We start from the raw sequence: 144,179 nt of genomic DNA on the forward strand, positions 1-144,179 counted from the left end.
AACCGTTTTCCCTTGCTCTACTAGGTCTGAAATTCTCCAGCAGAAACTCGAACAAGACACAGACCAGGACAAGATCTCCCTTGGAGAGAAGAGCTACAGGAGGAGAACTAAGTGTGCACAGCAAATACACCACTATTGCATCTCATCTGTAATGTCCATAGCAATTGTGGACTGCATTTTCCTCCTTTAGTTTGATTTCTTTGCATTGAATACGCTGTATTTTCACCTCAGCTCTCTCCAGCAAGTGTACACTTTTGGAGGGACCCAGAGAAGTGCTGATGCACATCAATCAAGAGCTGCTGGTCATCCAGAAAGACTGTGCACGTTTAAATTTGTACTTGTCCTGATGAGTCATTCAGAAGAGTTTCATGGAGATCAGTTCACAATATTGGAAAGACTTTGTGACAAAGTCTGTAATATCATTTATACTCAGTATTGGTAGGCGTTTTCCTTAATACCCCCACTCCAACAAAACAGACCTACTTCCACTCCTCTTGAAAAGATCATTACCATCACTAACTGCTTGTCTACTATGTCTCCAAGGCAAGCCACAGGCTATAAGTCTATTCTGCAAAAGGAGCAGCAAAAAATGCTTAGTGCAATTCCTCTATTTAAAGTTTGGTTAATTTTTAATTGTTTTGGTTATTTGGTTTTCCTTCTATTCATTTGAAGATTTGTTATTTATGTGTTGTTGTTTTGTTCATTTGCTTTTCTATTTTGATAAGGATATAGACTGTATATATTGACTACCTGCATCTGGTTACTATCAAGTAAATTGGATGTATTCTGGTCAATAAAGGAGTAATCTCAAACTCTTCACTCTTAAGAACCTTCTTTATTGATCATTAGTGTCAACATCTGAAGTCCCACAGCTATCAGGGAGGGATGGATCTCTGCTTTCTCTTGGGGACTGGGCATCAAATCACTTCCCAGTCAGACTGAGATTCACAGGCATTTATATAGTCACTGTGCACTGTGTTTCCAACTCTGAATTTCAACTTCACCATGCATACATTACCCAAGGTGCATGCTTGCTGTCAAATATAGTTACCTCTAAATTATACTCTGTCGATGAGAGTTTTGACCAAATTAATAGGATAAACATTAATTTTTCTGTAATACCTCCCAGGACATATAAACATGGTATAAGGGAGTTTAAAGCCATCGGGAATCCTGCACCCAAATCCCGGGGCAGAAAATGCTGAACACCCAGGAATGCAGATAATCCTGAGACCACAGGACAGAAAGCCACTTCTGACCAGCTCTGCCCACATCTCTGGCCCAATATTAATCTGCATGATGCCTCTGGAAACAGGAATAGAGGAGCAGTCAGTGGCAGGAACCTGCTTGGTTCAGCCTGGGCCCAGAACCTACCGGGGCCGTGAGCATATTTGAAGAAAACCAGAGGCATACAATTCTCTGTTTCCTGACTGTGGCTTTTTTTGATTCGAAGCTCAAAATACCATTTTGTTGTTGTTGATTTTTAGTTGGATATTTTTCATTTCAAATTCAAATGTTATTCCTTCCTTGTTTTCCAGAAATAAGTCCAAATACCATCGCCCTCCACCTCTGCTATCAAAGTATTCCCTTCACCATCCATCCACTTTCCCAGCCTAGGCAGGACCAAGAGCTGCACATTCCATTTGTGCCCAAGAAGACCATCCTCTGATACACATGCAGATGGAGCCATGGCACAGTCCCTGTATAGTGATTGGGTAGTGGTTTAGTCTCTGGGAACTCTGCTTGGCAGGCATGGTTGTTCTTATGGGGTTGCAAGTCCCTTCAGCTCTTTCAATGTTTCTCTAATTCCTCCAACTGAGGTCCAGTTCTCAGTTCAATGGTTTGCTGCTAGCATTCACCAGATATTTGACATGATCTGGCTGTGCCTCTCAGGAGACATCTATTTTCAGTTCCTGTCAGCAATGCACCTCTTAGCTTCATCCACCTTATCTAGTTTGAAGGCTGTATATGTGTATAGGCCACTCGTGGGGTAGACTCTAAATGGCCATTCCTCCAGGCTCTGTTCTAAATTTTGCCTCCCTATCCCTTCAATAGAGATTCTTCTTCTCCTTTAAAGGAAGGAGTGAAGCATCAGCATTTTGGTCATCCTTCCTCAATTTCATTTGGTCTGTGAGTCTTGGAGGAATCGAGCATTTGTGCTAATATCCACTTATCAATGAGTGCATACCATGTGTGTGTTTTTGTGATTGGGATAACTCACTCAGGAGGATATTTTCTAGTTCATTCTATCTGCCTATGAATGTCATGAAGTCATTGTTTTTGATATCTCTGTAGTACTCCATTGTGTAGATGTACCACACTTTCTGTTTCCATTCCTCTTTTGAAGGGCATCTGGGATATTTTCATTTTCTGAATATTATAAATAAGGCTGCTATGAACATAGAGGAGCGTGTGCCCTGTTGTATGTTGGAGCATCATTTGGGTATATGTGCAAGAGAGGTATAGCTGGGTCCTCAGCTAGTGCAATGTCTAATTTTCTGAGGAACCTCCAGACTGATATCCAGAATGGTTGTACCAGTCTGCAATCTCACCAACTATGGAGGAGTGTTCCTCTTTCTCACATCTGTGCAAGGATCTTCTATAGCCTGAGTGTTTGATCTTAGCCATTCAGACTGGTGTGAGGTGGAATCTCAGGGTTGTTTTGATTTCCATTTCCCTTATAACTAAAGATGTTAAACATTTCTTTTGGTGCTTCTCAGCCACTCCATATTCCTCAGCTATGAATTCTTTGTTTAGCTCTGAACTGCAATTTTTAATAGGATTATTAGTCTCCCTGCAGTCCAACTTCATGAGTTCTTTGTATATTTTGGATATTAGCCCTCTATCAGTTGTAGGATTAGTAAAGGTCTTTTCCCAATCTGTTGGTTGCTGTTTTGTCCTAACCACAGTGTCCTTTGTCTTACAGAAGCTTTGTAGCTTTATGAGGTCCCATTTGTCTATTCTTGATCTTAGAGCATAAGCCATTCGTGTTTTGTTCAGGAAATTTTTTCCAGTGTCCATGTGTTCAAGATTCTTCCCCGCTTTTGCTTTTATTAGTTTGAGAGTATCTGGTTTGATGTAGAGGTGCTTGATCCACCTGGACTTAAGCTTTACACAGGGCAATAAGAAGGAGATGATTTGTAGTCCTCCATATGCTGCCCTCCAGTTGAACCAGCACCATTTGCTGAAAATGCTATCCTTTTTCCATTGGATGGTTTTGTGCCCTTTGTCAAAAATCAAGTGACCATAGGTGTGTGGGTTCATTTCTGAGTCTGCAGTTCTATTCCACTGGTCTATCTTCCTGTCTCTGTACCAATACCATACAGTTTTTATCACTCATGCTCTGTAAACTGCTTGAGTTCAGGGATGGTGATTTCCAGGGAAGTCCTTTTATTGTTGAGGATAGTTTTAGCTATCCTGCGTTACTTGTTATTCCAAATTAATTTGCAAATTGTTCTGTCTAACCTTATGAATAATTGGATTGGAATTTTGATGGGGATTGCATTGAATCTGTAGGTCACTTTGGGGAAAATGGCCATTTTTACTCTCTTCATCCTGCCGACCCATGAGCATGGGAGATCTTTCCATCTTCTGAGACCTTCTTCAATTTCTTTCTTCAGACACTTGAAGTTCTTGTCACACAGATGTTTCACTTGCTTGACAAAAGTCACACTGAGGTATTTTTATATGATTTGAGACTATTATGAAAGGTGTCATTTCCCGAATTTCTTTCTCAGCTTGTTTATCTTTTGTGTAGAGGAAGGGTACTGATTTGTTTGAGTTAATTTTATACCCAGCCACTTTGCCAACGTTGTTTATCTGGCTTAGGAGTTCTCTGGTGTAACTTTTGGGGTGTCCCATGTATACTACCCTATCCTCTGCAACAGTGATATTTTGACTTCTTCCTTTCCAATCTGTATCCCTTGACCTCCTCTTGTTGTCTGAGTTCTGGCTAATGCTGGGGACAACATACAATGGAGACATCTCAGTAGCCCGCAGTAGCTTTTTGTAAAAAGTGGTTGTTTCCATTTCTCCAAACCTTAGGCCTGGACAACGGCTGTATAGATTTCATTTGTGTGTGACTGCCTATCAGTTGGCCATGGTGTGCACAAGTATTCTATTATGTCTGACTTTCCCACGTCTTTGTCCTTCTGCTCTGGTGAATTCTGTGAAACTAGATGTTCCTTGAGGTTATGATTCTTAGACAATTGGAAATTGATGCATAGGGGCACAGAACAACACAGCCCTAGTGGCCCAGGTGCATACTGTGTGTTCTCATCTTGGAAAAAATGTAGTAACTGCAAAATTGTAGTTCCAGATTAGGGTTTGACTTGCAAAGACAGCTTGAAGAAAATAAGAGAAAATGAATTAGTGCCAACATTGGGACCCTAAGAAAGGAAAGAGTTATTGAAGTTAGGAAGTAAGTTTTACATAATATTATAGACTGGTTAAGGAAGTATAGAATATATAAAATAATATACTAGTAAACTAAGTCTAACTACTGGAACCCTTATGAGTGTCATTGTGTGCAAGGAGCAGAACGCTAGTGGAATTAGTGTGCTAAGGGTTACCTTGATTCTTTCTGGCCACTGCCTGGCAGTTTTGCCTATGTCATTTATCATTAGAGTGTCACAGGAAAATGCAATTAGCTGATCTCGGAGCTTTGGACTCTGAAGTATAAAAGTAAATGGTTAAAGTTTAAATAATGATAAGTTTACAATTATTATTATTATATTGGCCACAGGCCTGAGTATAGAGGAAGCCTGAAACTTTGGGGAACAATTGCAATTCTTAGTTCTTGATGGGATGTAGTCATTCTTTGCATTTGATTTGGCAATGATTATAAAATGTCTTTTTTCTACCTGCTTTTGGATTATTAATAAAGGACTGGGGCAAGAGAAAGGCTACAGAACATGTGAAGAGTAAATGAGAGAGAGCATGAGGGAGTGAAGGAGAGAGTACATGACTGAGCTAATGTAAGGACAAATGTGAGAGCGAATGAGACAGCATGAGGAGAGCATGTGAAGAGTGAGTGGAGAAAGAACGTGATAGTGAATGAGCGAGCTAATGAGAGAGCGAGTCTGAGAACAAACGTGAGAGCCAGGGAGAGAGCATGAGGAGAGCATGTGAGAATGAGTGAGGAGAGAATGTGAGGTGTGTTTGAAGACTGTGTGTGTGAGTGACAAGAGAGTGCATGTGGTGTGTGTGAGATATGTGTGAGGTGTATATGAAGACTGTGTGTGTGCGTGACAGGAGAGTGCATGTGGTGTGTGTGAGATATGTGTGAGGTGTGTGTGAAGACTGTGTGTGTGTGTGACAAGAGAGTGCATGTGGTGTGTGTGAGATATGTGTGAGGTGTGTATGAAGAGTGTGTGTGTGCGTGACAGGAGAGTGCATGTGGTGTGTGTGAGATATGTGTGAGGTGTGTATGAAGACTGTGTGTGTGCGTGACAGGAGAGTGCATGTGGTGTGTGTGAGATATGTGTGAGGTGTGTATGAAGACTGTGTGTGTGAGTGACAAGAGAGTGCATGTGGTGTGTATGAGATATGTGTGAGGTGTGTGTGAAGACTGTGTGTGTGCGTGACAGGAGAGTGCATGTGGTGTGAGTGAGATATGTGTGAGGTGTGTATGAAGACTGTGTGTGTGCGTGACAGGAGAGTGCATGTTGTGTGTGTGAGATATGTATGAGGTGTGTGTGAAGACTGTGTGTGTGAGCGATAGGAGAGTGCATGTGGTGTGTGTGAGATATGTGTGAGGTGTGTATGAAGACTGTGTGTGTGCATGACAGGAGAGTGCATGTGGTGTGTGTGAGATATGTCTGAGGAGTGTATGAAGAGTGTGTGTGTGCGTGAAAGGATAATGAACAGACGTGTGAATGATTGTGGGAGTTTGAGAAAAGAAAACTGCAATAAAAAAGGCAGGGTGCACAAAAGAATGCAGAGTGTGTGCAGCCTCAAACTGAGAGAGTGAGAGAGAGAGAGAGAGAGAGAGAGAGACAGAGAGACAGAGAGAGACAAAGAGAGACAGAGAGAGATAGAGAGAGAGAGAATAACTTCAAGCCTTGAAGTTGCCTATCAGTTTGAACCCAAAGAGGAGTCTGTGGATATGTATTATGCGCCTTCCAGATATTCCTGCTTCCAGGTGAGAACTCTGATCCTGTGACCGAGAGCCAGGAAAGGCTGACAGAATGGCTGCAACCCTGAGGGCAGAGGATAAAACTTTTAGGTCTATGACCTCCTAATTTATATTTTCACCTGAAGACTTATTATTAAATTTTCTTACTGGGATAGGACTACGATCCTGGTGAGCGTCTTGTCTCTTGGATACTTAATCATTTCTTCCTTGTCACAGACTGTTTGAGCTTACTCCAGTCACTGGGAGTTATTCACACTTTCAAATTTGCTGAACTTTTCAGATTTCTACCATTTGTGGCAAACTGAGTGACAAAAGCAATGAATGTTGAGCACTTCCCTGGGGTCCAGTGCATATGGAGCTACGGGTGTATGGATATGGTAAGTCCCTAGGAGTTACTCTAAGAAAGTAGGACTGTGCTCTTAAGACCCCTGCGAGACCTCACTTCACTTTGCCAGCTTTGTGGGCTTCTACACTGCTGGTCTGAGAAGAACTGAAAACTAATGAAATAGATGTGTAGCCTCCGATTACCTTTGTCATTGTTAGGATATTAGTAGGAGCGGTTTGATTGAAATATACTCTCAGGAATATTAACAAAACCATTGCCTCTTGAGTACCATCTGGAGGAAGTACCAAGTTCACAGACAGTTATTCACAAACTTCTCAAAGCCAGCAAACTGGAGCATGAAGAAAGCCAAGTCCAAGGCATTCAAAACCAGCATCCTCAACAATGCCCCCAGGAAAGGCTTTGGTAAAAGAAGGGAGGTACTGAGACAGTTGGCCCTCATACACTCAGAGAAGACTGTGCCAGGAGGATTGGGGAAGGATTGTGGGAGAGAGTAATTAGGTATCAGTAGTCAGTGAGCAGAACGTAAAGTGAAAAAGAAAAAATATATGAATAGAAATAAAATAAAGGTCTTTAACAAAATGGGACACAATGTATTGCTGAACTAACTCTACTGTGTTTACACTTGCACATTCTTTAACATCTAGAGAGACTAGATGTGATAAAATAGGATGCCCTTGTCGTTTATATTTACTATGTACACAGCAAAGATAAATGAAGTGGATAACATGCAGATCACAGATCCATTGTTCCCTCGCATTATGTGACTCTGCTTCCCTTTTCAAAACTGTGGAAGCCTCTGCTCATCCAGTTCTCAGGGCTCAAGGAAAATGAAGTCCCCTATGATCTCTGCCAAGTGCTCTTGTGTTCCCAAAATTACTCTGCCTCAGGCTGCAGAGGCACTGAAGGGCCAGCCTTCACCTTCAAGGTGCAACCACTCTTTCAGTCTTTCCAGGCCCTCTGTTACTCAACTGAAGGTTTCAGCAGAGGCCTTTCATCTCAATAACAGAAGCTTACCTAATCCAAAACATTGGGAAGCCATCCTACACTCCTGATTGCCTGCTTACCTGAGACCAAACAACATAGCTCTCTTCTTTATGCCTGTTTCCCTGATTTGAAAGTAAATATTGTGTTCATCTGTGGCATTGGTGGTAAGAATAAAATCCTTAACATGAATAACAGGACCATGCAATGCATGGCTTTACATTCTATATACATATTGAATAGCTAGAGGGAATTACCAAAGAAAACAATAAGAATCCTAACAACAATTACAGAAATTATGAAATGAAATAAAACAAAAACAAAAGCAAAAACAAAAATACCTTGTGGGTGCTGGTATTAAAGGCATGTATTAACTCTGACCAGCTTTTAGGTATTTCCAATAAAAAGCAAACAAACAAACAAACAAACAGCCTTATTACAGTTGCAACAGGTGCAGGAGAGAAAGCTGGGAGATATCCTGTGCTGCTGCCCCCATGCTGTGATTCTACACCAACAACTTCCTGGGGAATAGGAACCTGTATGCAGTGGGATCCCTTGCTGGGCCTGTCATCTCAAAAATATGGGCTTCCCTAATCCAAAACCTTGGAATCCAGTTGACTTCAGGCCAGGAATGAAGTCAACCATCATTAGTGAAAGAGCAAGGGAAAAATTACATAGGAAAAAATATGTGCCTTAATCAGAAAAGATCCTCAACTTCTAAGGCATCCACAATCTCCACCCCTCTCTTCTGAGCATTGCATAGAGATGATGTATAACTCCAGATGGTAGTAAAAGGCAGAGTTCTTCCCAGAAAAGTCATACATGATTTTCACCCTGATATCTGTGAGGTGAGGTGGCATCGTATCACAGAGTCAGCACACCCAGGATAAGGACACAGAAGCCACAGAAGACAATGCCAAATGGACTCCCTCCTGAACATATGGACCCATTAAAATTGAGGTTTAGCCTAACCTTAGGCCATTCCACTCCCTGCCCATCTGCCTGATTTTTATGTTTGTTCTGAGTAAAAGATCAGCGAGTAGCCCCAAATATCCTCATGATAGGACTTGGAAATTTAGGAAGAATGATAATGGAGAAGGGATGGCTATGTGGTTACAATGTGGTAACTGGGTTCTGACCAGGAACCTCGTCCTTAGCCAATGGGGACTTTAAGGCCGGGCCTCCTGCTTGTTCCAGTGCAGGCTAAGACTTCAGGGTCAGGCCAGTTCCTGAGCCCCACACAGGGCTGCCTGCATACCCTTGTGACTGCATTAGAGCCAGAGTGCTCTCTGCCCCATCCTCTTCTCTCCTCTTTGTCACAGCCATGGTCCCCAAGAGCACTTGTCAAACACCTTTATACATCTATGTCAATCTCAAAGTCAGGTTCCCAGAGAATCAATCCCCATAACTGACCATAAATGAGGATTCACTGTGTGTGTATATATATAATGTTGTAGAACACAGAATAGGGATTCTTGGTGACAGCTTCGTGGACATGTATCTTTGCACTGGGATATTTCCACATGACTTAGATATGCTTGCCATGAGGTCATTACCAGTCACCTTGCCATTTCAGTTTCGTTTTTCTTTTGGATGCTAATGCTGTTTGATGTAAGATCCAAGGATAAACTTCCATAATGGGCTATGGTTTCAGACTTGATTTACAGCCATGTGCCCCGCGGGTTGCTTCCTTTTAATCCTAGAGGTTGATTAATCTTTCCAGTAAGGCTTCCAGTACTTGATAGGATTGTGCTACATGCTGTCAGAGCAGAGTTATACAGAATTCATATGCTGGCCTTCCTCTGATGGTGCTTACCTTTGCCAAGTCCTCAAACAGGGCAGCTCTTGGAAAAAAAACCCTGCAGGCAAAGAAATCATATATGTGGGTCTACCCCTGGCTCCTTGAGAAATGAAAGAGGAATATGGTCTTGACTTACTGGAAGTCTTATCCCAAGACTAGGGAAGGGGACTCCCAGAGAGCACTAAGCCTTCTCCTCATCCATCATAGTCTGTATAGCCTGTGGCTTTCATGTGGTCAGTGTGATGACCTTAAAATGTTCTAGGCATTTCTGCCATGTTTTGTCTCTATACCTAGACATGACCTCAGGTGTACAGTCACATTGGAAACATAAAAAGCCTAGCATCTGAATTGTGAAATTCAATGTGTGTTATATTTAAAATACCACAATAAATGAGTGGCCATTGCTACAGTAAATATTATTAGGGGGTTTCTACCCCACCATAGATCATTTAGTTCCCAAATAAAAGACACAAAACTTTTAGATTTATAATAAGCCTTAAAGTACTCGAGCTGGGCAGACATCAACCCTCTGTGCTATTTTTTCTGCTTCCCTGTCAATAACCCTGAGGTATTGCTTGCCATGCTCTGCCTGGGTCACTCCTGTTCTGACAGGCTGCCCCTCATGGCAATACACTCACGATCCACCTACCCTATGGGGTGGTGACTCCTTCCTTCTCCTCCCATGTCCTTTTCCTCTCCTTGTGGACCCTGTCTGAGCCCCCAGGCCCAGGGAAACTTTGTTCTGTCCCCTCTCTTCTGCCCAGCCCATGTTGTAGGGATTTTATTAACCAATCAGGGATAACTTAGGAGGCAAAAAAAAATCTGGTATACTTGAGGATCTCCTTGTCTTGGAGCAACCAGACCTTAAGGTACAGAATTTAGCATTTGAATATACAGCAGCACCAGACACATTATAGGCCGATCTACTTTGTAGCTGGACTCAAAGCTTGGCTCTCACACTGGTCAGATGTTCAACTGTGGAGAAGTTATTTTACCTTTGTGTGACTCAATTCCCTTATCTGCACAGTGAGGATGATAACGAGTGTGTAATTCACAGAGTTGTCTTGGGAACTGATGAGTCAATATATCTAGTATTTAAACATGAAAAACCATCTACTTTGCATAATTAATAAAAGTCTGTGGAAAGGGCAAAGTCATAAAGCCAGAAGAACATTTGATTTGGAAATGGGGCCATACAACTACATCTAATAACAAATTGAGAATCAGGGAATGGTGGAAGACTAAGGCCAGAGAATTGGGAAATCAAGGCCAGCCTGGGCTGCATAATAAGATCCTATCTCAAAATATCAAGACAAGTCAAGTTCGTAGTAATAATAAATCAAGAAATAGCCATTGTAAAGAATTTACAAAAAGCAAAGCAGTGGAGCAGAGGGACGCTGTGTGTCAAGTCCCTCTGCTGTCCATCTCTGGGACCAAGTATGCATCAGATCAGTGACAGGAATGGGGTGCTGAGAGCCTGGAGCAAAGGGATGCTGGCTGCATGGCCACATTTGAACAGTGCTAAAGCAGAACTAAATGCTAAGAAAAAATGCCATATGCAAAACATGTAAATTTTAATGTCCTCCAGAAAGGCAAAACCACAATAATTTTACTGTTTGTCAAGCTGCTTGTGTCACCAAACTTCTAATATTTGTAAGGATGTGAAAATCTCTTGTGATGCAAACCAGCTGCCAATAAGAAGAGCAACCACTGTCCTGACCAAGGTGACCTGGATGCTGTCAAATAGGCCGAGGCAGCCTGGACAGCCATCAGAGAATGTTTAACACACAGATATCTGTCATTTCAAAAGGGGGAAAATGAAGCCACACTTTTCCCCCCACTTTTTGCAAAACCAAGAATACTCCAGCATTGAGGCTTACAAATAAAAATATGCCAAGAAACTTCATAGAATATGCATTTCTCTTGTGTGTGCTCCTGAGTGTGTGTGTTTTGTTTGTGTTTTGTGTGTATGTGTGAGTATGTGTGTATGTGTGTGTGCTTGTGTGTGTGTGTCTATGTGTGTATGTGTGTGAGTGAGTGTGTGTATGCATGTGAGTGTGTGTGTTTTGTGTGTGTGTGTGAGTGTGTGTGTGTATGAGTGTGTGTGTGTGTGTGTGTGTGTGTCTGTGTCTGTGTGCACTAATGCTTCAATTATCCGCTATGGTGAATACTGTCCCCAACTCAATTATGAAGGTTAGTATTAAGCTGTGAGTAGTATGTGGAGAGTGGTCACAAAGAATAATTAGGAGTCCTCTTCTGTTAAGTTATCTGAGACTTCCAAATGCTGCATGTTGTGAGTGGGTCTCACATCTCAGCACACTAACTCTATTAAGTACAATTCCCGTGTGTTTTTCTTAAACAATTTTTATGAAAACCTTTAATAATTTTTTCTCCCATTCATTTTTTTGTGGGGGGCAAGGGTCTTTGTTTGGTTTTTGTTTTTTTGGGTTTTTTTGTTTGTTTGTTTTTGCTTATTTTAGGTCCACAGGATTTTCTGTAGCTTTTGAGGAAGTCCTAGACTTAGGACACTGGATCTGTACAGTTTAGGGAATTAACCAGTTCACTAAGCACATTTTTTGTTTGTTTGGTTTCTGTTTTTCTTTTGAGATCTCACTGTGGGAACAGAGAAAGCCCTGAGGAAGTGCAGCCCTGAGTGGATGTGTGCTGTAAACATGATATGACTATGCCAAGGACCCAAAGCCATTTATCCACGGGGAAAAGGGAAAGGCGCCCATGCCCCTTGAGGCTCAGAGACATGACAAAGCCTTCTCAGGATGGTGTTGATGGTGTGTGCAGATAAAGTCTACTCTACCTTTCTCCCTGCCCCCATCTGGATATTTACAGCCTGAAGACTGCTCCCTGCAGAGACTGCTCCTACTGAGATTAGCTAAATCTGCCCCTTGTCAGTTACATATGGATAGTCCTCCCCTCCTTGTTTATCTGCATGTAATGCCCACCTCCTTGCTTCCCTGTGCAACAGCCCTGCTTCCTGCCAACTCTATATAATAAACGTGTTGAGCTTCTGGGATGCTGCGTTTTCTCCAGCTCAGGGACCCAGCCTTCCCCATGTATGTGTGTCCAATGTCATTCTTCATTTCCTCCTCACCCACATCAGGCCGAAATCCCTGGAGCCACACAAAGGACTTGGCAATCTCAGTCTGCTCCACTTTGAAGGAAGTGCTTTCTAAACTGAAATCTAAAGCACACGGTGGGTTCAGCTCCCTCTCAAGTGTCTTTGGTGAGGGTTGGGGTGGGTGTGAGACCAGTTGCATTATGACTATTGCAGAAGAGTAAAGGATTCACAGTTTGCTTTTGGTGAAGGTGAGCTCCCCAAGAGGCTATCATTGCCAATGTCTTCCCAAGTCACCTTCTAGGAGGTCAACTGACTCCTAGGTGAGTCTTTGGTTACACTGCTTCAGTTTTGTGTTGCTACACTGTTCAAATGGCACCCACTGGTCACACATGGCTATTTGAGATGAACTAAACTTAGAACTAAAATCTGCCTCTTTAGTCACAGCAGGCAAACCAGGAGGCAAACAGCCAGCCAGAATACATACCCAGAAACACTGCAGATATAGAATATTTCTATCATCTAGAAATTTCTCATGGACAGCAGTGGTCTAGGTTCTTGGTGTCTGGTTTTTCCTTCAGGAAGAATTACTTGACATACTAATATCCAAAGGTTTATTTTTAAAGCAACTTTAACAAAATATGACTTACTCACCCCCAAATTAATCCAGTTTAAGTCTACAATGTAATGGTTCCCAATAAATCTACTTCATCTCTAGACCACGGACCAAAAGAACGAGAGTGTTTGCAGTTATGTAAAATGGTATGCAACAGTATTGACCACTGCATAATTATACTGCACTACTTTTGAATTCTTCAAATTCAGGCCTTTTATTGATAGTTGTACAAAAATACATTATCCTAGAGTTGAGAAAATATTATACAGTATTTCTTATGGGCTTTATATTTCATTGAGACTTTAATATTTTTGCATCTTTTGCTAGTATCGTTAGATTCTTTGTAAGAGTTTTATCTTGTGGAGTTTTGTTTTTTTCTTCCAATCTGGGCAGTATTTGATGCCATTTCAATGTTCTCAGGATTTTGATGAAAATAATACCACAATGATAAAGTGATACTCATTTTCTTGAGCCATCTACATATGTATATACATACATATGGGAAGGTATGTATACATATTTCTATGCTATACTGTGTAGAATACAATTCTATTATACGTCAACATATACAGTGTACTCAATATGATTTCTGTGAATGTTATCAGTCATGGGGAAATATTAAGAGCCTGAATAAACATGCACAATATTTGCAGAATGCACATAAAACTGAAGATGGTATATAAGCAAAATTGTGAAATATATCACTTACAGCTTTCATATCGAATGTACTTTACAATTTTTAATAGATTAAAAAAAATTAAATCATCTTTACCCAGTTTCTTTTTTTGTTCACAATGTGTCTCCTGGATGATTTGAATTATATATGCTGCTCAAGATCCTTTTAACAACAGTAACCTAATGCCTTACATGTGTTTCTGATATTTCTATTCACTTGATTACTGTTCAATAATTATACCAAGTTGATAGCTGTAATTTTTATCACTTTAAGAATGTAAATTTCATGTGCATGTATACTTTTGATCCTAACTCTTTGGAGGCATAGGCAGGTGGATCTCTTCTTTGAGGTCTACCTGGTCTACATAGGAAAACCCTATCTTAAAAAAATCAATCAATAAATAAGCAAATAAATAAAAAGAATTTAAAACACTTGAAATTAATATGAACACAACCACATCTTTAATAACAATTGATTTTTTATTGCAGATAATTCATATAATCAATTTAAAAAATGTTATATAGTATCATATGGGAACTCAATTTCATCGTAAAATAAACCTGCTCTTCTCTTTTAATTGGTTGCTCTTAGTTAACATTTTCATACACATATATAATTTATTCTGATTATTCTCTCCCCCACATCTTCTCATCCCCACCCCTATGACTTAAACTGATACAGTCTTCTAAATTTAGGCTTTCCAAATTTAGGATTTCTCTTTTATTTATTATACATTCCTTTACTTTTCCATCTACATTTTACGATATCTTAATAAGAAACCCATTCTGTCATTAGCATTATCTCAGTGTTGGTAGGAGACATTCATATTCTTCAATAGCTTGTCATCAGTGCAGGAAATGACATCGAGGTCTCTCTCTGTCTCTGTCTCCCTCTCTGTCTCTCTCTGTCTCACTGTCTCTTCTGTCTCTCTCTGTCTCTTCTGTCTCTCTGTCTCTCTGTCTCTCTCTCCATCCCCTCCCCAATTGTTTTGTTTTCTAATATAAGGTCTCACACTTTAGTCTTGAAATCAAGGCAATCAACCTACCTCAGCCTTGTGAGTTTTGGGATTCCAGGCATACACCATGTTTCCCAGTGAATTTTGTGACTCTCGTACATCCCTTTACCATTTCTGAATTATTTTTAATATTGCTGTGACCCTTTTCTAGCTTCTAGATGTAGATACATTAACTGATTAGAAGGTTTTATTTTTAAAGATTTATTTATTTATGTACATGAGCACTCTGTTTGCGAGTGTGCCTGCCTGTCAGAAGAGAGCTTCAGACAGAAGAGGGCATTGGATCCCACTACAGATAGTTGTCGGTCACAATGTGGTTGCTGGGAATTGAACTTGGAAGCAATGGAGAAGCAGGGCTCTTAACCACCAAGCCATCTCTCCAGCCTGATAAAAAAGATTTTAAATTTCATTCTTTTCGCGTTTGTTTGCATCTTTCTTCTTGAGAACACTGTGATGGAATGTCCAAATGGTGATTAGTGGCGGTTGGTAGAAGGAGCCATATGTGTGATGCCACCATATGTGTGAGGGGCTGGCAACAAGGTGCAGACCCAAGACCATGGCCCAGTGCCCTGAGGCTCGCCTGCTGGATGTGGGCTCTCAGCCCCATCAGGATGCCTTCAGGTGAGGACAGCAGGTAGTGGCTTGCGCCCTGCTGAGCTGGCCTAGGAGAGTGGCAACCACAATTGCCCTGCCCAAGCCTCGAGCCTGGGGCAGCTGGAAGCTCCAGAGGCGATGGCCGCGGTTAGGTCACGGTAGGCCTGGGGGCCACAGAAACCTCCCTGCACCTCCTCAGAGCCCTGAGGGGGACTGACGCGCCTGGGCGGAGCCGGCAGCTCCACACAACGCGCTTCCCCGTGTCGCGGCTCCCGGTGTTGCCTGCACCGCGGGTGGGCACACGTGTCCTTCCCACCCCGCCGCTCGACCGCGCCCGAGCCCGGCCTCAGGGCACGCGGAGCTCGTGGGTGAGCGCGGGGCCTGAGGGGGCGGGGCGCTCGCGTTATATTTGGCGCCCGCAGCAGCGCGTGTGCCTGGACGAGTTTTCCTTCCGCAGGTGCCGGCAGCCGGGCGCCGCCGCCCAAGCTGACTCCTCTCTCTCCCTCTCCAACCCCGGCAGGGTCCAGAGGTGATTCTGTCCGCACGATGTCCTCCTTGCTGGAGGCGAGCTCTTCCCAGGCGCCACATCGCGAACAAAAAGAGAAAGAAAAAAAGAAAAGAAAAAGCAGAAGAAGAGGCCAGGGAAGGGGGCCTTAGCGGCGTTGGGGGTCACCTCGGCCACGGGAGGGCGCGCTATGATAGCGGCGGGGTTTCCAAGGGAGACTGCAGCCTCGCAGTATCCATGGATGAAGCCCAGGCCAGTCCTGCCAAGGGACCTGGAGGCATGGCGCTTGCGCGGACCCCTTGCCCGACCTTCGGTCTGGACCCCAGGGACAGCAAGCAGCAAGCAGGGCGGGCTGCACCGCCAGAGCAGCAAAATCAAGGTAGGTAGGAGACCAGCATCTGTCCTTGGGCTGGTTCTGGCCCTGCCCCCCGCCCCTGGCCCCCTGCCCTCCTGCCCTGGGAAAGCAGTGGCAGAAGGAGGCAATGCAAAGTGAGCCCATTGGGTAGGGGAAGGGAGGGTTCAGGGATGTATGGAAAGCAGAAGCAGGGATTTGAAAGCCCATGGCATTGAGAAAGAATGGAGAGGTAATCTGGAGTGTGCTGTTAAAGGACGGGGATCATGGGAAAATATTTTCTTAAAACCTCAGGCAATGAATGTATTATTTAATAGATTTCTTCTGATCTACTTTGAAATTGGTTGCCCCTTGCAAGAGATTGTATTTGGAGGATGTAAAATACCCTCCTTCAATTACTTGGAGAAAGGGAACATAAACAGAGATTTCCTTCTTTTTTAGCCTCCAAAGCTCTGAGAGCTTACACTTCTGCATAATTTAATTCTTTCCTACCTGCTTTGAGCAGGCCTCCAGATCAGCAAGTTCCTTTGAAATGGTTTTGCTTGTTTTTGTTTATTTTCCATGGTGCTGATTAGAAAGCCATGAATTGTTTTGTGAATTTTAAATTTCAAGAGGTGACACCCAGAGTTGATGGTGGTTTCCTTCACACATTGCAGTGTAGTTGTAAAGGGTTAAAATTTCTAAAAGTTAGTCATGAACAAAGTCCAGACATGCCTGAGAGAATTTGAGATAGGGCTCACTGGCCCGACTATCAACTCCCAAGGACACTGGCCATCTGGAGCCACCCCCTCCCCTTCCTTCACTCCCTGAGGATGGGTCATCCCCCTGCTGCAGTGAGATGAGTTGCCCTGCCCACATTGCTGAGATGCTAGATTACACGTATGCTTTGTTGATGTAACTCCGTGCCAAAAGTAACTGTGCACCCTTTGTATAAGCCAATTATGTGTATCCACACGAAACCCCTGGTTTTCCCTATATAAGCTCCTGCCTAGAGAGGCTCGGGGCTTGACTCAATCTCCTGTGTGAGATACGTGTCAGCCCGAGATCTCGTAAATAAAACTGCCTCTTGTTGATTACATCAAGACCGGCTTCTCGTGTTTCCTGGGGGTACCTCAACCCGTGACTGGAGCGAGAGTCTCCCCAAGTCTGGGGGTCTTTCACTGGGGGCTCGTCCGGGATAGGAGCGTAACCCCCGGAGATCCGAATGCCTCTTGGAGGTACGTTAGTGTGAGTGCTGGAAAGCGGCCGCTGTGTGAGTGTGAGAGTATTGTGTGTGTGAATTAAGTCCTGTAGTCTGTGTTTTTCAGTACCGGTTTAAGGTCTTGGTGCACTGTCTGGGCAGAAGAAGACTCCCCACTCCGTTGTTTTTGAGTGCACTCGAGTGGATGGGCTTCCCACTCTGTTGTTTTTGAGTGTACTCGGGTGGATGGGCTTCCCACCCCGTTGTTGTTGAGTGCACTCGGGTGGATGGGCTTCCCACCCCGTTGTTTTTGAGTGCACTCGAGTGGATGGGCTTTCCACTCTGTGTTGTTTTTGAGTGCACTCGGGTGGATGGGCTTCCCACCCCGTTGTTTTTGAGTACACTCGGGTGGATGGGCTTCCCACCCCGTTGTTTTTGAGTTCACTCGGGTGGATGGGCTTCCCACCCCGTTGTTTTTAAGTACACTTGGGTAGATGGGCTTCCTACCCCGTATTTAAGTGTGCTTGGATAGAAGGGCTTCCCACCCCGGACAGACGCCTGTGAGTAGGTACTGGGTTTCTACTTCGAATAGCTGTTTTCTTTTTGTTCTTTTTTTAGATAGCGGAAGTGAGGACGCCCCAGCTCTGGGAGACGTCCCACGAGCCGACTTTTGTCGGGAGGACCCGGCAGGTGACAGTCAAAGAGATCTGACTGTGACTTGACTTCGGAGGTCGTGTTCGGCTGCCTATTTAAGTATAGGCATGGACAAGTGTGCTTAGATGTGTTAGTGTCTGTTGTCTGTATTCTGTTTCTGTGTTTGGTATCCCAGAAGCAGCTAAGGTTAAGCTGCAGTTTGGGCCAGGTACTGACAGTACCAGGCATCTGTGGAAATTGGTTATAGGATGCTTTGTCTTGGGTCTTGTTTGTCTGGTTTGTTTTCTGTGGTATTGTCCAGTGTCTTTTTGGCTTTTGTTTCGTTTTTGGACTTGGACTGACAACTGTGTTTGAAATCTTGGACTGACGACTGTGTTTGAAATCATGAAACTGTTTGCTTTGTTTGTCAAGGAGTTTTACTTGGTCCTCTTGGTGCTTAACTTAAAAGTTATAAATAATTTGCTTGAGAGAAATTGTTTTCTGCCGGGGAGTTTTATCTTTCTCTCTTGAGCCTCCTCCCCAAGGAGAGCTGCCCCTCTCTTTACTCCCATTGTCCAGCCCAGCTGCTGTTAACCGTTGTGTATGAAGGACTCCAGGTTAGCGAGTGATCTGTCTGAAGCAGGCATTAACAAGAACCTGAAAGCTTTACCTTAGATCCTGAAGAAAAATTCTCCCTGTTGCTTAAACATTCACAGCTTCTAAGGAAGGGACAACACAGAGTAGGAAAATGTAGGGGCTGAGGGTGGTGAGCATACAGGCCTGCTAGCAAGCTACAGGCTGCGAGTGGGCAGCAGCGCAGCTCTGGCCAAGCCAGTGTAAGAGGAGTTTCAAGGTAAGGAGGCTGGCTGGGGTTGGCGCTTTGACAACAAAGATAGCGTAGAGTTAGTGGTTGTATTATGAGACTTTTGGCCCTGAAAAAAAAAAAATTCCAGTTGCTGCCTTCAGTGGCCAGACCTTCAACACTTGCTCACAAAAGGAGAGTGTTCATTAAGAGAAGTTCTTTAAGGGAGCCTGCCTTATCTGCTGGCCCTATTCCAAGAGAGGAGTTGATCTCCAACATTAAGTAACCTTCCCTGTTAGTCATCATTGACATGGAGAGTGCCTTTGATCCTATCCTCACAGCAGCCAGTTCCTGCCCCTGTGGTCAAAATGCCCCAGGTTGGGGGACAGAGAAGCCCCTAAAATAGTTTCAAAGAATCTGCAACAAACTGTGAAGAACTTTGCTTTGCCAGTCAAAATTTAGAATTCAGTCTTTGGCTGTGGCCAAGGTCAGGATTAATGTTTTCTTTTCCATGGGCCTTTAACCCAGTGAGACAGCTTGGTAAAGGACTACTACTACTACAGTCCTGATAGCCCCAGGTGAACTGGTTACAATTCTTTTGTCAGCCACTTAGTATCTAACACCCAGGTCCTAACCCTCTCTCCATCCTTTTGTTATTAGTTCTCACTAGAAGCCTAGTGTCCTTCAGAGGCTGGGTTTATTGAGAGACAGAGCCACTGAGCTGACACTGAAGGGAGGTACTTCTTAAGTAAAATCTAAGTCCAGAGAGATAGTCGATAACAGATCAGCTGCCTCTCTGCTTGCCTTTCTGTTTCACAGGAACAAAGCTTGTGCTTATTTCTACAACGGCCTTTTTGTCCCAAGAAGGCCTCCTGGTTTAGCTGTGTGACTAAATGCTATTTGTCCTCTTCAGTGGACCTCTATTCTCAAGATTCCCTTGTTTTCTCACCATCCCATTTGAGATGCTTGTTAGTAACTGTTACAGGTCTTCTTTACCACCGAGGAAAGACGGAATCCTACTAGAGGCCAGAAAAAAAATGTTCCAGACACGGATGGAAGGCCCTCACTTCTGCCTGTTGACTTCAAAACGCCTAAAGGTAAGGAGTGCCAGGTCTGCCGCCAGGCTCCAAGGGTGGGTCTCAGAGGGGCTAGAAAATGCCCCACCAATTTGGCTAAAGTAAGAAAAAGATATAAAGAAAAAGTTACAGAAACTTGAAGGGTTAAGCTAAGTCACTGAGAGAGTTGTTGTAAGTTACAGAGAAAATAAGGTTGATATATGGTTCAGGGTCGGTGCACAAAAGTAGACAGCAACTAATAGCTGTAGAAGAAGATACAGACAGAGAGACTGAGGAAGAGAAAGAGACAAGAGAGGAACATATACTGGCCACAGTAGTTAGGGAACCTAGGAAGATAGTACCTGGCAACAGAAGAGAATTCCTGGCTAAAGATCGGTGTGCCTAATACGAAGAAAAAGGACACTGGGTCAGGGACTGCCCAAGAAAGAACAAGAGGGGCCACTGGAGAGTTTCTTGGTCCTAGAGTGCTGGCTATGTACAGAGATAGAAGGGAAGTGTAGATACAGGGACCCAATGCTCTGTGCTCCTATGCCCTCCCCCCGAGTGGGTCAATATCCAAAGACCTTGAGTGCAAGGGGCTACTGGCAACGAACAATACTTATGGACTGCCCGAAGAACAGTGGACCTTGGCGTGGGCGGGGTAACCCACCCACTAGTTCATGGTCATCCCTGACTGCCCCTATCCCTTGCTCATGAGAAAATTGCTCTCCAAAATGGCTTGTGTGGGCTAAAATGGCTGGGTGAGGCCATGTGTATGCATATCTACAGACTGTGTATGTGGAGCTTAAGACCTGTCTCAGTACACCAGTACCTGATGCTGGGAGATGTGTGTGTGTGTGGCTTAGTGCCGTTCTGCCTAGAACACATCATTCCTGCCAGCCGGGCTCTGACAATTATCACCCAATCCAGGACTTAAACTGCGGTAGAGTGGCTGATGTTTTGCCTTTAAATGAAATGTCCCAGAGGATGGGATCACTGATCAGCTGACATGGACTAGATTCTCCACCTGTTGGGGGCAATCTGGTCACCTTGCTGCCCAATCCTGACCTGGAGCCACCACAGCACAAGTGTCAAGCACTGGCAGAAGCCCATGGGTGGAGGAAAGACCTCTGTGACTGGCTGATTGACCCCTGCTGAAAGCCGAGGACCTTGTCCACAGACAGGAACAGTTCTCTTCATGAAGGTCAGAGATAAGTGGGTGCTGCCGTGGTGGACAACACAATGTCATCTGGGATGGCTGAACTTCCACCCCCCAGCACATCAGCGCTGCAGATGCCTTTACCATCTCTTGGATGCCCTGGTGAAGCCAACAACTGTGAGTACTATTCATTGCTCAGGATATCAGAAGGAAGAGATTCAGTGGCATGGGACAGTAACAAAGCAGATAAAGTGGCTCGGAAAATGGCTATGCAGGAGCCTATCCTGGTTACAGGCCTACAAGAGACGGCCTCTACAATCATCAAGAAGATACTGGAAGAAATCTTTCCCCCGATTTGGAATGCCCAAGGTAATCTGGTCAGACAATGTCCCTACTTTCGTTGCCAAGGTAAGCCAGGGTGTGGCCAAGTATTTAGAGGTTGATTGAAAATTACATTATATTTACAGACCTCAAAGTTCAGGACAGGTAGAGTAAATAAATAAAACTCTAAAAGAGACCCTGACCAAATTAAATTGACCATGGAGACTGGCGCAGACTGGGTGACACTCCTTCCCTCTCGCTCTCTTCAGAGCAAGAAATATCCCTTCCAGATTCAGCTTTACCCCCTTTGAGATCTTATATGGGGCCTCAGATCCTCTGACTGTATTAGATGATGTTACTGAACCAACATGTCATAGTAATAATGATTTATGTGTCAGGCTAAAAGACCTACAGGTGATACAGAAAGAAATCTGCTCACAGCTGGCAGCAGCCTATGCCCCAGGGACCTTCGAGACATCTCATCCGTTCCAAGTTGGAGACTGTAAATATATACAATGACACGGAGCCCAGACACTCGAGCCTCGCTGGAAAGGACCGTACCTGGTGCTGCTGACCACCCTGACAGCCGTCAATTCTCAGCCCTCACCAGCCACATACTAGCTGTTGGGGCTGAGAGTTGGGACCTAGAGGGACACTCAGATCTTCATAAAGCTCCCTAGATTGCACATCAGATAAGTGGATACATCAGAGACGTGACTGGGATGTTGCTATAATGCTCACTTGAGGAGTGTGCTTTAGAAACAAGAATTTCATGTTTGCCCTGGGTTCCATCGAAAAAAATATAGAGATAGGCTTGATTTCTATTACAAATGATGTAACATTACATATGTTAATACTCCTAATACTTCTTGGGACTGTGCCTCAGGGACCATAAGTTTAAAAGTTCTAAGATAGTCATGACCTTGGTGTATAGGTTTAGATAGTGTTCAGATTGGAATCCTAAAGACTTTTTAGCTGACCTCCAAGAATACCTAACCTCCCTCTCAGAGGTAGTCCTTCAAAATAGGAGAAGATTAGACCTGATATTCCTTAAAGAAAGAGGGCTATGTGCTGCTTTGAGAGAAGAATGTTGTTTTTACCTCGATCACTCCGGGACCATTAAAGATTCTATGGCTAAACTTAGGGAGAGGTTGGACAAGAGACGACGAGAACGAGAAACCACTAATAACTGGTTTCAAAGCTGGTTCGATAGGTCCCCATGACTTACCACCCTGCTGTCAGCTTTAGCTGGTCCCTTGATTATCCTCCTCCTTTTGCTCACTGTTGGGCCCTACATCATTAACCGCCTTTTTGCTTTTATTAGGGAACGGATTAGTGCTATACAAGTCCTTATGTTGAGACAACAGTATCGGAGTGAAGAGCCACTAGACTCTAGATTCATCATGGAGTCCTAAGATTAGGACTATTCACAAGGAGTAGAGGGGAATGAAGGGTTAAAATTTCTAAAAGTTAGTCATGAACAAAGTCCAGACATGCCTGAGAGAATTTGAGATAGGGCTCACTGGCCCGACTATCAACTCCCAAGGACACTGGCCATCTGGAGCCACCCCCTCCCCTTCCTTCACTCCCTGAGGATGGGTCATCCCCCTGCTGCAGTGAGATGAGTTGCCCTGCCCACATTGCTGAGATGCTAGATTACACGTATGCTTTGTTGATGTAACTCCGTGCCAAAAGTAACTGTGCACCCTTTGTATAAGCCAATTATGTGTATCCACACGAAACCCCTGGTTTTCCCTATATAAGCTCCTGCCTAGAGAGGCTCGGGGCTTGACTCAATCTCCTGTGTGAGATACGTGTCAGCCCGAGATCTCGTAAATAAAACTGCCTCTTGTTGATTACATCAAGACCGGCTTCTCGTGTTTCCTGGGGGTACCTCAACCCGTGACTGGAGCGAGAGTCTCCCCAAGTCTGGGGGTCTTTCAGTTGCAGCATAAAAAAAATACTTCTTGTGACAAGAAGTGGAAAAAGAAAGTTGATGAGCTAAGAAAAGAGGAGCCTTGAGCCAGATCAACCATTTGGCTTCCTAAAATATGGAGCAAGCATGGAATGTGGCTTTTTCAGAATCGAGGGGGTTTTTAGGATTGGGCAGTGAATACTGTCTGGGGCTAACCCGTCCCTTTTGTGGCTGACAACCCTTAGGAGACAGGTCAGAATGTGCCAACAGCACAGAGTGGGCACTGGTGGTATCTGAACTTTGAAGTGCTCAGGAACTGTGAAAGTTTCTCTGTTATCACCCTGGAGCCATCTAGTGAAATAGACCACTGTGATGCTGTGTAAGAGGCCATTGTGAGGGCTGGAGAGATGGCTCAGTGGGTAAGAGCACCAAGTGTTCTTCCAGAGGTCCTGAGTTCAAATGCCAGCAACCACACGGTGGCTCACAACCATCTGTAAGGAGTACTGATGCCCTCTTCTGGTGTGTCTGAAGACAGATGCATTGTATGAAATATAAATAAATAAATCTTACAAAAGATTGTCATCTACTGCAGTTTCTATGTGGACAGGGCACAGTTGAAGGGCTTAAAGATCAAGTACATTGCCTGTCTTTAAAGATCAAGTATATCACCTAACTTTTAAACCAAGAAATGTAGTGTCTTTTATGCTGCTTCTGTACCTTTTAGTGATGTATCTTTTCTCCTATTACTTCGTTTGTTTCCATGATAGTTGTTTTCAAGTGAATGTGATTATTGAACCTATTTGCAGAGCTATTCAATATTTCTGTTTTCATTGATTAAATATTTGTGGTGAAATTGCTTTGTGATATCAGTAAAATGTATGTGAAAATTTTAGAGAGTATACCGGTTTGGGTAATTATAATAACTTTCCCCTCAAGTGGTGGCCTGGTTACACATTTAAAAGACTGGAATTCATTACCATCCATAGCAGGATTGATAGGGAAGCACAATGGACAGCGACAGTGTTGTTCCCTTTGACAGTTGTGGGAGCCAAGAAAGAAGTGTGAGTTGCCTGTTTGTGTCTTAGAAAACTGAGACTGAGTATCATTACTGTAGAAGCCCATGGAAAAAAATGATGAGCTTTTCAGAAATCACCAGTTAAAGAAATGGTGGTATTGGTGGGGGAGGGCCCAGGAGCGGCAGGACCTCTGCGCCTGAGACACTGCCAGAAGCTGAAGAGACAGACCGGATAAACAGTTCTCTGCACCCAAATCCCATGGGAGGGAGAGCTAAACCTTCAGAGAGGCAGACACGCCTGGGAAACCAGAAGAGACTGCACTCTGCACACATCTCTGACGCCAGAGGAAAACACCAAACGCCATCTGGAACCCTGGTGCACAGAGGCTCCCGGAAAGGGTGGCGCAGATCTTCCTGGTTGCTGCCCCCACATAGAGCTTATAGGCAGCACCCCACGAGCAAACTTGAGCCTCGGGACCACAGGTAAGACCAACTTTTCTGCTGCAAGTGACCTGCCTGGTGAACTCAAGACACAGGCCCACAGGAACAGCTAAAGACCTGTAGATAGGAAAAACTACACGCCCGAAAGCAGAACACTCTGTCCCCATAACTGGCTGGAAGAAAACAGGAAAACAGGTTTACAGCACTCCTGACACACAGGCTTATAAGACAGTCTAGCCACTGTCAGAAATAGCAGAACAAAGTAACACTAGAGATAATCTGATGGCGAGAGGCAAGCGCAGGAACCCAAGCAACAGAAACGAAGACTACATGGCATCATCGGAACCCAATTCTCTCACCAAAGCAAACACGGAATATCCAAACACACCAGAAAAGCAAGATCTAGTTTCAAAATCATATTTGATCATAATGCTGGAGGACTTCAAGAAAGACGTGAAGAACTAACTCCCTTAGAGAACAAGTAGAAGCCTACAGAGAGGAATCTCAAAAATACCTGAAAGAATTCCAGGAAATCATAAATAAACAAGTAGAAGCCCATAGAGAGGAGTCACAAAAATCCCTGAAAGAATTCCAGGAAATCATAAATAAACAAGTAGAAGCCCATAGAGAGGAATCACAAAAATCCCTGAAAGAATTCCAGGAAAACACAATCAAACAGTTGAAGGAATTAAAAATGGAAATAGAAGCAATCAAGAAAGAACACATGGAAACAACCCTGGATATAGAAAACCAAAAGAAGAGACAAGGAGCTGTAGATACGAGCTTCACCAACAGAATACAAGACATGGAAGAGAGAATCTCAGGAGCAGAAGATTCCATAGAAATCATTGACTCAACTGTGAAAGATAATGTAAAGCGGAAAAAGCTACTGGTCCAAAACATACAGGAAATCCAGGAATCAATGAGAAGATCAAACCTAAGGATAATAGGTATGGAAGAGAGTGAAGACTCCCAGCTCAAAGGACCAGTAAATATCTTCAACAAAATCATAGAAGAAAACTTCCCTAACCTAACAAAAGAGAAACCCATAGGCATACAAGAAGCCTACAGAACTCCAAATAGTTTGGACCAGAAAAGAAACACCTCCCGTCACATAATAGTCAAAACACCAAACGCACAAAATAAAGAAAGAATATTAAAAGCAGTAAGGGAAAAAGGTCAAGTAACATATAAAGGCAGACCTATCAGAATCACACCAGACTTTTCGCCAGAAACTATGAAAGCCAGAAGATCCTGGACAGATGTCATGCAGGCCCTAAGAGAACACAAATGCCAGCCCAGTACTCTATCCTGCAAAACTCTCAATTAACATAGATGGAGAAACCAAGATATTCCATGACAAAACCAAATTTACACAATATCTTTCTACAAATCCAGCACCACAAAGGATAATAAATGGTAAAACCCAACATAAGGAGGCAAGCTATACCCTAGAAGAAGCAAGAGACTAATCGTCTTGGCAACAAAACAAAGAGAAGAAAAACACACAAACATAACCTCATATCCAAATATGAATATAACAGGAAGCAATAATCACTATTCCTTAATATCTCTCAATAGCAATGGCCTCAACTCCCCAACAAAAAGACATAGATTAACAAACTGGATACGCAACGAGGACCCTGCATTCTGCTGCCTACAGGAAACACACCTCAGAGGCAAAGACAGACACTACCTCAGAGTGAAAGGCTGGAAAACAACTTTCCAAGCAAATGGTCAGAAGAAGCAAGCTGGAGTAGCCATTCTAATATCAAATAAAATCAATTTTCAACTAAAATTCATCAAAAAAGATAAGGAAGGACACTTCATATTCATCAAAGGAAAAATCCACCAAGATGAACTCTCAATCCTAAATTTCTATGCCGCAAATACAAGGGCACCTACATACGTAAAAGAAACCTTACTAAAGCTCAAAACACACATTGCACCTCACACAATAATAGTAGGAGACTTCAACACCACACTCTCATCAATGGACAGATCATGGAAACAGAAATTGAACAGAGACGTAGACAGACTAAGAGAAGTCATGAGCCAAATGGACTTAACAGATATTTATAGAATATTCTATCCTAAAGCAAAAGGATATACCTTCTTCTCAGCTCCTCATGGTACTTTCTCCAAAATTGACCATATAATTGGTCAAAAAACGGGCCTCCACATGTACAGAAAGATAGAAATAATCCCATGCGTGCTATCACACCACCACGGCCTAAAACTGGTCTTCAATAACAATAAGGGAAGAATGCCCACATATACGTGGAAATTGAACAATGCTCTACTCAATGATAACCTGGTCAAGGAAGAAATAAAGAAAGAAATTAAAGACTTTCTAGAATTTAATGAAAATGAAGGTACAACATACCCAAACTTATGGGACACAATGAAAGCTGTGCTAAGAGGAAAACTCATAGCGCTGAGTACATGCAGAAAGAAACAGGAAAGAGCATATGTCACCTGCTTGACAATAGGCCTAAAAGCTCTAGAACAAAAAGAAGCAAATACACTCAGGAGGAGTAGAAGGCAGGAAATAATCAAACACAGAGCTGATATCAACCAAGTAGAAACAAAAAGGAACATAGAAAGAATCAACAGAACCAAAAGTTGGTTCTTTGAGAAAATTAACAAGATAGATAATCCCTTAGCCAGACTAACGAGAGGACACAGAGAGTGTGTCCAAATTAACAAAATCAGAAATGAAAAGGGAGACATAACTACAGATTCAGAGGAAATTCAAAAAATCATCAGATCTTACTATAAAAGCCTATATTCAACAAAACTTGAAAATCTGCAGGAAATGGACAATTTCCTAGACAGATACCAGGTACCGAAGTTAAATCAGGAATAGATAAACCAGTTAAACAACCCCATAACTCCTAAGGAAATAGAAACAGTCATTAAAGATCTCCCAACCAAAAAGAGCACAGGTCCAGACAGGTTTAGTGCAGAATTCTATCAGACCTTCATAGAAGACCTCATACCAATATTATCCAAACTATTCCACAAAATTGAAACAGATGGAGCACTACCGAATTCCTTCTATGAAGCCACAATTACTCTTATACCTAAACCACACAAAGACCCAACAAAGAAAGAGAACTTCAGACCAATGTCCCTTATGAATATCGACGCAAAAATACTCAATAAAATTCTGGCAAACCAAATCCAAGAGCACATCAAAACAATCATCCACCATGATCAAGTAGGCTTCATCCCAGGCATGCAGGGATGGTTTAATATATGGAAAACAATCAACATGATCCATTATATAAACAAACTGAAAGATCAAAACCACATGATCATTTCATTAGATGCTGAGAAAGCATTTGACAAAATTCAACACCCCTTCATGATAAAAGTCCTGGAAAGAATAGGAATTCAAGGCTCATACCTAAACATAGTAAAAGCCATATAAAGCAAACCAGTTGCTAACAGTAAACTAAATGGAGAGAAACTTGATGCAATCCCACTAAAATCAGGGACTAGACAAGGTTGCCCACTCTCTCCCTACTTATTCAATATAGTTCTTGAAGTTCTAGCCAGAGCAACCAGACAACAAAGGAGGTCAAGGGGATACAGATCGGAAAAGAAGAAGTCAAAATATCACTATTTGCAGATGATATGATAGTATATTTAAGTGATCCCAAAAGTTCCACCAGAGAACTACTAAAGCTGATAGAGAACTTCAACAAAGTGGCTGGGTATAAAATCAACTCAAATAAATCAGTAGCCTTCCTCTACACAAAAGAGAAACAAGCCGAGAAAGAAATTAGGGAAACGACACCCTTCATAATAGACCCAAATAATATAAAGTACCTCGGTGTGACTTTAACCAAGCAAGTAAAAGATTTGTACAATAAGAACTTCAAGACTCTGAAGAAAGAAATTGAAGAAGACCTCAGAAGATGGAAAGATCTCCCAAGCTCATGGATTGGCAGGATTAATATAGTAAAAATGGCCATTTTACCAAAAGCGATCTACACATTCAATGCAATCCCATCAAAATACCAATCCAATTCTTCAAAGAGTTAGACAGAACAATTTGCAAATTCATCTGGAATAACAAAAAACCCAGGATAGCTAAAAGTATCCTCAACAATAAAAGGACTTCAGGGGGAATGACTATCCCTGAACTCAAGCAGTATTACAGAGCAATAGTGATAAAAACTGCATGGTATTGGTACAGAGACAGACAGATAGACCAATGGAACAGAATTGAAGACCCAGAAATGAACCCACACACCTATGGGCACTTGATTTTTGACAAAGGAGCCAAAACCATCCAATGGAAAAAAGATAGCATTTTCAGCAAATGGTGCTGGTTCAACTGGAGGTCAACATGTAGAAGAATGCAGATCGATCCATGTTTATCACCCTGTACAAAGCTTAAGTCCAAGTGGATCAAGGACCTCCACATCAAACCAGATACACTCAAACTAATAGAAGAAAAACTAGGGCAGAATCTGGAACACATGGGCATGGGATAAATTTCCTGAACAAAACACCAGTGGCTTATGCTCTAAGATCAAGAATCGACAAATGGGATCTCATAAAACTGCAAAGCTTCTGTAAGGCAAAGGACACTGTGGTTAGGACAAATCGGCAACCAACAGATTCGGAAAAGATCTTTACCAATCCTACAACAGATAGAGGGCTAATATCCAAAATATACAAGAACTCAAGAAGTTAGACCGCAGGGAGACAAATAACCCTATTAAAAATGGGGTTCAGAGCTAAACAAAGAATTCACAGCTGAGGAATGTCAAATGGCTGAGAAACACCTAAAGAAATGTTCAACATCTTTAGTCATAAGGGAAATGCAAATCAAAACAACCCTGAGATTTCACCTCACATCACTGAGAATGGCTAAGATCAAAAACTCAGGTGACAGCAGATGCTGGGGAGGATATGGAGAAAGAGGAACACTCCTCCATTGTTGGTGGGATTGCAGACTGGTACAACTATTCTGGAAATCAGTCTGGAGGTTCCTCAAAAATTGGACATTGAACTACCTGAGGACCCAGCTATACCTCTCTTGGGCATATACCCAAAAGATCCCCCAACATATAACAAAGACACATGCTCCACTATGTTCATAGCAGCCGTATTTATAATAGCCAGAAGCTGGCCTCCAAAGCTCTGAGAGATTACAGTTCTGCATAATTTAATTCTTTCCTGCCTGCCATGAGCAGGCCTCCAGATGAGCAAGTTCCTTTGGAATGGTTTTGCTTGTTTTTGTTTATTTTCCATGGTGCTGATTAGAAAGCCATGAATTGTTTTGTGAATTTTAAATTTCAAGAGGTGACACCCAGAGTTGATGGTGGTTTCCTTCAAACACTGCAGTGTAGTTGCAGCATAAAAAAATACTTCTTGTGACAAGAAGTGGAAAAAGAAAGTTGATGAGCTAAGAAAAGTAGAGCCTTGAGCCAGATCAACCATTTGGCTTCCTCAAATATGGAGCAAGCATGGAATGTGGCTTTTTCAGAATCGAGGGGGTTTTTAGGATAGGGCAGTGAATACTGTCTGGGGCTAACCCGTCCCTTTTGTGGCTGACAACCCTTAGGAGACAGGTCAGAATGTGCCAACAGCACAGAGTTGGCACTGCTGGTGTTTGAACTCAGAAGTGCTCAGGAACTGTGAAAGTTTCTCTGTTGTCACCCTGGAGCCATCTAGTGAAATAGACCACTGTGATGCTGTGTAAGAGGCCGTTGTGAGGGCTGGAGAGATGGCTCAGTGGGTAAGAGCACCAAGTGTTCTTCCAGAGGTCCTGAGTTCAAATGCCAGCAACCACATGGTGATTCACAACCATCTGTAATGAGTACTGATGCCCTCTTCTGGTGTGTCTGAAGACAGCTGCATTGTCTGACATGTAAATAAATAAATCTTACAAAAGATTGTCATCAACTGCAGTTTCTATGTGGACAGGGCACAGTTAAAAGGCTTAAAGATCAAGTACATTGCCTGTCTTTAAAGATCAAGTGTATCACCTAACTTTTAAACCAAGAAATGTAGTGTCTTTTTTGCTGCTTGTGTAGCTTTTAGTGATGTATCTTTTCTCCTAGTACATCCTTTGTTTCCATAATTGTTGTTTTCAAGTATATATGATTATCGCTCCTATTTGCAGAGCTATTCAATATTTTCATTGGTTAAATATTTGTGGTGAATTTACATTGTGCTATCAGTAAAATGCTATGTGAAAATTTTAGAGAATATACCGGTTTGGGTAATTTTAATAACCTTTGCCCTCAAGTGGTGGCCTGTTTTCACATTGAAAAGACTGGAATTCATTACCATCCATAGCAGGATTGATAGGGAAGCAAAATGGACAGCGACAGTGTTGTTCTCTTTGACAGTTGTGGGAGCCAAGAAAGAAGTGTGACTTGCTTTTTGTGATTTACCAAATCAAGACTCAGTATCATTACTATAGAAGCCCATGGAAAAAATGATGAGCTTTTCAGAAATCACCAGTTAAAGAAATGGTGGTTTTGCTTATGTTGAATTCTGAGTTTCAAAGTTATGTTTCATTTTTCTTTATTCCTTAATGAGGCTTTTTATTAAGTTTTTGATTCACCATTACACCCTTAGATGCACAGTGTTAGAATCGTAGTAGGTGCTCAATAAATCACTGACCATCGGGGAGGAGGAATGATAAGAAAGTATGTATTTTCTGTAAGTTCTGTTAGTTTGGGAACAGGTGGTTTTAGGTTGACCAGTCATAGCTTGGTATCTTGTCCCACATAAGACAACTTGACAGAACCCCCTTTCTGGCCATTATGTTCAACTTATTTTTCTCTTAATCATTCTTGAAAATCATGGAAGTAGTGTGGAAAATTGATTGTACCTGCAGTATAGCAAAAAAGCCCAGTCTAGATAGGTAAGCAGTTATGTTTTCCATGAGCTGATGTCTTAACACATCTAGATTTTAGGAATTTAGTGTTCCGTTTTCTAAACATACATCTTACAGCGTACAGATAACATCGTGATAGAATAAAGGAATCTTTTGATTTAGCACCAAATTCCCTAAAGCAATGACTACTGCACAGCTCTCTTGGCCATATGAATAGCCGAAATTATATTTCACTCTTTTAAAGAAATAATGAAAGCACTTAAGGTTAAGCAAAGCCAATGGAAAAGGTCCCTGTGGTGTTTCTCTTTGGTGCCTTGTGCTCTTTCTCGAGAATGACTTGAAGAAGTCAGGGCGGTCAGGTGGTCAGTTTGGTCAGGCAGTCATGAGCAGATGGTTAAGCGATGTGCTAGGGCCCCATAGGCCAGTGAGCCCAGCTGAAGAGCAGAGGCTAGGCAGTGAGCCCAGCTGAAGAGCAGAGGCTAGCCAGTGAGTCTGACTGAAGAGCAGAGGCTAGGCAGTGAGCCTGACTGAAGAGCAGAGGCTAGCCACTGAGCCTGACTGAAGAGCAGAGGCTAGCCAGTGAGCCTGACTGAAGAGCAGAGGCTAGCCAGTGAGCCTGACTGAAGAGCAGAGGCTAGCCAGTGAGCCTGACTGAAGAACAGAGGCTAGCCACTGAGCCTGACTGAAGAGCAGAGGCTAGCCAGTGAGCCTGACTGAAGAGCAGAGGCTAGCCACTGAGCCTGACTGAAGAGCAGAGGCTAGCCACTGAGCCTGACTGAAGAGCAGAGGCTAGCCACTGAGCCTGACTGAAGAGCAGAGGCTAGCCACTGAGCCTGACTGAAGAGCACAGGCTAGCCAGTGAGCCAGGCTGAAGGCTGAAGAGCAGTGATTTTAACCTTTATTTATAAGTTCTTCAGTTTTCCTAAAAGACAAAAGTTTGCCTCCATAAAGATTGATTTAAAAGGTTCTCCTTGCTCTCTTCTTATTATTTACTTTCCTCTTGGTTTTATGACACAATAATTTCCTTACTCTCAAGGCCTTACTCTCAACGCTACGCCTTTACTTCTAAGTTCTTCTTGAGTTCTGTTCTCTTCAGTTCAGTTCTGTCTAAAAAGCTTTCTCTCTCTTTGTCCTCAGCATTTGTATATCTTTCTGAACACAGCATCACATGGTGAAAAGTTTACCACAAGTTTGCACAGGAATTCAAATCATAAGTTGGATAATCAGTTTACGACTGAGAATGTTTACATGCATATTCATGAAGAGTAATCATCAGGATATACTGTCACCATCTGTCACTGGCTCTGCATGTTCATGGAGAGTTAAAAGCTGTAATTTTTATGAGAAAAGAATAAGTAAAATTGCCTATAGGCAAATCCAGTCAATTATTTACGTTCAGTCCTTGGACCTATAGTAAATCATTAGTTCTCTTTTTATGAACTTTGGTTAATTGGTTTGTACCCTCTTAGCATGGGTTCTAATTTGTAGATGCCTGCTTGGTATTGCAGAAGCAATTCACTCATGAAACTTTAAGAAGGAAGAGTTCTCAATGCAATTTTGATTACCAGAGAAAACATAATAGCTGTCCCATTATAAAGGAGCTTAAAATTACTAATCTAATTTTAAAATTCTTATAGAACCATCATAAGAATTAAGAAATCATCTATTTGTCTGTACATCATCACGCCAAGACAATATATCTTCGTTGCTCTGTGGTGATCTGCTCAAAAGAGTGGGGTAAAGAGCATGACAAATACAGAGGCAGATACTTGCAGCCAACCATTCAGCTGAGAGCAGGGTCCCCAATGGAGGAGTAAGAGAAAGGATTGAGGGAGCTGAAGCGGTTTACAGCCCCATAAGAACAACACTAAGAAACACCCAGAGCTCCCAGGCCCGAAAACACCATCGAAAGAGTACACATGGACAGACCCATGGCTACAGCTGCATATGTAGAAGAGGATGGCCTTCTTGGGCACAAATGGGAGGAGAAGCCCTTGGTCTTGTCAAGGCTTGATGCCCCAGTGTAGGGGAAACCAGAACAGGGAGGCAGGTAGGCCTGGGTGTTTGGGTGGGTGTGATAACACCCTCACAGTAGAAGGGGGAGGGGGTTTTATAAGGGGATTTGTGGAAACCAGGAAAACGGATAACGTTTGAAATGTAACAAAAGCCCTCTCTGGGGAATGGAAAGCAGATAAGGTGCTCTGAGCCCCTACTTCCCTGCTGCCTCCCTTTGATCACGACTGTGGTGCATGGTGTCAGCCTGGGACTCTCCTTGGGCTGCTGCTGGCACTGGTCCTGGCTTACATGGCCAAGAGCATGATGAGCAAGGAGCACATGGTTTGTCCCGATTCAGAGCAGGGTGAGTGGCCACCAGAGAATAAGCACAGCTTCCTGTACGATCATGAGGTCTTCCTGGGCAAGGAGGACTCCAAGACCTTTGATAGCTAATCCTGGACAAGAGCAGGAGAAGTTGGGGAAAATTGTTGATCCAATTGACAGTGATGAAGGCAGCCTTGTTACTACTGAGGACCTGAAAGTTTGGATCAAACAGGTACAGAAAAGATACATCAACCAAAATGTGCCTAAACTCTGGAAGGATTATGATAGGGACATAGATGAAAAATCTCCTGGGAAGAATACAAGCAGGCTACCTATGGCTACTACCTGGGAAACCTTGCTGAATTCCAAGATAGCTCTGATCATCACAACTTTAAAAAGTTGCCTCCACGAGATGAGAGGAAGTTTAAGGCCTTGACGGTGACCTGACAGCTACTCAGGACGGGTTCATTGCTTTTCTGCACTAAGAGGATTTAGAACATATGAAGGAGATTGTAGTTCTGGAAACGCTGGAGAATATCGACAAGAACGGGGATGGTTTTGTGGACTAGGATGAGTACATTGTGGACATCTTTTTCTCACAAGGACAATTGCCCTAAGACATACTGGATTTTGTCTGGGGAGCAGTTCAATGATTTCCCAGATCTGAACAAGGATGGGAAACTGGATTAGGATGAGATTCACCATTGGATCCTCCCTCAGGCCTATGACCATGCACAGGCTGAGGCCCAGCATCTGGTGTATGAGTCAGATAAAAACAAGGATGAGATGCTGACCAAGGAGGAGATTCTAGACAACTGGACCATGTTTGTGGGAAGCCATGCCACCAATTACAGGGAAGATCTTACCAAAAATCATGATGATCTTTGAAAGAAACTCATCCTCATGTGGCCAACAGTCACATGCTTTCTACAGATATTCTGGGTGATTGCTATATTTGTCAAGTATATAGCAGTTGTGTCCCTAAACAATAAGAAACCTTTCTAAAGCTCAAAAAAATCATACATTGCAACACAAACAATTATAGTAGGAGATTTAAACACGCCACTTTCATCAATGGACAGATCAGGGAAACAGAAATTAAACAAAGACACAGAAAGACTAACAGGTTATGAAACAAATGGATTTAACATATATTTATAGAACACTCCACCCTAAAACCAAAGGATATACCTTCTTCTCAGCATCCCATTGTACCTTCTACAAAATTGACCATATAATCGGTCACAAAACAGGCCTCAACAGATACAGGAAGATAGATATAATCCCATGCATCCTTTCAAAAAACCACGGACTAAGGCTGCTGATCAATAACAACAAATAGGACAGAAAGCCCACATATACATGGAAGTTGAAGTCAATGACAACTTGGTCATTGGAGACATAACAAAGAAATTAAAGACTTCTTAGAATTTAATGAAAATGAAGATACAACATACCCAAACTTATGGGACACAATAAAAGCAGCGCTAAGAGGAAAACTCATAGCTCTGTATGCCTGCAAAAAGAAACAAGAGAGAGCATATGTCAGCAGCTTGACAGCACACCTAAAAGCTCTAGAAAAAATTAAATAAACCCTAGAGGAGTAGAAGGCAGGAAATAATCAAACTCAGGGCTGAAACCAAACAAGAAGAAACAAAACCGAGTATCAAAAGAATCAGCAAACCCAGGAGCTGGTTCTTTGAGAAAATCAACAAGATACATAAACGCTTAGCCATATTAACCAGAGGTCACAGAGAGTGTATCCAAATTAATAAAATCAGAAATAAAAGGGAGACATAACAACAAAATCTGAAGAAATTAGAAAGATCATCAGATCCTACTACAAAAAAAAAATATTCAACAAAACTGGAAAATGTGGAGGAAATGGACAATTTTCTATACAGATACCAGGTACCACAGTTAAATCAGGAACAAATAAAACATTGAAACAAACCCATAACTCATAAAGACATAGAAACTGCTATTAAACATCTCCCATCCAAAAAGAGCCCAGGACCAGATGGATTTAGTGCAGAATTCTATCAGACCTTCATAGAAGTCTTCATACCATTACTGTCCAAACTATTCCGCAAAATACAAACAGACAGAGCACTACCAAATTCCTTCTATGAAGCCACAATTACTCTTATACCTAAACCACACAAAGATACAACAAAGATAGAGAAATTCAGACCTATTTGATTTATGAATATTGATCAAAAATGCTCAATAAAATTCTTGCAAACTGAATCCAAGAACACATCCAAACAATCATCCATCATGATCAAGTAGGCCTCATGGCAAGGATGCAGGGATGGTTTAATATACGGAAGTCCATCAACGAAATTCATCATATAAACAAAGTCAAAACCACATGATCATTTCATTAGATGCTGAGAAATCATTTGACAAAATTCATTACCCTTTCATTAATAATGTCCTGGAAAGATCAGGAATTGAAGGCCTGAATCTAAATATAGGAAAATGCAAAATACATCAAACCTGTACCTAACATCAAACTAAACTTAGAGTATTGAAGGAATCCCACTAAAATCAGGGACTAGACAAGGCTGCCCACTCTTTCCCTACTTAAGTACAATATGGTACTTAACGTCCTAGCCATAGCAATCAAAGAATGAAAGTAGGTCAAAGGGAAAAAATTAGAAGGGATGAAGTCAAAACACTAATATTTGAAGATGATATGATAGTCTACTTAAGCAACACCAAAATTCTACCAGAGAACTACTTAACCCGATCAACAACTTCAGCAAACTGTCCGAGTATAAAATTAACCAAAACAATTCAGTAGTCTTTCTCTACTGAAAGGGTACACAGGCTGAGAAAGAAATTAGGAAAATGACACCCTCCACAATAGTCCCAAATAATATAAAATAACTTGCTGTTACTTGAACCAAGCAAGTAAAAAATCTGTATGACAAGAACTTCAAATCTCTGAAGAAATTGAAGAAGGTCTCACAAGATTGAAAGATCTCCCATGCTCATAGATTGGCAGGATGAATATGGTAAAAAATGACCATTTTGCCAAAGGCAATCTACAGATTCAATGCCATCACTAACAATATTCCTACTCAATTCTTTATAAAGTTGAAAGTGCAATTTGCCGTCATTTGGTATACCATAAAACCCAGGATAGCAAAACTATACTCAACAATAAAAGACCTTCTGGGGGAATCACCATCTCTGACCTCAAGCAGTATTACAGAGCAATAGTTTGTATGGTATTGGCATACTGACAGGCAGCTCAGGGGAACATAATTGAAGACACAGAAAAGAACCCACACACCTATGGTCATTTGATCTTTGACAAAGGAGGTAAAACATCCAATGGAAGAAAGATAGTGTTTTTAACAAATGGTGCTGGTTCATCTGGAGGTCAACATGTAGAAGAATGCAAGTTGACCCATCCTTATTACCCTGTACAAAGCTTAAGTCCAAGTGGATCAAGGACCTCCACAACAAACCAGATACACTAAAAGTAATGGATAAAAAGTAGGGAAGAGTCTCGAAGACATGAGCAGTAAGGAAAATTTCCTGAACAAAATACCAATGGCTTATGCTTTAAGATCAAGAATCGACAATTGGGACCTCATAAAACTGAAAAGCTATTGTAAGGCAAAGGACAGTGTCATTAGGACAAAAAGGCAACCCACAGATTGGGAAAAAATCTTTACCAATCCTGCATCTGATGGAGGGCTTATATACAAAGTATACACAAAACAGAAGAAGTTAGAGTACAGAGAGCCAAACACCCCTCTTAATAAATGGGGTTCAGAGCTGAAGAAAACATTGTCAGCTGAGGAATATAGAATAGCGAAAAGCCCCTAAAGAAATGCTCAATATCCTTAGTCATCAGAGAAATGCAAATCAAAACAACCCTAAGAATCCACCTCACACCAGTCAGGATGGCTAAGATCAAAAAATCAGGTAACAACAGATGCTGGCAAGGAGGTGGAGAAAGAGGAACACTTGTCGATTGTAGCTGGGATTGCAAACTGGTACAAGCACTCTGGAAATCAGTCTGAAGGTTCCTCAGAATTTGGACATTGCTCTACCTGAGCACACAGCTATACCTGTCCTGGGCATATACCCAAAAGATTCTCCAACATACAACAAACACATATGATCCACTATGTTCATAGCAGCCTTATTCATAATAGCCAGAAGCTGGAATGAACCCAGATGCCCTTCAACAGAGGAATGGATTCGAAAAATGTGGTACATCTACACAATGGAGTACCACTCAGCTATCAAAAACAATGACTATGTTCAATTCATAGGCAAATGGAAAGAACTAGAAAATATCATCCACAGTGAGGTAATCCAATCACAGAAAAGCACACTTGGTATGCTCTTGGGAGCGATGGCCTTGAAGCCCTCCATTATTGATGTTATTATTATGATTAGCTTTAAGTATGACTGGGTTCATGGAAAATCCCCAGCCAGCTGCAGAAGACTAATACAAATGTGGTGGTCACGATGAATAATCATATGATAATGTCTGACATTAAGATACCCAAAGTCATGACCTGTAACCTTTCTGAAAAACCAACATCCTACTGACAAATAGATATGACAAACCTGTGACCTTTCTGACAACCTGTCAACATCAGCTGATTCCCTGACCACAGGACTATTGTGTCCTTGGCGTGGGTAAATGTTTCTTAATTCCCCCCTCTCTCTGTTACCCATTTTATGGTACAAATTCAGCCTTGGGGAAAAATAAAATTGTCGCCTTGATCAGACTCTTGTCGTGGAGTCCTTCTTCACCTCTCTTGTCCCTCATTCTCTTCCAGGTACTCAGCACCCCTCGTTGACAGTATGTATTCATTGATAAGTGGATATTGACCAAAACCTCAAATTACCCAAGATGCAATCTACAGATCTCAGGAAACTCAAGAAGAAGGATGACCAAAGTGCAGATGTTCCCACTCCTTCTTAAAATGGGGAACAAAAATATCCATAGGAGGGGATATGGAGGCCAAATCTAAAGCAGAGACCGAAGGAACAGCCATTAAGAGTCTGCCCCACATGTGGCCATATATATACAGCCACCAAAACTAGGTAAGATTGATGAAGCTAAAAAGTGCTTACTGAAAGGGACAGAATATGCATCTCCACTGAGAGACACATCCAGGGCATGTCAAATAAAGAGTTCAGTGCTGGTAGTAAACTGCTGAACTGAGAACAGGACGCCCTTTATGGGAATTAGAAGAAGGATTCAAAGAGCTGAAGGGCTTGCAACCCCATAAGAACAGCAATGCCAACCAAATAAACCACTAGCAAATGACTATAGGTGGACTGATCCAGGGGTACAACTGCATATGTAGGAGAGAATATACTTGTTGGGGCACCTGTGGAAGGGGAAGCCCTTGTTCTTAACAAGGTTGGACCCTGAGTGCATGGAAATGTCGGGACGGGGTTTCTAAGTGGCATGGATTGGGGGACCATACATATGGGAGAGGGCACGGCAGGGGGGCTTATGGACCAAAAGCTGGGAAAGGGAATAACGTTTGAATAAAACATATATATCTATTAAAAAAACTGAAATTTAAAAAAATGATACTAATACCAAAAAATAATCAAAAAAGGGTGAATAAGAAAGAAATTTTAGGTTTTGGAAAAAGATGAATGCCAGGTATTTGAAAAACTGTATGACCATGGTAAACACTTTAATATACTTGAGAAATTTTTTACATGTTAATGAACTGCATCTTTTTTTTAAATAGTGAATGGAAATCCAGTCCCTTCCTGGCTGTGAGGCTGGGGATCCAGATGTAGTGGAATTCATTATTTGTTGGTCCTGAACCTTTGAGCCTGCTTCTAACTCAGCTTATGCCAAGGAAACTAGGCCAGGGTGATGTCTAAGCCATTGACCAAACTATCTGTACTAACAATCACAGGTGAAATTCCACCTTGTAAATGGGAGGAGAGGAATAAAAGATACCTTTAAGAATTTAAAAAAGATGAAATGTACCCAAAAAAATCCAATAAAAAAGTTTAAAATAAAAATAACTTAGGAAATACAAAATACTGGGGTGCCATTCCACAATCATGATGTGTTTCTTCTTTGATGGCTTACAGGTTAATTTACTTCTCTATAACTGTTTTCTTATTTCAAAGTAAGTAATGGCATCATCTGTGGAGTGATGGTGAGAACAAAAGCTTTGCCGAACTTGAATAATCGATCCCTCCCGAGCATGTGCTTAACATTCTAAGCACAGGGAAATTTCCTGAGGGGATGAAAAAACAAAATCCAAACATAAAACAGGAACAACAATGATGTAAAAACATTCTGCACTCTGGGTATGAAGGCATGTTACAACTTTAATCAGCTTTGTAGGTATTTCTACTAATCCCACAAAGAAACAAAAATCCTATCACAGTCCTAGCAGTTGCATCCAACAAAGAGAGAGCTGTGAGGTAGTGTGTGCTGCTTCTTTCCCCAAATACCCCTGGGCCTCAGGCCTCCACCCAGTGAGTTGGACCAAGAGCAGCCAGGTTGAAATTCCTGCTGCCATGGCAGGATTCTGCAGGAACATTTCCCTTTGACAACAAGGAACCTGTGTGGAGGAGATCTCTTGGTGAGTCCTCAAGGACTCTACATGTCCTATTCTACAGGGAGAAGCCCTGCCAGGTCTTTGGCAAGGCCAGCCAGTTGTATGGGGAAGTCTCTGGTCCTGTGGCAGAGAACGAGGAATGGCAGAAGGAATGGCAGCTCCACTGAGATCAAAGGATAACCCTTCTAGGCCTATGACCTCCTAATTAATTTATCTTTCACCTGATGCCCTATTCATATTTTCTTAATCTCATACAACTGTGATCTTGATGAGCAGCTGGGCTCTTGTTTTCTTAATCAGTTCTTTGTTGTAACAGACCTTTTTAACTTACTCCAGCCCCTGAGACTTATTCATACCTTCTGTATGCAGTAGGACCCTTGGTGGGACTGTCATCTCGAAAATAGAAGGTTCGGTAATCCAAAAGATTGGACTCCAGTTTACCTCAGGCCAGGAAAGAAGTCAGCCACCATTAGTAAAAGAGCAAGGGAAAAATAACATAGGAAAATCAAGTGGCTTAATCAGAAGAAAAGATCCTCAACTTCTAAGGCCCGCACATCTGCACCCCTCTCTTCTGAGCTTTGTATAGTGATGTTGTATAACTCCAGATGGTAGTAAAAGGCAGAGTTCTTCCCAGAAAGGTCAGACATGATTTTCACTCTTACATCTCTGAGGTGGGCTGGCATTATAGCACACATTCATGTTGAATTATTATAACACCTATGATAAGAAGACAGAATCCGTATATCACAATGCCAAATAGACTCCCTCCTGAACGTATGGACCCATTAAAATTGAGGTTCAACCTGAACTCAGGCCATTCCACTCCCTTTCTGTCCTCCTGATTCTTATGTTTGCTACAAGTAAAAGATCATGTTGTAGTCCCCAATATTCTCATGCCTAGACTTGTCTGTTCACGGAGAAGGATATTGGAGAAGTGATGGTTATATAGTTACAATGTAGTAACACAAGGTCCAGGTTGACATTTGCTCACTGATGTCCAATTTAATTGTCTTGTTATATTTGAGAAAGGGAGGATGTCCTCCATAATATATAAAACAGACAGAAATTTATTGTTTTATATATGCTCTGTAGTTGATCCCTATGTTCCCAAGGAAAAGGAGTTTTTATTGCAAAAAAATAGGATTATAGACCATTGATTTTGTGAAATACATGGATATGTAAATGGAAACAATGTCGGCTTTCAAGGACTGCACAGTAAGCAAATATTTCCAGGTTTTATACACTCAGAGGTATAGAAGAAATATATTGGCCTCCAGAAAAAGGGAAAAGCTTAGAAATCGAAATACATGTCACATGCATTGTCTCGAGTAGTAGATTTACTTTTAAGAAAAGTCTCCCTCCTCCTTGGTCCCTAGAGATTTGGGTGCTAAGAAAAATCTGTTCTCCAATTCAGGGTTGTAAGAAACCCTCCGCAGCAAAAGCATTGTTGACTTCTAATGAAGCAGAGAGACATATCTAGCTTTGAAATAGAGGTTGCCAAATGGTATTCCCAGTGACACATGGGAGACTGGAGGAAAGGGTCCCCACAGAAATTCATCAGTGTGGGGAGAGCTCGTTAGTAGGTAGGCCATAGAATTTTCCAGTGACATCACCAGTAAGCCCTTCACTGGACACTCTATTGTATCTAAGAGATCCCTAGTATCTTCTGTGATGTCACCTGTGTTGTGGTGACACCAACTGCCTTTGGGATATTACTTCAGTTCCCTTTGGGTTCACAAGCAGGCATGTTTCGCCAGCTGCTCAGGCTATTTCGGAAGGAAAGTGTTGATCAAGGAGAGACCGCACCAGGTCAGAGGGAAGCTGACCCCCTCTCTAGTGAAACAGGAAGGAGGAAATCATTCTTGGGAAGGCTTGGTGAGTCGTGGGCAGAGTTGGGGAACATCCTCAAGGAGGTAGGTTTGAGATGTGCCTTCTAAGACTAGGCCTTACAAGCAGGAGCCTTGGGATTTTTCAAAGGCAAACCAAGAGTCAGGAGTTCCTGATCTTTAATTTGAGAGAAAGCCATAAAGTTGTAAGACTTCAGTGTCTTTTCTTGAAGCTTTTTAACTGTGAGTGTCAATGATTGGCAGGAGGAGGCACTGTGAGATTAACAATGTGACCATCCATGTTTGGGAGTTGAAGCACTTCATCCTCTAGATTACTGTAGGTTACATAAGTGTCTGATGGCGAGAACAAGGAAGGATGCACCCCTAGTCATGAATTGAGTGCTCAGACACTTTGGGCTGGACCACACTTGGTTAGAGCTTGATGGTGCTAAACATTATGAAGTCATTATGAACTCCAGGATTATCTGCACCACATCTGATATAACAATGTCGCAGATGTTTATGTCTCAGTCATATTATAACTTTCAGTGCCGCGGGTTGTGTAATAGTGAGTGTGGCACGTGTATGGCATTAGAGGTTGGGAACAGGTACATAGCTTAAGAATCAACCTTTAAGAAAGCTTTTCTGCTCTTTCACGCATCACCCAGTCTCTACCATTTCCCCTTCCTCAACCTCCTTTTCGGATTCAGAATGATCTATTCTGCCCATTGGTTCAAATATGCAAATTCACTTGGGTTTATCTATCTACAGATTTTGGTAGGAAGGCATCATCCCAAAATGTCATCAGTAAACAAGAGGAGTGTCTAAAGGAACTGGAGGAACTCAAATTTGAAATCCAGAAGTGTCAATTCGAGAGGGATGAACTTTATCAAATCCTGGATCTTTATATCTATGATGAGTGGGACCACAGGTAGTCATTATGCCCAGTAACCTGTTCACTGTCTTGCGCTCTCTCTCTGCTACCTCAGATTTACTCATAGCACGAGAGAGTTTCACCTCTCATCCTGGATTTTAAGGAGATTTGGCAGGCATTTGCTTGTGAGATGAGCTAGGTGCTGTGTGTTTAGGGTCAACCTCTTTTGTACTTGACCCTGAGCCTCTTGGATTAGCATTGGTTCTGTCAACAGCTAGAATGACCTTGTCACACTTGCTGCAACTGTGTGTGTGAATGAAATGCCTGCACGTCATCACTCTTTCCTCTGAATTTGTTCATTATACACTGATTCTATGGCACCTCCATGGATGTAGTTGGCATTCTAAATGTGTTTGGATATGGGTTGGTGTGTATATATGTGGCAGTATTTGTTGGTGGTTTACTCTGGATCAGGACATCTGGAACCTTTGAATGGGTCTGAGGATTTGTTTGATCAACAGTTTGCAGGTCATGATAGTGATGAGTACATGGAGGCCCACACTGATCAACACAGCACTTTGCTCCTTCTGTATACCTTGGTGGCACACAGGACTCTCCTGAGGGGAGGAGGTGCTATAAATCCTCTTCCCTGTCAAACATAGTTATGCCCTCTGGGAATTCATGTAACGATAGAAACCCAGGATTGAGTATACCTGCTTTCAAAACAAGAGAAATGTCATCACAGCTTTCTCTTGGGCCCAAAGCTGTGGCACAGACTGGAGGAATCTTCTTCCTGAACTAGTGAATTCCTTCATGCTTACCTGGCCAGCTCTTGAAGGTCAGGTCCCTCCAACTGGTACCGTGACTCTGTTGTCCTGTGCCCAGGATAATAAACTTAACCAGTACAAATACTTTGAAGGAGCAAGTATGTGGTACATACTGAGTTTAAGTAATAGAGAGAACAGTCTGATTTTACCTAATTTGTTTCACCTGCTTTGATCTTTAGTTTTTTATTTTTTTAACTATCCAGGGATTGTTTATTGTGACCTAGAAATGGTCACTGTGGTCTTGACCGTTGTTATTCCCAAACAGGCAGCTCTCAGGCTCTGCCCCTCCTATATAGTGAGTCTTTGCAGAACCATATCTCTCAGGATTCCAAGGAGTCCTTATTTCAAAACAAATGTTTGCTTATTTACAGAGAAATATTTTCTGTGGATTGAGTCTCACTGTTGGGTTTTGGTCTGGTTTTTGAGTTTGCCGTTTTCTTCCCTTCCACCATTCCTTGAATTTGAAATTTTTTATTATATATTTTTATTTACATTTCACCTAATCCTGAAATCGTGAGTTCAAAACATTATTTGTTCCTTTGGCCATGACCTAACCCAGGCTGCATGTCGAATTGCCAGTCCTTCAATCTGAACATGAGATGAGAATGATGGCTATGCAAATGATGACCAACTCAATAAGTGATGCCATGGAGAGGTACAAGGAGCTCATACAAGTGAACAGTTCCTACCAGTGAGTCGCTGACAGAGATGAGAACCCAGCACTAGGCAGGGAATGCTTCTGTCCTGTATGACTTTGAACAAAAGTCAGGGCTCTGGTTCTGTAGTGTCTGACTCTTAACAAGAAGGCTGCCTCCTGGCAAGGGTCTTAGATTTGTAGCTCTTGGAATCAGTTGTCGTACATGTGAGGGGTGTAGAAGACCCTCCAATTGTTATTTTCCCAGTTAAAGTTCCTCTAGATAGAAAAGGTTTGCACCATGATGGGAATAGCAATCAACTCTGAATCTCTAAGACTCTGACAGGAGATTTAAAGATCTGTGATCCATGAGAAACACATGGAAAGAGTCTATAGCTATTGGGTCTTCAACTACCCCTCAGAGGGGCTTTCCCCACAACGTGAAGATGGTTTCACCATACCATGGACATACGAGCTCCCTTATGGACCATCTCTTCTTCCTTGATTTATATAAACCGTCTTAGTGTCAGGATTTTCAGAAGTACTTTGATTCTTGTGGAATGTGGATTCTGGATTTGACCTCCTCTAATTGGTGCTAACCTCTATAGTGTGGCTCTATTCTGGGGATTTCTGAGGATGAGGACCCTTGAAGGGATGATTGGACTTGCAGGAGTGACAGGCAAATAGAAGCTGGCTGGGATTTACCATTTTTTGTTTGTGGTTCAGCATCAGGCACTCCCAGCTCCTGCGTGAACAAGCTCAATTGAAGAACAATATACAGATTTTGCTGAATGAGAAGAGAGAACTGCTGGTGGAGCAGACTGAACTGCCATCATCCTCTGTGGAGACAAAGAGGCTCTGTGAGGAGGCCGGAATGAACATCTGTGACCCCAGAGCCAAGCAACAGCAGGTAGGGTTAGGGCTCAGGGTCAGGTTGTCCTCAGGTCTTACCATAAACATAGACAAACCAATGTAACTGTCCATTGACTGATCCATGTCCTGACCTAGGTCTCATCCAAGTGTTCATTCATGTGATGGTTTACAAGGCTTTCTGTGGAGATAGCCCCTTTTCAAGAAACTGCATGTTTTGAAAGCAAATGCTCCTGCTCTTCGAGATCTGCACTTCATAAAGGGAGATAGGTTGATCACACAGCACAGCACTACATGCCATTATGTATGGAGGGTGCTATGTGGGAGCCCCTCTTTAGACTAGAGCAGGGCTTTGAGGGATGAAGCAAAAGCCTGGAGCTCATTTTCTTTACAGGGATCATGTGAGACTCAGGAAGTAAGTAGTTTTCAAGGAGGAGAGCCTGGTGGAAATGCCAAAGAAATGGTTCTCATTGTCATTTGTGGTGGCTTTTGTTCTTCCTCCCCTCATGTCCCTGTATATGAAGATGGTGACTTCATGCTTCATAGATCTTGGGTAACTACAGAGCCTGTGTATCAGCATGTCAGTCCTGTCTTATTTGAGTGCTCCTGGAGAGTTCATAACTGGGCCTTACAACCTGAAGCTGGTTAGAAGAGCAAGGATGTGGAAACGGTTTCTCAAAGGCTGACGGTTGGCATGAGAGACTTGAGACTTCAAGAACAAAGTTATCCGTATGTACCCCCAATTCTCACCAAGAAAGTTGCATTGCTGTGCTGACCTGCATCTTAGGGAGCATGCGGGGAGGCCAGTTCATGACATGCAGTTTTGTCCAGTCATTATCTAACTTAGTCCTTTAAGCCTAGGTCTCTCAACAAACATGAAGCTTCCTGTTTTGTGCTGGCCAGCAGTCTTTGCATCATTCGTCCAGTTCCAAGATGAGCCCCCTCTCTTATTTGTCTCAACACATTCTTAAACCATTCAGCTATTTTAAAAATAAGGATTAGATTTCTTTACTTTACCTGAACAGAGTTATCCCCCGGGAAGATTCTGGATTGTCTTATTGGCTTCACCATGATCTTGCATGGAATCCTAGAGTGCAACTCTCTGCTGACATTGCTTTGCTGACTATATCATGGGCACTGCATTCTTTCAGGATAGATTCCCTCTCAATATTGTACACAGTGCTGCATTTCAGAAAATTCACTGTATGTTATTTATTTAGCCTTTTTCTGACTGACATTGAGGTTGTTTTAATATCACAGGAACTCTAATGTGATGAAATGTTCCTGGTAACTGACCGTGAGTTACTGTCTTCTCTGATGCTTCCAAAGTCTTCTATGAAGGAAACAGGGTAGCTTTAGTGAGCGTCCTATGATGAGTCAGCATAGAGCTTGATGGAGTCTTTTCCTAGAAATCTCTCTCTTGGGGATTTGATGTTGTGTTGTTTAGGCTATCTGTGCAGAACATGTAACTTACTTGTCGGACCAGCGAGTATCTGCATAGAAAGGTTTCCTGAAGTGGAAATGAGTACAGGGCAGGGCAGCACAGCCTGCTTGAGTCTAAGAGACTTGTACACAGCATTGTTCCCACTAATTCCTCACTCAACAGGAAATGAGCTGCATAAGAGCAAAGTTTTCATTTGTGCATGCGAGTGTGTATCTGTGTGTCTGTGTTTGTGTGTGTGTGGGTATGTGTGTGTGTGTGTGTGTGTGTGTGTGTGTGTGTGTGTGTTTGCAGTAGTGAACGTGTGTTTCCCTCAATTCCAAGTTTCATGAGAAAAGTACTCTAAGCATTCACTTTACATCCATGAAACATGAAATAGAGCTGCCCAGTCATTTGGCATCTCCATCTAGCTCTGTACAGCAAAAGGACACTTAAATTACTAATTTATTCTGTTTCCAAAAATTTCAGAACAGAATTATCTTGTGAAGTCTGGGGGAGGAGTGGAAATATGTTCAAGAGAGTCCTGTTTCACAGGGGTAACAAATGGTACAGGCCTAGGGCTTGCGGGTCCCTTTTTGTTATGGTGTAGAAGCAGGACAATAAAATCCTTTAGAAATGCAACCCCCAAAAAGAGGACAGAAAAACACCTGTAAAGTTAGATTTTCAAGTGATTAGGGGCAAAACTACTGATCTGCATTGAAATCCTTTGGAGCACATCAAAGGAATGGAGTACTGGGAGGTAAGGGCAAGGCTTCTCTATAAAATCCATGAGTTTATGTTGCTTCTCTGTTCTTTGTGAATTGTGAAAGCCCACTGGAAGGTTGTGTCACTCACTGTGTCTTCTCCAAGGTTGCTTTCCACATTGCCTGCTACCATTTCTTTCGAGCTACCTTGGCACACTACAACTTCCCCTGGGAGTTTGGCTTGGATTTTATTCATTGAGAATTTGAGTTGCTTGGAATTGTATCTTCATCCAGAAAAAGTCCCATAGCTATGCTGTGGTGCAAGAACAGGGCAGTTTCAGGAACCCCTTTAGGTGCACAGATAATCCAAAGCGTTCCCCTATGTTATCTGTGTAGCATTCTGCAAGTGCTGTCAATCAACATCATTTTCTCTCAGTTAATTTCAGCCTCAATGGGTTAGGAGAAATGATGAGCTTCAAATGGGTCTGACAGTGTAAGAACAGGTAGCCCTATGAGAAGCCATGTTCAGAAAGTGGAACAGAAGTTTTAGTTAACCCAGTGATTCCACAACAAGGAGTAGGTATTGCCATTGCAACTAGGGAGCATCAATGTTGTAGTGGTCCCAGAGTAACCTTGAAGGAGAATCTATCCAGACGTCCATCAGCCAAGGAGTGAAAGTGTACCATACGATGGAGCCCTTCCATAGATTCTGATTCAGTGTGGATAATCCATGCAAGCTTTTACTTACTTATTCAAATTATCTCTGGAACAATCACATTACGGGGAGAAAATTTGTTGATTTGGATCCTGGTTATGGAGATTTCCTATGATTCTAGCTTTGGGCATGAAGTCACTCAGGCTATGGTAAAGACAGCTCCGATTAGCAGAAGTTGCACACTTTGGGGAAAGTCTGAAAGAGTGAACAAGAACAAGAGTCTAGTCCACCACCAATATATGATCCTTTGCTGAGCAACAAGACAGCTCTACACAGCCTTTGGGACTTGCTAAGCCAGATTGTTAATGGGGAAAGAACCCTGAGTCTATGACGGTTTATGGGAGGACAGCACATCACTGACTGAGCTGTCTATAGGTCTGGCCACTATGTACATATCCCACTCAACATTTGTTTTTATGCCTCCAGCGTATCCTGGGGAATCTTTACATTAAGCATTAATGTTCAGGTCGGAACACAGGCTGGAAGAAGCCATTTGAATATCCTTCCCTATATAAATACCCTTTTTGGGTGGATGACCACCCACCTGGATTTCAGCCTCAGGCAGTTAAAGAGCAACTCAGAGTATAGTTCTGGTACAGTTCATGTGAATTTTGCCCATGAAACAATATATATGATCCTCTGTATTTCTTGCTATGTTCTACTCCTTTCTTCCTGTGATCTCTCCGGAAAGATCTGAGGACATTTTCTCTTCTGTCCTCTCAAAAATTGCCTTACACTAGCCATAGACTTACAGGGGTGCTGTTCTGTTTCTACATCACAATCACCTTTAATGTCCACGTGTACGCTGGGAAGATTTGCATGGAGCACATTCGCAGTGATTACAGGATCTGTGCACTTCCCATGGATTTGAAGTGAGATGGCTTCTCTGTGTATTTGCAGATTCAGTGGTTACAAATGGAAACTAGACGGGTTCCTTCAGTGCTGACATAATCAGAAATTTCACCTCAATTCTGGGCATGTTCTCCAGAAGGAATCCACATGGTATTCTAGGTTGCTCATACCTCTCTTGAACTCAGATTCAGACATAGCTAAAATGTTATTATTCAATGTCATATACCTGGACCAGTGGGAAAAAATGCTCATTTTTCTCTTAATCCCAGTACAGTCCATAGTCCACAGTTCAAATTCTAGCAGTTTGAAAGATGAGATATAAATCCAAGTGCAGGTACTCTAGGACACTTGGGGATGCAGGGACTGATCTCAGCTGACAGGTCATGCTGGATTGTCCAACTGAATAGAGCTGATGTAAGAGGGAGAGCTGAATTGACAACCACTCACTAAACCTTTTTTCCCTTGCTCTGCTAGGTCTGAAATTCTCCAGCAGAAACTCGAACATGACACAGTCTAGGACAAGATCTCCCTTGGAGAGAAGTGCTACAGGAGGAGAACTAAGTGTGCACAGCAAATACACCACTATTGCATCTCACCTGTAATGTCCATAGCAATTGTGGGCTGCATTTTCCTCCTTTAGTTTGATTTCTTTGGATTGAATACGCTGTATTTTCACCTTGCCTCTCTCCAGCAAGTGTACACTTTTTGAGGGACTCAGAGAAGTGCTGATGCACATCAATCAAGAGCTGCTGGTCATCCAGAAAGACTGTGCACGTGTAAATTTGTACTTGTCCTGATGGGTCATCCAGAAGAGTTTCGTGGAGATCAGTTCACAAAATTGGAAAGACTTTGTGACAAAGTCTGTAATATCATTTATACTCAGTGTTGGATGGCTTTTTCCTTAATACCCCCACTCCAACAAAACAGACCTACTTCCACTCCTCTTCAAAAGATTATTACCATCACTAACTGCTTGTCTACTATGTCTCCAAGGCAAGCCACAGGCTATAAGTCTATTCTGCAAAAGGAGCAGCAAAAAATGCTTAGTGCAATTCCTCTATTTAAAGTATGGTTAATTTTTAATTGTTTTGGTTATTTGGTTTTCCTTCTATTCATTTGAAGATTTGTAATTTATCTGTTGTTGTTGTTTTGTTCATTTGCTTTTCTATTTTGATAAGGATATAGACTGTATATATTGACTACCTGCATCTGGTTACTATCAAGTAAATTGGATGTATTCTGGTCAATAAAGGATTAATCTCAAACTCTTCACTCTTAAGAACCTTCTTTATTGATCATTAGTGTCAACATCTGAAGTCCCACAGCTATCAGGAAGGGAGGGATCTCTGCATTCTCATGGGGACTGGGCATCAAATCACTTCCCAGTCAGACTGAGATTCACAGGCATTTATATAGTCACTGTGCACTGTGTTTCCGACTCTGAATTTCAACTTCATCATGCATACATTACCCACTGTGTATGCTTGCTGTCAAATATATAGTTACCTCTAAATTATACTCTGTCGATGACAGTTTTGACCAAATTAATAGGATAAACATTAATTTTTCTGTAACACCTCCCAGGACATATAAACATGGTATAAGGGAGTTTAAAGCCATCGGGAATCCTGCACCCAAATCCCGGGGCAGAAAATGCTGAACACCCTGGAATGCAGATAATCCTGAGACCACAGGAAAGAAAGCCACTTCTGACCAGCTCTGCCCACATCTCTGGCCCAATATTAATCTGCATGCTGCCTCTGGAAACAGGAATAGAGGAGCAGTCAGTGGCAGGAACCTGCTTGCTTCAGCCTGGGCCCAGAACCTTCCTGGGCCCCGAGCATATTTGAAGAAAACCAGAGGCATACAATTCTCTGTTTCCTGACTGTGGCTTTTTTTTGATTCGAAGCTCAAAATACCATTTTGTTGTTGGTGATTTTTAGTTGGATATTTTTCATTTCGAATTCAAATGTTATTCCTTCCTTGTTTTCCAGAAATAAGTCTGAATACCATCGCCCTCCACCTCTGCTATAAAGGTATTACCTTCACCAGCCATCCACTTTCCCAGCCTAGGCAGGACCAAGGGCTGTTCATTCCATTTGTGCCCAAGAAGACCATCCTCTGATACACATGCAGATGAGACCATGGCACAGTCCCTGTATAGTGATTGGTACTGGTTTAGTCTCTGGGAACTCTGCTTGGCAGCCATGGTTGTTCTCATGGGGTTGCAAGTCCCTTCAGATCTTTCAATCTTTCTCTAATTCCTCCAACTGAGGTCCAGTTCTCAGTTCAATGGTTTGCTGCTAGCATTCTCCACTGTATTTGACATGCTCTGGCTGTGCCTCTCAGGAGACATCTATATCCAGTTCCTGTCAGCCTGCACTTCTTAGCTTCATCCACCTTATCTAGTTTGAAGGCTGTATATGTATAGGCCACATGTGTGGTAGACTCTGAATGGCCATTCCTTCAGGCTCTGTTCTAAACTTTGCATCCCTATCCCTTCAATAGGGATTCTTCTTCTCCTTTAAAGGAAGGAGTGAAGAATCAGCATTTTGGTCATCCTTCCTGAATTTCATTTGGTCTGTGAATCTTGGAGAATTTGAGCATTTGGGCTAATATCCACTTATCAATGAGTGCATACCATGTGTGTGTTTCTGTCATTGGGTTAACTCACTCAGGATGATATGTTTTAGTTCGTTCTCTTTGCTATGAATTTCATGAAGTCATTGTTTTTGATATCTCTGTAGTACTCCATTGTGTAGATGTACCACACTTTCTGTTTCCATTCCTCTGTTGAAGGGCATCTGGGATCTTTTCATTTTCTGACTATTATAAATAAGGCTGCTATGAACATGGTGGAGCATGTGCCCTGTTGTATGTTGGAGCATCTTTTGGGTATATGTGCAAGAGAGGTATAGCTGGGTCCTCCGCTAGTGCAATGTCTAATTTTCTGAGGAACCTCCAGACTGATATCCAGAATGGTTGTACCAGTCTGCAATCTCACCAACAATGGAGGAGTGTTCCTCTTTCTCACATCCGTGCAAGCATCTTCTATAGCCTGAGTGTTTGATCTTAGCCATTCAGACTGGTGTGAGGTGGAATCTCAGGGTTGTTTTGATTTGCATTTCCCACATAACTAAAGATGTTGAACATTTCTTTTGGTGCTTCTCAGCCACTCCATATTCCTCAGCTATGAATTCTTTGTTTAGCTCTGAACTGCAATTTTTAATAGGGTTATTAGTCTCCCTGCAGTCCAACTTCATGAGTTCTTGTATATTTTGGATATTAGCCCTCTATCAGTTGTAGGATTAGTAAAGGTCTTTTCCCAATCTGTTGTTTGCTGTTTTGTCCTAACCACAGTGCCCTTTGTCTTACAGAAGCTTTGTAGCTTTATGAGGTCCCATTTGTCTATTCTTGATCTTAGAGCATAAGCCATTCGTGTTTTGTTCAGGAAATTTTTTCCAGTGTCCATGTGTTCAAGATTCTTCCCTGCTTTTGCTTCTATTAGTTTGAGTGATCTGGTTTGATGTAGAGGTCCTTGATCCACCTGGACTTAAGCTTTACACAGGGCAATAAGAAGGGGATGATTTGTACTCCTCCATATGCTGACCTCCATTTGAACCAGCACCCTTGGGTAAAAATGCTATCCTTTTTCCACTGGATGCTTTTGTCTCCTTTGTCAAAATCAAGGGACCATAGGTGTGCTGGTTCATTTCTGGGTCTGCAGTTCTATTCCACTGGTCTATCTGTTTGTCTCTGTACCAATACCATACAGTTTTATCACTAATGCTCTGTAAACTGCTTGAGTTCATGGATGGTGATTCCCAGGGAAGTCCTTTTAATGTTGAGGATAGTTTTAGCTATCCTGTGTTACTTGTTATTCCAAATGAATTTGCAAATTGTTCTGTCTAACCCTATGAAGAATTGGAATCGAATTTTGATGGAGATTGCATTGCAACTGTAGGTCACTTTGGGAAAATGGCCATTTTTACTATATTCATACTGCCAAGCCATGAACATGGGAGATCTTTCCATTTTCTGAGACCTTCTTCAATTTTTTTCTTCATTTCATGAAGTTCTTGTCACACAGATCTTTCACTTGTTTGATAAAAGTCACACTGAGGTATTTTTATATGATTTGGGACTATTATGAAAGGTGTCATTTCCCTAATTTCTTTCTCAGCTTGTTTATCTTTTGTGTAGAGGAAGGCTACTGATTTGTTTGAATTAATTTTATACCCAACCACTTTGCTGAAGTTGTTTATCAGGCTTAGGTGTTCTCTGTTGTAACTTTTGGGGTGTCCCATGTATACTACCCTATCCTCTGCAACAGTGATATTTTGACTTCTTCCTTTCCAATCTGTATCCTTTTGACCTCCCTTTGTTGTCTGAGTTCTGGCTAATGCTGGGGACAACATACAATGGAGACATCTCAGTAGCCCGCAGTAGCTTTTTGTAAAAACTGGTTGTTTCGATTTCTCCAAACCTTAGCCCTGGACAACGGCTGTATAGATTTCATTTGTGTGTGACTGCCTATCAGTTGGCCTTGGTGTGCACAATTGTTGTATTATATCTGACTTTCCAACGTCTTTCTCCTTCTGCTCTTGTGAATTCTGTGAAACTAGATGTTCCTTGATGTTATGATTCTTAGACAATTGGAAATTGATGCATAGGGGCACAGCACAGCACAGCCCTAGTGGCCCAGGTGGATACTGTGTGTTCTCATCTTGGAAAAAATGTAATAACTGCAGAATTGTAGTTCTAGATTAGGGTTTGACTTGCAAAGACAGCTTGAAGAAAATAAGAGAAAATGAATTAGAGCCAACATTGGGACCCTAAGAAAGGAAAAAGTTATTGAAGTTAGGAAGTAAGTTTTACATAATATTATAGACTGGTTAAGGAAGTATAGGATATATAAAATAATATACTAGTAAACTAAGTCTAACTACTGGAACCCTTATGAGAGTCATTGTGTGCAAGGAACAGAACGCTAGTGGAATTAGTGTGCTAAGAGTTGCCTTGATTCTTTCTGGCCACTGCCTGGCAGTTTTGCCTATGTCATTTATCATTAGAGTGTCGCAGGAAAATGCAATTAGCTGATCTCGGAGCTTTGGACTCTGAAGTATAAAAGTAAAGAGTTAAAGTTTAAATAATGACAAGTTTACAATTATTATTATTATATTGGCCACAGGCCTGGGTATAGGGCAAGCCTGAAACTTTGGAGAACAGTTGTAATTCTTAGTTCTTGGTGAGATGTAGTCATTCTTTGCATTTGATTTGGCAATGATTATAAAATCTCTTTTTTCTACCCGCTTTTGGATTATTAATAAAGGACTGGGGCAAGAGAAAGGCTACAGAACATGTGAAGAGTAAATGAGAGAGAGCATGAGGGAGTGAATGAGAGAGTAAATGACAGAGCAAATGTAAGAACAAATGTGATTGCAAATGTGAGAGCATGAGAAGAGCATGTGAAAAGTGAGTGGAGAGAGAATGTGAAGAGTGAATGAGGGAGCTAATGAGAGAGCTAATGAGAGAGCGAGTCTGAGAACAAATGTGAGAGTCAGGGAGAGAGCATGAGGAGAGAATGTGAAAATGAGTGAGGAGAGAATGTGAGGTGTGTGTGAAGACTGTGTGTGTGCGTGACAGGAGAGTGCATGTGCTGTGTGTGAGATATGTGTGAGGTGTGTGTGAAGATTGTGTGTGTGCGTGACAGGAGAGTGCATGTGCTGTGTGTGAGATATGTGTGAGGTGTGTATGAAGATTGTGTGTGTGCGTGACAGGAGAGTGCATGTGGTGTGTGTGAGATATGTATGAGGTGTGTATGAAGACTGTGTGTGTGTGTGACAGGAGAGTGCGTGTGGTGTGTGTGAGATATGTATGAGGTGTGTATGAAGAGTGTGTGTGAGAATGAAAGGGTAATGAACAGACGTGTGCACGATTGTGGGAGTTTGAGAAAAGAAAACTGCAATAAAAAAAGCAGAGTGCACAAAAGAATGCAGCCTGTGTGCAGCCTCAAGCTGAGAGAGAGAGAGAGAGAGAGAGAGAGAGAGGGACAGAGAGAGAGAGAGAGAGAGAGAGAGAGAGAGAGAGAGAGGGAGAGAGAATGACTTTAAGCCTTGAAGTTGCCTATCAGTTTGTACCCAAAGAGTAGTCTGTGGATATGTATTATGCGCCTTCCAGATAACCCTGCTTCCAGGTGAGAACTCTGATCCTGTGTGAGGGCCAGGAAAGGCTGACAGAATGGCTGCTCCCCTGAGGGCAAAGGATAAAACTTTTAGGTCTATGACCTCCTAATTTATCTTTTCACCTGAAGACTTATTATTCAAATTTTCTTACTGGGATAAAACTATGATCCTGGTGAGCGTCTTGTCTCTTGGATGCTCAATCAGTTCTTTGTTGTCACAGACTGTTTGAGCTTACTCCAGTCACTGGGAGTTATTCACACCTTCAATTTTCCTGAACTTTTCAGATTTCTAACATTTGTGGCAAACTGCGTGGCAAAAGCAATGAATGTTGAGCACTTCCCTGGGGTCCAGTGCATATACAGCTATGGGTGTATGGATATGGTAAATTCCTAGGAGTTACTCTAAGAAAGTAGGACTGTGCTCTTAGGATCCCTGCCTGACCTCACTTCACTTTGTCAGCTTTGTGGGCTTCTACACTGCTGCTCTGAGAAGAACTGAAAACTAAGGGAATAGATGTGTAGCCTCCCATTACCTTTGTCATTGTTAGGATATTAGTAGGAAAGGTTTGATTGAAATATACTCTCAAAAATATTAACAAAACCATTGCCTCTTGTGTACCATCTGGATGAAGTACCAAGTTCACAGACATTTCTTCACAAACTTCCGAAAGCCAGCAAATTGGAGCATGAAGAAAGCCAAGTCCAAGGCATTCAAAACCAGCATCCTCACCAATGCAACCAGAAAAGGCTTTGGTAAAAGAAGGGAGGTAGTGAGACAGTTGGCCCTCATACACTCAGAGAAGACTGTGCCAGGAGAATTGGGAAAGGATTGTGGGAGAGTAATTAGGTATCAGTAGTCAGTGAGCAGAACGTAAAGTGAAAAAGAAAAAATATATAAATAGAAATAAAATAAAGTTCTTTAACAAAGTGGGATACAATGTATTGCTGAACTAGCTCACCTGTGATTACATTTGCACATGCTTTAACAGATAGAGAGACTAGATGTGATAAAGTAGGATGCTCTTGTCATTTACATATATTATGTATACAAGATAAATGAAGTGGAGAACATGCACTTCAAAGATCCATTGTTCCCTCACATGTATGTGGCTCTGCTTCCCTTTATCAGGACTGTGGAGGCCTCTGCTCATCCAGGTCTCAGGGCTCAACCAAAATGCAGTCCCCTATGATCTCTGGCCAAGTGCTCTTGTGTTCCCAACAGAACTCTGCCTCAGGCTGCAGAGGCACTGAAGGGCCAGCCTTCACCTTCAAGGTGCAACCACTCTTTCAGTCTTTCCAGGCTCTCTGTTACTCAACTGGAGGCTTCAGCAGAGGCCTTTCATCTCAATAACAGAACCTTACCTGATCCAAAATATTGGGAAGCCATTCTACACTCCTGATTGGCTGGTTACCTGAGACCAAACAACATAGCTCTCTTCTTTATGCCTGTTTTCTTGATTTGAAAGTAAATAATGTGATCATCTGTGGTGTTGGTGGTAAGAATAAAATTCTTAACATGAATAATAGGACCATGCAGAGCATGGGCTTCACATTCTAGGTACAGAGTGAAGAGCTAGAGGGAATTACCAAAGAAAACAATAAGAATCCTAACAACAATTACAGAAATAATGAAATGAAATAAAACAAAAACAAAAGCAAAAACAAAAATACCTTGTGGGTGCTGGTATTAAAGGCATGTATTAATTCTGACCAGCTTTGTAGGAATTTCCAATAAAAAACAAACAAACAAACAAACAAACAAACAGCCTTATTACACTTGCAGCAGGTGCAGGAGAGAAAGCTGGGAGAAATCCTGTGTTGCTGCCCCCATGCTGTGATTCTGCAGCAACAACTTCCTTGGGAATAGGAACCTGTATGCAGTGGGATCCCTTGCTGGGCCTATCATCTCAAAAAGAGGGGCTTCCCTAATCCAAACCTTAGAATGCAGTTTACTTCAGGCCAGGAATGAAGTCAACCATCATTAGGGAAAGAGCAAGGGAAAAATTATACAGGAAAAAATATGTGCCTTAATCAGAAAAGATCCTCAACTTCTAAGGCCTCCACAATCTCCACCCGTCTCTTCTGAGCTTGGCATAGTGATGTTGTATAACTCCAGATGGTAGGAAAAGGCAGAGTTCTTCCCAGAAAAGATCATACATGATTTTCACCCTGAAATATGTGAGTTGAGGTGGCATCGAATCACAGAGTCAGCACACCCGGGATAAGGACACAGAAGCCACAGATGACAATGCCACATGGACTCCCTCCTGAACTTATGGACCCATTAAAATTGAGGTTTAGCCTAACCTTAGGCCATTCCACTCCCTGCCCATCCGCCTGATTTTTATGTTTGCTCTGAGTAAAAGATCAGAGTGTAGCCCCAAATATCCTCATGATTGGACTTGGAAATTCAGGAAGAATGATATTGGAGAATGGATGGCTATGTGGTTACAATGTGGTAACTAGGTTCTGACCAGGAACCTCGTCCTTAGCTAATGGGGACTTTAATGCCGGGCTTCCTGCTTGTTCCAGTGCAGGCTAAGACTTCAGGGTCAGGCCAGCTCCTGAGCCCCACACGGCTGCCTGCATACTCTTGTGACTATATTAGAGCCAGAGTGCTCTCCACCCTATCCTCCTCTCTCCTCTTTGTCACAGCCATGGTCCCCAAGAGCACTTGTCAAACACATTTATACATCTATCTCTATCTCAAAGTCAGGTTCCCAGAGAATGAATCCCCATAGCTGACCATAAATGAGGATTCACTGTGTGTGTGTGTGTGTATATATATATAGTATTTTAGAACACAGAATGGGGATTCTTGGTGAAAGCTTCATGGACATGTATTGTAAAACTAGAGTTTTAAAAAGGTTACTCATTGTCAGAGTCCGGATGTGCAGGGCCGGACGTGCCTGAGGGAGAGCCAGAGATAGGACTTGCCAAACTAGCTATCAGCCCCAAGGACATTGACCATCTATAGCCACCCCCTCCCCTTCCTTCACCCCCCTGAGTGAGATGAGCCACCCTACCTGCCTGCCGAGCTGCTAGAGAGCACGTACTCCTTGCTGATGTAATTTCACACTGAAAGTAACTGTGCACCATTTGAATTGACCAATCATGTGTAACCTCGCGAATGCCCCTAACCTCTCCTATATAAACCCCCGAGTTTGGAGGCTCGGGGTCGATTCCTCTATCTCCTGTGTGAGATACGTGTCGACCCGGGATCCCACTAAGACCCGGGATCTTGTTAATTAAAGCTACCTCTTGCTGTTACATCAAGAATGGCTACTCGTGATTCCTGGGGGCACCACAGCCCGCGATCGGAGCGAGAGACGGGGCTCCCCATTTTGGGGTACGCTCTTTCAGTATCTTTGCTAGATGTCTTTGCACTGGGATCTCTCCACATTACTTAGATATCCTTGCTATGGGGTCATTACCCGTCACCTTGCCATTTCAATTTTGTGTTTCTTTTGGATGCTAACGCTGTTTGACATAAGATCCAAAGATGAACTTCCATACTGGGCTATGGTTTCAGACTTGATTTACAGCCAGGTGCCCCTCGGGTTGCTTCCTTTTGATCCTAGAGGTTGATTAATCTTTCCAGCAAGGCTTCCAGTACTTGATAGGATTGTGCTACATGCCATCAGAACAGAGTTATACAGAATTCATATGCTGGCCTTCCTCTGACAGTGCTTACCTTTGACAAGTCCTCAAACAGGGCAGCGCTTGCAGAAAAAAAAAAAAAAACCCTGCAGGCAATAAATCATATATGTGGGTCTACCCCTGGCTCCTTGAGAAATGACAGAGGAATATGGTCTTGGCTTACTGGTAGTCTTATCCCAAGACTAGGGAAGGGGACTCCAGAGAGCACTAAGCCTTCTCCTCATCCATCATAGTCTGTATAGCCTGTGGCTTTCATTTGGTCGGTGTGGTGACCTTAAAATGTACTAGGTATTTCTGCCATGTTATGTCTCTATACCTACACATGACCTCAGGTGTACAGTCACATTGGAAATATACAAAACCTTGCATCTGAATTGTAAAATTCAATGTGTGTTATATTTAAACTACCACAATAATTGAGTGGCCATTGCTATAGTAAATATTATTAGGGGGTTTCTACCCGACCGTAGATCATTTAGTTCCCAAATAAAAGACACAGAACTTTTAGATTTATAATAAGCTTTAAAGTACTAGAACTGGGCAGACATCAACCCTCTGTGCTATTTTTTCTGCTTCCCTGTCAATAACCCTGAGGTATTGCTTGCCATGCTCTGCCTGGGCCACTCCTGTTCTGAGAGGCTGGCCCTCATGGCAATACACTCACGATCCACCTACCCTGTGGGTTGGTGTCTCCTTCCTTCTCCTCCATGTCTTTTCCCTCTCCTTGTAGACCCTGCCTGAGCCCCCAGGCCCAGGTCAACTTTGCTCTGTCCCCTCTCTTCTTCCAAGCCCATGTTGTAGGGATTTTATTAACGAATCAGTGATAACTTAGGAGGCAAAAAAAAAAAAAAATCTAGTATACATGAAGGTCTCCTTGTTTGAAGCAACCAGACCTTAGGGTACAGAATTTAGCATTTGAATATACAGCAGCACAGACCAGCCCATTATAGGCCGATCTACTTTGTAGTTGGACTCAAAGCTTGGCTCTCACACCCGTTAAATGTTCAACCGTGGAGAAGTTATTTTACCTTTGTGTGACTCAATTCCCTTATCTGCACAGTGAGGATGATAATGAGTGTTTAACTCACAGAGTTGTCTTGGGGACTGATGAGTTAATATATCTAGTATTTAAACATTAAACACCATCTACTTTGCATAATTAATAAAAGTCTGTGGAAAGGGCAAAGTAATAAAGCCAGAAGAACATTTGATTTGGAAATGGGGCCATATAACTACCTCTAGTAACAAACTGAGAATCAGGGAATGGTGGAAGACTAAGGCCAGAGAATTGGGAAATCAAGGCCAGCCTGGGCTGCCTAATAAGATCCTATCTCAAAATATCAAGCCAAGTCATGTTCGTAGGAATAATAAATCAAGAAATAGCCATTGTAAAGAATTTACAAAAAGCAAAGCAGTGGAGCAGAGTGGATGCTGTGTGTCAAGTCCCTCTGCTGTCCATCTCTGGGACCAAGTATGCATCAGATCAGTGACGGGAATGGGGTACTGAGAGCCTGGAGCAAAGGGATGCTGGCTGCATGGCCACATTTGAACAGTGCTAAAGCAGGACTAAATGCTAAGAAAAAAAGCCATATGCAAAACATGTAAATTTTAATGTCCTCCAGAAAGACAACACCACAATAATTTTACTGTTTCTCAAGCTGCTTCTGTCACCAAACTTCTAATATTGGTAAGGATGTGAAAAACTCTTGTGATGCAAACCAGTTGTCAATAAGAAGAGCAACCACTGTCCTGACCAAGGTGACCTGGATGCTGTCAAATAGGCCGAGGCAGCCTGGACAGCCATCAGAGTATGTTTAACACACAGATATCTGTCATTTCAAAACGGGGAAAATGAAGCCTGACTTTTCCCCCCTTTTAGCAAAACCAAGAATACTAAAGCATTGAGGATTACAAATAAAAATATGCCAAGAAACTTCATAGAATATACATTTCTCTTGTGTGTGCTCCTGAGTGTGTGTGTTTTGTATGTGTTTTGTGTGTGTTTTATGTGTATGTGTGAGTGTGTGTGTATGTGTGCGTACTTGTGTGTGTGAGTGTCTGTGTGTCTGTGTGTGTATGTGTGTGAGTGTGTATGCAGGTGTGAGTGTGTGTGTATGTGTACTTGTGTGTGTGAGTGTCTGTGTGTCTGTGTGTGTATGTGTGTGAGTGTGTATGCAGGTGTGAGTGTGTGTGTATGTGTGTGAGTGTGTGTGTTTTGTGTGTGTGTGCGTGTGTGAGTGTGTGTATGAGTGTGTGTGTGTCTGTGTCTGTGTCTGTGTGCACTAATGCTTCAATTATCTGCTATGGTGAATACTGTCCCCAACTCAATTATGAAGGTTAGTATTAAGCTGTGAGTAGTATGTGGAGAGTGGTCACAAAGAATATTTAGGAGTCCTCTTCTGTTAAGTTGTCTGAGACTTCCAAATGCTGCATGATGTGAGTGGGCCTCACATCTCAGCACACTAACTATATTAAGTAAATTCCCGTGTGTTTTTCTTAAACATTTTTCTATGACAACCTTTAATAATTTTTTCTCCCATTCATTTTTGGGGGGGGGGGGGCGCAAGGGTCTTTGTTTTTTGTTTTTGTTTTGTTTTTTGGTTTTCTTTTTGTTTGTTTTTTTGTTTTTTGCTTATTTTAGGTCCACAGGATTTTCTGTAGCCTTGGAGGAAGTCCTAGACTTAGGACACTGGATCTGTACAGTTAAGGGAATTAACCAGTTCACTGAGCACATTTATTCTTTGTTTGGTTTCTGTTTTTCTTTTGAGATCTCACTGTGGGAGCAGAGGAAGCCCTGAGGAAGTACAGCCCTAAGGGGATGTGTGCTGTAAACATGATATGACCATGCCTTGGACCCAAAGCCCTTTATCCATGGGGAAAAGGCAAAGGCCCCCATGCCCCTTGAGGCTCAGAGACATGACAATGCCTTCTCAGGATGGTGTTGATAGTGTGTGCAGAAAAAGTCTACTCTACCTTTCTCCCTGGCCCCATCTGGATATTTACAGCCTGAAGACTGCCAGCTGCAGAGACTGCTCCTACTGAGATTAGCTAAATCTGCCCCTTGTCAGTTGCATATGCATAGTCTTCCCCTCCTTGTTTATCTGCATGTAATGCCCACCTCCTTGCTGCCCTGTGCAACAGCCCTGCTTCCTGGCCAGCTCTATACAATAAACATGCTGAGCTTCTGGGATGCTGCATTTTCTCCAGCCCACGGACCCAGCCTTCCCCATGTATGTGTGTCCAATGTCATTCTTCATTTCCTCCTCACCCCTGGTCAGGCCCAAGTACCTGAAGCCACACAAAGGACTTGGCAATCTAAGTCTGCTCCACTTTGAAGGAAGTACTTTCTAAACTGAAATCTAAAGCACACAGTGGGTTCAGCTCCCTCTCAAGTGTCTTTGGTGAGAGTTGGGGTGGGTGTGAGACCAGTTGCATTATGAGTATTGCAGAAGAGTAAAGGATTCACAGTTTGCTTTTGGTGAAGCTGAGCTCCCCAAGAGGCTATCATTGCCAACGTTTTCCCAAGTCACTTCTAGGTCAACTGACTCCTAGGTAAGTCTTTGGTTACACTGCTTCAGTTTTCTGTGGCTACACTGTCCAAATGGCACCCACTGGTCACACATGGCTATTTGAGATGAACTAAACTTAGAACTAAAATCTGCCTCTTTAGTCACAGCAGGCAAACCAGGAGGCAAACAGCCAGCCAGAAATCCATAGCCAGAAACACCGCAGATATAGAATATTTCTATCATCTAGAAATTTATCCTGGACAGCAGTGGTCTAGGTTCTTGGTGTCTGGTTTTTCCTTCAGGGAGAATTATTTGCCATACTAATATCAAAAGGTTTATTTTTAAAGCAACTTTACCAAAATATGACTTACTCACCTCGAAATTGATCCAGTTTAAGTCTACAATGTAATGTTTCCCCATAAATCTATCCGAGTTCGACGGTAGACCACGGAACAAAAGAAAGACAGTTTATGCAGTTATGTAAAAATGGTATGCATCAATATTGACCACTGCATAATTATACTGTACTACTTTTGATTTCTTCAAAATTCAGGCCTTTTATTGATAGTTTTACAAAAATACATTATCCTAGAGTTGAGAAAATATTATACAATATTTCATCTGGGCTTTTTATTTCATTGAGACTTTAATATTTTTGCATCTTTTGGTAGTATTGTTAGATTCTTTATAAGAGTTTTATTTTGTGGATTTTTTTGCCGATCTGGTCACCATTTGATGCCATTTCAATGTTCTCAGGATTTTGATGACAATAATACCACAATGATAAAGGGATACTCATTTTCTTGAGCCATTTACATATGTATATACACACATATGGGAAGTTATGTATACATATTTCTATGCTATACTGTGTAGAATACAATTCTATTATACGTCAACATATACAGTTTGCTCAATATGATTTCTGTGAATGTTATCAGTCATGGGGAAATAATAAGAGCCTGAATAAACATGGACAATATTTGCAGAATGCACATAAAATTGAAGATGGTATATAAGCAAAAGTGTGAAGTATATCACCTAGAGCTTTCATATCGAATGCACTTTAAAATTTTTAATAGATTAAAAAAATTTAAATCATCTTTACCCAGTTTCATGTTTTTTTTCACAATGTGTCTCCTGGATGATTTGAATTATATATGCTGCTCAAGATCCTTTTAACAACAGAAACCTAATGCCTTACATGTGTTTCTGATATTTCTATTCACTTGATCACTGTTCAAAAATTGTACCAAGTTGATAGCTGTAATTTTTTATCACTTTAAGAATGTAAATTTCATGTGTATGTATACACTTTTGATCCTAACTCTTTGGAGGCATAAGCAGGTGGATCTCTTTTTTGAGTCAACCTGGTCTACATAGAAAAACCCTATCTTAAAAAAAATCAATCAATAAATAAGCAAATAAAAAAAGAATTTAAAACACTTGAAATTAATATGAACACAACCACATCTTTAATAACAATTGATTTTTTATTGCAGATAATTCATATAGTCCATTCACAAAATGTTATATAGTGTCATATGGGAACTCAATTTCATCGTAAACAAACCTGCTTTTCTCTTTTCATTGGTTGCTCTTAGTTAACATTTTCATACACATATATAATTTATTGTGATTATTCTCTCCCCCCACATCGTCTCATCCCCTCCCCTATGACTTAAACTTATACAGTCTTCTAAATTTAAGCTTTCCAAGTTTAGGATTTCTCTTTTATTTATTATACATTCCTTTACTTTTCCATCTACATTTTATGATATCTTAATAAGAAACCCATTCTATCATTGGCATTATCTCAGTGTTTGGTAGGAGACATTCACATTCTTCAGTAGCTTCTCATCAGTGCAGGAAATGACATCGAGCTCTCTCTCTTTCTCTCTCTCTCTCTCTCTCTCTCTCTCTCTCTCTCTCTCTCTCTGTCTCTACTGGCACTGGCTCTCTGTCTCTGTCTCCCTCTCTGTCTTTCTCTGTCTCTCTGTCTCTCTGTCTCTTCTGTCTCTCTGTCTCTCTCTCCATCCCCTCCCCAATTGTTTTGTTTTCTAATATAAGGTCTCACACTTTAGTCTAGCCTTGAACTCAAGGCAATCCACCTACCTCAGCCTTGTGAGTGTTGGGATTCCAGGCATACACCATCTTGCCCAGTGAATTTTGTGACTCTCGTACATCCCTTTAGTATTTCTGAATTATTTTTAATATTGCTGTGACCCTTTTCTAGCTTCTAGATGTAGATACATTAACTGATTAGAAGGTTTTATTTTTAAAGATTTATTTATTTATGTACATGAGCACTCTGTTTGCGAGTGTGCCTGCATGTCAGAAGAGAGCTTCAGACAGAAGAGGGCATTGGATCCCACTACAGATAGTTGTCGGTCACCATGTAGTTGCTGGGAATTGAACTTGGGAGCAATGGAGAAGCAGCACTCTTAACCACCAAGCCATCTCTCCAACCTGATAAAAAAGATTTTAAATTTCATTCTTTTCGTGTTTGTTTGCATCTTTCTTCTTGAGAACACTGTGATGGAATGTCCAAATGGTAATTAGTGGCGGTTGGTAGAAGGAGCCATATGTGTGATGCCACCATATGTGTGAGGGGCTGGCAACAAGGTGCAGACCCAAGACCATGGCCCCTTGCCCTGAGGCTTGCCTGCTGGATGTGGGCTCTCAGCCCCATCAGGATGCCTTCAGGTGAGGACAGCAGGTGGTGACTTGTGCCCTGCTGAGCCAGCCTAGGAGAGTGGCAACCACAATCGCCATGCCCAAGCCTCCAGCCTGGGGCACCTGGAAGCTCCAGCTGTGATGGCCACGGGTTGGTCAAGGTGGGCCTGGAGGCCTGAAGAAGCCGCCCCGGCCTCCGCGGGCCCTGAGAGGGGACTGATGCGCCTGGTTGTAGGCATGAGCTCCGCAACACGCGCTTCCCGGTGTCGCGCCTCCCCGTGTTGCCTGCACCTTGGAGTGGGCACACGTGTCCTTCCCACCCCGCCCTTCAACCGCGCCCCAGCCGGGCCTCAGGGCACGCGGAGCTCGTGGGTGAGCGCGGGGCCTGAGGGGACGGGGCGCGCGCATTGTATTTGGCGCCCGCAGCAGCGCGTGTGCCTGGGCGAGTTTTCCTTCCCCGGGTGCCAGCAGCCGGGGCGCCGCCGTCCAAGCTGACTCCTCTCTCTCCCTCTCCGACCCCGGCAGGACCCAGAGGTTATTCTGCCTGCACGATGTCCTCCTTCCTGGAGATGAGCTCTTCGCAGGCGCAACATCGCGAGCAAAAAGAGAAAGAAAAAAAGAAAAGAAAAAGCAGAAGAAGCGGACAGGGAAGGGGGCCTTAGCGGCGTTGGGGGTCACCTCGGCCACGGGAGGGCGCGCTATGACAGCGGCGGGGTTTCCAACAGAGACTACAGCCTCACAGTGTCCAAGGAAGAAGCCCAGGCCAGCCCTGCCAGGGGACCTTGAGGCCTGTAGCTCGCGGGGACCCCTAGCCCGACCTCCGGTCTGGTCCCCAAAGACAGCAAGCAGCAAGCAGGGCCGGCTGCAGCCCCAGAGCAGCAAAATCAAGGTAGGTAGGAGACCCGCGTCCCTCCTTGGGCTGCTTCTGCTCCCGCCCCCCCACCCCCCCCACCTGGTCCCCCTGTCCTGGGAAAGCAGTGGCAAAAGGAGGCAATGCAAAGTGAGTCCATTGGGTAGGGGAAAGGAGGGTTCAGGGATGTATGGAGAGCTGAAGCAGGGATTGGAAAGCCCATGGCATTGGGAAAGAATGGAGAGGTGCTCTGGAGTGTGCATGAGAGCTGTGCTCTGACATCCCCAAGCAACTTGGGGCTGTCACACCTCTCCAGATGACTTGGAATTAAATGACCTGTACCTGCCAGGGCAGGACGGGCCTTTCAGAGGCAGCTTAGCCTGATGGCACACTCCCTGTAATGTTTATAATGTATGTTAAAGGCCTGGGATCGAGGAAAATATTTTCTAAAAACCTCAGGCAATGAATTATTATTTAATAGATTTCTTCTGATCTACTTTGTAATTGGTTGCCCCTTGCAAGAGATTGTATTTGGAGGATGTAAAATACCCTCCTTCAATTACTCGAAGAAAGGGAACATAAACAGAGATTTCCTCTTTTTTAGCCTCCAAAGCTCTGAGAGATTACAGTTCTGCATAATTTAATTCTTTACTGCCTGCTATGAGCAGGCCTCCAGATCAGCAAGTTCCTTTGGAATAGTTTTGCTTGTTTTTGTTTATTTTCCATGGTGCTGATTAGAAAGCCATGAATTGTTTTGTGAATTTTAAATTTCAAGAGGTGACACCCAGAGTTTATGGTGGTTTCCTTCAAATATTGCAGTGTAGCACAGCATAAAAAATACTTCTTGTGACAAGAAGTGGAAAAAGAAAGTTGATGAGCTAAGAAAAGTAGAGCCTTGAGCCAGATCAACCATTTGGCTTCCTCAAATATGGAGCAAGCATGGAATGTGGCTTTTTCAGAATCGAGGGGGTTTTTAGGATTGGGCAGTGAATGCTGTCTGGGGCTAACGCGTCCCTTTTGTGGCTGACAACACTTAGGAGAAGGTTAGAATGTGCCAACAGCACAGAGTGGGCATTGGTGGTGTTTGAACTCAGAAGTGCTCAGGAACTGTGAAAGTTTCTCTGTTATCACCCTGGAGCCATCTAGTGAAATAGACCACTGTGATGGTGTTTAAGAGGCCATTGTGAGGGCTGCAGAGATGGCTCAGTGGGTAAGAGCACCAAGTGTTCTTCCAGAGGTCCTGAGTTCAAATGCCCGTGACCATATGGTGGCTTACAACCATCTGTAAGGAATACTGATGCCCTCTTCTGGTGTGTCTGAAGACAGCTGCATTGTCTGACATATAAATAAATAAATCTTACAAACGATTGTCATCTACTGCAGTTTCTATGTGGACAGGGCACAGTTAAAGGGCTTAAAGATCAAGTACATTGTCTGTCTTTAAAGATCAAGTGTATCACCTAACTTTTAAACCAAGAAATATAGTGTCTTTTTTGCTGCTTGTGTAGCTTTTAGTGATGTATCTTTTCTTCTAGTACGTCGTTTGTTTCCATAATAGTTGTTTTCAAGTATATATGATTATTGCTCCTATTTGCAGAGCTATTCAATATTTTCATTGGTTAAATATTTGTGGTGAATTTACATTGTGCTATCAGTAAAATGCTATGTGAAAATTTTAGAGAATATACCGGTTTGGGTAATTTTAATAACCTTTGCCCTCAAGTGGTGGCCTGTTTTCACATTGAAAAGACTGGAATTCATTACCATCCATAGCAGGATTGATAGGGAAGCACAATGGACAGCAACAGTGTTGTTCCCTTTGACAGTAGTGGGAGCCAAGAAAGAAGTGTGACTTGCTTTTTGTGATTTACTAAATCAAGACTCAGTATCATTACTATAGAAGCCCATGGAAAAAATGATGAAGTTTTCAGAAATCACCAGTTGAAGAAATGGTGGTTTTGCTTATATTGAATTCTGAGTTTCAAAGTTATGTTTCATTTTTCTTTATTCCTTAATGAGGCTTTTTATTAAGTTTTTTATTCACCATTACACACTTAGATGCACAGTGCTAGGATCTTGTAGGTGCTCATTAAATCAGTGACCATCGGGGAGGAGGTGTGATAAGAAAGTATGTATTTTCTGTAAGTTCTGTTGGTTTTGGGAACAGGTGGTTTTAGGTTTACCACCATAGTTTGGTAATTGGTCCCACATAAGAGAACTTGACAGAACCCCCTTTCTGGCCATTATGTTCAACTTATTTTTCTCTTAATCATTCTTGAAAATCATGGAAGTAGTGTGGAAAATTGATTGTACCTGCAGTATAGCAAAAAAGGCCAGTCTAGATAGGAAGCAGTTATGTTTCTCCATGAGCTGATGTATTAAAACATCTAGATTTTAGGAATTTGGTGTTGTGTTTTCAAAACATATCTTACAGCATACAGATAACATCGTGATAGAATAAAGGAATCTTTTGATTTAGCACCAAATTCCCTAAAGCAATGACTACTGCACAGCTCTCTTGGCCATATGAATAGCCGAAATTATATTTCACTCTTTTAAAGAAATAATGAAAGCACTTAAGGTTAAAGCAGAGCCCATGGGAAAAGTTTGCTGTGGTGTTTCTCTTTGGTTCCTTGTGCTCTTTCTAGAGAATGACTTTAAGAAGTCAGGGCGGTCAGGTGGTCAGTGTGGTCAGGCAGTCATGAGCAGATGGTTAAGCGATGTGCTAGGGCCACATAGGCCAGTGAGCCCAGCTGAGAGGAAGAGTCTAACCAGTGAGCCTAACTGAATAGCAGAGGCTAGCCACTGAGCCTGAATGAAGAGCTGAGGCTAGCCAGTGAGCCAGGCTGAAGAGCACAGGCTAGCCAGTGAGCCTGACTGAAGAGCAGAGGCTAGCCAGTGAACATGACTGAAGAGCACAGGATAGCCAGTGAGCCTGACTGAAGAGCAGAGGCTAGCCAGTGAGCCTAACTGAATAGCAGAGGCTAGCCAGTGAGCATGACTGAAGAGCAGAGGGTAGCCAGTGAGCCTGATTGAGGAGCAGAGGCTAGCCAGTGAGCCTGACTGAAGAGCAGAGTCTAGCCAGTGAGCCTGACTGAAGAGCAGAGGCTAGTCAGTGAGCCTAACTGAAGAGCAGAGGCTAGCCAGTGAACCTGACTGAAGAGCAGAGGCTAGCCAGTGAGGCTGACTGAAGAACAGAGGCTAGCCAGTGAGCCTGACTGAAGAGCAGAGGCTAGTCAGTGAGCCAGTCTGAAGAGCACAGTCTAGGCAGTGAGCCAGGCTGAAGAGCAGAGGCTAGCCAGTGAGCCTGACTGAAGAGCAGAGGCTAGCCAGTGAGCCTGACTGAAGAGCAGAGGCTAGTCAGTGAGCCTAACTGAAGAGCAGAGGCTAGCCAGTGAACCTGACTGAAGAGCAGAGGCTAGCCAGTGAGGCTGACTGAAGAACAGAGGCTAGCCAGTGAGCCTGACTGAAGAGCAGAGGCTAGTCAGTGAGCCAGTCTGAAGAGCACAGGCTAGCCAGTGAGCCAGGCTGAAGAGCAAAGGCTAGCCAGTGAGCCTGACTGAAGAGCAGAGGCTAGCCAGTGAGCCTGACTGAAGAGTAGAGTCTAGCCAGTGAGCCAGGCTGAAGAGCAGAGGCTAGCCAGTGAGCCTGACTGAAGACAAGAGGCTACCAGTGAGCCAGGCTGAAGAGCACAGGCTAGCCAGTGATCCTGACTGTAGAGCAGAGGCTAGCCAGTGAACCTGACTGAAGAGCACAGGCTAGCCAGTGAGCCTGACTGAAGAGCAGAGGCTAGCCAGTGAGCCTGACTGAAGAGCAGAGGCTAGCCAGTGAGCCTGACTGAAGAGCAGAGGCTAGCCAGTGAGCCAGGCTGAAGAGCACAGGCTAGCCAGTGAGCCTGACTGAAGAGCAGAGGCTAGCCAGTGAACCTGACTGAAGAGCACAGGATAGCCAGTGAGCCTGACTGAAGAGCAGAGGCTAGCCAGTGAGCCTAACTGAATAGCAGAGGCTAGCCAGTGAGCATGACTGAAGAGCAGAGGGTAGCCAGTAAGCCTGACTGAAGAGCAGAGGCTAGCCAGTGAGCCTAGCTGAAGAGCAGAGGCTAGCCAGTGAGCCTGACTGAAGAGCAGAGGCTAGTCAGTGAGCCCGGCTGAAGAGCACAGTCTAGGCAGTGAGCCAGGCTGAAGAGCAGAGGCTAGCCAGTGAGTCTGACTGAAGAGCAGAGGCTAGCCAGTGAGCCTGACTGAAGAGCAGAGCCTAGTCAGTGAGCCTAACTGAAGAGAAGAGGCTAGCCAGTGAGCCTGACTCAAGAGCAGAGGCTAGCCAGTGAGCCTGACTCAAGAGCAGTGGCTAGCCAGTGAGGTTAACTGAAGAACAGAGGCTAGCCAGTGAGCCTGACTGAAGAGCAGAGGCTAGGCAGTGAGCCAGGCTGAAGAGCACAGGCTAGCCAGTGAGCCAGGCTGAAGAGCAAAGGCTAGCCAGTGAGCCTGACTGAAGAGCAGAGGGTAGCCAGTGAGCCTGACTGAAGAGCACAGGCTAGCCAGTGTGCCTGACTGAAGAGCACAGGCTAGCCAGTGAGCCTGACTGAAGAGCAGAGGCTAGCCAGTAAGCCTGACTGAAGAGCAGAGGCTAGCCAGTGAGCCTAGCTGAAGAGCAGAGGCTAGCCAGTGAGCCTGACTGAAGAGCAGAGGCTAGTAAGTGAGCCCGGCTGAAGAGCACAGTCTAGGCAGTGAGCCAGGCTGAAGAGCAGAGGCTAGCCAGTGAGTCTGACTGAAGAGCAGAGGCTAGCCAGTGAGCCTGACTGAAGAGCAGAGGCTAGTCAGTGAGCCTATCTGAAGAGCAGAGGCTAGCCATTGAACCTGACTGAAGAGCAGAGGCTAGCCAGTGAGGCTGACTGAAGAACAGAGGCTAGCCAGTGAGTCTGACTGAAGAGCAGAGGCTAGTCAGTGAGCCAGTCTGAAGAGCACAGGCTAGCCAGTGAGCCAGGCTGAAGGCTGAAGAGCAGTGATTTTAACCTTTATTTATAAGTTCTTCAATTTTCCTAAAAGACAAATGTTTGCATCCATAAAGATTGACTTAAAAGGTTCTCCTTGCTCTCTTCTTCTTATCTCCTTTCCTCTTGCTCTTATGATACAATAATTTCCTTACTCTCAATGCCTTACTCTCAACGCTATGCCTTTACTTCTAAGTTCTTCTTGAGTTCTGTTCTCTTCAGTTCAGTTCTGTCTAAAAAGCTTTCTGTCTCTTTGTCCTCAGCATTTGTATATCTTTCTGAACACAGCATCACATGGTGAAAAGTTCACCACAAGTTTGCACAGGAATTCAAATCATAAGTTGGATAATCAGTTTACGACAGAGAATGTTTACATGCACATCCATGAAGAGTAATCATCAGGATAAACTATCACGATCTGTCACTGGCTCTGCATGTTCATGGAGAGTTAAAAGCTGTAATTTTTATGATGAAAAGAATAAGTGAAATTACCTATAGGCAAATCCAGTCAATTATTTATGTTCAGTCCTTGCACCTATAGTAAATCATTAGTTCTCTTTTTATGAACTTTGGTTAATTGGTTTATACCCTCTTAGCATGGGCTCTAATTTGTAGATGCCTGCTTGGTATTGCAGAAGCAATTCACTCATGAAACTTTAAGAAGGAAGAGTTCTCAATGCAATTTTGATTAACAGAGAAAACTTAATAGCTGTCCCATTATAAAGGAGCTTAAAATTTCTAATCTAATTTTAGGAATTCTTATAGAACCATCATAAGAATTAAGAAATCATCTATTTGTCCGTACATCATCACGCCAAGACAATACATCTTCGTTGCTCTGTGGTGATCTGCTCAAAAGGGTGGGGTAAAGAGCATGACAAATACAGAGGCAGATACTTGCAGCCAACCATTTAGCTGAGATCAGGGTCCCCAATGGGGGAGTAAGAGAAAGGATTGAGGGAGCTGAAGGGGTTTACAGCCCCATAAGAAAAACAGTAAGAAACACCCATAGCTCCCAGGGCTGAAACCACCATCCAAAGAGTACACATGGACAGACCCATGGCTATAGCTGCATATGTAGAAGAGGATGGCCTTCTTGGGCACAAATGGGAGGAGATGCCCTTGGTCTTGTAAAGGCTTGATGCCCCAGTGTAGGGAAAACCAGAACAGGGAGGCAGGTAGGCCTGGGTGTTTGGGTGGGTGTGGTAACACCCTCACAGTAGAAGGGGGAGGGGGTCTTATAAGGGGTTTTGTGGAAACCAGGAAAACGGATAACGTTTGAAATGTAACAAAAGCCCTCTCTGGGGAAGGGACAGCGGATAAGGTGCTCTGAGCCCCTACTTCCCTGCTGCCTCCCTTTGATCTCGACTGTGGTGCATGGTGTCAGCCTGGGACTCTCCATGGGCTGTTGCTGGCACTGGTCCTGGCGTTCATGCCAAGAGCATGATGAGCAAGGAGCACATGGTTTGTCCTGATTCAGAGCAGGGCCAGTGGCCACCAGAGAATAAGCACAGCTTCCTGTACGATCATGAGGTCTTCCTGGGCAAGGAGGACTCCAAGACCTTTGATAGCTAATCCTGGATGAGAGCAGGAGAAGTTGGGGAAAATTGTTGATCCAATTGACAGTGATGAAGGCAGCCTTGTTACTACTGAGGATCTGAAAGTTTGGATCAAACAGGTACAGAAAAGATACATCAACCAAAATGTGGCTAAACTCTGGAAGGATTATGATAGGGACATAGATGAAAAATCTCCTGGGAAGAATACCAGCAGGCTACCTATGGCTACTTCCTGGGAAACCTTGCTGAATTCCAAGATAGCTCTGATCATCACAACTTTAAAAAGTTGCCTCCACGAGATGAGAGGAGGTTTAAGGCCTTGACGGTGACCTGACAGCTACTCAGTACGGGTTCATTGCTTTTCTGCACTAAGAGGATTTAGAACATATGAAGGAGATTGTAGTTCTGGAAACGCTGGAGAATATCGACAAGAACGGGGATGGTTTTGTGGACTAGGATGAGTACATTGTGGATATCTTTTTCTCACGAGGACAATTGCCCTGAGACCGACTGGGTTTTGTCTGGGGAGCAGTTCAATGATTTCCCAGATCTGAACAAGGATGGGAAACTGGATTAGGATGAGATTCACCATTGGATCCTCCCTCAGGACTATGACCATGCACAGGCTGAGGCCCAGCATCTGGTGTATGAATCAGATAAAAACAAGGATGAGATGCTGACCAAGGAGGAGATTCTACACAACTGGACCATGTTTGTGGGAAGCCATTCCACCAATTACAGGGAAGATCTTACCAAAAATCATGATGATCTTGAAAGAAACTCATCCTCATGTGGCCAACAGTCACATGCTTTCTACAGATATTCTGGGTGATTGCTATATTTGTCAAGTATATAGCAGTTGTGTCCCTAAACAATAAGAAACCTTTCTAAAGCTCAAAAACATCATACATTGCAACACAAACAATAAGAGTAGGAGATTTAAACATGCCACTTTCATCAATGGACAGATCAGGGAAACAGAAATTAAACAGAGACACAGAAAGACTAACAGGTTATGAAACAAATGGATTTAACATATATTTATAGAACACTCCACCCTAAAACCAAAGGATATACCTTCTTCTCAGCATCCCATTGTACCTTCTCCAAAATTGACCATATAATCGTTCACAAAACAGGCCTCAACAGATACAGGAAGGTAGAAATAATCCCATGCCTCGTATCAAAAAACCACGGACTAAGGCTGCTGATCAATAACAACAAATAGGACAGAAAGCCCACATATACATGGAAGTTGAAGTCAATGACAACTTGGTCATTGGAGATATAAGAAAGAAATTAAAGACTTCTTAGAATTTAATGAAAATGAAGATACAACATACCCAAACTTATGGGACACAATAAAAACAGCGTTAAGAGGAAAACTCATAGCTCTGAGTGCCTGCAAAAAGAAACAAGAGAGAGCATATGTCAGCAGCTTGACAGCACACCTAAAAGCTCTAGAAAAAATTAAATAAACCCTAAAGGAGTAGAAGGCAGGAAATAATCAAACTCAGGGCTGAAATCAAACAAGAAGAAACAAAACCGAGTATCAAAAGAATCAGCAAACCCAGGAGCTGGTTCTTTGAGAAAATCAACGAGATACATAAACGCTTAGCCATATTAACCAGAGTTCACAGAGAGTGTATCCAAAATAATAAAATCAGAAATAAAAGGGAGACATAACAACAAAATCTGAAGAAATTAAAAAGATCATCAGATCCTACTACAAAAACATATATTTAACAAAACTGGAAAATGTGAAGTAAATGGACAATTTTTTATACAGATACCAGGTACCACAGTTAAATCAGGAACAAATAAACCATCGAAACAACCCCATAACTCATAAAGACATAGAAACTGCTATTAAACATCTCCCATCCAAAAGAACCCTGGACTACATGGATTTAGTGCAGAATTCTATCAGACCTTCATAGAAGACTTCATACCAATACTGTCCAAACTATTCCTCAAAATAGAAACAGACAGAGCACTACCAAACTCCTTCTATGAAGCCACAATTACTCTTATACCTAGACCACACAAAGATACAACAAAGACAGAGAAATTCAGACCTATTTTATTTATGAATATTGATCAAAAATGCTCAATAAAATTCTTGCAAACTGAATCCAAGAACACATCCAAACAATCATCCATCATGGTCAAGTAGGCCTCATGGCAAGGATGCCGGGATGATTTAATATACGGAAGTCCATCAATGAAATTCATCATATAAACAAAGTCAATACCACATGATCATTTCATTAGATGCTGAGAAATCATTTGACAAAATTCATTACCCTTTCATTAATAAAGTCCTGGAAAGATCAGGAATTGAAGGCCTGAATCTAAATATAGGAAAATGCAAAATACATCAAACCTGTACCTAACATCAAACTAAACTTAGAATATTGAAGGAATCCCACTAAAATCAGGGACTAGACAAGGCTACCCACTCTTTCCCTACTTAAGTACAATATGGTACTTAACGTCCTAGCCATAGCAATCAAACAATGAAAGTAGGTCAAAGGGAAAAAATTAGAAGGGATGAAGTCAAAACACTAATATTTGAAGATGATATGATAGTCTACTTAAGCAACACCAAAATTCTACCAGAGACCTACTTAACCTGATCAACAACTTCAGCAAACTGTCCAAGTATAAAATTAACCCAAACAATTCAGTAGTCTTCCTCTACTCAAAGGGTAAACAGGCTGAGAAAGAAATTAGGGAAATGACACCCTTCACAATAGTCCCAAATAATATAAAATAACTTGCTGTTACTTGAACCAAGCAAGTAAAAATATCTGTATGACAAGAACTTCAAATCTCTGAAGAAATGGAAGAAGGTCTCAGAAGATGGAAAGATCTCCCATGCTCATAGATTGGCAGGATGAATATGGTAAAAAATGACCATTTTGCCAAAGGCAATCTACAGATTCAATGCCATCACCATCAGTATTCCTACTCAATTCTTTATAAAGGTAGAAAGTACAGTTTGCCATCATTCGGTATACCATAAAACCCAGGATAGCAAAAACTATACTCAACAATAAAAGAACTTCTGGGGGAATCACCATCTCTGACCTCAAGCAGTATTACAGAGCAATAGTTTGTATGGTATTGGCATATAGACAGGCAGCTCAGGGGAACATGATTGAAGACACAGAAAAGAACCCACACACCTATGGTCATTTGATCTTTGACAAAGGAGGTAAAACATCCAATGGAAGAAAGATAGTATTTTTAACAAATGGTGCTGATTCAACTGGAGGTCAACATGTAGAAGAATGCAAGTTGACCCATTCTTATTACCCTGGACAAAGCTTAAGTCCAAGTGGATCAAGGACCTCCACATCAAACCAGATACACTAAAAGTAATGGATAAAAAGTAGGGAAGAGTCTCGAAGACATGAGCACTAAGGAAAATTTCCTGAACAAAATACCAATGGCTTATGCTTTAAGATCAAGAATCGACAAATGGGACCTCATAAAACTGAAAAGCTTCTGTAAGGCAAAGGACAGTATCATTAGGACAAAAAGGCAACCCACAGATTGGGAAAAAATCTTTACCAATCCTGCATCTGATGGAGGGCTTATATCCAAAGTATACACAAAACAGAAGAAGTTAGAGTACTGAGAGCCAAACACCCCTGTTAATAAATGGGGTTCGGAGCTAAAGAAAACATTCTCAGCTGAGAAATATAGAATAGCTGAAAAGCACCTAAAGAAATGCTCAACATCCTTAGTCATCAGAGAAATGCAAATCAAAACAACCCTAAGAATCCACCTCACACCAGTCAGGATGTCTAAGATCAAAACATCAGGTGACAACAGATGCTGGCGAGGATGTGGAGAAAGAGGAACACTCGTCCATTGTTGCTGGGATTGCAAACTGGTACAAGAACTCTGGAAATCAGTCTGAACGTTCCTGGAAAATTGGACATTGCACTACCTGAGCACACAGCTATACCTGTCCTGGGCATATACCCAAAAGATACTCCAACATAAAACAAACACATATGATCCACTATGTTCATAGCAGCCTTATTCATAATAGCCAGAAGCTGGAATGAACCCAGATGCCCTTCAACAGAGAAATTTATTCGAAAAATGTGGTACATCTGCACAATGGAGTACCACTCAGCTATCAAAAACAATGACTACGTTCAATTCATAGGCAAATGGAAAGAACTAGAAAATATCATCCACAGTGAGGTAATCCAATCACAGAAAAACACACTTGGTATGCTGTTGGGAGCGATGGCCTTGAAGCCCTCCATTATTGATGTTATTATTATGGTTAGAATTAAGTATGACGGGGTTCATGGAAAATCCCCAGCCAGCTGCAGAAGACTAATACAAAAGAGCTGGTCAAGATGAATAATCATATGATAACGTGTGACGTTAAGATACCCAATGTCATGACCTGTAACCTTTCTGAAAAACCAACATCCTGCTGACTAATAGATATTACAAACCTGTGACCTTTCTGACAACCTGTCAACATCAGCCGATTCCCTGACCACATGAATATTGTGTCCTTGGCGTGGGTAAATGTTTCTTACTTCTATCCTCTCTCTGTTACCCTTTTTATGGTACAAATTCAGCCTTGGGGAAAAATAAAATTGTCGCCTTGATCAGACTCTTGTCATGGAGTCCTTCTTCACATCTCTTGTCCCTCATTCTCTTCCAGATACTCAGCACCCCTTGTTGACAGTATGCACTCATTGATAAGTGGATATTGACCAAAACCTCGAATTACCCAAGATGCAATCTACAGATCTCAGGAAACTCAAGAAGAAGGATGACCAAAGTGCATATGCTCCCACTCCTTCTTAAAATGGGGAACAAAAATATCCATAGGAGGGGATATGGAGGCCAAATCTAAAGCAGAGACTGAAGGAACAGCCATTCAGAGTCTGCCCCACATGTGGCCCATATGTATACAGCCACCAAAACTAGGTAAGATTGATGAAGCTAAAAAGTGCTTACTGAAAGGGACCGGATATACATCTCCCCTGAGAGACACATCCAGAGCATGTCAAATAAAGAGGTCAGTGCTGGCAGTAAACTGCTGAACTGAGAACAGGACGCAGGAAGTCAGAAGAAGGAATTAGAAGAAGGATTCAAAGAGCTGAAGGACTTGCAACCCCATAAGAACAGCAATGCCAACCAAATAAACCACTAGCAAAAGACTATACATGGACTGACCCAGGGGTCCAACTGCATATGTAGGAGAGAATATCCTTGTTGGGGCACCTGTGGAAGGGGAAGCCCTTGTTCTTAACAAGGTTTGACCCTGGGTGCAGGGAAATGTCCGGGAAGGGGTTTCTAAGTGGCATGGATTGGGGGACCATATATATGGGAGAGGGCACGGCAGGGGGGCTTATGGACCAAAAGCTGGGAAAGGGAATAACATTTGAATAAAACATATATATCTATTAAAAAAAACTGAAATTTAAAAAAATTATACTAATACCAAAAAATAATCAAAAAATGTGAATAAAAAAAATTTTAGATCCACACCCGCGGATCCCGGCCCGCAGCAGCTCTCTGCTCCCAAACCCCGTGGGAGAGAGACCTCACCGCCTGATCAGGTGGGCACTCCTGAGGCTGCAGAGCGGAGGAGACCACCAACACTGCCCACCCCTGCCCACATCCCTGGCCCAAGAGGCAACTGTATAAGGCCTCTGGGTTCCCGTAGGGGAGGGCCCAGGAGCGGCAGGACCCCTGCGCCTGAGACACTGCCGGAACCTGAAGGAAACAGACCGGATAAACAGTTCTCTGCACCCAAATCCCGTGGGAGGGAGAGCTAAACCTTCAGAGAGGCGGACACGCCTGGGAAACCAGAAGAGACTGCACTCTGTGCACATCCAGACGCCAGAGGAAAACACCAAACGCCATCTGGAACCCTGGTGCACGGAGGCTCCCGGAAAGAGTGGCGCAGATCTTCCCGGTTGCTGCAGCCGCGGAGAGGACTTAGGCAGTACCTCACGAGCAAACTTGAGCCTTTGAACCGCAGGTAGGACCAACTTTTCCCCTGCAAGAAACCTGCCTGGTGAACTCAGGACACACAGAGGCAAAATTCCTGTAGGACCGGGCACTTCCTGTGTTTCAGAGCTGTTTTTAATGATGTTGCTCAGAATGTTTTCTTTCCAGATGATGATTGAGAAGCTAATTTAAAAAAAAATGGTGCCAGGTACCACAAGAGTAACAGAACTGTGCTGTTTTCTCGGGTTTTGTTTTTTTTACTTTTTTTTTTTTTAATGGAGTGTGCTGGATGTCTCTACAGTTTTGTTCAGATGACTGCAGAACCTGGAAAAGCTGTTGCTGCTGTTGATGCATAACACACTGCTATTATTGGTCTTTTTATATAAATATAAATATATATATATATATATATACAGATATATAATTTGAATTTTTTGAAACTTTACCTTTGCTGTCAACTTTCGAAAAAAGTATCCCCGTTTACTGTGTTGAGTTGGCACTGTACAGAAATTAACAGCCATATTGGTCTAGAAATGTTGAACTTAAGTTTTTTCCATTTGTACAGGGGTAACACACTGTATTAAATATGTAAGGTCTTATATACGTGGGTTTGATTACAAAAACTAATAAAGTATTCTCTAAATTAAAAAAAAATTTTAGGTTTTGGAAAAAGATGAATGCCAGGTATTTGAAAAACTGTATGACGATCGTAAACACTTTAATATACTTGAGAAATTTTTTACATGTTAATGAACTGCATCTTTTTTTTAAATAGTGAATGGAAATCCAGTCCCTTCCTGTCTGTGAGTCTAGGGATCCAGATGTAGTGGAATTCATTATTTGTTGAGTCCTGAACCTTTGAGCCTGCTTCTAACACAGCTCATGCCAAGGAAACTAGGCCAAGGTGATATCTAAGCCATTGACCAAACTATCTGGACTAACAATCACACGTGAAATTCCACCTTGTAAATGGGACGAGAGGAATAAAAGATACCTTTAAGGATTTAAAAAACATGAAATGTACCCAAAAATATCCAATAAAAAAGTTTAAAATAAAAATAACTTAGGAAATACAAAATACTGGGGTGCCATTCCACAATCATGATGTGTTTCTTCTTTGATAGCTTACAGGTTAATTTACTTCTCTATAACTGTTTTCTTATTTCAAAGTAAGTAATGGCATCATCTCTGGAGTGATGGTGAGAACAAAAGCTTTGCCTAACTTGAATAATCGATCCCTCCCGAGCATGTGCTTAACATTCTAAGCACAGGGAAATTTCCTGAGGGGATTAAAGAACAAAATCCAAACATAAAACAGGAACAACAAGGATGTAAAAACATTCTGCATGCTGGGTATGAAGGCGTGTTGCAACTTTAATCAGCTTTGTAGGTATTTCTACTAATCCCACAAAGAAACAAAAATCCTATCACAGTCCTAGCAGTTGCATCCAACAAAGAGAGAGCTGTGAGGTATGCCTGCTGCTTCTTTCCCCAGATACCCCTGGGCCTCAGGCCTGCACCCAGTGAGCTGGACCAAGAGCAGCCAGGTTGAAATTCCTGCTGCCATGCCAGGATTCTGCAGGAACATTTCCCTTTGACAACAAGGAACCTGTGTGGAGTAGACCTCTTGGTGAGTCTTCAAGGACTTTATGTGTCCTATTCTACAGGGAGAAGCCCTGCCAGGTCTTTGGCAAGGACAGCCAGTTGTTTGGGTAAGTCTCTGGTCCTGTGGCAGAGGGCGAGGAATGGCAGAAAGAATGGCAGCTCCACTGAGAGCAAAGGCTACCCCTTCTAGGCCTATGACCTCCTAATTAATTTATCTTCTCACCCGATGCCCTATTCACATTTTCTTACTATCATACAACTGTGATCTTGATGAGCAGCTGGGCTCTTGTTTTCTTAATCAGTTCTTTGTTGTCACAGACGTTTTTAACTTACTCCAGCCCCTGAGACTTATTCATACCTTCTGTATGCAGTAGGACCCTTGGTGGGACTGTCATCTCGAAAATAGAAGGTTCGGTAATCCAAAAGATTGGACTCCAGTTTACCTCAGGCCAGGAAAGAAGTCAGCCACCATTAGTAAAAGAGCAAGGGAAAAATTACATACGAAAAACAAGTGGCTTAATCAGTAGAAAAGATCCTCAACTTCTAAGGCCCGCATATCTGCACCCCTCTCTTCTGAGCTTTGTATAGTGATGTTGTATAACTCCAGATGGTAGTAAAAGGCAGAGTTCTTCCCAGAAAAGTCAGACATGATTTTCACTCTTACATCTCTGAGGTGGGCTGGCATTATAGCACACATTCATGTTGAATTATTATAACACCTATGATAAGAAGACAGAATCCATATATCACAATGCCAAATAGACTCCCTCCTGAACGTATGGACCCATTAAAATTGAGGTTCAACCTGAACTCAGGCCATTCCACTCCCTTCCCATCCTCCTGATTCTTATGTTTGCTACAAGTAAAAGATCATGGTGCAGTCCCCAATATTCTCATACCTAGACTTGTCTATTCACGAAGAATGATATTGGAGAAGTGAAGGCTATATAGTTACAATGTAGTAACAAAAGGTCCAAGTTGACATTTGCTCACTGATGTCCAATTTAATTGTCTTGTTATATTTGAGAAAGGGAGGATGTCCTACATAATATATAAAACGGACAGAAATTTATTATTTTATATATGCCCTGTAGTTGATCACTATGTTCCCAAGTAAAAGGAGTTTTTATTGCAAAAAAATAGGATTATAGACCATTGATTTTCTGAAATACATGGATATGTAAATGGGAACAATGTCGGCTTTCAAAGACTGCACAGTAAGCAAATATTTCCAGGTTTTATACACTCAGAGGTATAGAAGAAATATATTGGCCTCCAGAAAAAGGGAAAAGCTTAGGAATCGAAATGTGTGTCACATGCATTGTCTCGGGTAGTAGATTTACTTTTAAGAAAAATCTCCCTCCTCCTTGGTCCCTAGAGTTTTGGGTGCTAAAGAAAATCTGTTCTCTAATTCAGTGTTGTAAGCAACCCTCACCAGCAAAAGCATTGTTGACTTCTAATGAAGCAGAGAGACATATCTAGCTTTGAAATAGAGGTTGCCAAATGGTATTCCCAGTGACACATGGGAGACTGGAGGAAAGGGTCCCCACAGAAATTCATCAGTGTGGGGAGAGCTGGTTAGTAGGTAGGCCATAGAATTTTCCAGTGACATCACCAGTAAGACGTTCACTGGACACTCTATTGTATCTAAGAGATCCCTAGAATCTTCTGTGATGTCACCAGTGTTGTGGTGACACCAACTGCCTTTGGGATCTTTCTTCAGTTCCCTTTGGGTTCACAAGCAGGCATGTTTCGCCAGCTGCTCAGGCTATTTCGGAAGGAAAGGGGAGATCAAGGAGAGACCACACCAGGTCAGAGGGAAGCTGACCCCGTCTCTAGTGAAACAGGAAGGAGGAAATCATTCTGGGGAAGGCTTGGTGAGTCGTGGGCAGAGTTGGGGAACATCCTCAAGGAGGTAGGTTTGAGATGTGCCTTCTAAGACTAGGCCTTACAAGCTGGAGCCTTGGGATTTTTCAAAGGCAAACCAAGAGTCAGGAGTTCCTGATCTTTAATTTGAGACAAAGCCATAAAGTTGTAAGACTTCAGTGTCTTTTCTTGAAGCTTTTTAACTGTGAGTGTCAATGATTGGCAGGAGGAGGCACTGTGAGATTAACAATGTGACCATCCATGTTTGGGAGTTGAAGCACTTCATCCTCTAGATTACTGTAGGTTACATAAGTCTCTGATGGCGAGAACAAAGAAGGATGCACCCCTAGTCATGAATTGAGTTCTCAGACACTTTGGGCTGGACCACACTTGGTTAGAGCTTGATGGTGCTAAGCATTATGAAGTCATTATGAACTCCAGGATTATCTGCACCACATCTGATATGAGATAACAATGTCGCAGATGTTTATGTCTCAGTCAGATTATAACTTTCAGTGCCGGTGATTGTGTAATAGTGAGTGTGGCACGTGTATGGCATTAGAGGTTGAGAAGAGGGACATAGCTTAAGAATCAACATTTAAGAAAGCTTTTCTGCTCTTTCAGGGATTCACCCAGTCTCTATCATTTCCCCTTCCTCAACCTTCTTTTCGGATTCAGAATGATCTATTCTGCCCATTGGTTCAAATATGCAAATTCAGTTGGGTTTATCTGTCTACAGGTTTTGGTAGGAAGGCATCATCCCAAAATGTCATCAGTAAGCAAGAGGAGCGTCTAAAGGAACTGGAGGAACTCAAATTTGAAATCCAGAAGTGTCAATTCGAGAGGGATGAACTTTATCAAATCCTGGATCTTTATATCTATGATGAGTGGGACCACAGGTAGTCATTATGCCCAGTAACCTGTTCACTGTCTTGTGCTCTCTCTCTGATACCTCAAGATTTACTCATAGCACGAGAGAGTTTCACCTCTCATCCTGGATTTTAAGGAGCTTTGGCAGGCATTTGCTTGTGAGATAAGCTAGGTGCTGTGTGTTTTGGGTGAAACTCTTTTGTACTTGACCCCGAGCCTCTTGGATTAGCATTGGTTCTCTCAACAGCTAGAAGGACCTCGTCACACTTGCTGCAACTGTGTGTGTGAATGAAATGCCTGCACGTCATCACTCTTTTACTCTGAATTTGTTCATTATACACTGATTCTATGGCACCTCCATGGATGTAGTTGGCATTCTAAATGTGTTTGGATATGGGTTGGTATGTATGTATGTGGCAGTATTTGTTGGTGTTTTACTCAGGATCAGGAGGTCTGCGACCTTTGATGGGGTCTGAGGATTTGTTTGATCAACAGTTAGCAGGTCATGATAGTGATGAGTACGTGGAGGCCCACACTGATCAACACAGCACTTTGCTCCTTCTGTATACCGTGGTGGCACCCAGGACTCTCCCGAGGGGAGGAGGTGCTATAAATCCTCTTCCCTGTCAAACTTAGTTATGCCCTCTGGGAATTCATGTAACTATAGAAACCAAGGATTGAGTATACCTGCTTTCAAAACAAGAGAAATGTCATCACAGCTTTCTCTTGGGCTCAAAGCTGTGGCACAGACTGGAGGAATCTTCTTCCTGAACTAGTCAATTCCATCATGCTCACCTGGCCAGCTCTTGAAGGTCAGGTCCCTCCAACTGGTACCGTGACTCTGTTGTCCTGTGCCCAGGATAATAAACTTAACCAGTACAAATACTTTGAAGGAGCAAGTATGTGGAACATACTGAGTTTAAGTAATCGAGAGAACAGTCTGATTTCACCTAATTTGTTTCACCTGCTTTGATCTTTAGTTTTTTATTTTTTTAACTATCCAGGGATTGTTTATTGTGACCTAGAAATGGTCACTGTGGTCTTGACCGTTGTTATTCCCAAACAGGCAGCTCTCAGGCTCTGCCCCCTCCTATATAGTGAGTCTTTGCAGAACCATATCTCTCAGGATTCCAAGGAGTCCTTATTTCAAAACAAATGTTTGCTTATTTACAGAGAAATATTTCCTGTGGATTGAGTCTCACTGTTGGGTTTTGGTCTGGTTTTTGACTTTGCCATTTTCTTCCCTTCCACCATTCCTTGAATTTGAAATTTTTTATTATATATTTTTATTTACATTTCACCTAATTCTGAAATCGTGAGTTCAAAACATTATTTGTTCCTTTGGTCATGACCTAACCCAGGCTGCATGTCGAATTGCCAGTCCTTCAATCTGAACATGAGATGAGAATGATGGCTATGCAAATGATGACCAACTCAATAAGTGATGCCATGGAGAGGTACTAGGAGCTCATACAAGTGAACAGTTCCTACCGGTGAGTCGCTGACAGAGATGAGAATCCAGCACGAGGCAGGGAATGCTTCTGTCCTGTATGACTTTAACAAAAGTCAGGGCTCTGGTTCTGTAGTGTCTGACTCTTAACAAGAAGGCTGCCTCCTGGCAAGGGTCTTAGATTTGTAGCTCTTGGACTCAGTTGTTGTACATGTTAAGGGTGTAGAAGACCCTCCAATTGTTATTTTCCCCGTTAAAGATCCTCTAGATAGAAAAGGTTTGCACCATTATGGGAATATCAATCAACTCTGAATCTCTAGGACTCTGACAGGAGATTTAAAGATCTGTGATCCATGAGAAACACATGGCAAGATTGTATAGCTATTGGGTCTTCAACTACACCTCAGAGGGGCTTTCCCCACAACGTGAAGATGGTTTCACCATACCACGGACATACGAGCTCCCTTATGGACCATCTCTTCTTCCTTGATTTATATAAACCGTCTTAGTGTCAGGATTTTCAGAAGTACTTTGATTCTTGTGGAATGTGCCCTCTGGATTTGACCTCCTCTAATTGGTGCTAACCTCTATAGTATGGCTCTATTCTGGGGATTTCTGAGGATGAGGACCCTTGAAGGGATGATTGGACTTGCAGGAGTGACAGGCAAATAGAAGCTGGCTGGGATTTACCATTATTTGTTTGTGGTTCAGCATCAGGCACTCCCAGCTCCTGCGTGAACAAGCTCAATTGAAGAACAATATACAGATTTTGCTGAATGAGAAGAGAGAACTGCTGGTGGAGCAGACTGAACTGCCATCATCCTCTGTGGAGACAAAGAGGCTCTGTGAAGAGGCCGGAATGAACATCTGTGACCCCAGAGCCAAGCAACAGCAGGTAGGGTTAGGGCTCAGGGTCAGGTTGTCCTCAGGTCTTACCATAAACATAGACAAACCAATGTAACTGTCTATTGACTGATCCATGTCCTGACCTAGGTCTCATCCAAGTGTTCATTCATGTGATGGTTTACAAGGCTTTCTGTGGAGATAGCCCCTTTTCAAGAAACTGCATGTTTGGAAAGCAAATGCTCCTGCTCTTTGAGAATCTGCACTTCATTAAGGGAGATAGGTTGATCACACAGCACAGCACTACATGCCATTATGTATGGAGGGTGCTATGTGGGAGCCCCTCTTTAGACTAGAACAGGGCTTTGAGGGATGAAGCAAAAGCCTGGAGCTCATTTTCTTTTCAGGGATCGTGTGAGACTCAGGAAGTAAGTAGTTTTCAAGGAGGAGAGCCTGGTGGAAATGCCAAAGAAATGGTTCTCATTTTCACTTGTGGTGGCTTTTGTTCTTCCTCCCCTCATGTCCCTGTATATGAATATGGTGACTTCATGCTTCATAGATCTTGGGTAACTACAGAGCCTGTGTATCAGCATGTCAGTCCTGTCTTATTTGAGTGCTCCTGCAGAGTTCATAACTGGGCTTTACAACCTGAAGCTGGTTAGAAGAGCAAGGATGTGGAAAAGGTTTCTCAAAGGCTGAGGGTTGCCATGAGAGATTTGAGACTTCAAGAACAAAGTTATCAGTATATACCCCCAATTCTCAAGAAAGGTGCATTGCTGTGCTGACCTGCATCTTACGGAGCATGCGGGGAGGCCAGTTCATGACATGCAGTTTTGTCCAGTCATTATCTAACTTAGTCCTTTAAGCCTAGGTCTCTCAACAAACATGAAGCTTCCTTTTTTTGTGCTGGCCAGCAGTCTTTGCATCATTCGTCCAGTTCCAAGTGGAGCCCCCTCTCTTATTTGTCTCAACACATTCTTAAACCATTCAGCTATTTTAAAAATAAGGATTAGATTTCTTCACTTTACCTGAACAGAGTTATCGCCCGGGAAGATTCTGGATTGTCTTATTGGCTTCACCATGATCTTGCATGGAATCCTAGAGTGCATCCCTCTGCTGACATTTCTTTGCTGACTATATCATGGGCACTGCATTCTCACAGGATAGATTCCCTCTCAATATTGTACACAGTGCTGCATTCCAGAAAATTCACTGTATGTTATTTATTTAGCCTTTTTCTGACTGACATTGAGGTTGTTTTAATATCACATGAACTCTAATGTGATGAAAAGTTCCTGAGAACTGACCATTAGTTACTGTCTTCTCTGATGCTTCCAAAGTCTTCTATGAAGGAAACAGGGTAGTTTTAGTGAGGGGCCTATGATGAGTCAGCATAGCGCTTGATGGAGTCTTTTCCTAGAAATCTCTCTCTTGGGGATTTGATGTTGTGTTGTTTAGGCTATCTGTGCAGAACATGTAACTTACTTGTCGGACCAGCAAGTATCTGCATAGAAAGGTTTCCTGAAGTGGAAATGAGTACAGGCCAGGGCAGCACAGCCTGCTTGAGTCTAAGAGACTTGTACACAGCATTGTTCCCAGTAATTCCTCAACAGGAAATGTGCTGCACAAGATCAAAGTTTTCATTTGTGCGTGAAAGTGAGTATCTGTGTATGTCTGTGTGTGTGTGTGTGTGTGTGTGTGTGTGTGTTTGTGTGTGTGTGTGGTGTGTGTGTGGGTATATGTGTGTGTGTGTGTGTTTGCAGTAGTGAACGTGTGTTTCCCTCTATTTCCAAGTTTCATGAGAAAAGTACTCTAAGCGTTCACTTTACATCCATGAAACATGAAATAGAGCTGCCCAGTCATTTAGCATCTTCATCTAGCTCTGTACAGCAAAAGGACACTTAAATTACTAATTTATTCTGTTTCCAAAAATTTCAGAACAGAATTATCTTGTGAAGTCTGGGGGAGGAGTGGAAATATGTTCAAGTGAGTCGTTTTTCACAGGGGTAACAAATGGTACAGGCCTAGAGCTTGCAGGTCCCTTTTTCTTATGGTGTAGAAGCAGGAAAATAAAATCCTTTAGAAATGCAACCCCCAAAAAGAGGACACAAAAACACCTGTAAAGTTAGATTTTCAAGTGATTAGGGGCAAAACTACTGATCTGCATTGAAATCCTTTGGAGCACATCAAAGGAATGGAGTACAGGGCAGTAAGTGCAAGGCTTCTCTATAAAATCCATGAGTTTATGCGGCTTCTCTGTTCTTTGTGAATTGTGAAAGCCCACTGGAAGGTTATGTCACTCACTGTGTCTTCTCCAAGGTTGCTTTCCACATTGCCTGCTACCATTTCTTTCCAGCTACCTTGGCACACTACAGCTTCCCCTGGGAGTTTGGCTTGGATTTTATTCATTGAGAATTTGAGTTGCTTGGAATTGTATCGTCATCCAGAAAAAGTCGCATAGCTATGCTGTGGTGCAAGAACAGGGCAGTTTCAGGAGCCCCTTTAGGTGCACAGATAATCCAAAGCGCTCCTCTATGTTATCTGTGTAGCATTCTGCAAGTGCTGGTCGATCAACATCATTTTCTCTCAGTTAATTTCAGCCTCAATGGGTTAGGAGAAATGATGAGCTTCAAATGGGTCTGACAGTGTAAGAACAGGTAGCCCTATGAGAAGCCATGTTCAGAAAGTGGAACAGAAGTTTTAGTTAACCCAGTGATTCCACAACAAGGAGTAGGTATTGCCATTGCAACTAGGGAGCATCAATGTTGTAGTGGTCCCAGAGTAACCTTGAAGGAGAATCTATCCAGACGTCCATCAGCCAAGGAGTAAGTGTACCATACGATGGAGCCCTTCCATAGATTCTGATTCAGTGTGAGATAATCCATGCAAGCTTTTACTTACTTATTCAAATTATCTGTGGAACAATCACATTACGGGGAGAAAATTTGTTGACTTGGATCCTGGTTATGGAGATTTCCTATGATTCTAGCTTTGGGCATGAAGTCACTCAGGCTATGGTAAAGACAGCTCCGATTAGAAGAAGTTGCACACTTTGGGGAAAGTCTGAAAGAGTGAACAAGAACAAGAGTCTAGTCCACCACCAACATATGATCCTTTGCTGAGCAACAAGACAGCTCTACACAGCTTTTGGGACTTGCTAAGCCAGATTGTTAATGGGGAAAGAACCCTGAGTCTATGACGGTTTATGGGAGGACAGCACATCACTGACTGAGCTGTCTATACGCTCTGGCCACTATGTACATATCCCACTCAACATTTGGTTTTATGCCTCCAGCGAATCCTGGGGAATCTTTACATTAAGCATTAATGTTCAGGTAGGAACACAGGCTGGAAGAAGCCATTTGAATATCCTTCCCTATATAGATACCCTTTTTGGGTGGATGACCACCCCACCTGGATTTCAGCCTCAGGCAGTTAAAGAGCTACTCAGAGTATTGTTCTGGTACAGTTCATGTGAATTTTGCCCATGAAACAATATATATGATCCTCTGTATTTCTTGCTATGTTCTACTCCTTTCTTCCTGTGATCTCTCCGGAAAGATCTGAGGACATTTTCTCTTCTGTCCTCTCACAAATTGCCTTAAACTAGCCATAGACTTACAGGGGTGCTGTTCTGTTTCTACATCACAATCACCTTTAATGTCCACGTGTAAGCTGGGAAGATTTGCATGGAGCACATTCTCAGTGATTACAGGATCTGTGCGGTGAGCATGAATTTGAAGTGAGATGGCTTCTCTGTGTATTTGCAGATTCAGTGGTTACAAATGGAAACTAGACGGGTTCCTACAGTGCTAACATAATCAGAACTTTCACCTCAATTCTGGGCATGTTCTCCAGAAGGAATCCACATGGTATTCTAGGTTGCTCATACCTCTCTTGAACTCAGATTCAGACATAGCTAAAATGTTATTATTCAATGTCATATACCTGGACAAGTGGGAAAAATTTTTTCTCTTAATCCCAGTAAAGTTCATAGTCCACAGTTCAAATTCTAGCAGTTTGAAAGGTGAGATATAAATCCAAGCTCAGGTACTCTAGGACACTTGGGGATGCAGGGACTGACCTCAGCTGACAGGTCATGCTGGATTGTCCAACTGAATAGAGCTGATGTAAGAGGGAGAGCTGAATTGACAACCACTCACTAAACCTTTTTTCCCTTGCTCTACTAGGTCTGAAATTCTCCAGCAGAAACTCGAACATGACACAGTCCAGGACAAGAACTCCCTTGGAGAGAAGAGCTACAGGAGGAGAACTAAGTGTGCACAGCAAATACACCACTATTGCGTCTCATCTGTAGTGTCCATAGCAATTGTGGACTGCATTTTCCTCCTTTACTTTGATTTCTTTGGATTGAATACGCTGTATTTTCACCTTGCCTCTCTCCAGCAAGTGTACACTTTTTGAGGGACTCAGACAAGTGCTGATGAACATCAATCAAGAGCTGCTGGTCATCCAGAAAGACTGTGCATGTGTAAATTTGTACTTGTCCTGATGGGTCATCCAGAAGAGTTTCATGGAGATCAGTTCACAATATTGGAAAGACTTTGTGACAAAGTCTGTAATATCATTTATACTCAGTATTGGTAGGCTTTTTCCTTAATACCCCACTCCAACAAAACAGACCTACTTCCACTCCTCTTCAAAACATTATTACCATCACTAACTGCTTGTCTACTATGTCTCCAAGGCAAGCCACAGGCTATAAGTCTATTCTGCAAAAGGAGCAGCAAAAAATGCTTAGTGCAATTCCTCTATTTAATTTTTGGTTAATTTTTAATTGTTTTGGTTATTTGGTTTTCCTTCTATTCATTTGAAGATTTGTTATTTATGTGTTGTTGTTTTGTTCATTTTCTTTTCTATTTTGATAAGGATATAGACTGTATATATTGACTACCTGCATCTGGTTACTATCAAGTAAATTGGATGTATTCTGGTCAATAAAGGAGTAATCTCAAACTCTTCACTCTTAAGAACCTTCTTTATTGATCATTAGTGTCAACATCTGAAGTCCCACAGCTATCAGGGAGGGATGGATCTCTGCGTTCTCTTGGGGAGTGGGCATCAAATCACTTCCCAGTCAGACTGAGATTCACAGGCATTTATACAGTCACTGTGCACTGTGTTTCCAACTCTGAATTTCAACTTCATCATGCATACATTACCCACTGTGTATGCTTGCTGTCAAATATATAGTTACCTCTAAATTATACTCTGTCGATGAGAGTTTTGACCAAATTAATAGGATAAACATTAATTTTTCTGTAATACCTCCCAGGACATATAAACATGGTATAAGGGAGTTTAAAGCCATCGGGAATCCTGCACCCAAATCCCGGGGCAGAAAATGCTGAACACCCAGGAATGCAGATAATCCTGAGACCACAGGAGAGAAAGCCACTTCTCACCAGCTCTGCCCACATCTCTGGCCCAATATTAATCTGCATGATGCCTCTGGAAACAGGAATAGAGGAGCAGTCAGTGGCAGGAAACTGCTTGGTTCAGCCTGGGCCCAGAACGTACCTGGGCCCTGAGCATATTTGAAGAAAACCATAGGCATACAATTCTCTGTTTCCTGACTGTGGCTTTTTTTGATTCGAAGCTCAAAATACCATTTTGTTGTTGTTGATTTTTAGTTGGATATTTTTCATTTCGAATTCAAATGTTATTCCTTCCTTGTTTTCCAGAAATGGGTCTAAATACCATCACCCTCCCCCTCTTCTATAAATGTGTTCCCTTCACCATCCAGCCACTTTCCCAGCCTAGGCAGGACCAAGGGCTGTTCATTCCTTTTGTGCCCAAGAAGACCATCCTCTGATACACATGCAGATGAGGCCATGGCACAGTCCCTGTATAGTGATTGGTACTGGCATAGTCTCTAGGAACTCTGCTTGGCAGCCATGGTTGTTCTTATGGGGTTGCACGTCCCTTCAGCTCTTTCAATCTTTCTGTAATTCCTCCAACTGAGGTCCAGTTCTCAGTTCAATGGTTTGCTGCTAGCATTTGCCACTGTATTTGACATGATCTGGCTGTGCCTCTCAGGAGACATCTATATCCAGTTCCTATCAGCCTGCACTTCTTAGCTTCATCCACCTTATCTAGTTTGAAGGCTGTATATGTATAGGCTACATGTGGGGTAGACTCTGAATGGCCATTCCTTCAGGCTCTGTTCTAAACTTTGCATCCCTATCCCTTCAATAGGGATTCTTCTTCTCCTTTAAAGGAAGGAGTGAAGAATCAGCATTTTGGTCATCCTCCTGAATTTCATTTGGTCTGTGAATCTTGGAGAATTTGAGCATTTGGGCTAATATCCACTTATCAATGAGTGCATACCATGTGTGTGTTTCTGTCATTGGGTTAACTCACTCAGGATGATATGTTTTAGTTCATTCTCTTTGCCTATGAATTTCATGAAGTCATTGTTTTTGATATCTCTGTAGTACTCCATTGTGCAGATGTACCACACTTTCTGTTTCCATTCCTCTGTTGAAGGGCATCTGGGATCTTTTCATTTTCTGACTATTATAAATAAGGCTGCTATGAACATGGTGGAGCATGTGCCCTGTTGTATGTTGGAGCATCTTTTGGGTATATGTGCAAGAGAGGTATAGCTGGGTCCTCCGCTAGTGCAATGTCTAATTTTCTGAGGAACCTCCAGACTGATATCCAGAATGGTTGTACCAGTCTGCAATCTCACCAACAATGGAGGAGTGTTCCTCTTTCTCACATCCGTGCAAGCATCTTCTATAGCCTGAGTGTTTGATCTTAGCCATTCAGACTGGTGTGAGGTGGAATCTCAGGGTTGTTTTGATTTGCATTTCCCACATAACTAAAGATGTTGAACATTTCTTTTGGTGCTTCTCAGCCACTCCATATTCCTCAGCTATGAATTCTTTGTTTAGCTGTGAACCTCAATTTTAATAGGGTTATTAGTCTCACTGCAGTCCAACTTCATGAGTTCTTGTATATTTTGGATATTAGCCCTCTATCAGTTGTAGGATTAGTAAAGGTCTTTTCCCAATCTGTTGGTTGCTGTTTTGTCCTAACCACAGTGTCCTTTGTCTTACAGAAGCTTTGTAGCTTTATGAGGTCCCATTTGTCTATTCTTGATCTTAGAGCATAAGCCATTCGTGTTTTGTTCAGGAAATTTTTTCCAGTGTCCATGTGTTCAAGATTCTTCCCCGATTTTGCTTCTATTAGTTTGAGTGATCTGGTTTGATGTAGAGGTCCTTGATCCACCTTGACTTAAGTTTTACACAGGGCAATAAGAAGAGGATGATTTGTACTCCTCCATATGCTGACCTCCATTTGAACCAGCACCCTTTGCTAAAAATGCTATCCTTTTTCCACTGGATGCTTTTGTCTCCTTTGTCAAAAATCAAGGGACCATAGGTGTGCTGGTTCATTTCTGGGTCTGCAGTTCTATTCCACTGGTCTATCTTCCTGTCTCTGTACCAATACCATACAGTTTTATCACTAATGCTCTGTAAACTGCTTGAGTTCAGGGATGGTGATTCCCAGGGAAGTCCTTTTATTGTTGAGGATAGTTTTAGCTATCCTGAGTTACTTGTTATTCCAAATGAATTTGCAAATTGTTCTGTCTAACCCTATGAAGAATTGGAATCGAATTTTGATGGAGATTGCATTGCAACTGTAGGTCACTTTGGGAAAATGGCCATTTTTACTATCTTCATACTGCCAAGCCATGAACATGGGAGATCTTTCCATTTTCTGAGATCTTCTTCAATTTCTTTCTTCATATCATAAAGTTCTTGTCACACAGATCTTTCACTTGTTTGATAAAAGTCACACTGAGGTATTTTTATATGATTTGGGACTACTATGAAATGTGTCATTTCCCTAATTTCTTTCTCAGCTTGTTTATCTTTTGTGTAGAGGAAGGCTACTGATTTGTTTGAGTTAATTTTATACCCAACCACTTTGCTGAAGTTGTTTATCATGCTTAGGAGTTCTCTGTTGTAACTTTTGGGGTGTCCCATGTATACTACCCTATCCTCTGCAACAGTGATATTTTGACTTCTTCCTCTCCAATCTGTATCCTTTTCACCTCCCTTTGTTGTCTGAGTTCTGGCTAATGCTGGGGACAACATACAATGGAGACATCTCAGTAGCCCGCAGTAGCTCTTTGTAAAAACTGGTTGTTTCCATTTCTCCAAACCTTAGGCCTGGACAACGGCTGTATAGATTTCATTTGTGTGTGACTGCCTATCAGTTGGTGTGCACAATTATTGTATTCTATCTGACTTTCCTACTTCTTTCTCCTTCTGCTCTGGTGAATTCTGTGAAACTAGATGTTCCTTGATGTTATGATTCTTAGACAATTGGAAATTGATGCATAGGGGCACAGCACAGCACAGCCCTAGTGGCCGAGGTGCATACTGTGTGTTCTCATCTTGGAAAAAATGTAATAACTGCAGAATTGTAGTTCTAGATTAGGGTTTGACTTGCAAAGACAGCTTGAAGAAAATAAGAGAAAATGAATTAGAGCCAACATTGGGACCCTAAGAAAGGAAAAAGTTATTGAAGTTAGGAAGTAAGTTTTACATAATATTATAGACTGGTTAAGGAAGTATAGAATATATAAAATTATATACTAGTAAACTAAGTCTAACTACTGGAACCCTTATGAGAGTCATTGTGTGCAAGGAGCAGAACGCTAGTGAAATTAGTGTGCTAAGGGTTACCTTGATTCTTTCTGGCCACTGCCTGGCAGTTTTGCCTATGTCATTTATCATTAGAGTGTCACAGGAAAATTCAATTAGCTGATCTGGGAGCTTTGGACTCTGAAGTATAAAAGTAAAGTGTTAAAGTTTAAATAATGATAAGTTTACAATTATTATTATTATATTGGCCACAGGCCTGGGTATAGGGCAAGCCTGAAACTTTGGGGAACAGTTGTAATTCTTAGTTCTTGGTGGGATGTAGTCATTATTTGCATTTGATTTGGCAATGATTATAAAATGTCTTTTTTCTACCCGCTTTTGGATTATTAATAAAGGACTGGGGCAAGAGAAAGGCTACAGAACATGTGAAGAGTAAATGAGAGAGAGCATGAGGGAGTGAAGGAGAGAGTAAATGACAGAGCAAATGTAAGAACAAATGTGAGAGCCAGGGAGAGAGCATGAGAAGAGCATGAGAAGAGTGAGTGGAGAGAGAATGTGAAGAGTGAATGAGGGAGCTAATGAGAGAGCGAGTCTGAGAACAAATGTGAGAGCCAGGGAGAGAGCATGAGGAGAGCATGTGAAAATGAGTGAGGAGAGAATGTGAGGTGTGTGTGAAGATTGTGTGTGTGCGTGACAGGAGAGTGCATGTGGTGTGTGTGAGATATGTGTGAGGTGTGTATGAAGATTGTGTGTGTGCGTGACAGGAGAGTGCATGTGGTTTGTGTGAGATATGTATGAGGTGTGTATGAAGAGTGTGTGTGTGCGTGACAGGAGAGTGCATGTGGTGTGTGTGAGATATGTATGAGGTGTGTGAAGAGTATGTGTGTGCGTGACAGGAGGGTGCATGTTGTGTGTGTGAGATATGTGTGAGGTGTGTATGAAGAGTGTGTGTGAGAATGAAAGGGTAATGAACAGACGTGTGCATGATTGTGGGAGTTTGAGAAAAGAAAACAGGAATAAAAAAGGCAGAGTGCACAAAACAATGCAGCGTGTGTGCAGCCTCAATCTGAGAGAGAGAGAGAGAGAGAGAGAGAGAGAGAGAGAGAGAGAATAACTTTAAGCCTTGAAGTTGCCTGTCAGTTTGTACCCAAAGAGTCGTCTGTGGATATGTATTATGTGCCTTCCAGATATTCCTGCTTCCAGGTGAGAACTCTGATCCTGTGAGAGGGCCAGGAAAGGCTGACAGAATGGCTGCTCCCCTGAGGGCAGAGGATAAAATATTTGGCTTAGACCTCCTAATTTATCTTTTCACCTGAAGCCTTATTATTAAATTTTCTTACTGGAATAGGACTACGATCCTGGTGAGCGTCTTGTCTCTTGGATGCTCAGTCAGTTCTTCGTTGTCACAGACTGTTTGAGCTTACTCCAGTCACTGGGAGTTATTCACACCTTCAAATTTGCTGAACTTTTCTGATTTCTACCATTTGTGGCAAACTGAGTGACAAAAGCAATGAATGTTGAGCACTTCCCTGGGGTCCAGTGCATATGGAGCTACGGGTGTATGGATATGGTAAGTCCCTAGGAGTTACTCTAAGAAAGTAGGACAGTGCTCTTAGGACCCCTGCGTGACCTCACTTCACTTTGCCAGCTTTGTGGGCTTCTACACTGCTGCTCTGAGAAGAACTGAAAACTAATGGAATAGATGTGTAGCCTCCCATTACCTTTGTCATTGTTAGGATTTTAGTAGGAGAGGTTTGATTGAAATATACTCTCAAAAATATTAACAAAACCACTGCCTCTTGTGTACCATCTGGATGAAGTACCAAGTTCACAGACAGTTCTTCACAAACTTCCGAAAGCCAGCAAACTGGAGCATGAAGAAAGCCAAGTCCAAGGCATCCAAAACCAGCATCCTCAACAATGCCCCAGGAAAGGCTTTGGTAAAAGAAGGGAGGTACTGAGAGAGTTGGCCCTCATACACTCAGAGAAGACTGTGCCAGGAGAATTGGGGAAGGATTGTGGGAGAGAGTAATTAAGTATCAGGAGTCAGTGAGCAGAACGTAAAGTGAAAAAGAAAAAATATATAAATAGCAATAAAATAAAGGTCTTTAACAAAATGGGACACAATGTATTGCTGAACTAACTCTACTGTGTTTACACTTGCACATGCTTTATATCTAGAGAGACTAGATGTGATAAAGTAGGATGCCCTTGTCGTTTACATATATGATGTACACTGCAAAGATAAATGAAGTGGATAACATGCAGATCACAGATCCATTGTTCCCTCGCATCTATGTGACTCTGCTTCCCTTTTCAAAACTGTGGAAGCCTCTGCTCATCCAGGTCTCAGGGCTCAACCAAAATGCAGTCCCCTATGATCTCTGGCCAAGTGCTCTTGTGTTCCCAACAGAACTCTGCCTCAGGCTGCAGAGGCACTGAAGGGCCAGCCTTCACTTTCAAGGTGCAACCACTCTTTCAGTCTTTCCAGGCTCTCTGTTACTCAACTGAAGGTTTCAGCAGAGGCCTTTCATCTCAATAACAGAAGCTTACCTAATCCAAAACATTGGGAAGCCATCCTATACTCCTGATTGCCTGCTTACCTGAGACCAAACAACATAGCTCTCTTCTTTATGCCTGTTTCCCTGATTTGAAAGTAAATATTGTGTTCATCTGTGGCATTGATGGTAAGAATAAAATCCTTAACATGAATAAGAGGACCATGCAGAGCATGGCTTTACATTCTATATACAAATTGAATGGCTAGAGGGAATTACCAAAGAAAACAATAAGAATCCTAACAACGATTACAGAAATTATGAAGTGAAATAAAACAAAAACAAAAGCAAAAACAAAAATACCTTGTGGGTGCTGGTATTAAAGGCATGTATTAACTCTGACCAGCTTTTAGGTATTTCCAATAAAAAGCAAACAAACAAACAGCCTTGTTACAGTTGCAGCAGGTGCAGGAGAGAAAGCTGGGAGATATCCTGTGCTGCTGCCCACATTCTGTGATTCTGTAGCAACAACTTCCTTAGGAATAGGAACCTGTATGCAGTGGGATCCCTTGCTGGCCCTGTCATCTCAAAAATGGGGGCTTCTCTAATCCAAAACCTTGGAATCCAGTTTACTTCAGGCCAGGAATGAAGTCAGCCATCATTAGGGAAAGAGCAAGGGAAAAATTACATATGAAAAAATATGTGCCTTAATCAGAAAAGATCCTCAACTTCTAAGGCCTCCACAATCTCCACCCCTCTCTTCTGAGCTGTGCATAGAGATGTTGTATAACTCCAGATGGTAGGAAAAGGCAGAGTTCTTCCCAGAAAAGTCATACATGATTTTCACCCTGACATCTGTGAGGTGAGGTGGCATCGTATCACAGAGTCAGCACACCCGGGATAAGGACACAGAAGCCACAGATGACAATGCCACATGGACTCCCTCCTGAACTTATGGACCCATTAAAATTGAGGTTTAGCCTAACCTTAGGCCATTCCACTCCCTGCCCATCCACCTGATTTTTATGTTTGCTATGAGTAAAAGATCAGAGTGGAGCCCCAAATATCCTCATGATAGGACTTGGAAATTCAGGAAGAATGATAATGGAGAAGGGATGGCTATGTGGTTACAATGTGGTAACTGGGTTCTGACCAGGAACCTCGTCCTTAGCCAATGGAGACTTTAAGGCCGGGCCTCCTGCTTGTTCCAGTGCAGGCTAAGACTTCAGGGTCAGGCCAGCTCCTGAGCCCCACACAGGGTTGCCTGCATACCCTTGTGACTGCATTAGATCCAGAGTGCTCTCCGCCCTATCCTCTTCTCTCCTCTTTGTCACAGCCATGGTCCCCAAGAGCACTTGTCAAACACCTTTATACATCTATGTCAATCTCAAAGTCAGATTCCCAGAGAATCAATCCCCATAGCTGACCATAAATGAGGATTCACTGTGTGTGTGTATATATAATGTTGTAGAACACAGAATAGGGATTCTTGGTGAAAGCTTCGTGGACATGTGTCTTTGCACTGGGATCTTTCCACATGACTTAGATATCCTTGCCATGAGGTCATTACCAGTCACCTTGCCATTTCAGTTTCATTTTTCTTTTGGATGCTATCGCTGTTTGATGTAAGATCCAAGGCTGAACTTCTATACTGGGCTATGGTTTCAGACTTGCTTTACAGCCATATGGCCCTCGGGTTGTTTCCTTTTGATCCTAGAGGTTGACTAATATTTCCAGCAAGGCTTCCAGTACTTGATAGGTACATGCTGTCAGAGCAGAGTTATACAGAATTCATATGCTGGCCTTCCTGTGATGGTGCTTACCCTTGACAAGTCCTCAAACAGGGCAGCGCTTGGAAAAAAAACACTGCAGGGAAAGAAATCATATATGTGGGTCTACCCCTGGCTCCTTGAGAAATGGAAGAGGAATATGGTCTTGGCTTACTGGAAGTCTTATCCCAAAACTAGGGAAGGGGACTCCAGAGAGCACTAAGCCTTCTCCTCATTCATCATAGTCTGTATAGTCTGTGGCTTTCATGTGGTCAGTGTGATGACCTCATAATGTTCTAGGTATTTCTGCCATGTTCTGTCTCTATACCTAGACATGACCTCAGGTGTACAGTCACATTGGAAACATAAAAAGCCTTGCATATGAATTGTGAAATTCAATGTGTGTTATATTTAAAATACCACAGTAATTGAGTGGCCATTGCTACAGTAAATATTATTAGGGGGTTTCTCCCCCACCGTAGATCATTTAGTTCCCAAATAAAAGACACAAAACTTTTAGATTTAGAATAAGCCTTAAAGTACTAGAGCTGGGCAGACATCAACCCTCTGTGCTATTTTTTCTGCTTCCCTGTCCATAACCCTGAGGTATTGCTTGCCATGCTCTGCCTGGGCCACTCCTGTTCTGACAGGCTGCCCCTCATGGTAATACACTCACGATCCACCTACCCTATGGGGTGCTGTCTCCTTCCTTCTCCTCCATGTCTTTTCCCTCTCCTTGTGGACCCTGCCTGAGCCCCCAGGCCCAGGGAAACTTTGCTCTGTCCCCTCTCTTCTGCCCAGCCCATGTTGTAGGGATTTTATTAACCAATCAGGGGTAACTTAGGAGGCAAAAAAAAAAAAAAGAAAGAAAGAAAATCTGGTATACATGAGGATCTTCTTGTCTTGGAGCAACCAGACCTTAGGGTACAGAATTTACCATTTGAATATACAGCAGCAGCAGACACATTATAGGCCGACCTACTTTGTAGTTGGACTCAAAGCTTGGCTCTCACACCCATTGGATGTTCAACCTGGAGAAGTTATTTTACCTTTGTGTGACTCAATTCCCTTATCTGCACAGTGAGGATGATAACGAGTGTTAATTCACAGAGTTGTCTTGGGGACTGACGAGTTAATATATCTAGTATTTAAACATTTAACACCATCTACTTTGCATAATTAATAAAAGTCTGTGGAAAGGGCAAAGTCATAAAGCCAGAAGAACATTTGATTTAGAAATGGGGCCATACAACTACCTCTAATAACAAATTGAGAATCAGGGAATGGTGGAAGACTAAGGCCAGAGAATTGGGAAATCAAGGCCAGCCTGGGCTGCGTAATAAGATCCTATCTCAAAATATCAAGAAAAGTCATGTTCGTAGGAATAATAAATCAAGAAATAGCCATTGTAAAGAATTTACAAAAATCAATGCAGTGGAGCAGAGTGGATGCTGTGTGTCAAGTCCCTCTGCTGTCCATCTCTGGGACCAAGTATGCATCAGATCAGTGACAGGAATGGTGTGCTGAGAGCCTGGAGCAAAGGGATGCTGGCCGCATGGCCACATTTGAACAGCGCTAAAGCAGGACTAAATGCTAAGAAAAAAATACGATATGCAAACCATGTAAATTTTAATGTCCTCCAGAAAGGCAAAACCACTAAAATTTTACTGTTTCTCAAGCTGTTTGTGTCACCAAACTTCTAATATTGGTAAGGATGTGAAAAACTCTTCTGATGCAAACCAGTTACCAAGAAGAAGAGCAACCACTGTCCTGACCAAGGTGACCTGGATGCTGTCAAATAGGCCGAGGCAGCCTGGACAGCCATCAGAGTATGTTTAACACACAGATATCTGTCATTTCAAAAGGGGGAAAATGAAGACTGACTTTTCCCCCCACTTTATGCAAAACCAAGAATACTCCAGCATTGAGGCTTACAAATAAAAATATGCCAAGAAACTTCATAGAATATTCATTTCTCTTGTGTGTGCTCCTGAGTGTGTGTGTTTTGTGTGTGTTTTGTGTGTGTGTGTATGTGTGAGTGTGTGTATGTGTGTGAGTGTGTGTGTGAGTGTGTGTGTTTTGTAAGCATGTGTGTGTGTCTGTGTGTATGTGTTTGAGTGTGTGTGTTTTGTGTGCATGTGTGTTTGCGTGTGTGTGTGTGTGTGTGTGTGTCTGTGTGTGTGTGTGTGTCTGTGTGCACTAATGCTTCAATTATCTGCTATGGTGAATACTATCCCCAACTCAATTATGAAGGTTAGTATTAAGCTGTGAGTAGTATGTGGAGAGTGGTCACAAAGAATAATTAGGAGTCCTCTTCTGTTAAGTTGTCTGAGACTTCCAAATGCTGCATGCTGTGAGTGGGCCTCACATCTCAGCACACTAACTCTATTGAGTACAATTCCCGTGTGTTTTTCTTAAACAATTTTCTATGAAAACCTTTAATAATTTTTTCTCCCATTCATTTTTTGTGGAGGGGACAAGGGTCTTTGTTTTTCTTTTTTTCTTTTTTTTTTTCTTGCTTATTTTAGGTCCACAGGATTTTCTGTAGCCTTTGAGGGAGTCCTAGACTTAGGACACTGGATCCATATACGTTAGGGAATTAACCAGTTCACTGAGCACATTTTTTGTTTGTTTGGTTTCTGTTTTTCTTTTGAGATCTCACTGTGGGAACAGAGGAAGCCCTGAGGAAGTGCAACCCTAAGTGGATGTGTGTTGTAAACATGATATAACCATGCCATGGACCCAAAGCCATTTATCCATGGGGAAAAGGCAAAGGCCCCCATACCCCTTGAGGCTCAGAGACATGACAAAGCCTTCTCAGGATGGTGTTGATAGTGTGTCCAGAAAAAGTCTACTCTACCTTTCTCCCTGGCCCCATCTGGATATTTACAGCCTGAAGACTGCTCCCTGCAGAGACTGCTCCTACTGAGATTAGCTAAATCTGCCCCTTGTCAGTTACATATGCATAGTCCTCCCCTCCTTGTTTATCTGCATGTAATGCCCACCTCCTTGCTGCCCTGTGCAACAGCCCTGCTTCCTGGCCAGCTCTATATAATAAACGTGCTGAGCTTTGGGATGCTGCATTTTCTCCAGCTCACGGACCCAGCCTTCTCCATGTATGTGTGTCCAATGTCATTCTTCATTTCCTCCTCACCCATGGTCAGGCCCAAGTCCCTGGAGCCAGGCAAAGGACTTGGCAATCTAAGTCTGCGCCACTTTGAAGGAAGTGCTTTCTACACTGAAATCTAAAGCACACAGTGGGTTCAGCTCCCTCTCAAGTGTCTTTGGTGAGGGTTGGGGTGGGTGTGAGACCAGTTTCATTATGACTATTGCAGAAGAGTAAAGGATTCACAGTTTGCTTTTGGTGAAGGTGAGCTCCCCAAGAGGCTATCATTGCCAACGTTTTCCAAAGTCACCTTCTAGGAGGTCAACTGACTCCTAGGTGAGTCTTTGGTTACACTGCTTCAGTTTTCTGTGGCTACACTGTCCAAATGGCACCCACTGGTCACACATGGCTATTTGAGATGAACTGAACTTAGAACTAAAATCTGCCTCTTTAGTCACAGCAGGCAAACCAGGAGGCAAACAGCCAGCCAGAATCCATAGCCAGAAACACAGCAGATATAGAATATTTCTATCATCTAGAAATTTCTCCTGGACAGCAGTGGTCTAGGTTCTTGGTGTCTGGTTTTTCCTTCAGGGAGAATTACTTGACGTACTAATATCCAACAGTTTATTTTTAAAGCAACTTTACCACAATATGACTTATTCACCCCCAAATTAATCCAGTTTAAGTCTACAATGCAATGGTTCCCCATAAATCCACCCGAGTTTGTCTCTAGACCACGGAACAAAAGAATGAGAGTGTATGCAGTTATGTAAAATGGTATGCAACAGTATTGACCACTGCATAATTATACTGTACTACTTTTGAATTCTTCAAAATGCAGGCCTTTTATTGATAGTTGTACAAAAATAAATTATCCTAGAGTTGAGAAAATATTATACAGTATTTCATCTTGGCTTTATATTGAGACTTTAATAGTTTTGCATCTTTTGCTAGTATCGTTAGTTCTTTATATGAGTTTTATTTTGTGGAGTTGTTTTTCTTTTTTTCTTTTCTTTTTTTTTTTTTTTTTTTTTTTGCCGATCTGGTCACTATTTGATGCCATTTCAATGTTCTCAGGATTTTGATGAAAATAATACCACATGATAAAGTGATACTCATATTCTTGAGCCATTTACATATGTATAAATAAACATATGAGAAGTTATGTATACATATTTCTATGCTATACTGTGTAGAATACAATTCTATTATATGTCAACATATACAGTTTGCTCAATATGAGTTCTGTGAATGTTATCAGTCATGGGGAAATATTAAGAGCCTGAAGAAACATGGACAATATTTGCAGAATGCACTTAAAATAGGAGATTGTATATAAGCAAAAATGTGAATTATATCACTTACAGCTTTCATATCAAATGCACTTTAAAATGTTTAATAGATTAAAAATATTTAAATAATATTTACCCAGTTTCTTATCTTTTTTCAAAATGTGTCTCCTGGATAATTTTAATTATATATGCTGCTCAAGATCCTTTTGACAACAGTAACCTAATGCCTTAAAAGTGTTTCTGATATTTCTATTCACTTGATCACTGTTCAATAATTGTACCAAGTTGATAGCTGTAATTTTTTCTCACTTTAAGAATGTAACTTTCATGTGTGAATATACACTTTTGATCCTAACTCTTTGAAGGCATAGGCAGGTGGATCTGTTTTTGGAGGCAACATAGGAAAACCCTATCTTAAAAATCAATCAACAAATAAGCAAATAAATAGAAAGAATTTTAAATATTTGAAAATAATATGAACACAACCACATCTTTAATAACAATTGATTTTTATTGCAGATAATTCATATAATCAATTTACAAAATGTTACATAGTGCCATATGGGAACTCAATTTCATCATAAAATAAACCTGCTTTTCTCTTTTCATTGTTTGCTCTTAGTTAACATTTTTATACGCATATATAATTTATTCTGATTATTCTCTCCCCCACAGCGTCTCATCCCCTCCCCTATGACTTAAACATATACAGTCTTCTAAATTTAGGTTTCCGATGTCTGATTTCTCTTTTATTTATTATACATTCCTTTACTTTTCCATCTATAGTTTATGATATCTTTTTTTTTATTAACTTGAGTATTTCTTATATACATTTTGAGTGTTATTCCCTTTCCCGGTTTCCGGGCAAACATCCCCCTCCCCCCTCCCCTTCTTTATGGGTGTTCCCCTCCCAACCCTCCCCCCATTGCCGCCCTCCCCCCATAGACTAGTTCACTGGGGGTTCAGTCTTAGCAGGACCCAGGGCTTCCCCTTCCACTGGTGCTCTTACTAGGATATTCATTGCTACCTATGGGGTCAGAGTCCAGGGTCAGTCCATGTATAGTCTTTAGGTAGTGGCTTAGTCCCTGGAAGCTCTGGTTGCTTGGCATTGTTGTACTTTTGGGGTCTCGAGCCCCTTCAAGCTCTTCCAGTTCTTTCTCTGATTCCTTCAATAAGGGACCTATTCTCAGTTCAGTGGTTTGCTGCTGGCATTCGCCTCTGTATTTGCTGTTTTCTGGCTGTGTCTCTCAGGAGCAATCTACATCCGGCTCCTGTCGGTCTGCACTTCTTTGCTTCATCCATCTTGTCTAATTGGGTGGCTGTATATGTATGGGCCAAATGTGGGGCAGGCTCTGAATGGGTGTTCCTTCAGTCTCTGTTTTAATCTTTGCCTCTCCCTTCCCTGCCAAGGGTATTCTTGTTCCTCATTTAAAGAAGGAGTGAAGCATTCACATTTTGATCATCTGTCTTGAGTTTCGTTTGTTCTAGGGATCTAGGGTAATTCAAGCATTTGGGCTAATAGCCACTTATCAATGAGTGCATACCATGTGTGTTTTTCTGTGATTGGGTTAGCTCACTCAGGATGACATTTTCCAGTTCCAACCATTTGCCTACGAATTTCATAAACTCGTTTTTGATAGCTGAGTAATATTCCATTGTGTAGATGTACCACATTTTCTGTATCCATTCCTCTGTTGAAGGGCATTTGGGTTCTTTCCATTTTCTGGCTATTATAAATAAGGCTGCGATGAACATAGTGGAGCACGTGTCTCTTTTATATGTTGAGGCATCTTTTGGGTATATGCCCAAGAGAGGTATAGCTGGATCCTCAGGCAGTTCAATGTCCAATTTTCTGAGGAACCTCCAGACTGATTTCCAGAATGGTTTTACCAGTCTGCAATCCCACCAACAATGGAGGAGTGTTCCTCTTTCTCCACATCCTTGCCAGCATCTGCTGTCACCTGAGTTTTTGATCTTAGCCATTCTCACTGGTGTGAGGTGAAATCTCAGGGTTGTTTTGATTTGCATTTCCCTTATGACTAAAGATGTTGAACATTTCTTTAGGTGTTTCTCAGCCATTCGGCATTCCTCAGCTGTGAATTCTTTGTTTAGCTCTAAACCCCATTTTTTAATAGGGTTATTTGTTTCCCTGCGGTCTAACTTCTTGAGTTCTTTGTATATTTTGGATGTAAGGCCTCTATCTGTTGTAGGATTGGTAAAGATCTTTTCCCAATCTGTTGGTTGCCGTTTTGTCCTAACCACAGTGTCCTTTGTCTTACAGAAGCTTTGCAGTTTTATGAGATCCCATTTGTCGATTATTGATCTTAGAGCATAAGCCATTGGTGTTTTGTTCAGGAAATTTTTTCCAGTGCCCATGTGTTCCAGATGCTTCCCTAGTTTTTCTTCTATTAGTTTGAGTGTGTCTGGTTTGATGTGGAGGTCCTTGATCCACTTGGACTTAAGCTTTGTACAGGGTGATAAGCATGGATCGATCTGCATTCTTCTACATGTTGACCTCCAGTTGAACCAGCACCATTTGCTGAAAATGCTATCTTTTTTCCATTGGATGGTTTTGGCTCCTTTGTCAAAAATCAAGTGACCATAGGTGTGTGGGTTCATTTCTGGGTCTTCAATTCTATTCCATTGGTCTATCTGTCTGTCTCTGTACCAATACCATGCAGTTTTTATCACTATTGCTCTGTAATACTGCTTGAGTTCAGAGATAGTGATTCCCCCTGAAGTCCTTTTATTGTTGAGGATAGTTTTAGCTATCCTGGGTTTTTTGTTGTTCCAGATGAATTTGCAAATTGTTCTGTCTAACTCTTTGAAGAATTGGATTGGTATTTTGATGGGGATTGCATTGAATCTGTAGATTGCTTTTGGTAAAATGGCCATTTTTACTATATTAATCCTGCCAATCCATGAGCATGGGAGATCTTTCCATCTTCTGAGGTCTTCTTCAATTTCTTTCCTCAGTGTCTTGAAGTTCTTATTGTACAGATCTTTTACTTGCTTGGTTAAAGTCACACCGAGGTACTTTATATTATTTGGGTCTATTATGAAGGGTGTCCTTTCCCTAATTTCTTTCTCGGCTTGTTTCTCTTTTGTATAGAGGAAGGCAACTGATTTATTTGAGTTAATTTTATACCCAGCCACTTTGCTGAAGTTGTCTATCAGCTTTAGTAGTTCTCTGGTGGAACTTTTGGGATCACTTAAATATCCTATCATGTCATCTGCAAATAGTGATATTTTGACCTCTTCTTTTCCGATCTGTATCCCTTTGATCTCCTTTTGTTGTCTGATTGCTCTGGCTAGAACTTCAAGAACTATATTGAATAAGTAGGGAGAGAGTGGGCAGCCTTGTCTAGTCCCTGAATTTAGTGGGATTGCTTCAAATTTCTCTCCATTTAGTTTAATGTTAGCAACTGGTTTGCTGTATATGGCTTTTACTATGTTTAGGTATGGGCCTTGAATTCCTATTCTTTCCAGGACTTTTATCATGAAGGGGTGTTGAATTTTGTCAAATGCTTTCTCAGCATCTAATGAAATGATCATGTGGTTCTGTTCTTTCAGTTTGTTTATATAATGGATCACGTTGATGGTTTTCCGTATATTAAACCATCCCTGCATGCCTGGGATGAAGCCTACTTGATCATGGTGGATGATTGTTTTGATGTGGTCTTGAATTCGGTTTGCCAGAATTTTATTGAGTATTTTTGCGTCGATATTCATAAGGGAAATTGGTCTGAAGTTCTCTTTCTTTGTTGTGTCTTTGTGTGGTTTAGGTATAAGAGTAATTGTGGCTTCGTAGAAGGAATTCGGTAGGGCTCCATCTGTTTCAATTTTGTGGAATAGTTTGGATAATATTGGTATGAGGTCTTCTATGAAGGTCTGATAGAATTCTGCACTAAACCCGTCTGGACCTGGGCTCTTTTTGGTTGGGAGACCTTTAATGACTGCTTCTATTTCCTTAGGAGTTATGGGGTTGTTTAACTGGTTTATCTGTTCCTGATTTAACTTCGATACCTGGTATCTGTCTAGGAAATTGTCCATTTCCTGCAGATTTTCAAATTTTGTTGAATATAGGTTTTTATAGTAAGATCTGATGATTTTTTGAATTTCCTCTGAATCTGTAGTTATGTCTCCCTTTTCATCTCTGATTTTGTTAATTTGGACACACTCTCTGTGTCCTCTCGTTAGTCTGGCTAAGGGTTTATCTATCTTGTTGATTTTCTCAAAGAACCAACTTTTGGTTCTGTTGATTCTTTCTATGGTCCTTTTTGTTTCTACTTGGTTGATTTCAGCTCTGAGTTTGATTATTTCCTGCCTTCTACTCCTCCTGGGTGTATTTCCTTCTTTTTGTTCTAGAGCTTTTAGGTGTGCTGTCAAGCTGCTGACATATGCTCTTTCCTGTTTCTTTCTGCAGGCACTCAGCGCTATGAGTTTTCCTCTTAGCACAGCTTTCATTGTGTCCCATAAGTTTGAGTATGTTGTATCTTCATTTTCATTAAATTCTAAAAAGTCTTTAATTTCTTTCTTTATTTCTTCCTTGACCAGGTTATCATTGAGTAGAGCATTGTTCAATTTCCACGTATATGTGGGCATTCTTCCCTTATTGTTATTGAAGACCAGTTTTAGGCCGTGGTGGTCCAATAGCACGCATGGGATTATTTCTATCTTTCTGTACCTGTTGAGGCCTGTTTTTTGACCAATTATATGGTCAATTTTGGAGAAAGTACCATGAGGAGCTGAGAAGAAGGTATATCCTTTTGCTTTAGGATAGAATGTTCTATAAATATCCGTTAAGTCCATTTGGCTCATGACTTCTCTTAGTCTGTCGACATCACTGTTTAATTTCTGTTTCCATGATCTGTCCATTGATGAGAGTGGGGTGTTGAAATCTCCCACTATTATTGTGTGAGGTGCAATGTGTGTTTTGAGCTTTAGTAAGGTTTCTTTTACGTATGTAGGTGCCCTTGTATTTGGGGCATAGATATTTAGGATTGAGAGTTCATCTTGGTGGATTTTTCCTTTGATGAATATGAAGTGTCCTTCCTTATCTTTTTTGATGACTTTTAGTTGGAAATTGATTTTATTTGATATTAGAATGGCTACTCCAGCTTGCTTCTTCTGACCATTTGCTTGGAAAGTTGTTTTCCAGCCTTTCACTCTGAGGTAGTGTCTGTCTTTGTCTCTGAGGTGTGTTTCCTGTAGGCAGCAGAATGCAGGGTCCTCGTTGCGTATCCAGTTTGTTAATCTATGTCTTTTTATTGGGGAGTTGAGGCCATTGATATTGAGAGATATTAAGGAATAGTGATTATTGTTTCCCTTTATATTCATATTTGGATGTGAGGTTATGTTTGTGTGCTTTTCTTCTCTTTGTTTTGTTGCCAAGACGATTAGTTTCTTGCTTCTTCTAGGGTATAGCTTGCCTCCTTATGTTGGGCTTTACCATTTATTATCCTTTGTAGTGCTGGATTTGTAGAAAGATATTGTGTAAATTTGGTTTTGTCATGGAATATCTTGGTTTCTCCATCAATGTTAATTGAGAGTTTTGCTGGATACAGTAACCTGGGCTGGCATTTGTGTTCTCTTAGGGTCTGTATGACATCAGTCCAGGATCTTCTGGCCTTCATAGTTTCTGGCGAGAAGTCTGGTGTGATTCTGATAGGTCTCCCTTTATATGTTACTTGACCTTTTTCCCTTACTGCTTTTAATATTCTTTCTTTATTTTGTGCGTTTGGTGTTTTGACAATTATGTGACGGGAGGTGTTTCTTTTCTGGTTTCTATTTGGAGTTCTGTAGGCTTCTTGTATGTCTATGGGTATCTCTTTTTTTAGGTTAGGGAAATTTTCTTCTATGATTTTGTTGAAGATATTTACTGGTCCTTTGAGCTGGGAGTTTTGGACCAGTAGCTTTTTCCGCTTTACATTATCTTTGACAGTTGAGTCAATGATGTCTATGGAATCTTCTGCTCCTGAGATTCTCTCTTCCATCTCTTGTATTCTGTTGGTGAAGCTTGTATCTACAGCTCCTTGTCTCTTCTTTTGGTTTTCTATATCCAGGGTTGTTTCCATGTGTTCTTTCTTGATTGCTTCTATTTCCATTTTTAATTCCTTCAACTGTTTGATTGTGTTTTCCTGGAATTCTTTCAGGGATTTTTGCGATTCCTCTCTGTAGGCTTCTACTTGTTTATTAATGTTTTCCTGTGTTTCCCTAAGTGTGTTCATGTCTTTCTTGAAGTCCTCCAGCATCATGATCAAATATGATTTTGAAACTAGATCTTGCTTTTCTGGTGTGTTTGGATATTCCATGTTTGTTTTGATGGGAGAATTGGGCTCTGATGGTGCCATGTAGTCTTGGTTTCTGTTGCTTGGGTTCCTCTGCTTGCCTCTCGCCATCAGATTATCTCTAGTGTTACTTTGTTCTGCTATTTCTGACAGTGGCTAGACTGTCCTATAAGCCTGTGTGTCAGGAGTGCTGTAGACCTGTTTTCCTCTCTTTCAGTCAGTTATGGGGACAGTGTGTTCTGCTTTCCGGCGTGTAGTTTTTCCTCTCTACAGGTCTTCAGCTGTTCCTGTGGGCCTGTGTCTTGAGTTCACCACGCAGCTTTCTTGCAGCAGAAAATTTGGTCTTACCTGTGGTCCCGAGGCTCAGGTTCGCTCGTGGGGTGCTGCCCAGGGGCTCTCTGCAGCGGCAGCAACCAGGAAGACCTGTGCCGCCCCTTCCGTGAGCTTCAGTGCACCAGGGTTCCAGATGGTCTTTGGCTTTTTCCTCTGGCGTCCGAGATGTGTGTGCAGGGAGCAGTCTCTTCTGGTTTCCCAGGCTTGTCTGCCTCTCTGAAGGTTTAGCTCTCCCTCCCACGGGATTTGGGTGCAGAGAACTGATTATCCCGTCTGTTTCTTTCAGGTTCTGGCGGTGTCTCAGGCAGGTGTCATGCCGCTCCTGGGCCCTCCCCCACGGGAGCCCAGAGGCCTTATACAGTTTCCTCTTGGGCCAGGGATGTGGGCAGGGGTGAGCAGTGTTGGTGGTCTCTTCCGTTCTGCAGCCTCAGGAGTGCCCACCTGACCAGGTGGTTGGGACTCTCTCTCACCGGGTCTGGGAGCAGAGAGCTGCTAGTTTATGATATCTTAATAAGAAACCCATTCTGTCATTAGCATTATCTCAGTGCTTGGTAGGAGACATTCACATTCTTCAGTAGCTTGTCATCAGTGCAGGAAATGACATCGAGGTCTCTCTCTGTTTCTGTCTCTCTCGGTCTCTGTCTCTGTCTCCCTGTCGGTCTCTCTCTGTCTCTCTGTCTCTCTGTCTCTCTGTCTCTCTCTCCATCCCCTCCCCAATTGTTCTGTTTTCTAGTACAAGGTCTCACACTTTAGTCTAGGCTAGCCTTGAAGTCAAGTCAATCTACCAACCTCAGCTTTGTGAGTGTTGGGATTCCAGGCATACACCACCTTGCCCAGTGAATTTTGTGACTCTCGTACATCCTTTTACTATTTCTGAATTATTTTTAATATTGCTGTGACCCTTTTCTAGCTTCTAGATGTAGATACATTAACTGATTAGAAGGTTTTATTTTTAAAGATTTATTTATTTATGTATATGAGCACTCTGTTTGCGAGTGTGCCTGCATCTCAGAAGAGAGCTTCAGACAGAAGAGGGCATTGGGTCCCACTACAGATAGTTGTGGGTCACCATGTGGTTGTTGGGAATTGAACTTGGGAGCACTGGAGAAGCAGCGCTCTTAACCACCAAGCCATCTCTCCAGCCTGATAAAAAAGATTTTAAATTTCATTCTTTTTGTGTTTGTTTGCATCTTTCTTCTTGAGAACACTGTGATGGAATGTCCAAATGGTAATTAGTGGCGGTTGGTAGAAGGAGCCATATGTGTGATGCCAAGATATGTGTGAGGGGCTGGCAACAAGGTGCAGAGCCAAGACCATGGCCCGGTGCCCTGAGGCTGCCTGCTGGATGTGGGCTCACAGCCAGGTCAGGATGCCTTCAGTGGAGGACAGCAGGTGGTGGCTTGCGCCCTGCTGAGCCGGCCTAGGATAGTGGCAACCACAATGACAATGTCCAAGCCGCGAGCCTGGGGCAGCGCCAAGCTCCAGAGGTGATGGCCTTGGGTAAGTCACTGTATGCCTGGGGGCCCACAGAAGCCGCCCTGGGCCTCCACAGAGCCTTGAGGAGGGACTGACAAGCATGGGCAGAGCCCGGAGCTCGGCACCACGCAACTCCCCGTGTCCCGCCTCCCCGTGTTGTCTGCGCCACGGAGTGGGCACACGTGTCCTTCCCACCCCGCAGCTCGACCGAGCCCGAGCCGGGCCTCAGGACACGCGGAGCTCGTGGGTGAGCGCGGGGCCTGAGGGGACGGGGCGCGCGCGTTATATTTGGCGCCCGCAGCAGCGCGTGTGCCTGGGCGAGTTTTCCTTCCGCAGGTGCCAGCAGCCGGGGCGCCGCCGCCCAAGCTGACTCCTCTCTCTCCCTCTCCGACCCCGGCAGGGCCCAGAGGTGATTCTGCCTGCACGATGTCCTCCTTGCTGGAAGCGAGCTCTTCGCAGGCGCCACATCGCGAACAAAAAAGAGAAAGAAAAAAAGAAAAGAAAAAGCAGAAGATGCGGCCAGGGAAGGGGGCCTTAGCGGCGTTGGGGGTCACCTCGGCCGCGGGAGGGCGCGCTATGACAGCGACGGGGTTTCCAATGGAGACTGCAGCCTTGCAGTGTCCAGGGACAAAGCACAGGCAAGTCACGCCAGGGTACATCGAGGCGTGGTGCTTGCAAGGACCTGGCCGCTGGTCTGGTCCCCAGGGACAGCAAACAACAAGCAGGGCGGGCTGCACCGCCAGAGTAGCATCATCAGGGTAGGTAGGAGACCCGCGCCCCTCCTTGGACTAGTTCTGCCCACCCCACCTCTGCCCTGGGAAAGCAGTGACTGAAGGAGGCAATGCAAAGTAAGCCCATTGGGTAGGGGAAGGGAGGGTTCAGGGATGTATGGAGAGCTGAAGCAGGGTTTGGAAAGCCTATGGCATTGGGAAAGAATGGAGAGGTGATCTGGAGTATACATGAGAACTGTGCTCTGACATCCCCAGAGCAACTTGGGGCTCTCACCTCTCTCCAGACTGACTTGGAATTAAATGGCCTGTACCTGCCAGGGCAGGACAGGCTTTTCAGAGGTAGCTTAGCTTGGTGGCACACTCCCTGTAATGTTTCCATTGTATCTTAAAGGGCAGGGATCATGGGAAAATATTTTCTTAAAACCTCAGGCAATGAATGTATTATTTAAGATTTCTTCTGATCTACTTTGTAATTGGTTGCCCCTTGCAAGAAATTGTATTTGGAGGATGTAAAATACCCTCCTTCAATTACTCGGAGAAAGGGAACATAAACAGAGATTTCCTCTTTTTTAGCCTCCAAAGCTCTGAGAGATTACAGTTCTGCATAATTTAATTCTTTCCTGCCTGCTATGAGCAGGCCTCCAGATCAGCAAGTTCCTTTGGAATGGTTTTGCTTGTTTTTGTTTATTTTCCATGGTGCTAATTAGAAAGCCATGAATTGTTTTGTGAATTTTAAATTTCAAGAGGTGACATCCAGAGTTTATGGTGGTTTCCTTCAAACACTGCAGTGTAGTTGCAGCATAAAAAAATACTTCTTGTGACAAGAAGTGGAAAAAGAAAGTTGATGAGCTAAGAAAAGAGGAGCCTTGAGCCAGACCAACCATTTGGCTTCCTCAAATATGGAGCAAGCATGGAATGTGGCTTTTTCAGAATCGAGGGGGTTTTTAGGATTGGGCAGTGAATGCTGTCTGGGGCTAACCCGTCCCTTTTGTGGCTGACAACCCTTAGGAGAAGGTCAGAATGTGCCAACAGCACAGAGTTGGCACTGGTGGTGTTTGAACTCAGAAGTGCTCAGGAACTGTGAAAGTTTCTGTTATCACCCTGGATCCATCTAGTGAAATAGACCACTGTGATGCTGTGTAAGAGGCCGTTGTGAGGGCTGGAGAGATGGCTCAGTGGGTAAGAGCACCAAGTGTTCTTCCAGAGGTCCTGAGTTCAAATGCCAGCAACCACATGGTGGCTCACAACCATCTGTAATGAGTACTGATGCCCTCTTCTGGTGTGTCTGAAGACAGCTGCATTGTCTCACATATAAATAAATAAATCTTACAAAAGATTGTCATCTACTGCAGTTTCTATGTAGAGAGGGCACAGTTGAAGGGCTTAAAGATCAAGTACATTGCCTGTCTTTAAAGATCAAGTGTATCACCTAACTTTTAAACCAAGAAATGCAGTGTCTTTTTTGCTGCTTCTGTATCTTTTAGTGATGTATCTTTTCTCCTATTACGTCGTTTGTTTCCATGATAGTTGTTTTCAAGTGAATGTGATTATTGATCCTATTTGCAGAGCTATTCAATGTTTCTGTTTGAATTGGTTAAATATTTGTGGTGAATTTGCTTTGTGATATCAGTAAAATGTATGTGAAAATTTTAGAGAGTATACCGGTTTGGGTAATTATAATAACTTTCCCCTCAAGTGGTGGCCTGTTTACACATTTAAAAGACTGGAATGTATTACCATCCATAGCAGGATTGATAGGGAAGCACAATGGACAGCAACAGTGTTGTTCCCTTTGACAGTTGTGGGAGCCAAGAAAGAAGTGTGAGTTGCCTGTTTGTGTCTTACAAAACTGAGACTGAGTATCATTACTGTAGAAGCCCATGGAAAAAATGATGAGCTTTTCAGAAATCACCAGTTAAAGAAATGGTGGTATTGGTGGGGGAGGGCCCAGGAGCGGCAGGACCTCTGCGCCTGAGACACTGCCGGAACCTGAAGGGACAGACCGGATAAACAGTTCTCTGCACCCAAATCCCGTGGGAGGGAGAGCTGTACCTTCAGAGAGGCAGACACGCCTGGGAAACCAGAAGAGACTGCACTCTGCACACATCTCTGACGCCAGAGGAAAACATCAAACGCCATCTGGAACCCTGGTGCACAGAAGCTCCCGGAAAGGGTGGCGCAGATCTTCCTGGTTGCTGTCCCTGCATAGAGCTTGTAGGCAGCACCACATGAGCAAACTGGAGTCTCGGAACCACAGGTAAGACCACCTTTTCTGCTGCAAGGGACCTGCCTGGTGAACACCAGACATAGGCCCACAGGAACAGCTGAAGACCTGTAGAGAGGAAAAACTACACGCCGGAAAGCAGAACACTCTGTCCCCATAACTGGCTGAAAGAAAACAGGAAAACAGGTCTACAGCACTCCTGACACACAGGCTTATAGGACAGTCTAACCACTGTCAGAAATAGCAGAACAAAGTAACACTAGAGATAATCTGATGGCGAGAGGGAAGCACAGGAACCCAAGCAACAGAAAGCAAGACTACATGGCACCATCGGAGCCCAATTCTCCCATCAAAACAAACATGGAATATCCAAACACACCAGAAAAGCAAGATCTAGTTTGAAAATCATTTTTGATCATGATGCTGGAGGACTTCAAGAAAGACGTGAAGAACTAACTCCCTTAGAGAACAAGTAGAAGCCTACAGAGAGGAATCTCAAAAATCCCTGAAAGAATTCCAGGAAATCATAAATAAACATGTAGAAGCCCATAGAGAGGAGTCACAAAAATCCCTGAAAGAATTCCAGGAAATCATAAATAAACAAGTAGAAGCCCATAGAGAGGAGTCACAAAAATCCCTGAAAGAATTCCAGGAAAACACAATCAAACAGTTGAAGGAATTAAAAATGGAAATAGAAGCAATCAAGAAAAAACACATGGAAACAACCCTGGATATAGAAAACCAAAAGAAGAGACAAGGAGCTGTAGATACGAGCTTCACCAACAGAATACAAGAGATGGAAGAGAGAATCTCAGGAGCAGAAGATTCCATAGAAATCATTGACTCAACTGTGAAAGATAATGTAAAGCGGAAAAAGCTACTGGTCCAAAACTTACAGGAAATCCAGGAATCAATGAGAAGATCAAACCTAAGGATAATAGGTATAGAAGAGAGTGAAGACTCCCAGCTCAAAGGACCAGTAAATATCTTCAACAAAATCATAGAAGAAAACTTCCCTAACCTAACAAAAGAGAAACCCATAGGCATACAAGAAGCCTACAGAACTCCAAATAGTTTGGACCAGAAAAGAAACACCTCCCGTCACATAATAGTCAAAACACCAAACACACAAAATAAAGAAAGAATATTAAAAGCAGTAAGGGAAAAAGGTCAAGTAACATATAAAGGCAGACCTATCAGAATCACACCAGACTTTTCGCCAGAAACTATGAAAGCCAGAAGATCCTGGACAGATGTCATACAGACCCTAAGAGAACACAAATGCCAGCCCAGGTTACTGTATCCAGCAAAACTCTCAATTAACATTGATGGAGAAACCAAGATATTCCATGACAAAACCAAATTTACACAATATCTTTCTACAAATCCAGCACTACAAAGGATAATAAATGGTAAAGCCCAACATAAGGAGGCAAGCTATACCCTAGAAGAAGCAAGAGACTAATTGTCTTGGCAACAAAACAAAGAGAAGAAAAGCACACAAACATAACCTCATATCCAAATATGAATATAACAGGAAACAATAATCACTATTCCTTAATATCTCTCAATATCAATGGCCTCAAATCCCCAATAAAAAGACATGGATTAACAAACTGGATACGCAACGAGGACCCTGCATTCTGCTGCCTACAGGAAACACACCTCAGAGACAAAGACAGACACTACCTCAGAGTGAAAGGCTGGAAAACAACTTTCCAAGCAAATGGTCAGAAGAGGCAAGCTGGAGTAGCCATTCTAATATCAAATAAAATCAATTTTCAACTAAAATTCATCAAAAAAGACAAGGAAGGACATTTCATATTCATCAAAGGAAAAATCCACCAAGATGAACTCTCAATCCTAAATTTCTATGCCCCAAATACAAGGGCACCTACATACGTAAAAGAAACCTTACTAAAGCTCAAAACACACATTGCACCTCACACAATAATAGTAGGAGACTTCAACACCCCACTCTCATCAATGGACAGATCATGGAAACAGAAATTAAACAGAGACGTAGACAGACTAAGAGAAGTCATGAGCCAAATGGACTTAACAGATATTTATAGAATATTCTATCCTAAAGCAAAAGGGTATACCTTCTTCTCAGCTCCTCATGGTACTTTCTCCAAAACTGACCATATAATTGGTCAAAGAACGGGCCTCCACAGGTACAGAAAGATAGAAATAATCCCATGCCTGCTATCAGACCACCATGGCCTAAAACTGCTCTTCAATAACAATAAGGGAAGAATGCCCACATATACTTGGAAATTGAACAATGCTCTACTCAATGATAACCTGGTCAAGGAAGAAATAAAGAAAGAAATTAAAGACTTTTTAGAATTTAATGAAAATGAAGGTACAACATACTCAAACTTATGGGATACAATGAAAGCTGTGCTAAGAGGAAAACTCATAGCGCTGAGTGCCTGCAGAAAGAAACAGGAAAGAGCATATGTCAGCAGCTTGACAGCACACCTAAAAGCTCTAGAACAAAAAGAAGCAAATACACCCAGGAGGAGTAGAAGGCAGGAAATAATCAAACTCAGAGCTGAAATCAACCAAGTAGAAACAAAAAGGACCATAGAAAGAATCAACAGAACCAAAAGTTGGTTCTTTGAGAAAAGCAACAAGATAGATAAACCCTTAGCCAGACTAACGAGAGGACACAGAGAGTGTGTTCAAATTAACAAAATCAGAGATGAAAAGGGAGACATAACTACAGATTCAGAGGAAATTCAAAAAATCATCAGATCTGACTATAAAAGCCTATATTCAACAAAACTTGAAAATCTGCAGGAAATGGACAATTTCCTAGACAGATACCAGGTACCGAAGTTAAATCAGGAATAGATAAACCAGTTAAACAACCCCATAACTCCTAAGGAAATAGAAGCAGTCATTAAAGGTCTCCCAACCAAAAAGAGCACAGGTCCAGACAGGTTTAGTGCAGAATTCTATCAGACCTTCATAGAAGACCTCATACCAATATTATCCAAAATTTCAATACAAAATTGAAACAGATGGAGCCCTACCGAATTCCTTCTATGAAGCCACAATTACTCTTATACCTAAACCACACAAAGACCCAACAAAGAAAGAGAACTTCAGACCAATTTCCCTTATGAATATCGACGCAAAAATACTCAATAAAATTCTGGCAAACCGAATCCAAGAGCACATCAAAACAATCATCCACCATGATCAAGTAGGCTTCATCCCAGGCATGCAGGGATGGTTTAATATACGGAAAACAATCAACATGATCCATTATATAAACAAACTGAAAGATCAAAACCATATGATCATTTCATTACATGCTGAGAAAGCATTTGACAAAATTCAACACCCCTTCATGATAAAAGTCCTGGAAAGAATAGGAATTCAAGGCCCATACCTAAACATAGTAAAAGCCATATACAGCAAACCAGTTGCTAACATTAAACTAAATGGAGAGAAACTTGAAGCAATCCCACTAAAATCAGGGACTAGACAAGGCTGCTCACTCTCTCCCTACTTATTCAATATAGTTCTTGAAGTTCTAGCCAGAGCAACCAGACAACAAATGGAGATCAAGGGGATAGAGATCGTAAAAGAAGAAGTCAAAATATCACTATTTGCAGATGATATGATAGTATATTTAAGTGATCGCAAAAGTTCCAACAGAGAACTACTAAAGCTGATAGACAACTTCAGCAAAGTGGCTGGGTATAAAATTAACTCAAATAAATCAGTAGCCTTCTGCTACACAAAAGAGAAGCAAGCCGAGAAAGAAATTAGGGAAAGGACACCCTTCATAATAGACCCAAATAATATAAAGTACCTCGGTGTGACTTTAACCAAGCAAGTAAAAGATTTGTACAATAAGAACTTCAAGACTCTGAAGAAAGAAATTGAAGAAGACCTCAGAAGATGGAAAGATCTCCCAAGCTCATGGATTGGCAGGATTAATATAGTAAAAATGGCCATTTTACCAAAAGCGATCTACAGATTCAATGCAATCCCCATCAAAATACCAATCCAATTCTTCAAAGAGTAAGACAGAACAATTTGCAAATTCATCTGGAATAACAAAAAACCCAGGATAGCTAAAACTATCCTCAACAATAAAAGGACTTCAGGGGGAATCACTATCCCTGAACTCAAGCAGTATTACAGAGCAATAGTGATAAAAACTGCATGGTATTGGTACAGAGACAGACAGATAGACCAATGGAACAGAATTGAAGACCCAGAAATGAACCCACACACCCATGGGCACTTGATTTTTGACAAAGGAGCCAAAACCATCCAATGGAAAAAAGATAGCATTTTCAGCAAATGGTGCTGGTTCAACTGGAGGGCAACATGTAGAAGAATGAAGATTGATCCATGCTTATCACCCTGTACAAAGCTTAAGTCCAAGTGGATCAAGGACCTCCACATCAAACCAGATACACTCAAACTAATAGAAGAAAAACTAGGGCAGAATCTGGAACACATGGGCACAGGATAAATTTCCTGAACAAAACACCAATGGCTTATGCTCTAAGATCAAGAATCGACAAATGGGATCTCATAAAACTGCAAAGCTTCTATAAGGCAAAGGACACTGTGGTTAGGACAAAATGGCAACCAACAGATTCGGAAAAGATCTTTACCAATCCTACAACAGATAGAGGCCTTACATCCAAAATATACAAAGAACTCAAGAAGTTAGACCGCAGGGAGACAAATAACCCTATTAAAAAATGGGGTTCATGGAAAATATCATCCTGAGTGAACTAACCCAATCACAGAAAGACATACATGGTATGCACTCATTGATAAGTGGCTATTAGCCCAAATGCTTGAATTACCCTAGATCCCTAGAACAAACGAAACTCAAGACGGATGATCAAAATGTGAATGCTTCACTCCTTCTTTAAATGAGGAAAAAGAATACCCTTGGCAGGGAAGGGAGAGGCAAAGATTAAAACAGAGACTGAAGGAACACCCATTCAGAGCCTGTCCCACATTTGGCCCATACATATACAGCCACCCAATTGGACTAGATGGATGAAGCAAAGAAGTGCAGACCGACAGGAGCCGGATGTAGATCGCTCCTGAGAGACACAGCCAGAATACAGCAAATACAGAGGCGAATGCCAGCAGCAAACCACTGAACTGAGAATAGGTCCCCTATTGAAGGAATCAGAGAAAGAACTGGAAGAGCTTGAAGGGGCTCGAGACCCCAAAAGTACAACAATGCCAAGCAACCAGAGCTTCCAGGGACTAAGCCACTACCTAAAGACTATACATGGACTGACCCTGGACTCTGACCCCATAGGTAGCAATGAATATCCTAGTAAGAGCACCAGTGGAAGGGGAAGCCCTGGGTCCTGCTAAGACTGAACCCCCAGTGAACTAGTCTATGGGGGGAGGGCGGCAATGGGGCTAGGGTTGGGAGAGGAACACCCATAAGGAAGGGGAGGGGGGAGGGGGATGTTTGCCCGGAAACCGGGAAAGGGAATAACACTCGAAATGTATATAAGAAATACTCAAGTTAATAAAAAAAAAATGGGGTTCAGAGCTAAACAAAGAATTCACAGCTGAGGAATGCCGAATGGCTGAGAAACACCTAAAGAAATGTTCAACATCTTTAGTCATAAGGGAAATGCAAATCAAAACAACCCTGAGATTTCACCTCACACCAGTGAGAATGGCTAAGATCAAAAACTCAGGTGACAGTAGATGCTGGGAAGGATGCGGAGAAAGAGGAACACTCCTCCATTGTTGGTGAGATTGCAGACTGGTACAACCATTCTGGAAATCAGTCTGTAGGTTCCTCAGAAAATTGGACATTGAACTGCCTGAGGATCCAGCTATACCTCTCTTGGGCATATACCCAAAAGATGCCCCAACATATAAAAAAGACACGTGCTGCACTATGTTCATCTCAGCCTTATTTATAATAGCCAGAAGCTGGAAAGAACCCAGATGCCCTTCAACAGAGGAATGGATACAGAAAATGTGGTACATCTACACAATGGAATATTATTCAGCTATCGAAAACAATGACTTTATGAAATTCGTAGGCAAATGGTCGGAACTGGAAAATATCATCCTGAGTGAGGTAACCCAATCACAGAAAGACATACATGGTATGCACTCATTGATAAGTGGCTATTAGCCCAAATGCTTGAATTACCCTAGATGCCTAGAACAAATGAAACTCAAGACGGATGATCAAAATGTGAATGCTTCACTCCTTCTTTAAAAGGGGAACAAGAATACCCTTGGCAGGGAATAGAGAGGCAAAGATTAAAACAGACACAGAAGGAACACCCATTCAGAGCCTGCCCCACATGTGGCCCATGCATATACAGCCATCCAATTAGACAAGATGGATGAAGCAAAGAAGTGCAGGCCGACAGGAGCCGGATGTAGATCGCTCCTGACAGACAAAGCCAGAATACAGCAAACACAGAGGCGTTTGCCAGCAGCAAACCACTGAACTGAGAATAGAACCCCCATTGAAGGAATCAGAGAAAGAACTGGAAGATCTTGAAGGGGCTCGAGACCCCATATGTACAACAATGCCAAGCAACCAGAGCTTCCAGGGACTAAGCCACTACCTAAAGACTATACATGGACTGACCCTGGACTCTGACCTCATAGGTAGCAATGAATATCCTAGTAAGAGCACCAGTGGAAGGGGAAGCCCTGGGTCCTGCTAAGACTGAACCCCCAGTGAACTAGATTGTTGGGGGGAGGGTGGCAATGGGGGGAGGATGGGGAGGGCAACACCCATAAAGAAGGGGAGGGAGGAGGGGGATGTTTGCCCGGAAAGCGGGAAAGGGAATAACACTCGAAATGTATATAAGAAATACTCAAGTTAATAAAAAATAATAGCCATTGTAAAGAATTTACAAAAATGAATGCAGTGAAGCAGAGTGGACGCTGTGTGTCAAGTCCCTCTCCTGTCCATCTCTGGGACCAAGTATGTATCAGATCAGTGACAGGAATGGGGTGCTGAGAGCCTGGAGCAAAGGGATGCTGGCTGCATGGCCACATTTGAACAACACTAAAGCAGAACTAAATGCTAAGAAAAAAAAGCCATATGCAAACCATGTAAATTTTAATGTCCTCCAGAAAGGCAAAACCACAATAATTTTACTGTTTGTCAAGCTGCTTGTGTCACCAAACTTCTAATATTGGTAAGGATGTGAAAAACTCTTCTGATGCAAACCAGTTGCCAATAAGAAGAACAACCACTGTCCAGACCAAGGTCACCTGGATGCTGTCAAATAGGCCGAGGCAGCCTGGACAGCCATCAGAGTATGTTTAACACACAGATATCTGTCATTTCAAAAGGGGGAAAATGAAGACTGACTTTTCCCCCCACTTTATGCAAAACCAAGAATACTCCAGCATTGAGGCTTACAAATAAAAATATACCAAGAAATTTCATAGAATATACATTTCTTTTGTGTGTGCTACTGGGTGTGTGTGTGTTTGGTATGTTTTGTGTGTGTGTATGTGTGAGTGTGTGTGTATGTGTGTGTGCTTGTGTGTTTGAGTATGTGTGTATGTGTGTGAGTGTATGTGTGAGGGTGTGTGAGTGTGTGTTTTTGTGTGTGTGTGTTTGAGTGTCTGTGTATGTGTGTGAGTGTATGTGTGAGTGTGAGTGAGTGTGTGTGTTTTGTGTGTGTTTTGTGTGTGTGAGTGTGTTTTTGTGTGTGTGTGTTTTGTGTGTGTGTGTTTGTGTGTGTCTGTGTGTCTGTGTGCACTAATGCTTCAATTATCTGCTATGGTGAACACTGTCCCCAACTCAATTATGGAGGTTAGTATTAAGCTGTGAGTAGTATGTGGAGAGTGGTCACAAAGAACATTTAGGAGTCCTCTTCTGTTAAGTTGTCTGAGACTTCCAAATGCTGCATGTTGTGAGTGGGTCTCACATCTCAGCACACTAACTCTATTAAGTACAATTCCCGTGTGTTTTTCTTAAACAATTTTCTATGAAAACCTTTAATAATTTTTTTCTCCCATTCATCTTTTGGGGGACGAAGGGTCTTTGGGTTTTTTTTTTTCTTGCTTACTTTAGGTCCACAGGATTTTCTGTAGCCTTTGAAGAAGTCCTAGTTAGGACACTGGATCTGTATACTTTAGGGAATTAACCAGTTAACTGAGCACATTTTTTCTTTGGTTTCTGTTTTTCTTTTGAGATCTCACTGTGGGAGCAGAGGAAGCCCTGAGGAAGTGCAGCCCTGAGTGGATGTGTGCTGTAAACCTGATATGACCATGCCATGGACCCAACGCTGTTTATCCATGGGGAAAAGGCAAAGGCCCCCATGCCCCTTGAGACTCAGAGACAACAAAGCCTTCTCAGGATGGCATTGATAGTGTGTGCAGAAAAAGTCAACTCTACCTTTCTCCCTGGACCCATTTGGATATTTACAGCCTGAAGACTGCTCCCTGCAGAGACTGCTCCTACTGAGATTAGCTAAATCTGCCCCTTGTCAGTTACATATGCATAGTCCTCCCCTCCTTGTTTATCTGCATGTAATGCCCACCTCCTTGCTGCCCTGTGCAACAGCCCTGCTTCCTGGCCAACTCTATATAATAAACGTGCTGAGCTTTGGGATGCTGCATTTTCTCCAGCTCACGGACCCAGCCTTTCCCATGTATGTGTGTCCAATGTCATTCTTCATTTCCTCCTCACCCCTGGTCAGACCCAAGTCCCCGGAGCCACGCAAAGGACTTGGCAATCTCAGTCTGCTCCACTTTGAAGGAAGTGCTTTCTACACTGAAATCTAAAGCACACAGTGGGTTTAGCTCCCTCTCAAGTGTCTTTGGTGAGGGATGGGGTGGGTGTGAGACCAGTTGCATTATGAGTATTGCAGAAGAGTAAGGATTCACAGTTTGCTTTTGGTGAAGGTGATCTCCCCAAGAGGCTATCATTGCCAACGTTTTCCCAAGTCACCTTCTAGGAGGTCAACTGACTCCTAGGTGAGTCTTTGGTTACACTGCTTCAGTTTTCTGTTGCTACACTGTTCAAATGGCACCCACTGGTCACACATGGCTATTTGAGATGAACTAAACTTAGAACTAAAATCTGCCTCTTTAGTCACAGCAGGCAAACCAGGAGACAAACAGCCAGCCAGAATCCATAGCCAGAAACACCGCAGATATAGAATATTTCTATCATCTAGAAATTTCTCCTGGACAGCAGTGGTCTAGGTTCTTGGTGTCTGGTTTTTCCTTCAGGGAGAATTACTTGCCGTACTAATATCCAACGGTTTATATTTAAAGCAACTTTACCAAAATATGGCTTACTCACCCCCAAATTAATCCAGTTTAAGTCTACAATGTAATGGTTCCCCATAAATCTACCCGAGTTCATCGCTAGACCACGGAACAAAAGATCGAGAGTGTTTGCAGTTATGTAAAATGGTATGCAACAGTATTGACCACTGCATAATCATACTGTACTACTTTTGAATTCTTCAAAATTCAGGCCTTTTATTGATAGTTGTACAAAAATACATTATCCTAGAGTTGAGAAAATATTATACAGAATTTCATCTGGGCTTTATATTTCAATGAGACTTTAATATTTTGCATCTTTTGCTAGTATCGTTAGATTCTTTATAAGAATTTTATTTTGTGGAGTTTTTTTTTTTTTTTTTTTTTTTTTGCCAATCTGGTCATTATTTGATGCCATTTCAATGTTCTCAGGATTTTAATGAAAATAATACCACAGTGATAACATGATACTCATTTTCTTGAGCCATTTACATATGTATATACATACATATGGGAGGTTATGTATACATATTTCTATGCTATACTGTGTAGAATACAATTCTATTATACCTCAACATATACAGTTTGCTCAATATGATTTCTGTGAATGGTATCAGTCATGGGGAAATATTAAGAGCCTGAATAAACATGGACAATATTTGCAGAATGCACATAAAATTGAAGATGGTATATAAGCAAAAATGTGAAGCTTTCATATCGAATGCACTTTAATATTTTTAATAGATTAAAAAAATTTAAATCATCTTTACCCAGTTTCATGTTTTTTTTTCACTATGTGTCTCCTGGATGATTTGAATTATATATGCTGCTCAAGATCCTTTTAACAACAGAAACCTAAATGTGTTTCTGATATTTCTATTCACTTGATCACTGTTCAATAATTGTACCAAGTTGATAGCTGTAATTTTTGATCACTTTAAGAATGTAAATTTCATGTGTATGTATACACTTTTGATCCTAACTCTTTGGAGGCATAGGCAGGTGGGTCTCTTTTTTGAGGTCTACCTGGTCTACATAGGAAAACCCTGTCTTAAAAAATTAATCAAAAAATAAGCAAATAAATAAAAAGAATTTAAAACACTTGAAATTAATATGAACACAACCACATCTTTAATAACAATTGATTTTTTATTGCAGATAATTCATATAATCAATTTAAAAAAATGTTATATAGTATCATATGGGAACTCAATTTCATTGTAAAATAAACCTGCTTTTCTCTTTTCATTGGTTGCTCTTAGTTAACATTTTCATACACATATATAATTTATTCTGATTATTCTCTCCCCCACATCTTCTCATCCCCTCCCCTATGACTTAAACTTATACAGTCTTCTAAATTTAGGCTTTCCAAATTTAGGATTTCTCTTTTATTTATTATACATTCCTTTACTTTTCCATCTACAGTTGATGATATCTTAATAAGAAACCCATTCTGTCATTAGGATAATCTCAGTGCTTGGTAGGAGACATTCACATTCTTCAGTAGCTTGTCATCAGTGCAGGAAATGACATCGAGGTCTCTCTCCGTTTCTGTCTCTCTCTGGCGCTGGCTCTCTGTCTCTGTCACCCTCATCGTCTTTCTCTGTCTCTCTGTCTCTCCGTCTCTTCTGTCTCTCTGTCTCTCTCTCCATCCCCTCCCCAATTGTTTTGTTTTCTAATACAAGGTCTCACACTTTAGTCTAGGCTTGAACTCAAGGCAATCCACCTACCTCAGCCTTGTGAGTGCTGGGATTCCAGGCATACACCATCTTGCCCAGTGAATTTTGTGACTCTCATACATCCCTTTACCATTTCTGAATTATTTTTAATATTGCTGTGACCCTTTTCTAGCTTCTAGATGTAGATACATTAACTGATTAGAAGGTTTTATTTTTAAAGATTTATTTATTTATGTACATGAGCACTCTGCGAGTGTGCCTGCATGTCAGAAGAGAGCTTCAGACAGAAGAGGGCATTGGATCCCACTACAGATAGTTGTCTGTCACCATGTGGTTGCTGGGAATTGAACTTGGGAGCAATGGAGAAGCAGGGCTCTTAACCACCAAGCCATCTCTCCAGCCTGATAAAAAAGATTTTAAATTTCATTCTATTTCTGTTTGTTTACAATCTTTCTTCTTGACAACACTGTAATGGAATGTCCAAATGGTAATTGGTGGCGGTTGGTAGGAGCCATATGTGTGATGCTGCCATATGTGTGAGGAGATGGCAACAAGGTGCAGAGCCAAGACCATGGCCCTGTGCCCTGAGGCTCGCCTGCTGGATCTGGGATCTCAGCCCCATCAGGATGCCTTCAGGTGAGGACAGCAGGTGGTGGCTTGCACCCTGCTGAGCCGGCCTAGGAGAGTGGCAACCACAATCACCATGCCCAAGCCTCAAGCCTGGGGCAGCTGGAAGCTCCGCAGGCGATGGCCGCGGTTAGGTCACGGTGGGCCTGGGGGCCACAGTAGCCGCCCTGTGCCTCCTCAGAGCACTGAGGGGGTCTGACGTGCCTGGGCGGAGCCCGGAGATCCACACCACACGCCTCCCCGTGTCCTGCCTCCCCGCGTTGCCTGCACCGTGGAGTGGGCACACGCGTCCTTCCCACCCCGCAGCTCGACCGCGCCCGAGCCCGGCCTCAGGGCACGCGGAGCTCGTCGGTGAGCGCGGGGCCTGAGGGGACAGGGCGCCCGCGTTATATTTGGCGCCCGCAGCAGCGCATGTGCCTGGGCGAGTTTTCCTTCCGCGGGTGCCGGCAGCCGGGGCGCCGCCGCCCAAGCTGACTCCTCTCTCTCCCTCTCCAACCCCGGCAGGGCCCAGAGGTGATTCTGCCTGCACGATGTCCTCCTTCCTGGAGGCGAGCTCTTCGCAGGCTCAACGTCGAGAACAATAGGAGAAAGAAGAAAAGAAAAGAAAAAGCAGAAGAAGCGGCCAGGGAAGGGGGCCTTAGCGCGGTTGGGCGTCACCTCGGCCACCGGAGGGCGCGCTATGACAGCGGCGGGGTTTCCAACGGAGACTACAGCCTCGCAGTGTCCAAGGAAGAAGCCCAGGCCAGTCCTGCCAGGGGACCTCGAGGCCTGGAGCTCGGGCAGACCCCTAGCCCGACCTCCGGTCTGGTCCCCAGGGACAGCAAGCAGCAAGCAGAGCGGGCTGCACCTTAAGAGCAGCATCATGAAGGTAGGTAGGAGACCCGCCCCCCTCCTTGGACTTGTTCTGCCCACCCCACCTCTGCCCTGGGAAAGCAGTGGCAGAAGGAGGCAATGCAAAGTGAGCCCGCTGGGTAGGGGAAGGGAGGGTTCAGGGTTGTATGGAGAGGTGAAGCAGGGATTGGAAAGCCTATGGCATTGGGAAAGAGTGGAGGGGTAATCTGGAGTGTGCATGAGAGCTGTGCTCTGACATCCCCACAGCAACTTGGGATTGTCACACCTCTCCAGATGACTTATAATTAAATGGCCTGTACCTGCCAGGGCAGGACAGGCTTTTCAGAGGCAGCTTAGCCTGGTGGCACATCCCTGTAATGTTTCTAATGTATGTTAAGGGCCTGGGATCAAGGGAAAATATTTTCTAAAAACCTTAGGCAATGAATGTATTATTTAATAGATTTCTTCTGATCTACTTTGTAATTGGTTGCCCCTTGCAAGAGATTGTATTTGGAGGATGCAAAATACCCTCCTTCAATTACTCGAAGAAAGGGAACATAAACAGAGATTTCCTCTTTTTTAGCCTCCAAAGCTCTGAGAGATTACAGTTCTGCATAATTTAATTGTTTCCTACCTGCTATGAGCAGACCTTCAGATCAGCAAGTTCCTTTGGCATGGTTTTGCTTGTTTTTGTTTATTTTCCATGGTGCTGATTAGAAAGCCATGAATTGTTTTGTGAATTTTAAATTTCAAGAGGTGGCACCCAGAGTTGATGGTGGTTTCCTTCAAACACTGCAGTGTAGTTGCAGCATAAAAAAATACTTCTTGTGACAAGAAGTGGAAAAAGAAAGTTGATGAGCTAAGAAAAGTAGAGCCTTGAGCCAGATCAACCATTTGGCTTCCTCAAATATGGAGCAAGCATGGAATGTGGCTTTTTCAGAATCGATGGGGTTTTTAGGATAGGGCAGTGAATGCTGTCTGGTGCTAACCCGTCCCTTTTGTGGCTGACAACCCTTAGGAGAAGGTCAGAATGTGCCAACAGCACAGAGTTGGCACTGGTGGTGTTTGAACTCAGAAGTGCTCAGGAACTGTGAAAGTTTCTCTGTTATCACCCTGGATCCATCTAGTGAAATAGACCACTGTGATGCTGTGTAAGAGGCTGTTGTGAGGGCTGGAGAGATGACTCAATGGGTAAGAGCACCAAGTGTTCTTCCAGAGGTCCTGAGTTCAAATGCCAGCAACCACATGGTGGCTCACAACCATCTGTAATGAATACTGATGCCCTCTTCTGGTGTGTCTGAAGACAGCTGCATTGTCTCACATATAAATAAATAAATCTTACAAAAGATTGTCATCTACTGCAGTTTCTATGTGGACAGGGCACAGTTAAAGGGCTTAAAGATCAAGTACATTGCCTGTCTTTAAAGATCAAGTGTATCATCTAACTTTTAAACCAAGAAATGTAGTGTCTTTTTTGCTGCTTGTGTAGCTTTTAGTGATGTATCTTTTCTCCTAGTACGTCCTTTGTTTCCATAGTAGTTGTTTTCAAGTATATATGATTATCACTCCTATTTGCAGAGCTATTCAATATTTTCATTGGTTAAATATTTGTGGTGAATTTACATTGTGATATCAGTAAAATGCTATGTGAAAATTTTAGAGAATATACCGGTTTGGGTAATTTTAATAACCTTTGCCCTCAAGTGGTGGCCTGTTTTCACATTGAAAAGACTGGAATTCATTACCATCCATAGCAGGATTGATAGGGAAGCACAATGGACAGCAACACTGTTGTTCCCTTTGACAGTTGTGGGAGCCAAGAAAGAAGAGTGACTTGCTTTTTGTGATTTACCAAATCAAGACTCAGTATCATTACTATAGAAGCCCATGGAAAAAATGATGAAGTTTTCAGAAATCACCAGTTAAAGAAATGGTGGTTTTGCTTATATTCAATTCTGAGTTTCAAAGTTGTTTCATTTTTCTTTATTCCTTAATGAGGCTTTTTATTAAGTTTTTTATTCACCATTACACACTTAGATGCACAGTGCTAGGATGGTAGTAGGTGCTCATTAAATCACTGACCATTGGGGAGGAGGTGTGATAAGAAAGTATGTATTTTCTGTAAATTCTGTTAGTTTTGGGAACAGGTGGTTTTAGGTTTACCATCATACTTTGGTATCTTGTCCCACATAAGACAACTTGACAGAACCCCCTTTCTGGCCATTATGTTCAACTTATTTTTCTCTTAATCATTCTTGAAAATCATGGAAGTAGTGTGGAAAATTGATTGTACCTGCAGTATAGCAAAAGAGGCCAGTCTAGATAGGAAGCAGTTATGTTTCTCCATGAGCTGATGTCTTAAAACATCTAGATTTTAGGAATTTGGTGTTGTGTTTTCTAAACATACATCTTACAGCATACAGATAACATCGTGAGAGAATAAAGGAATCTTTTGATTTAGCACCAAATTCCCTAAGGCAATGACTACTGCTCAGCTCTCCTGGCCATATGAATAGCCGAAATTACATTTCACTCTTTTAAAGAAATAATGAAAGCACTTAAGGTTAAAGCAGAGCCCATGGGAAAAGTTTGCTGTGCTGTTTCTCTTTGGTTTCTTTTGCTCTTTCTAGAGAATGACTTTAAGAAATCAGGGCGGACAGGTGGTCAGTGTGGTCAGGCAGTCATGAGCAGATGGTTAAGCGATGTCCTAGGGCCCCATAGGCCAGTGAGCCCAGCTGAGATGCAGAGTCTAGCCAGTGAGTGTAACTGAATAGCAGAGGCTAGACAGTGAACCTGACTGAAGAGCAGTGGCTAGCCAGTGAGCCTAGCTGAAGAGCAGAGGCTAGCCAGTGAGCCTGACTGAAGAGCAGAGGCTAGCCAGTGAGCCCAGCTGAAAAGCAGAGTCTAAGCAGTGAGCCAGGCTGAAGAGCACAGGCTAGCCAGTGAGTCTGACTGAAGAGCAGAGGCTAGCCAGTGAGCCAGGCTGAAGAGCACAGGCTAGCCAGTGAGCCTGACTGAAGAGCAGAGGCTAGTCAGTGAGCCTAACTGAAGAGCAGAGGCTAGCCATTGAGCCTGACTGAAGAGCACAGGCTAGCCAGGGAACCTGACTGAAGAGCACAGGGTAGACAGTGAGCCTGACTGAAGAGCAGAGGCTAGCCAGTGAGCCTGACTGAAGAGCAGAGGCTAGCCAGTGAGGCTGACTGAAGAACAGAGGCTAGCCAGTGAGCCTGACTGAAGAGCAGAGGCTAGTCAGTGAGCCAGGCTGAAGAGCACAGGCTAGCCAGTGAGCCAGGCTGAAGAGCAGAGGCTAGCCAGTGAGCCTGACTGAAGAGCACAGGCTAGCCAGTGAGCCAGGCTGAAGAGCACAGGCTAGCCAGTAAGCCTGACTGAAGAGCAGAGGCTAGCCAGTGAGTCTGACTGAAGAGCAGAGGCTAGCCAGTGAGCCAGGCTGAAGAGCACAGGCTAGCCAGTGAGCCTGACTGAAGAGCAGAGGCTAGCCAGTGAGCCTGACTGAAGAGCACAGGCTAGCCAGTGAGCCAGCCTGAAGACTGAAGAGCAGTGATTTTAACCTTTATTTATAAGTTCTTCCGTTTTCCTAAAATTTCTGCAAAGGTTTGCCTCCATAAAGTTTGACTTATAAGGTTCTCCTTGCTCTCTTCTTCTTATCTCCTTTCCTCTTGCTCTTATGACACAATAATTTCCTTACTCTCAATGCCTTACTCTCAACGCTAGGCCTTTACTTCTAAGTTCTTCTTGAGTTCTGTTCTCTTCAGTTCAGTTCTGTCTAAAAAGCTTTCTCTCTCTTTGTCCTCAGCATTTGTATATCTTTCTGAACACAGCATCACATAGTGAAAAGTTCACCACAAGTTTGCACAGGAATTCAAATCATAAGTTGGATAATCAGTTTACGACAGAGAATGTTTACATGCATATCCATGAAGAATAATCATCAGGATAAACCGTCACCATCTGTCACTGGCTCTGCATGTTCATGGAGAGTTAAAAGCTGTAATTTTTATGAGAAAAGAATAAGTGAAATTGCCTATAGGCAAATCCAGTCAATTATTTACATTCAGTCCTTGCACCTATAGTAAATCATTAGTTCTCTTTTTATGAACTTTGGTTAATTGGTTTATACCCTCTTAGCATGGGTTCTAATTTGTAGATGCCTGCTTGGTATTGCAGAAGCAATTCACTCATGAAACTTTAAGAAGGAAGAGTTCTCAATGCAATTTTGATTACCAGAGAAAACATAATAGCTGTCCCATTATAAAGGAGCTTAAAATTACTAATCTAATTTTAGGAATTCCAAAAAATAATCAAAAATGTGAATAAGAAAGAAATTTTAGGTTTTGGAAAAAGATGAATGCCAGGTATTTGAAAAACTGTATGACCATGGTAAACACTTTAATATACTTGAGAAATTTTTTACATGTTAATGAACTGCATCTTTTTTTTAAATAGTGAATGGAAATCCAGTCCCTTCCTGGCTGTGAGGCTAGGTATCCAGATGTAGTGGAATTCATTATTTGTTGGTCCTGAACCTTTGAGTCTGCTTCTAACTCAGCTTATGCCAAGGAAACTAGGCCAAGGTGATGTCTAAGCCATTGACCAAACCATCTGGACTAACAATCACAGGTGAAATTCCACCTTGTAAATTGGAGGAGAGGAATAAAAGATACCTTTAAGGATTTAAAAGAAATGAAATGTACCCAAAAAAAAAAATCCAATAAAAATGTTTAAAATAAAAAAAACTTAGGAAATACAAAATACTGGGGTGCCATTCCACAATCATGATGTGTTTCTTCTGTGATAGCTTACAGGTTAATTTACTTCTCTATGACTGTTTTCTTATTTGAAAGTACGTAATGGCATCATCTGTGGAGTGGATGGTGAGAACAAAAGCTTTGGCTAACTTGAATAATCGATCCCTTCTGAGCATGTGCTTAACATTCTAAGCACAGGGAAATTTCCTGAGGGGATTAAAGAACAAAATCCAAACCTAAAACAGGAACAACGATGATTTAAAAACATTCTGCATGCTGGGTGTGAAGGCATGTTACAACATTAATCAGCTTTGTAGGTATTTCTAATAAACACACAAAGAAACAAAAATCCTATCACAGTCCTAGCAGTTGCATCCAACAAAGAGAGAGCTGTGAGGTAGTGCCTGCTGCTTCTTTCCCCAGATACCCCTGGGCCTCAGGCCTGCACCCAGTGAGCTGGACCAAGAGCAGCCAGGTTGAAATTCCTGCTGCCATGGCAGGATTCTGCAGGAACATTTCCCTTTGACAACAAGGAACCTGTGTGGAGGAGACCTCTTGGTGAGTCGTCAAGGACTCTATGTGTCCTATTCTACAGGGAGAAGCCCTGCCAGGTCTTTAGCAAGGCCAGCCAGTTGTATGGGGAAATCTCTGGTCCTGTGGCAGAGGGCGAGGAATGGCAGAAAGAAGGGCAGCTCCACTGAGAGCAAAGGTTAACCCTTCTAGGCCTATGACCTCCTAATTAATTTATCTTTCACCTGATGCCCTATTCACATTTTCTTACTATCATACAACTGTGATCTTGATGAGCAGCTGGTCTCTTGTTTTCTTAATCAGTTCTTTGTTGTCACAGACCTTTTTAACCTACTCCAGCCCCTGAGACTTATTCATACCTTCTGTATGCAGTAGGACCCTTGGTGGGACTGTCATCTCAAAAATAGAAGGTTCGGTAATCCACAAGATTGGACTCCACTTTACCTCAGGCCAGGAAAGAAGTCAACCACCATTAGTAAAAGAGAAAGGGAAAAATTACATAGGAAAAACAAGTGCCTTAATTAGAAGAAAAGATCCTCAACTTCTAAGGCCCGCACATCTGCACCCCTCTCTTCTGAGCTTTGTATAGTGATGTTGTATAACTCCAGATGGTAGGAAAAGACAGAGATCTTCCCAGAAACGGCATACATGATTTTCACTCTTACGTCTGTGAGGTTGGGTGGCATTATAGCACACATTCAGGTGGAATTATAAAACCTAGGATAAGAAGACAGAATCCACATACCACAATGCCAAATGGACACCCTCCTGAACGTATGGACCCATTAAAATTGAGCTTCAACCTGACCTCAGGCCATTCAACTCCCTTCCCATCCTCCTGATTCTTATGTTTGCTAGAAGTAAAAGATCATGGTGCAGCCCCCAATATTCTCATGCCTGGACTTGGCTATTCAGGAAGAATGATATTGTAAAAGTGATGGCTATATAGTTACAATGTAGTAACACAACGTCCAGGTTGACATTTGCTCACTGATGTCCATTTAATTGTCTTGTTATATTTGAGAAAGGGAAGATGTCTGAATAATATATAAAAGGGACAGAAACTTATTCTTTTATATATGCCCTGTATTTGATCCCTATGTTCCCATGGAAAAGGAGTTTTTATTGCAAAAAAATAGGATTATAGACCATTGATTTTGTGAAATACATGGATATGTAAATGGAAACAATGTCGGCTATCAAGGACTGCACAGTAAGCAAATATTTCCAGGTTTTATACACTCAGAGGTATAGAAGAAATATATTGGCCTCCAGAAAAAGGGAAAACCTTAGGAATCGAAATGTGTGTCACATGCATTGTCTCGAGTAGTAGATTTACTTTTAAGAAAAATCTCCCTCCTCCTTGGTCCCTAGAGATTTCGGTGCTAAGGAAAATCTGTTCTCCAATTCAGGGTTGTAAGCAACCCTCCCCAGCAAAAGCATTGTTGACTTCTAATGAAGCAGAGAGAAATATCTAGCTTTGGAATAGAGGTTGCCAAATGGTATTCCCAGCGACACATGAGAGACTGGAGGAAAGGGTCTCCACAGAAAATCATTAGTTTGGGGAGAGCTGGTTAGTAGGTAGGCCATAGAACTTTCCAGTGACATCACCAGTAAGCACTTCACTGGGCAATCTATTGTATCTAAGAGATCCCTAGAATCTTCTGTGATGTCACCAGTGTTGTGGTGACACCAACTGCCTTTGCGATATTTCTTCAGTTCCCTTTGGGTTCACAAGCAGGCATGTTTCGCCAGCTGCTCAGGCTATTTCGTAAGGAAAGGGGAGATCAAGGAGAGAGCACACCAGGTCAGAGGGACGCTGACCCCCTCTCTAGTGAAACAGGAAGGAGGAAATCATTCTGGGGAAGGCTTGGTGAGTCCTGGGCAGAGTTGGGGAACATCCTCAAGGAGGTAGGTTTGAGATGTGCCTTCTAAGACTAGGCCTTACAAGCAGGAGCCTTGGGATTTCTCAAAGGCAAACCAAGAGTCAGGAGTTCCTAATCTTAAATTTGAGAGAAAGCCATAAAGTTGTAAGACTTCAGTGTCTTTTCTTGAAGCTTTTTAACTGTGAGTGTCAATGAATGGCAGGAGGAGGCACTGTGAGATTAAAAATGTGACCATCCATGGTTGGGAGTTGAAGCACTACATCCTCTAGATTACTGTAGGTTACATAAGTCTCTGATGGCGAGAACAAGGAAGGATGCACCCCTAGTCATGAATTGAGTTCTCAGACACTTTGGGCTGGAACACAGATGATTAGAGCTTGATGGTGCTAAGCATTATGAACTCCAGGATTATCTGCACCACATCTGATATGAGATAACAATGTCGCAGATGTTTATGTCTCAGTCAGATTATAACTTTCAGTGCCAGGGGTCCTGTAATAGTGAGTGTAGCACGTGTATGGCATTAGAGGTTGGGAAGAGGGTCATAGCTTAAAGTCCAGCTTCAAAATAGCTTTTCTGCTCTTTCAGGGATTCACACAATCTACCATTTCATCTTCCTCAACTGCCTTTTGGTATTCAGAATGGTCTTTTCTGCCCATGGGCCATCAAATATGCAAATTCACTTGGGTTTATCTATCTACAGGTTTTGGTAGGAAGGCATCATCCCAAAGTGTCATCAGTAAGCAAGAGGAGTGTCTAAAGGAACTGGAGGAACTCAAATTTGAAATCCAGAAGTGTCAATTCGAGAGGGATGAACTTCATCAAATCCTGGATCTTTATATCTATGATGAGTGGGACCACAGGTAGTCATTATGCCCAGTAACCTGTTCACTGTCTTGTGCTCTCTCTCTGCTAACCTGAGATTTCCTCATAGCATGTGAGAGTTTCACCTCTCATCCTGGATTTTAAGGAGCCTTGGCAGGCATTATCTTGTGAGATAAGCTAGGTGCTGTGTGTGTTTAGGGTTAACCTGTTTTGTAGTTGAGCCTGAGGTGGTTGGAGAGGCATTGGTTCTGTCAGCAGCTAGAAGGACCTTGTCACACTTGCTGCAACTGTGGGAGTGAAAGAAATGCCTGCACGGCATCACTCTTTTACTCTGATTTTGTTCATTATACACTGATTCTATGGCACCTCCATGGATGTAGTTGGCATTCTAAATGTGTTTGGATATGGGTTGGTGTGTATATATGTGGCAGTATTTGTTGGTGGTTTACTCTGGATCAGGACGTCTGGGACCTTTGATGGGGTCTGAGGATTTGTTTGATCAACACTTTGCAGGTCATGATAGTGATGAGTACGTGGAGGCCTACACTGATCAAAAGAGCACTTTGCTCCTTCTGTATACGTTGGTGGCACCCAGGACTCTCCTGAGGGGAGGAGGTGCTATAAATCCTCTTCCCTGTCAAACATAGTTATGCCCTCTGGGAATTCATGTAATGATAGAAACCAAGGATTGAGTATACCTGCTTTCAAAACAAGAGAAATGTCATCACAGCTTTCTCTTGGGCCCAAAGCTGTGACACAGACTGGAGGAATCTTCTTCCTGAACTAGTCAATTCCATCATGCTCACCTGGCCAGCTCTTGAAGGTCAGGTCCCTCCAACTGGTACCGTGACTCTGTTGTCCTGTGCCCAGGATAATAAGTTTAATCAGTACAACTACTTCAAAGGAGCAAGTATGTGCTATATACTGGGTTTAAGTAATTGAGAGAACAGTCTGATTTCACCTAATTTTTTTTACCTGCTTTGATCGTTAGTTTTTTATTTTTTTAACTATCCAGTGATGGTTTATTGTGACCTAGAAAGGGTCACTGTGGGAATAAATTCTTGACAGTTGTTATTCCAAACAGGCAGGTCTCAGGCTCTGCCCACTCCTATATAGTAAGTCTTTGCAGAACCATATCTCCCCAGGCTTTTAAGGAGTCCTTATTTCAAAACAAAATTTGCTTATTTACATGGAAATATTTTCTGTGGATTGAGTCTCACTGTTGGGTTTAGGTCTGGTTTTTGAGTTTGCCACTTTCTTCCCTTCCACCATTCCTTGAATTTGAACTTTTTTATTATATATTTTTTATTTACATTTCTCCTAATTCTGAAATCGTGAGTTCGAAACATTATTTGTTCCTTGGGCCATGACCTAACCCAGGCTGGATGTCGAATTGCCAGTACTTCAATCCGAACATGAGATGAGAATGATGGCTATGCAAATGATGACCAACTCAATAAGTGATGCCATGGAGAGGTACAAGGAGCTCATACAAGTGAACAGTTCCTACCGGTGAGTCGCTGACAGAGATGAGAACCCAGCACTAGGCAGGGAATGCTGCTGTCCTGTATGACTTTGAACAAAAGTCAGGGCTCTGGTTCCATGGTGTCTGACTCTTAACAAGAAGCCTGCCTCCTGGCAAGAGTCTTAGATTTGTAGCTCTTGGACTCAGTTGTCCTACATGTGAAGGGTGTAGAAGACCCTCCAATTGTTATTTTCCCCAATAAGGATCCTCTAGATAGAAAAGGTTTGCACCATGATGGGAATATCAATCAACTCTGAATCTCTAGGACTCTAACAGGAGATTTAAAGACCTGTGATCCATGAGAAACACATGGAAAGACTATATAGCTATTGGGTCGTCTATCCTCCCTCAGAGGGGATTTGACCTCTACTTGCAGATGATTTCAGCATACTATGGACATATGAGCTCCCTTATGGACCATTTCTTCTACCTTGATTTATATAAACCGTCTTAGTGTCAGCATTTTCAGAAGTACTTTCATTCACAGGAAATGTGTCCTCTGGATTTGACCTCCCCTAATTGGTGCTAACTTGTATAGTGTGGCTCTAGTCTGGGGATTTCTGGGGATGAGGACCCTTGAAGGGATGATTGTACTTGCAAGAGTGACAGGCAAATAGAAGCTGGCTGGGATTTACCATTTTTTGTTTGTGGTTCAGCATCAGGCACTCCCAGCTCCTGCGTGAACAAACTCAATTGAAGAACAATATACAGATTTTGCTGAATGAGAAGAGAAAACTGCTGGTGGAGCAGACTGAACTGCCAGCATCCTCTGTGGAGGCAAACAGGCTCTGTGAAGAGGCCAGAATGAACATCTGTGACCCCAGTGCCAAGCAACAGCAGGTAGGGTTAGGACTCAGGGTCAGGCTGTCCTCATGTCTTACCATAAACATAGTCAACCAATGTAACTGTTTATTGACGGATCTATGTCCTGACCTAGGTCTCATCCAAGTGTTCATTTATGTGATGGTTTACAAGGCTTTCTGTGGAGAGAGCCCATCTTCAAGAAACTGCATGTTTGGAAAGCAAATGCTCCTGCTCTTCGAGAATCTGCAGTTTATTAAGGGAGATGGGTTGATCACACATCACAGCACTACATGCCATATGTGTGGAGGGTGCTATGTGGGTGCCCCTCTTTAGACTAGAGCAGGGCTTTGAGGGATGAAGCAAAAGCCCAGAGCCCATTTTCTTTGCAGGGGTCCTGTGAGATTCCAGGAACTAAATAGTTTAGAAGGAGGAGAGCCTGGTGGAAATGCCAAAGAAATGGTTGTCATTGTCATCTTTTGGTGGATTCGTTCTTTCTCCACCATTTTCCCTGTATATCAAGACCATCTCTTCATGCTTCCTAAATCATGGGTACGTGACAGAGAATGAGTAGCAGCATGTCAGTCCTGTTTTGTTCGAGTGTTGCTGGAGAGTTCATATCTTGACCTTATACTCTGTAGATGCTTGGAAAAGCAGGGATGTGGAAAGGTGTTCTCAAAACCTGACAATTGGCATGAGAGATTTGAGACTTCAAGAACAGAGTTATCTACCCCCATTCTCATCAAGAAGAGTGCTATCTAGGCCTTTTTGTTCCTCTCGGAAAAAAATGGCTGAGTAGTGATTCTCTCTTAAAATACTTGCTTTGAATAGTCTATATTATGTTGTTCCTCCAGTATGATGGGATTTTCATTGTTTTCTGCCGTCTTGCGATTTTTGGGGTGTGTGTGTGTCTGTGTGTGTGTGTGTCTGTGTGTGTGTGTGTCTGTTTGTGCTTGTTTGTGTGTGTGTCTGTATGTGTGTGTGATAGAGTATGTGTGTGTTTGTGTGTGTGTGAGTGTGTGTGTGTGAGTGTGTGTTAGTGAGTGTGTGTATATGTGACTCTGTGTGTGTGTGTGCCTGTGTGTGTGTACCAGCTGTAGCTCAGCATGTTTATGCTCATGTTGTGGATTTAATTCTGTATGATTTTTGAAGTGTTTCTAGTATGGGTTCTTTTGTGTATGTGTGTGTGTGTGTGTGTGTGTGTGTGTGTGTGTGTGTACCAGCTGTGGCTCAGCATCTTTATGCTCATGTTGTGGGTTTAATTCTGGATGATTTTTCAAGTGCTTCTCGTATGGGTTCTTTTGTGTGTGTGTGTGTGTGTGTGTGTGTGTGTGTGTGTGTGTGTGTGTGTGTGTGTGTGTATGTGTGTGTGTGTGTTTCCCTGTGCATAATTGCACAGGTGAGTTTCTATTGCCATGTTTCATGAGAAAAAGAATCTAAGTGTTCACCTTGCCTCCATGAATATCAAATATAGAACCCCAATCACTTGTAATCTCCACCTAGCTCTGTACAGCAAAAGAACCCAAAACACTTCTAAAGTTAGATTTTCAAGTGATTAGGGAAAAATGACTGATCTGCATTGAAATCCTTTGGATCACATCAAAGGAATGGAGTACATGGAGGTAAGGGGGCTTCTTTATAAAATCCATTGATTTATGATCCTTCTCTGTTCTTTGTGAATGGTGAAAGCCCACTGGAATGTTGTGTCACTCACTGTGTCTTCTCCAAGGTTGCTTTCCACATTGCCTGCTACCACTTCTTTCCAGCTATCTTGGCACACTACAGCTTCCCCTGGGAATTTGGCTTGGATTTTATTCATTGAGAATTTGAATTGCTTGGAGTTGTATCGTCATCCAGCAAAAGTCCCATAGCTATGCTGTGGTGCAAGAACAGGGCAGTTTCAGGAGCCCCTTTAGGTGCACAGATAATCTAAAGCACTCCCCTATGTTATCTGTGTAGCATTCTGCAAGTGTTGTCAATCAACATCATTTTCTCTCAGTTAATTTCAGCCTCAATGGAGTCAGGAGAAATGATGAAATTCAGATGGGTCTGTTAGTGGACGATCAGAAAGGCCTGTGAGAAGCCATGTTCTTTAAGTGGAACAGAAGTGTTAGTTGACCCAGAGATCCCAGAGAAAAGAATAGGTGTCTAACTAGAGCAACTAGAGCACATCTGGGTTGTAGTGGTCCAAGGAGGGAAACTGTATGAGAGGTTGGAGCCCTTCAATGGGTTATGACTCAGTGTGAGATAATCCATGTAAGCATTTATTTATTTACTCCAAATATCTGTGACACAATCACATTATAGGTAGAAAAATTGTTCATATGGATCCTGGTTATGGAGATTTCCTAAGATTCTGGGGTCATAGCTTTGGGCATGAAGTCACACAGGGTATGGTAAAGACAGCTCCTATTAGAAGAAGCTGCACACTATGGGGACAGTCTGAAATAGTGAACAAGAACAGGAGTCTAGTCCACCACCAACATATGATCATGTGCTGGGAAACAAGACTGCTCTACACAGCCTTGGAAACTTGCTAAGCCAGATTGGTAATAGGGAAAGAACCCTGATTCTATGTCGGCTTATTGGAGGACACCACATCACTGACTGAGCTTTCTGTAGGCTATGACCACTATGTACATATCCCACTCAACATTTGTTTTTAGGCCTGCAGAGTATCCTGGGGAATCATTATATTAAGCATTAAAAGGGAAAGTAAACACTGCAATGTACTATGTTTATATTGTGTAAACACAAATGGCTTGTGTGTTTGCGAGTTAGTATTAGTGTGTCTGTGTGTCTGTGTGTCTGTTTGTGTGTGCACACATGCATGCATGCTTCCATTGACAGTACACTCATCTGATGACCAGGATAAGGAAGGATTACAGGAAAGAATGCAGGACATTCTGAAGCAGAAAGAACTGATCACCCAGGAAAGTGGCTTGGGAGGAACATTGTAGAAGCATTCTGATATTTTTGAGATCAGGCAGGAACACAGACTGGAAGAAGCCAATTGGATTTCCTGTCTCTATATAACTATCCTTTTTGGATGGCTGACCACTGACAAGGTTTTCCCCATCAGTCACCTAAAGAACTACCCAGAGTATTGTTCTGGTACAGTTTATGTGAATTTTGTCCATGACACAATATGTATAATCCTCAGGATTTCTTGGTATTTTGTACTTCTTTCTTCCTGTTAACTCTCTGATAAGATCTGAGGTCATTTTCTCTTCTGTTGTCTCACAAATTGCATTACAATAACCATAGTCTTACAGGGTGCTGTTATGTATCTCCATCACCATAAACTTTACTGTTCCTTGTGTATGCTGTGAGGATTTGCATGGAGCACATTCTCAGTGATTACAGGATCTGTGCGGTGAGCATGAATTTGAAGTGTGATGGCTTCTCTGTGTATTTGCAGATTCAGTGGTTACAAATGGAAACTAGACGGGTTCCTTCAGTGCTAACATAATCAGAACTTTCACCTCAATTCTGGGCATGTTCTCCAGAAGGAATCCACATGGTATTCTAGGTTGCTCATACGTCTCTTGAACTCAGATTCAGACCCAGCTACAATGTTATCATTCAATATAATAAACCTGGACCAGTGACAAAATATGCTCATTTTTCTCTTAATTCCAGTACAGTGCATATTCCACAGTTCAAATTCTAGCAGTTTGAAAATCTGAGATATTTATCCAAGCCCAGGTACTCTATGACACTTGGGGATGCAGGGACTGACCTCAGCTGATTGTCCAACTGAATAGAGCTGATGTAAGAGGGAGAGCTGAATTGACAACCACTCACTAAACCTTTATTCCCTTGCTCTGCTAGGTCTGAAATTCTCCAGCAGAAACTCGAACATGACACAGACCAGGACAAGATCTCCCTTGGAGAGAAGAGCTACAGGAGGAGAACTAAGTATGCACAGCAAATACACCACTATTGCATCTCACCTGTAATGTCCATAGCAATTGTGGACTGCATTTTCCTCCTTTAGTTTAACTTCTTTGGATTGAATAGGCCGTACTTTCACCCCAGCTCTCTCCAGCAAGTGTGCACTTTTAGAGGGACCCAGAGAAGTGTTGATGCACATCAATCAAGAGCTGCTTGTCATCCAGAAAGACTGTGCACGTGTAAATTTGTACTTGTCCTGATGGGTCATCCAGAAGAGTTTCATGGAGATCAGTTCACAATATTGGAAAGTCTTTGAGACAAAGTTTGTAATATCATTTATACTCAGTATTGGTAGGCTTTTACCTTAATACCCCCACTCCAACAAAACAGACCTACTTCCACTTCTCTTGAAAATATTATTACCATCAGTAACTGCTTGTCTACTATGTCTCCAATGCAAGCCACAGGCTATAAGTCTATTCTGCAAAAGGAGCAGCAAACGAATGCTTAGCGCAATTCCTCTATTTAAAGTTTGCTTCGGTTTTGGTTAATTTGGTTATTTGGTTTTCCTTCTATTCATTTGAAGATTTGTTATTTATCTGTTGTTGTTGTTTTGTTCATTTTGTTTTCTATTTTGATAAGGATATAGACTGTATATATTGACTACCTGCATCTGGTTACTATCAAGTAAATTGGATGTATTCTGGTGAATAAAGGAGTAATCTCAAACTCTTCACTCTTAGGAACCTTCTTTATTGATCACAAATGTCAACATCTGAAGTCCCACAGTGCTCAGGGAGGGATGGATCTCTGCATTCGCATGGGGACTGGGCATCAGTCTTACTTCCCAGTGAGACTGAGATTCAAAGGCATTTATACAGTCACTGTTCACTGCGTTTCCAACTCTGTGAATTTCAAGTTCATCATGCATACATTACCCACTGTTCAGGGTGAGGGGTCCTGTGATAGTGAGTGTGGCACGTGTACGGCATTAGAGGTTGGGAAGAGGGACATAGCTTAAGAATCTCCCGTTTAGAAAGCTTTTCTGCTCTTTCAGGGATTCACCCAGTCTCTGCCATTTCCCCTTCCTCAACCTCCTTTTGGGATTCAGAATGAACCTTTCCTCCCATGGTCCATCAAATATGCGAATTCACTTGGGTTTATCTATCTACAGGTTTTGGTAGGAAGGCATCATCCCAAACTGTCATCAGTAAGGAAAAGGAGCATCTAAAGGAACTGGAGGAAGTCAAATTTGAATCCAGAAGTGTCAATTCGAGAGGGATGAACTTAATGGGTTGGGGATTTAGCTCAGCAGTAGAGCGCTTGCCTAGCAAGCGCAAGGCCCTGGGTTCGGTCCCCAGCTCCGGGAAAAAAAAAAGGAGAGGGATGAACTTTATCAAATCCTGGACCTTTCTATCTATGATGATTGGGACCACAGGTAGTCATTATGCCCAGTAACCTGTTCACTGTCTTGTGCTCTCTCTCTGCTAACCCAGGATTTCCTCATAGCACGAGAGAGTTTCACCTCTCATCCTGGATTTTAAGGAGATTTGGCAAGCATTTGCTTGTGAGATAAGCTAGGTGCTGTGTGTTTAGGGTCAACCTCTTTTGTACTTGACCCTGAGCTCCTTGGATTAGCGTTGGTTCTGTCAACAGCTAGAAGGACCTGGTCACACTTGCTGCCTGTAAGTGAGGGAATGAAATGCCTGCACGTCATCATTCTTTTCCTCTGATTTTGTTCATTATACACTGATTCTATGGCACCTCCATGCATGTAGTTGGGATTCTGCTTGTGCTTGTATATGGGTTGGTTTGTATGTTTGTGAAAGTGTTTGTGGGTTTTAAGCTCTCGGTCAGGGAGTCTGGGGAGTTTGATGGGATCTGAGGATTTGTGTGGTGGACAGTTTGCAGGTCATGATGGTGGGGATGCCCACATGGATCAACTGAGCACTTTGCATCTTCTATTTACTTAGGTGGTAGATAGGACTCTCCTGAGGGAAGGAGGGGTTACAAATCCTCTTCCCTGTCAAAGTAGTTATGCCCTCTGGGAATTCATGGAATAGTAGGAAACAAGGTTTGAGAATCCCTGTTTTCATAACAAAAGAAATGTCATCACAACTATCTGTTGGACCCAAACCACTGCAGTACAGAGGGTCTTTGGAGAACCATATTGCCACAGCTTTTTAAAGAGTCCATATTTCAAAATAATTCTTTGCTGATTTGTGTAGAAATATTTCCTTGAAAGAATTGTTTTTGGAGTCTCACTGTTGTGTTTTTGCTTTGGTCTTTGTATTTGCCACATTCTTTCCTCCCCCTCATTTCTTAAATTTGAATTTTTTATTGGGTTTTTTTATTTACAATTCACCTAATTCTGAAATCATGACTTCAGGTGGTTATTTATTCCTTGGGCCATGTCCCAACACAGGCTGGATGTCGAATTGCCAATACTTCAATCCGAACATGAGATGAGAATGATGGCTATGCAAATGATGACCAACTCAATAAGTGATGCCATGGAGAGGTACAAGGAGTTCATACAAGTGAACAGTTCCTACCAGTGAGTCGCTGACAGAGATGAGAACCCAGCACTAGGCAGGGATGCTTCTGTCCTGTATGACTTTGAACCAAAGTCAGGGCTCTGGTTCTGTAGTGTCTGACTCTTAACAAGAAGCCTGCCTTATGGCAAGGGTCTTAGATTTGTAGCTCTTGGACTCAGTTGTCATACATGTGAAGGGTGTGGAAGACCCTCCAATTGTTATTTTCCCCATTAAGGATCCTCTAGATAGAAAGTTTTGTACCATAATGGGAATATCAATCAACTCTGAATCTCTGGGACTCTGACAGGAGATTTAAAGATCTATGATCCATGAGAAACACATGGAAAGATTGTACAGTTATTGGGTCTTCTATCCTCCCTCAGAGGGGCTTTCCCCACCACGTGAAGATGGTTTCACCATACCATGGACATACGAGCTCCCTTATGGACCATTTCTTCTTCCTGGATTTATATAAACCGTCTCAGTGTCAGGATTTTCAGAAGTACTTTGATTCATGTATATAAGAAATACTCAAGTTAATAAAAAAAAAAAGAGAGAGAGAGAGCTGAATTGACAACCACTCACTAAACCTTTATTCCCTTGCTCTGCTAGGTCTGAAATTCTCCAGGAGAAACTCGAACAAGACACAAACCAGGGCAAGATCTCCCTTGGAGAGAAGTGCTACAGGAGGAGAACTAAGTGTGCAAAGCAAATACACCACTATTGCATCTCATCTGTAATGTCCATAGCAATTGTGGACTGCATTTTCCTCCTTTAGTTTTATTTCTTTGGATTGAATAGGCCGTACTTTCACCTCCCCACCCTCCAGCAAGTGTAAACTTTTGGAGGGACTCAGAGAAGTGCTGATGCACATCAATCAAGAGGTGCTGGTCATCCAGAAAGACTGCGCACGTGTAAATGTGTACTTGTCCTGGTGGGTCATCCAGAAGAGTTTCATGGAGATCAGTTCACAACATTGGAAAGACTTTGAGATAAAGTCTGTAATATCATTTCTACTCAGTATTGGATGGCTTTGTCCTTAATACCCCCACTCCAACAAAACAGACCTACTTCCACTCCTCTTGAAAACATTATTACCATCAGTAACTGCTTGTCTACTATGTCTCCAAGGAAAGACACAGGCTGTAAATCTCTTCTGCAAAAGGAGCAGCAAAAAATGCTTAGCGCAGCTCCTCTATTTAAAGTGTGGCTGAGTTTTGATTATTTTGGTTATTTGGTTTTCCTCCTATTCATTTGAAGTTTTGTTATTTATGTGTTGTTGTTTTGTTCATTTGGTTTTCTATTTTGATAAGGATATAGACTGTATATATTGACAACCTGCATCTGGTTACTATCATGTAAATTGGATGTATCCTGGTGAAAAAAAAGAGTAATCTCAAACTCTTCACTCTTAAGAACCTTCTTTATTGATCATTAGTGTCAACATCTGAAGTCCCACAGCTATCAGG

General features: G+C 42.4%; 4 protein-coding genes and 3 pseudogenes across 11 annotated transcripts in view; all 7 read left to right on the forward strand.

Moving 5' to 3' along the window:
- The window catches only part of LOC134480546 (uncharacterized), a 21,315-nt gene extending 20,503 nt beyond the window's left edge, over positions 1-812 (forward strand). For all 5 annotated transcript variants that reach the window (XM_087568740.1, XM_087568744.1, XM_087568742.1 and 2 more), the window contains one exon: positions 25-812. In XM_087568740.1, coding sequence (XP_087424866.1) covers positions 25-30 — 6 coding nt within the window. In that variant the 3' untranslated portion in view covers positions 31-812. The remainder of the gene's footprint in view (positions 1-24) is intronic.
- Positions 813-15,781: 14,969 nt separating this feature from the next.
- LOC148003561 (uncharacterized) lies at positions 15,782-18,924 on the forward strand (annotated as a pseudogene). Its single transcript, XR_015629369.1, has 2 exons — positions 15,782-16,119; positions 17,891-18,924. The product of XR_015629369.1 is annotated as an uncharacterized LOC148003561 (transcript).
- Positions 18,925-21,004: 2,080 nt separating this feature from the next.
- On the forward strand, positions 21,005-34,723 carry LOC148003562 (reticulocalbin-1 pseudogene; annotated as a pseudogene).
- Positions 34,724-38,614: 3,891 nt separating this feature from the next.
- On the forward strand, positions 38,615-90,150 carry LOC146768882 (uncharacterized). Of its 3 annotated transcripts, none has more exons than XM_087564630.1 (5): positions 38,615-38,882; positions 42,976-43,135; positions 44,465-44,596; positions 45,266-45,449; positions 49,575-50,370. In XM_087564630.1, the coding sequence occupies exons 3-5, from the start codon at positions 44,505-44,507 to the stop codon at positions 49,578-49,580; spliced, it is 282 nt and encodes a 93-aa protein (XP_087420756.1). In that variant the 5' UTR covers positions 38,615-38,882; positions 42,976-43,135; positions 44,465-44,504; the 3' UTR covers positions 49,581-50,370.
- Positions 72,347-73,360, forward strand: LOC148003563 (reticulocalbin-1 pseudogene; annotated as a pseudogene).
- LOC148003564 (uncharacterized) lies at positions 81,808-90,142 on the forward strand. Its single transcript, XM_087568837.1, has 5 exons — positions 81,808-82,010; positions 82,739-82,898; positions 84,231-84,362; positions 85,031-85,214; positions 89,353-90,142. The coding sequence occupies exons 1-3, from the start codon at positions 81,881-81,883 to the stop codon at positions 84,331-84,333; spliced, it is 393 nt and encodes a 130-aa protein (XP_087424963.1). The 5' UTR covers positions 81,808-81,880; the 3' UTR covers positions 84,334-84,362; positions 85,031-85,214; positions 89,353-90,142.
- A 42,832-nt stretch (positions 90,151-132,982) lies between the features above and the next one.
- The window catches only part of LOC148003565 (disks large homolog 5-like), an 11,383-nt gene continuing 186 nt past the window's right edge, over positions 132,983-144,179 (forward strand). The window contains exons 1-5 of the mRNA XM_087567926.1: positions 132,983-133,112; positions 133,829-133,988; positions 135,331-135,462; positions 136,132-136,315; positions 143,323-144,179. The exon at positions 143,323-144,179 is cut by the window's right edge and continues 186 nt beyond it. Coding sequence (XP_087424052.1) covers positions 132,983-133,112; positions 133,829-133,988; positions 135,331-135,462; positions 136,132-136,315; positions 143,323-143,328 — 612 coding nt within the window. The 3' untranslated portion in view covers positions 143,329-144,179. The remainder of the gene's footprint in view (positions 133,113-133,828; positions 133,989-135,330; positions 135,463-136,131; positions 136,316-143,322) is intronic.

The sequence above is a fragment of the Rattus norvegicus genome, chromosome 9 (assembly GCF_021556685.1).
Source record: "Rattus norvegicus strain SHRSP/BbbUtx chromosome 9, alternate assembly SHRSP_T2T, whole genome shotgun sequence".
In the NCBI taxonomy this organism is placed as follows: domain Eukaryota; kingdom Metazoa; phylum Chordata; class Mammalia; order Rodentia; family Muridae; genus Rattus; species Rattus norvegicus.

Bases quoted from the DNA above. Each gene is read 5' to 3' on its own strand.
- LOC146768882 (XM_087564631.1), top strand. From the start codon at position 42,124: ATGTTTCGCCAGCTGCTCAGGCTATTTCGGAAGGAAAGTGTTGATCAA. The intron at 43,136-44,464 runs GTAGTCATTATG...GACCTAACCCAG, and splicing joins TATGATGAGTGGGACCACAG to GCTGCATGTCGAATTGCCAG. The intron at 44,597-45,265 runs GTGAGTCGCTGA...TTTGTGGTTCAG, and splicing joins CAAGTGAACAGTTCCTACCA to CATCAGGCACTCCCAGCTCC.
- LOC148003564 (XM_087568837.1), top strand. From the start codon at position 81,881: ATGTTTCGCCAGCTGCTCAGGCTATTTCGGAAGGAAAGGGGAGATCAA. The intron at 82,011-82,738 runs GTGAGTCGTGGG...ATCTGTCTACAG, and splicing joins ATCATTCTGGGGAAGGCTTG to GTTTTGGTAGGAAGGCATCA. The intron at 82,899-84,230 runs GTAGTCATTATG...GACCTAACCCAG, and splicing joins TATGATGAGTGGGACCACAG to GCTGCATGTCGAATTGCCAG.